Source organism: Cyrtonyx montezumae, unplaced genomic scaffold, assembly GCF_038088225.1.
Source record: "Cyrtonyx montezumae isolate F1298 unplaced genomic scaffold, pur_monq_1.0 scaffold_10, whole genome shotgun sequence".
Lineage (NCBI taxonomy): Eukaryota > Metazoa > Chordata > Aves > Galliformes > Odontophoridae > Cyrtonyx > Cyrtonyx montezumae.
Genome location: NW_027071826.1, coordinates 51,162,664 through 51,306,842, shown reverse-complemented (window position 1 = coordinate 51,306,842; position 144,179 = coordinate 51,162,664). Strand labels below are relative to the sequence as shown.

Below are 144,179 nucleotides of genomic sequence, written 5' to 3'. Positions count from 1 at the left end.
CTCATTTAGAAAAAAGTGGGATCCTTCTCCTCCAAAACTGAGATACAACAAGTGATTGAAGAGATAGAGACATTGCTTAGATTTTCATATACTCATCTCAAGAGGACTCAAAATGAAAAGATGTTACATATTTTGCAGACAGAAGATGAAACAAATTCAGGAGAGAAGAGTGGCTACTTGGATTTCTTGAATACTAACCATGCAGTCAATATTTTCTTCTAAAAGTTTGAATCTTGCAGTCAATTGTCACAGTTTCAAATAATGCATTATTAGAACGCACAGCAAAAAGTCTTATACGAAGAAACTTACCACTACATCAAGACAGGTAAAGTGTGTTGTCATTATCTACCACCTTTTCCACAGCTTAGTGGTGTTACTTAAAACTTTACGTCACCTAGGTTTTAGAAAGACAACTGAAGGATAGCAGCTGGTCCAGCTTACGTACCTGTAGTTAACTGAAAGCTTGGAATGAGGATGTGGCAGTCTCCAAGTTGCAACAGGACCCCCTCGGGGGTCCCTTGACTCTTGGGAAACCATGATAACACTATCTTGAAGATAAGAGAGGAGAACAAGTAAGGCCAAATATGGAGAAGACAAGACATGCCACACATCCATTGGGTAGAGATAACCGCAGCATGGGTGATTGGTAGTATTGTAACGTAGAAAGCTATAAGAAGAGTGTGTTACTAAGGATAAAGGCCATTTGCCACTCATCATATTGGTGCGTTTCATGGTGGCAAGTGGACCGGGTGGGGCGTGGGATCGGTAGGGTTAGGTGCTAGGCCTGTAGGCTGTGAAACCACTGCAGACTGGAGCGTACCATAACTTAGGTTGCCGGGGAAAAGGCAACACGTACCACAAAATGCAGGGGCCTTAGGAATACCTGATTTTATTAATAGAAAACAAAGTTCAACATTCATCTAAAAAATACTACTGAATTTCAAACCTAAACTGCATTAAACCAACAAACAAACAGCAATAATGCAACAGTAAGCTACCATGCTTAAATACTCCCATTAATAATAACACCTATTAGTCTGGGAGGAATAGGTAACAAGGTTATGATCTACACACATGTATATAGCTTGATATTCATACTGAAATTGAATGTGGTAGGACAGCCAAGCAGAAGGTGCTGCAGTGCTGGACCAAAGCGCACCACCGAGAATACCGAAAAGCACCTTTCAGTTAAGAAGAAAAGCAGGTAGGCTATGATTTCATCTTCAGTTTTTCCGATAAAAACCTAACAGTTGCAATTGCTTGCCAACATTACAAAACAAGTGTTTTGTAAAACTTGTTTGTAGATACGCCTTACCACCGGGCTTCTGTGTTGAAATACCATTTCTATTGCTGCACATTGTTACTCTGAGTCCCCAGGTTTGGTTTGTACTTCATCTGATCCTGAAGTAAATGAGCTCTGATGGAATTGATACTTGGTTTGGGTACTCCATAGCCCCCAGCTGGCATCAACAGTGGCAGGGTCCCTGCCTTTCTGTCACCAGCAATACAGAAGGTTTCATACCAGGTAATTGCAGCTGTTAGTGTCAGGTCCATGGCTTTGCCTTTGTCACCAGCTCTCATAACTGGCTAGCATAAATTTATTCTACTCTTTAAGAAGTTTCCAGTCAGACTGAGACTTTCTTTCTCATCAAGTTCGTTTTTCCCTTTGACCCTAGTAACCTTTACTTGAAATAATTTATATTGCTAAATCCTGAGGCAGTTGAGTTGTGCATCCAGGCACCGATTCAATTCTTTCAACAACCTTGTGCACATATACGCAGTTGTCAGATACCATCAAGCTTCATCATTTTCTATTCTGTACTGACACATCTCCAGTACTGACCCATGGGGTAACACCACTAACAACTGGTCTCCAGCTGGACTTTCACAATACTGCTCATAACCTTTTAAGGCTGATAGTTAGCTAGTTTTCAATCCACCTCACTGTCCATTTATTCGGTCTGTTATTCATCAGATTGTCTGTGAAGATGTTATGGGTGACAGACTCAATACCTTACTAACGTCAAGCTAAACAACGTTCACCACTCTCGCCTCCTCCACCAAGCCAGTAATCACATAGGAGGTAGCTATCAGGTTGATGAAGGATGACTTCCCCTTCCTAAATCCTTGATCAGTGTCTTGTCCTGCTCATGATGGACGCTGCTTCCAGGATTAATTGCCCTTTCACCTTTCCAAGGGACCGAGGTAAGGCTGATCAACCTGTAGTTCCCCAGATCCTCCCTCTGGCCCTTCCTGAGAGGACTGAAGGGCATTCCTTTCTTCCTCAGGTACCTCCCCCAATGACTACAATAGCTTTCAAGGATTATTGAGAACCAACTCCAAGTCTCTCATCAGAAACCTTAAGGAGTATCTCTGTCTTTGATTTATTAGTTTTCAAGGAAAGCACAACAGCAGCGTAAAAAGCAATCTACATTTTCATTTTTCAAGAGTAAACAATGCAGCACCAATGGAATAAATACTAACTTACAGATTACCAGTCCCTAGATGCTAGTGACAAGTTACTCAGTAACAACTCATGGACATAAACTTATATCACTCCATTCTCTGGAGGCAAAAGCTGAATTGAACAATGAATAATGGCCATTTACCATTTCACCATTGTTTTGCACACTCGATAAGAAAAGGACCTGAAGGAAGAAAAAAAGATGATTTTGCATTTGATCATTTGTCAGAGGCATTTATTGACTTGAAAACTGAGACTAATTCTCTGATCACTATCTTCCAGTGCAATCTCCTTGCTCCAAGTCATTCCAGCTAGAAACCTTCAGAAAAGCAGAAATTTAAAGATATTCAGGAGTGATGGAACAGATGCTTCATATTGGATAATGTTGTACCAGTTTTAGTGAAGCTGATGTTGTATGGTATAGCTTTTAAGAGCTCCTCCAGTAAAATGTGAATTTGTGTTTTGGCCCTCCATTTTTCCTCAGGAAATTCTAAACCTTTCAGATGATAAATCATTTTTCCCTTCAGTTATGCTAAGTAAAAACACTCGAGTTATGTTTTGCCTTTCCAGGGCTTAAGCAACATACAAAAAAAGTGAGATAGCTTCATTCCCTGCAATGAGCCAGCAATGAGCCTGTGGGGAGGCACTATATGGCAAAAGTAGAAGAAACATTGTACAACAGATCCAGACAGAGCCGTGGAGTAGGCTGTTCTTCCCTTTGAAATACTTTTTTTTTCCTCCCATCTTTGCATAATCTCTTTTATTCTGTTCAAGTGAAGCATCAAGAAATTCTCCCTCCTCTTTTTAATTCCTTTGGTGTTTTTTTTTTCCTTTTTCTTTTTTCTAATTGAAAAGAATTGCTGGTACTCAGTTTCTGGTGGGAAAAAACACAGACCGAGGCACAATCCTGGCTCATGTCTCCCACATTATTCACTCTGATGCAGTTAGAAGCCAATGTGCTCTAATTGCTCTGATCTCTCCATTTGGGTTGTAACTTAAATAGCCGTCTGCAGGAGAATGCCACCCGCTTTCAGCGGACAGAAGCACTTGAAAACAGCAGCCCCCTAACATTGTTTAATTTTTGTAACTCTGAGGTCACAGAGGAGACCGCTAACTGTTTCAATGAAACTCCATAGGATGGGCTTGGCTGGATGATTCGTTTCCACTTTCCAGCAATCAAATGGCAACTCAACAGATGATTACTTGTTCTTTTTCCTCTCTACTTTTTCTCTCTCTTGCACCAAGGAATCTTATTTTCAGAATGTTGGTAGCACTGTGCAAGTGTTATCGAATGCTTTGTGCTGCTGCAGTATCATATAGCGTTCCTAACTCAGAAATCATTGTAAGGCGTTTTCACTGAAGGATTCTCCATGCACTGGCCACAGCAGACACACTCAGGCAGTCCCTAGGATGATAAATCAGATGAAACACACATGAAGCACAGACTCATCCGCACAGCATGAGAGAGGAGCTAGCTTCACAGCATTTTCCTTACAGGCAAATCTAACCAGGCAGTGCCTTTGCAGGGCAGCTTAATACGAAAAATGAGTCTTGCAGGGACAATTGCTGATAACAACCCACGCATGCTCAATTTCACAAAATTCTTGGTTCCAGCAGTGAAAGAAATTAAAACAGTGGAATAGAGAATTAAAGAAAAACAAAAAACAAACAAACAAACAAAAAAAAACACTCTAGCCAAAGGACAATCATTTTCCAAAAATCCTCTTTCAATCATATCTGTACAGATGATCATTCACAACTATCTTCCTCTGGACACTCACAGGTAGTAAGGCAGTGAAAGCATTAGATGTGGAGCTGCAGAATTCTGTGCAAAAGCTATGATTTAGCAAGCTAAAAAAAAAATCTCACAATACAATCCACAGCAGAACTAGTTTGATTTTATCTTGAACTGGCTTTGGAATTCTCAAATAAATGATTTCTATTATTAGGTAAAATTTCCCAATAAACACTTCTGCTTGCTGACAGATGTTAGATATCTCGTTTTTGAGCAATCTGCAGATTCCAGATCTCATGGAAGCACCAGGAGGCACCCTGCTCCCCAGGGCTGGCAGGAACAGATAGCAAGGACCCTGAGGGAATGCAAAATATGGTGGATTTCGGAGGAACTGCATGGTATTTCTGTCAGGGAAAAGAAACCCTGAAGCTAGCTAGATTTTCAGTTTCTGTGTTGCAGCCTGTATCACGTGATAAAACTTGGGTTTCAAACAACTTATTAGAACCCCAGCAGCAGGCAGCAACGTTTTCAGCCTGTCATTCATAGGACTGAGAACGCTAATGTGCATAAGTGAAGTCTGAAACACGGTTTCAAAATCATGAGATTTTGAAAGACAGAAGTCTGCTTGTTTTATAACATGTTAGTCACAACAGTTTAAGCTTTTACAGTCATTATAAGATGGAATACATGAAGTGACTCTTATTTTAATTGTGTAGTATATACAGCTCAGAAGTTATAAAAATCTAGAGCACCACTAATTAGTGATATCTTAAGAGCAATCACCTCATGGCAACAAGGGTTTGACTCCCCCAGGCTTCCTCAGCCACCTCAAGGGATAACATTCCCCACAGCACACAGATCCTTGATGAGAACATGCTGTGCTACCAGAATTACACAACTGTGCATCAGCTGATGAGCTCTGACCCAGAAAGAAAAAAAGTGGCTGATAAGATGGATTATATCCATCCTGAGTTAAATATCAAGGCAGCTACAGTTTACTTTTAGCATTTCCAATGAAAACTCTACTGGATTATTTATTTTTTAAAGGATTTCCGCAGCCAGAAAACACTTCTGATGGACAGTTCACCAACAAGACTGCTGAGAACAGTTAGGCCTGACATCCCAATCTTCTGAACTGCTTTACATTTTGTGCTTTGTTTAAAACAAACAAACAAAAAACCGGCTGACTAGAACCAGCATCAACCAGATGAGGTTTAACAAGAGCAAGTGTAGAGTCTTGCACCTCAGGAGGAGTAACCACATGCACCGGTACAGGTTGGAGGATGACCGCTGGAGAGGAGCTCTGAGGAGAGGGATCTGAGTGTCCTGGTGAATAACAGACCAGACAAAAGCCAGCAGTGCTCCCTGGTGGCCAAGAAGGCCAGTGGCATCCTGGGGCACATTAAAAAGACCTTGGGCAGCAGTCTGAGAGAAGCGATACTCCCCCTCTACTCTGCCCTGGTGAGGCCTCACCTGGAGTACTGCGTCCAGTTCTGGGCTCCTCAGTACAAAAAAGGCAGGGATCTCCTCAAGAGTCCAGAGGAGCGCTACAAAGATGATAAAGGTTGTGCAACACTTCCCTTATGAGGAAAGGCTGAGAGACCTGGGTCTATTCAACCTTGAAAAAAGAAGTCTCAGAGGGGATTTAATCCATGTCTATAAACACCTAAGGTGCAGGAGGTAAAGGGATGGACTCTTCTCAGCAGTGAATGGTGATAGGATGAGGGGAAGTGGCCACAAACTGATGCATAGAAGCTTCCACACAAATGTGCATGGGCACTTCTTCACAGTGCAGTGACGGAGCACATGCAGCACAGAGAGTTAGTGGAATCTCCTTCTCTGGAGCTGTTCAATATCTGCCTGGATGCCTACCTGTGCAACCTGGGCTGGGGAGCTGCTTTGGCAGGGGGGTTGAACTAGATGATCTGTGGAAGCCCCTCCCAAGCTCCACAATTATGATTCTGTGATCTATTACTTGATAAGTTTTGTGCATTATTCAGCTCAGTTTTAAAATTTTTAAAAAAATTGTTCCCATGCAAAAACATTGATCTTGGTAATATTATTTCACAATACAACCATGAAATCCTTCTTTTAATATCTTTCCCAGCTGCATGAGAAGGGTTTACATGCATTGGAATATTCATGGGATACAAATAATAAAATCACAAAAACCAATAGGGTGTAGGCAGAAAAATCTACTCACTAGTTCTTAACTTTCAGTTAGCTAACAACTGTACAATATCTTGAAGCAAGATAGGTCCTTTGAGAGAAAGTGCTGAGCAAGGTTTCCAGTTAAAAACATTCCATCTTTTAAATATAATCAGTGTCACAGAATATTAATGTAAGAATCCCGACCTCTGATAACATAACACTACTGGCTATTAAGAGGAGGAGCTGGGAGTAGCTAAAGAGATTCAAGCAATCTGCTTGTACTTCACCAGATTCTATATGTGGGAAATTTTAAAACACACTTGCTTCTCATTCCTCCCAGTTCACTTACGGATTCACCACAGTGAATTCTTCAAAACATCATTTTCGTTTACCTCTCATCAATCTCTTAACAGCCTCATAGGCTCTTATCGTCCCTTTGAGCATTTTTACTGTACAAAGTATTGAGTCAAAAAGAAGAGGGGAGGAAATGAATATGAATATTTATGTTCCAAAGATGCTGATTCTTCATCCTGATTTGGGCTGGTTGAGTTGGTTTTCTTTCCAGTATGTTGCTGCATTTTGGATTTAGAATGAAAACAATGCTGTTAACATACTTAGATTTTAATTGTTGCTGAGCACCCCTTACAGAAAGTCAAGGACTTTTCAGCTTCTCACACTGCCCTGACAGCAAGGGTGTGCATGAGCTTGGAATGGATGGGATCAGGACAGCTGACCCAAAATGGCCAAAGGGCTGTTCCATGCCATATGGCATCTAGTTAATCTATATAAGTGGGAGAGTTGGACAGGAATTTGCCACCGCTTGAGGACTAGCCAGGCATCAGTTGGCAGGTGGTGAGCAATTGCATTGTGCATCACTCATTTAGTATATTCTATCATCATTATTACTGTTATTATTCCCCCCTTCTTTTCTGTCCTATAAAACTGTTTCCATCTCAACCCACAAGTTGATTTTTTCCCCCTGATTCTCTCTCCCACCCCACTTTGGCATGGAGCAAACAGCTAGCTGTACACTGTTAAAGTACAACAATCATCATTAGGAAGGACTTTCCCTTTATTTTTAATGTGTGGGAGGCTGTTGGGTTTGTTTGTTTTTAATAAAAACTTTACAGTAAATATATTGTCTTATAAACCATTGCTACCATATCTGCATAATTAATGCTATACAGCAATCTTGAAAAAGTGGAAATTGAGGTCAATTTGCTAATATTTTGAGTCATTTAAATATTAATCATTTTAGTGTAGTGCATCCATGCTACAGTATTTATACAAACATGAACTAAAGTAACACAGCTTTGTTCTTAGTTTAATGGCTATGCCTCCTTTGCTAACCTCAATTTTCTAAAAGCTAGCAAGAAATTAAATGAAAGCTTGGAATAATAACATTTTTTCAAAACTCTCCTTGATGTCCTTATTTTGTCTTATTAAACTTTGATATAGTATTTCAGTTCCACTCCAGTTTCTCTTGCCCGCCTCTGTAAGTCACCTGTCAAAACACTTTGGGACCTTCCAAGTCCCAGCACCTACCTTCCAGAAGTATTTGTTCACAATCTAACAAGATAAATTTTATTGTGAGTGACCTGGACGGCTTTAGTTATTGTCCAGAGATCTAGAGCACAAAATTTCCTTAGCAAGACTGTTGGTAAACATTTTTGCCATGTTTGACTCTCTCTTCTTAGAGCTTGCACAGTAATGCATGCTCTTAAGTAGGCCTGTCATCATGAACATCTTTGTATTTTAGATAACAGTAAGCTAAACTAGGCTTGCCCTGAAAAAGCCATCACAGCTCCACCAAGACAGTTTTACATGATGCAGTCAACATTTTAGGTTATTTGCCTTTTCTTCAGCTAATATATTGTGACATATTACTACAATAAAATCAGTCATCCACATCTATTTATAAGCAATCCAGGTTAAAAATCAGATGATCCTTCTGCTACTATAAGTTACGCTTCTTTCAACATAGCAATAGACAACTGTATTACTAATTCATTCTAATGAGATAAATCCAGTTTCATAGCACAGCAATATCAGTGAATTGGGTAAACAGAAAAGAAGGGTAGACCACATGAGAGATTTACAATGGGGCTGTGATTTCTTCCAAATGACTTGGGCCAATCATAAAGCCTAATCTGATCCAGCTCAGATGACATAAGTCCCAAAGGTGCTCACTTTACCATATCTTGGTGTACACTTAGCATGATCCAGGCCATTTTCCTAAGACCAGATTACTCTAAGATCCTCCAAGTAGGAACAACAGGCAGCTGGAAAATACTTTCAACTCTCCTGTTTCATGACACCCAAGAATGGCAACTAGTTTTATTTTTGTTTTTGGTTATGTTAAAGTTTCAGGGTTTAAATCTTTCTAGTCAGTTTTTAGAACCACAGCCATATAGAATAATTTAGATTGGAAGGGACACCCAAAGTCATTCAATCTATCCCCTTCCAGAAAGCAGGTCTAAATGGAACAGGTTGCTTGGGACTTTGTCAAAATCTTAAACATCTCCAAGAGCAGATATTCCCCAGCCTCTCTGGATAACCTCCAGCAATTAACCAACATATATATATAGTTTTTTCACTGAACAGTTACTTACAATCTTACAGATCCCAATTTGTATTATCATTATTTTAATTCTATCACCATACATCTCCAAAAAGATGATAGTTTCATCTCTTTGGTAAATTCTGACCAGGTAGCTGAAAAGATTTTTTTTTTTCTCCAAGCTGAAAAGGCTGAGTTATCTCAGTTTTTTTATACACCAGGTTTTACAGTCTCCTGACCATTGCAGTGGCTTATTGATGACCTCACTACAACATGCCAGTATCCTTGTGCTGGGAAGCCCTAGACTGGATGCTAGGGCTTATAACAAATGAACAGAGGAGAAGGGTGAGCATCAGCTTCACTTTTAATATTACAGCCAAGGATATATTTGCAGAAAGGAAATCAAGATCTGTATGCAGGATCCTACAGTTTTATATAAAACAGATTAATTGTTGTTTAAACTTCAGGAAATGAATATTTGTAATATAACTACAGATTTTTAATTTTTATTTGCAATTAATAAAACATATAGAAGGAAATTTATCAAGCCCAAACTAAAGATTGATCAGTGCTTCTCCCTCAGACATTATCTTCACTTACAGATTCTGTCCCTGGAATTTTGCCATTAGGATAAACAGAGCACGTTCAGGAAATTTAAGACGATGGTGCCTCAGAAACAAGGGAAAGAGCATTTCCAAAGCATTCAATCTCTCTATCCACTAGTTAACAGATGCCATTAGAAATCCCAAGAGAACCAGAATCAATGACTGGAACCCCATGCTTTATTTTCTTGTCTCCCCTGTTAAAATTCCTGCCTACGTTTACGTCAGTAGCATCCTTCATGTTTCTGTCATCATCACTGATTCAAAGTGGTTTGAAACATACTTAGTTTTTACAGAAGTTACTCAGCCTAAGAGGGAATTCTTATATACCTCAGAGGATATTTTGCCACCTTAAGACAGAAGGAGCTTATAATGCAGTTTTATTAATGACAATTAGTATGTGATGACCACAACAATATTTTCTCCTTTTTTTCCCCCTAAGCTGCCATTTTGGACGTGCATGCACCATCACCACTTCCAGTGCTGAAGGCAGTCTATATGAAATCCAGGGTAGGCTTTACAGAAAATACGGATTACAACTTATTCCTATACAACTGGCACAGCGTTGCTTACATGGAAGCACATTTTGACAGCTTTTGATGAACCAGAACTCTAAAGACAGGCACTGAAGATTTCTGTGTGAATCAGCCCGAGACACAAAGATTAAGGAAACCTTTCTTGCAAGCTCAGCATAGAAGATAAAGCAGTTTCATAACAGGTGGGGTAAGGGAAGACGCTGACACCGTAGAAAAGGACAGCATAGCAGGAGAGTTGACTCCAATTCATGCTGTTTATCTAAATAAATCGTATTTGTTTAGACACAGTATAGGTATTTATATCCAAGGTGATAATAAGAAAACTACAAAGGCAGCACACATAAGAAATGTTTCCATACCTATTTCAGAGTTCTTTCAGAACATGAATTATTTGCCACATACTGATGGGAGAGGGTGGGGAATCATGGACTAACTGCCAACAGTCTGGAAATACCATGCAAATTGCAAGCAATAGTCTTAAAATGGAAGCAATCAAGCTCATGTTTGCAATTGTTAAGAACTGCGCTTTATCCTATCAAGGAGAAGTTATACCTGATTTTACATTCATATAATCAGGACAGTTTAAATTTTAAATAAGTACTGTCTGGAGTTATTTACAAACAGGTCATACAGAATTCCCTTGCCAAAATTATTCAGCAAATATTTTGTAAATAATTTAGAAAAGCATTTAGCTCAGAGCTACCAAGTTTTGTACGAGGATATCTTTTTTACGCAAATTATCTCATAAACACATCAGAATGTTTCCAAAGATGACATATCTATGGACAAACTGTTCTAACTTTACCAGCTGTGGCAGATGGCAGGATGTAGAATGTCTGAAGTCAGCCGGATAGATGGCTTCATCTAGAAAGGACAGTCTTGAAATGCAGGGCAAAGAGGATGCTCATACTATAAAACCATTATTTTTATTTTTTCACTCTCATCCTTCTCTGACCATTGCTTCTTCCATAATCCAGCAGGTTCATGTCTCAAATTTGCTACTGAAAAAAGAACGTTCAACACCCTAACAGCCCAGCTGAGACTGGATGTAAGAACATACAAACAAATCAGCACAGAGATATATCTATCCACAACAGCCACTACCCAACAAAGGCCACAAATGCTTTTGAAAAATGTAAGTAAAATATAAACAAGGTACATCATCTTCCGTTCCCTACAGGCTCCTAAAAATTAAATGATGACAAACTTCTTGTACCACACACGAGCAGACACTCTGGTGCTGTTTTCTTTTTTCCTGCAGAGGTATATCGAATTCCTTCCTGAAATCTTAATTTTGCCCTCTATTACACAGTGCAACATTTAAAATGTTTACTAACTATTTTAAAGGGAAAAAAGTAATCCTCAGAAGCTCCAGAATATTGCTATATTGCTCAGGAACTCCACACTAAAGCCTTACCTCTTGTACTGGAAGGAGCTTCCTAATCTTTTTATTTCAATCATGTGTTTAAGTCCCTAATGTAACCCTATGACCTCCTCTTCCTCATTTGATATGCAAATTTAATGGCCCTCAATCATTTATCTTTCTCTACATAAAACTGTTCTATACTCCTGAACACCTCTATAACCCCTCTCATGGACTGCTGGAACCACACAGTATTTAGCACAAATGTACCAGATGCTTATAGTGGTTCGTTACCATGCTCCCTCTTCTTTCACGTAAATCCTAATAACTTGTTTACATTTAGGACCCTCTTTGTGCACGAAACTCATATTTCAAGTGACCTATCCAGACTCAATTTGGGGTGTAATCACTATATTATAGAACACAAGCCATATATTGTTAAATTTTCTCTCTAGTAAAAAAAAAAAAGCACAATAGTTCATCAACATCTACAAATTCACTTACATTACTACGCATAGTTTCCATCACATGGCCACTGCTCTGGTTTGATTTCAACTAACTGCAAACACTTTCATTTTACTTTTGATAAAAATCTTGAAAAACGTGCTGCATTAAATTGTTGTTAATTGCAAGTTTCTTTTGGAGTCTTAATTGTTCCTACCACCTTTTTTTCCACAAGGTATTCCGCATGTGAGATTTTACTTTTAGAAAAGCAAGATGACTGAAAACTAACTTTCCAAAATGGCAGCAGAGGTTTCAGTTACGTGAAGTTTTCTTGTTTAATGGTGGTTTTTTTTTTTAATTATTTTATCCTCAAAGGAAATAAAAAAAAGACATCAAATACAAGTATTTCTTGAGCAACTTCTGATCAATCTTTGCAAAACTCATGCATATTTATGCCATAGTTTCATTCAGAATTCAAGATTCAAACTTAGCTAATAGTTCAGAAACAATGAATCAAGGAAACCTCCTACACTGGTTTTTAAATATTCTCAGCCATAGCTTCAGAAGATCTTGCAATCAATAGCCTATTCAAAATCTGTGTTCTCGTTACAACATATTCAAAAAGCATGAGTTTCTGAAATCTTTACTGCTTCCAGATACTAAAAAAGTGCCACAGCTCTCTTGTGTCAGGTACTGACCCCAGGAAAAACAGCACAAAAAGAAACATGATTACTAAGGGAAGTTATATTCCTCATTAACACTGCACATCTATACAGCTCAGTTTTAACAGAGCTCTGCACAGAAGACATATGGTGCTGGAGGTGTTAATCTACACAAAACAGATACCAAGAAAAAAATCATTTTTCCAAACCAACTTGTTCCCAGCAAGCTTCCTCCAGCCTACTGAGGCCCAAATTTGACTGGGACTCCCCTGTTCCCCCATCGGAATGGGAGAAGATTGCTTTCTTGTTCCAATTCTGCCTTGGGTGCAGCTGATACCTGCTGAGCCGTGCTTTTATACCCCTAATTCCCACAGGTCAACAAAAATCTATCACTACCCCAAGCATTCTTAGTCATGAAGTTAGGAAGCAGATTATTTGTGACACTCACCAGTTTAAAGCCTCTAGTTCAAATACTAGTAGTATCTTTGGCATCATTATTGGACACAAGGCAACAAAAACACGCAGATCACTTGTCAACACCAAACAGTAAAGATGAATAAGAGAATAACATATTGACTGTTGCCACCCAGGACCCACCTGACTGAATGTGAACACATGGGACTACATGACCACATTCAAGTTTGTTGAAAATGTGGCAAGGAAAGGGAGAAAACACGGTTAAGCACAAGGATAAGACCTGCAGCAAATGGGAATTTACCCCCTTTCTCTCATAGCAGATGATCTTAGTGCAGGAGCTCTAGTGGACAAGGAGGAAAGCAGCAGCTTTGTCCTGGAGGAACAGCTTCCTCTCAGAACTCTCCAAGTATTTCTTACATCAACAAAGCCAAAAGGCTCCTTCCAGCTCTTAATAAGTTTCTTTCTATAGATGCATAAAGTTTATAGGTAGGGCCCAAAAGATCCCCCTCTTTTTTAATTTTAATGTCAATACAGTTTCTGGCTCACATACACTCAAACTACACATGCTCTTAAAATACTTAACAGCAGTATCCAACAGAGCATTGCTCTACTCTGAAGTGATGAAATAACTTCAATAAACCTGACAGTTAGAAACCAACTGCTAAGAACACTAGCTGTTCTCACTCTGTGGTTCAATATGTTGCAGTACTGATGGCAAAGGATGAAAGTGATAGCAAGAGAGAGAAACTGAAAATTCAGTTAGCTAAACTCTGAGTACTGACATCTCAGCAGAGTTTTACAACTTGTGTCCCACACAGCTGCTGCCAGCAGCTCCAAAGATTTCACTTTCCAAACATCCTGAGAGCAGCCACTTCTGTTTGGGTCAGAAATTGCTTTTAAAAAAGAGCAAACAGTGACAATGAAAAAACCAAAAGCCTTGATTTCCTCAGATAGCATCACTTCAATCTGATGACTCTCAGCTCTTACTACCAGCTTGCTGCATACTGTATCTGCATTCATAGGGAAGTTTCATTTCCATATCCAGCACATCTTACAGTTATGAAAGTTTTTCACTCATCAAATTAAATTATGCAACACTAAGATCTTTTCACTGACTCTTCTGTGAAATTTCTACTATTTTCATATCTGTGTTTATGAGATACTAGATAATATGTATACAACAGAAATACTAGATGGAAACATACTAGTTATTTCCTAATATTCTCTTGCATGTGTCTACTGTCTTTCAAACAAAACTACTTGTGCAAATAGAATCAGAACTTCTATTGCTTCTTACATTGCAACATAATCTAGCACTTCTGTTATTGCCCAAAAATCAGTTTTAGCAAACAAACAGCCTCAAAAACACAACGAAGCAAGCTTACCATATTTGCTCGTTTAAAAAGGAAAAACAAGATCAATATAAAACTTCCTAAAAAAGTGCAAAACTTCAGCATTCTTCTTTAGCCTTAATGCTGTACTGACTACACTTGACAAATCATCTCTGCTTCAGTTTCTGTAAGAACAGGATGGTTCACTAGGATATGTAACGGTAACTTTTCTTCTTCTGGTACTCTGGCAGCCACAACAAATAAACTTGCAAGAATCATGAAATCAGTTGCCTTCTTTGAAAAGGCATTCCAATTGCATTCTTTCTCAGTGACTTGGAATTTCAAAACCCATTGATGCAGACTAAAACAAAGGCGATGGCTGATATGATATAAACCTATTGTTTTTAGGCAAGAAAGTTCATATATATCTCATAGGACCAGATTAAAAATGCTTGGGAATGCATTCAAAATGTTCAGGAGCCCTTGAATGCACAAGCAGTTTATCCAAATCCCCAAGTCTCTAATAGCAAAAAACCTGTCTCTGCAATAAAGGCTTTCCAGCTTGGCCTTTCCTACATTATACTGCACAGAAACCACAGGAATTTCAATATAAGAATTTACATTTTCAATAACTCCTATTGTATTCACCTCAAGTATTTCGGAAAGTGAGCTCACGTGCTGCCTCCTGGAAAACTCTGCTCTGAGGTGCTATTTGCACAAGTTCTGAAAACTCCAGTGTTCAGGTAAACCAACATCACACACAACAACAAAGCTATCACGTTGAGAACACCATCTTGCTTCTGACGTAAATTATTTTCAAGAGTCAAAGTTCTATGAAACTACAGTATTTTGCAGTCAAGCTGAAGAAAAATAATCACTTTAAAAACTCTTAAGAAAAATAAACACATCAGAACATAACTTTTTCTTGCTAGTGTCTTTCCCCAGCTCCCTTTGGGAGAGATGTTTCAAACCAAGCTGCATTTAGTTACCAACCTAATTACGCATACTGAAATAAAGCACAACCATTAAAGTACTTATAGCTGAAGAGATACTCCACAAAGAAAAGATCTAACGTGAGTAATAAAAGGCTAACTTCAAATAACTACAGCTACCTTAAGAGCAAGAAACATAATGTCAGTAGAGCTGCATTGCACAAGATCCGTTTTCAACTGAAATTCAAACTACCATTTCAACATGCTTCTATTGTGTAATATTTGTTTTTAATTCCATTATTAATTCTACTTTATTTCCGCTGTTAAATGCTCATACCACCTGTATACACAAACTAAAAGTAGGTGAAGTTCTTTACTGCATGCCCACATATTAGGGTTTCATCTGGAAATTAAGGACATGTCAGATCACCTACAGCCAGAAAGGGTTTATTTTGCCAACTACACTTATTGAGTTCTGGTGCTTATAATGAACAGGACTGAGCAACTGACAGCAGACATCAGCAAAGCCTTTACTAAACCACTTTGATGCTGGTTATCCTAGGAAGGTTCATTAGATCAACCATGAAAAACTAAAATGTTTTAGTGGTAACTGGGGTAGATTTCACGAACCATTTCTTTGGAAGTAGAATTAAATTGCATGGGATTAGATATCTAATTCAGAAAAGGCAGCAACAAGTCAATGCTATGCACTTAAAAAAAATTTAAAAAAGAATTATATAATTCCCACTTGCTACAACTGTCTTCTCCACTTTCCATAGAGAAAAATCTAGTTGACAAATCGACACAGGCATGTAAATGCCTTTACAATATTTTGTAAACTGACTTTAAACGAACAAACAAATACACACTTGCAAAAAATAGAAAAACCTCTCATGCTTTTGATCTTCCTTTTGGATATACCTGAAAAGACAGAATCTACCATGGGATCTGTAAGTGCTGCATATAAGAGTTCAATCTGTGGCAGCTGCATCTTCATTTGGAGCACCGTGCACTAATCACATGTTGCTTACACTTATTAATGCATTGTTTTCATAAGCTTCCATGGCATTTCTATTCATCTGTCTTTGGATTTGTTGCTTTTGCTAACAGCTCCATAATATCTCCTCAGGGTTGAGGACCTCAGTATCATTTTGCAAGTAACAATGGTTTCCTAAGAGCTAGGACATACAAATAAAACCCTCTCTGCTATAAACCTGTTATAACAATTTTCAAAATTATTGCAGCTAACGCTACACATCCAAAGTAAGTGCTTAACTATTACTCTTCTGAGGAGAAAATAAGAACATCAGGACGGCTTTTCATGTCTGCAAGTAATAGGGACAGATTTACCCAGAGAGTCACTCAATCAAATTCAAAGGCTAGTTTAGAAGACAAGCAAAAACCCACAACGGTTTGTCACCATCATCATTCACCAAGACACACAGATCCTTAAAACTGCATCAGCTACAAGGACACAGCAGTAAGCCTTTCTAAAGTAATGGAAAAGGCTAACGTCTAATGACAGTCTACCTATCAATTTTCATGAGTTTAGCTATATGAAGCCAGGCTTCGTATTGCCACGTTGACCAATTTAGACAAGACTGGTTGTCCAGAACAGAAAGAACTCTGAACTAGATCACTCTGTTAAGTATTTCAGTTTTGCACATGTGATACAGTACTGATATTTGTCATTAATTTTCTGAAAGTCTCAACTGATTTGCATTTGAGATTTGCATTACACTACAGGAGCCATACCAACATTCCATTCAACAGAGCATGATTCTCTGAAATGGTAATATCCTTTGTACTTTTGTTACATACTGCAAGTCAAGTGCATTACAATACAGTTTACGACTTATTATACAAACATTAGCCCTTGAACAGAGACTAACTGTTCTGCCTGTTAAAGTTCTTCCTTCAGTCGGTGTTACAAGGTTGTGATTTAGTCAGAAAAACAAGTGAATGGGAAGTACATTATAGACACTGAGGAATCTTTGTAGATACCTTCTGCAGTCATCATAATGCAGGACCATTTTACCCTCTCAAGAATGATCTCTGTCATACTGAAACTATTAAATTTGTTAAATTACTTCAATATCCTCATAAGCTCCAGACTCCCTTAAGCCCTTAGAATTTTCCTTTTATTTATTTATTTGGTTTACTTAAGAAATCAAGTTAAATGTTGCCATCAGTACTGCTGCTTTATCATTAGGTTTCTCTATTTGCAGCAGCCTTGTTTTAATAAATAAAAATAAATAAAAATATATTTATAACTTCTAGTACAAAACACAGTTAAACAAAAAAATGAACTTTGTAAATAGGTCTATTAAAATACCTTGTACTTAGTAAAACTACCTGGTATTACGAGAGTAGGAAGCCACAAATAAGGAAATGTTTTAGACAGGCTTATCTTTTTCTGCATGTAATGCTACACAGTTTATTATTCCTTGGCATATTATCAGTCAGTCAGGAAAAAAAATAAAAATAAAAAATAAAAAAGCAGTAGCACATTTTCACATAAGCAATAAAAGACCACCACTTTGCACAATTTATTTGTCATGCACAATCCTGTCCTCGTCAAAGTTACTAATGTTTAACCACAGAAAAATAGTGAAGAACATTAAATGCTAATGGGAACTGGTATCCATTTCCCCACAGATAACTCAATTTGAATACCTAGAAATCTCAGCAAGCCTTGCACTGATGCTAAGTAGCTTATTTCATATTTTTGCTTCAGATTGCAAAAAAGATTCCATTCAGGACTGTCAGGCTGCAACTCCAAACACTGTTTTTCAGACAGACAAACATGAAAGCAACCAAAAATCACATCCTGAGCAGGAAAGTAAGTCACAGAAACAAGATCTATGTAAACTATTCTGATATCACAGTGTCTTTCTACCTAACACGATTTGCTCTGTAGTTTTCTCAAACACCTGAGTTTACTTTCAGACCTGACAGCTGTCTGCAAAGTGCCAGCTCTGCTGGACACCATACCAATTCACTGCCCCGTTCAGTCTTGCTTTAGTCTTCATAGAATTCCAGCTCTGAAATAAAGCTTGTATTGCTCCTTTATAAGCAAAGAATAGCATGAAAGATGCACAAGAGTGAAGGAGTTTGGATTTTTGCTGGTAACAATGCAAGTTGTCTCAGGTGGCACACAGGGAAGAATCAAGGACAGACCAAAAGGTGAACAAATAATTTTTCCTATGATGCAGAAAAAAAAAAATCATCTTATCTCAAAGTTGGTGTACTATTCTGCTGTACGCTTATGAATGTATTACAATGGAAAACATTTCAACTATGCTAAAAATACAAAGTCATAGGGTCAACAATCATGATACAGTTCAAACTCAAGTAGCCTCACTGCAGGCAGTCATCTTGCATTAAAAAAGTCGCGAGACCCATTTGCCTAGTTGCTGTATGTTGCCACGCTGCTACTAGTAAAAACCACCTGTCATGTTGTATCTATCTTCTAAAGAGAACATTGTACTTCTTTAACACCTGCTAAAGTGCTTCTGACCTGCAGTTATCAGACTCTTAGCACATCCTCGTGTTCATTCTCCTTGCATTTCAGCTTTAGTACCTCCATGGGAATAAAAGCTACATGACATATATTATAGATGAGCTCTTTACCATTAGAAGCCTAAGTCACATAGAAAGAACATATTCTACTAGGCTTTTGTTTAAAATATTTGCATAGAAATAAGCTTGCGCTGAAAAGGCTGGAGAAGAGGGAGAGAAACCCCATAAACTGTCGAGAGCATGAGTCAAAGGGAACACCTTGTAATGCTCTGATTTCTAATGAGAATGCAAGAAGCTTAAGGAAAGAAGCGTATCAGAACTGCTCAGTTAAGAAGACTCCTGTTGCTGTTCCACTGCAAGACCCCTTGCTTTAGCATAAGACTGAAAACCATTACAAATTAGTTAATAGTTCACTGTCTAGGTAGTTATCCTTGTGGAAACAAAAAAAAAAAAAATGTTTAACAAAATACAGGCAACAGATACAACTGGAATAATTTTATCTTCTGGTTTCCAAGGAGACAAGTGACCTGCATTCCCTTCCACTAACACGTGTAAGTAAAGCCATAAAAAAATAAAAGCTAATTGCTGCAGAGATTATCATCTCCTCAAAGCTGAAATCAGTCTGAAAAATAATAACTTGGGTAGTTCATTTACCAATACAGCTTCATTACTGCAAGCTTCTTTTTAACAGAGAATTCACTGTAATTGGGAATTGACAGTCCTCATTTTAAAGGAAGAAAAACACAGGCAACAAAAGCTGTCCACAATGAAAATGCATACTACAATTAAACACTACAACAAAAAAAAATAATCAGTAGAATAATCTAATTTTAGCACATATAGGGCAAAAACTTCCTATCATACAAAATCTATCCCACTGCACTCCATCAGCAGTTCTTTGAAGCAAGCACTTCTGTTGTATCAGCAATTCTCTATTTCAGTCTTCCAGAATCTCAAGAGGATTGTGCTTTCTTCCTCAGCCAAGCTCAAGAAACATACCAGAGGCCACAGTACATGTAATCATACTTTTAACGTTCTCCTAATCTACAAAAACCAGATTTGTTTTATCCCAGCACACAGTAGAAGAGATTATCTGTCTTCCCCTACTTCCCCGTGAAGTATCACTCTCACATTTACACCACGCTAGGTTAAAAAAAAAAAAAGAAGCTTTATCTTAGAAAACTGTTCACGTTTCTCCTGTGATAGTTTACCATCGCCTCCAATGCAACATCAAACACATACACTTTTGTTTTCTTAAGATCCCTTACCCTTGTTTTCCTGCTGTCTTTCCTTCACATATTCTTTTGGGTTAAAAGCTTCAGCAATATGGAAAAGGAGAGATGGAGCTGCTGGACTCCAGTATGCTACTGTGAGCAATCAGCACACAAATGGCATGCCTGGGCTGAGTTAGTAGTACTTTCAGCCTCACTTAATCTATCTCAGCTGGCAGTGATAAAGGAGGCCAAGTGATCAGCAAAACCTGGAAAAGCCCTAGATACCAGTTATACTTTGGAATCTTATAGATGAACAAATTATTTGTGGTATTTTCACAATTTACTTAAGAACTCCGTACTACTGATGTAATTTTTAAGAGACAACTGTTAGTGAGAAGTTCCTGCATCTGAAGCATGTTCTAGGCACAGGCTAAGCAACAGGTTAATGAAATGCACTGAGAAACAGCTTTATGTCAGAAGACAGAACAAAAAGCTGAAGGAGACAATTATTTTGGAGCTGACTAATTAGGCATTACAGACTGCAGATACATGCAGGTATTTTTAACAATCTTCTGAAAGTGAGACCATTATCCTGAGAAAAGGACAAAGTGGGAGAAATGAGCAGCAACAAGTGAGTTAAAGGTCAACTTCACAAATGTATTAAATGAAGTGCAATTCCAGCAAACACAGGAGAAAAGCTGAGTAACACGAGACCTGTGGATTACCAAAGACACAAGCAGCAAAACAAGACATAGAAAAACTTGAGTATGAGATCCCTACAAATAAAAATAAAAAGCAGTCAATGACTGCTTTGTTTAATAGTAATGCTTGTTTATAAGAGCTAAGGTGCCACATACTAACCACAGCTAGAATTAAGAGAAAGAATAATGAGTAGTTTTCTGTTGATTTACAAGAAAAAAAAATGTACATAATCTTACAGATATTTTACTGAAAAAGATATCCACTTACTCTGTTCCTCTTGATCCCAGAGATGACAAAACAAGCATCAGAGAAAGAAACAGGAAATGGAAAATATTGAAGTGGCATAGAGAATACTTGTAGTTCTTCTACCTCCAATATCAAATGTGCTTTGATCTCTGACAAATTTTACAGCAGAACAGCCATTCAGATCCATTTACTTGCTGTTTATTTGGATTATACATCTTAGTGTATTCATAAAATATTTTCTGGACAGCCAGATACAATGTGATTTTTTGTCCATTTCTCCATCCTTATGCCACTGCATATACATACACATATTCCTATACCCTGTTTTATCTCCATAGTCTTGATCATTCAAGCATGCCTTATGCTCTCATTTTGATAGTCACTCTCTCCTTTTAAACCTGTTTGCATAAAGGACATTCTTTTACTTCATATAGGAAAATCTCAATTTAAAGCAATATTTATTTCAAATAAAAAGTGCTGCAGCAGACACTTTCACACTTCCCTATTACCAAGACTCTCTGGGGGATTTATATAGCACATTCATCCAGCATTTCCTTGGTACTGTGAGCTCTCTCATTCTACAGATGGAAAGAAAAATGAAAGAAATCCTCTGTTGAGTGTTTGCAGCCATGTGCTCACTCTTATCCCAGCCTCACCTAATTACAAGATCATTAATGTCCACATCTGTGTGGTACAGCCCGACACAGGTATGCTGTATCATAACAGAAACAAAATGAGAACTGCAGGACTCTTGCACAGATATCTCTGTGATGAGGCGTTCTCCAGAATTCCAAGCATTTGATGCTACAGAAGGTTACTAAATAGGCAGTTATATCAAGCTAGATTGAAAGAAATGTGGCAAGTGCTGATAAATACATTTTGGGGTGCAGGTATTACAGCATAGTTAACAGGAAACCCGAAGCAAAATGGTACTTTATTAATGAAAACCACAAAGCACAAAGAAAGGCAAAGCAAGGTTACCAATGCTTTTGGTTCCACAGAAAATAAAAGATACCACTGCTTACAGCTTAAAGATGGGTCACAGTAGTAAAAAACTGAGCCATGGAATTCTCACTAAAAACACTCCTTTTACAAAAGATTCTTTTTTTTTCCTAGCAGAAAACAACAAAATATCTGTGTTCAAAACTCCTCAGACTAAAAATGCAGTAAGAAACCCAAAAAAAAGTAGGTCATAAAGCTGCTGATTTAAAAAGCTACAGAATAAGTTAACTGAGAGTATTGTGGTCTATTTCTCATGAACATAATCAGAGATATTCAGTTCTATACCTTTTACAATTCAGCAATAGACAGGCAAGATACATTTGGTGCTGCGTGTTAGTCTCAATCCAAGGCAAGTAAAGGTTTTTCTTTTCCTGCAGCATGTCCTGTTGTGGAATTTGATTTGCTGTTCCTGCCATAGTAGAGGATCCCTGTACCAGAAAGTCTTCCAGGGGTACATGGCTGCTGGGCACAACTCTTAACTCAGCTTAACATTGCTGAACTTTATTTTTTACCAGCCTGATGACCCTCAAAGACTGCAGAATGTTGTCAAGCAAGACCTTAGCACTCAGGATATTTGTGGCAACATAGGAAATGTAGTTATTTCCATTCATTTTTTATGCTTCTCATCATTCCCCTTATCAAAATATTAAAAGTTGACAATAACCATGTGTATGTAGTTAGTCTACTATATGGAGATTTGATACAGAATGTTTTCTGAAATCTCTTCACAAAATTAACTTAATAGTAAGTTATGTAAGTGCACTGCAGTCTAATTCAGCTTGAAATTTCAATATCTAAAATCCCAACTTCCCATTACAGTAGTTGTTTTAACAAACTGCATTTATAGATGAATTCTGGCCTGGGGTTTCTATTCCCGAACTACTCTGAGTACACTGACCTTCCAACTAGATTCAACTATCTACCACTTGGGTATTGTAAGTAGCTCACAGCAAGTCCTTTGCAAAATCCACAGCCAGTTTTCACAAGATGGAATGTATTTTACTGTTTAAAAAAAAAGGGTTAAATTCTTTACAAATTTTAACATTCAAGTGGTTGAAGAAACATATGTGAACAGCTGCCTACAAATATTTCTTCTTGAGAAGGATTTTTAAATACATCAATGAAATTATGCTTAGATTGAATTTAGTGTGTATGAAAAATCATGATACATATACAGTTTTTATAATTAGTTCACACGTGTCCACTGAGGATCGTCAAGGAAAGCGTCTGAGTTCTAGAAAACATGATAAACTAAAATCAGAACTAAATACACAAACTGCCTCAAGACTGGGATGAGGACAGCAGCAGCTGGACTGAATAGTACTAAGGTTATAGATCAGTATAGGATGGGCTGTAAAACTAGAATTATTATTCAACTGTTTTTTGTTTTCAACAAAAATTACTTGTCTGGTTATCTAAAGAATTATGTTGATATCATGGGGTTTGGTTTAACACTTGGAAGATAACTCAGACCACATTATGAGCAGGTAATAGGAAAGCAAAAGTTAAAGTGTGATGTTGATAACTGATGCTAGCAATGATAAATGAAGGGGGGGGGGGGAGTGACATTTGTATAGAATTTCATTGTTTAATCCAGACTTATGGTTGCAATGGGACATCTCAAGTTGGACACTAGGAAATACTTCTCTGAAAGAGTGGTCAGGCGCTGGAATGGGCTGACCAGAGAGGTGGTGGAGTCACAGTCCTTGGTGTTGTTCAAGGAGCATTTAGACTTTGCATTGATGGGTGTGGTTTAGTGGAAATATTGGTGATAAGTGAACAGTTGGATGTCTTTTCCAATCTTGGATGATTCCATGATTCTATGATCTTCTAGACAATAATATTCCAAAATATAATTCCAGTTCAAACCTGAGTTAAAGATACAGCCTTCTTCCATATTACACATATAAGAAGGCTGAAACAGAGTTTAGTGAAATCACATGTTTATTATTTATAATTTAAATGGGAAGTGTCAGTAATATGGCCAGGGATATATTCAGAGATGTGGGGGGAAATAAATGAGCGCAAGTTCTTTAAGTTTCTAAGAGAGTGAAGGGTGAGTTCTGCTTTAGGACAGAGAAGACAACTCCACCCTCTCCCATGGCAGAGTTGAGCCATTTTTTTTTACTCTAAACAGTGGACAAATATTTAAGATGGTTGGCATTAAGATCTGAAGATGGTTATACAGTACATTGCCTGAAACTTGATGATTCCGTCAACACGTTAAGATGATTGATGATTGCATTTATTCAGATAGAGACTGAAGAGTAAGTTAACTTCAATTTGGCTAAAAATCAGGTTAATATGGTTATATCTGCCATGATTTAGTAGAGTTACAATAAGACAACATATACAGCTATTCTTGAAAAAGGCATTACAGGTCTTTTATGTTCTTTCTAATGAGGAAAAAAAAAAGATCACAACATTTGTAGCACCATACATCTTCAGAAGAAAAATCTCTATTATTTTTAGTGGAAAAAGTTAAAGAATCTCCTTCAAAATGTACATTAAGAAATCTTTCAGGATCTTTCAAAATTCCCATACAGATGCAGCATAACAGATTATAATTCCTATTTTAAAGTTGCACTTCTTTATCTGACCCCATATGACAATACTACAACACTACAATGTTTTAGTATTTAGTATGCTACAGTATTTCCTCTACATTGTTTTGCGTTGCCCTGCAAATTCTCTGCTCTTACTGATTTTATCCAAAGTTAATGATCAGCACCTTTCTGAACATAATCTTGTTTTAGAGACGCATGCTCTGATACTTTCTGAGGGCTCAAATGGTTATTGCTGTGTTTCCAAGGATTCCTAGGCTGAGGTGAGCATACTTACTTCAGTGTTAGGTCCCCCTGTCCATATTTTGATTATGTTCATCGCAGCTCTTTAGACATGTTCTCAGAAAGTAATGGTGTGGCATTACTGAGTCTTTCCTTAAGTAATTAATTGGAAGCTAAGATGGATGCAGCTATGATAATAACTGGAAGAGTAGTCTGTTACTCCCTTCATTCCATGCTGCAGAACAAACTACACATCAGTGGGAATTAGTCCTTCAGCACCTCCTCCTTAGTACCAACTAAACAACAAGAAGCAAAGCAACCTCCCTCATGCTTCAAACAAGCATAAGGTAATTTTAATATAAAACTACACGTTTTACAGTTTCTTATATATGCAGTTATCTCAGCTATTACCAGAGTTAAACTATTTTATCCTAAATACCCCGGTCTCTTTAGATCAGATCTTCCTGTGTCTATGAATGTCTCACTTTGGCAATGTTTTCTAAAACAGCTAAAGGGCTCTTTCTCATATCCTCCATTTGGTAAGCTTGGTTAAGCTTTTTTTGGTGAGTTCTGTGGGATATTAGAGATGGATTGCAAAGAATAAATTCCAGTGTTGAGGAAAGGTTGTGTTGACTTGAGATGGAGAAACACATTTTCAGGGAGAACTACACTGCTTAACGTTGCTATCAATTGTTCTTTCAGGGAAGTACACAGCATCATTTGGCTGGGAAAGGAGAGGTCTGTGGACACTGTTCAAAGAAAGTGGGGTGTATCGGCATTTTTATGCTCACAGTATAAGTAAACTATTTCATGACTGTGCATAGGCATGAATAAACCTGGGAAGCTTACAAAATGGGATTGGTGAAATGTAAAATGCTATTTCTAAATTCATCTCTGTAAAAGCCACCCATTCCCTGGGTCTGTGCTACGATACTAAAAATGATACAAAGAATGACAGAAACAATTTAAAAAAAAAAAAAAAGAGGAAAAAGATATTTGAAATATTTTGTGTGCAACCATGCAATTTTATTAAAATTATTTTTCCCATGGCATAAATATTACCATATTTAAGTTCTTCATTTCAAAATATACAAACAAAGAAGCTGCCAACTGTGCAGTATTTAGCAGATTGCCTTAGACCTATGAGGTGTGACAGAGGTTGAAGTTTAAGTTAAAATGGAGAACTGAGAGGGACAATAAGCACGATGTGTACTGAATCAAGTCCTCACTAGTGTTTCATAAAGTAAAACAAGGTGTACCAAAAGAAGCCTACTTGTAATATTTTATTTCTTTCTAAGACAAAAATAACGTAGGCGTTGTTTTGCACATTTATGGAATTACAATGGTCCAGCTAGTATTTAGAATATTTAATCCCATTACATCAGCAGAGGGATTTATAGGCAAAGAATGCAGGCAGCAGAGTGAATTCTATAATCTTTTCTTTAAAAATGCAATAGGCACTGATATTGTCCATTTTACTCAGGAGGATGCAATTACATTTCAGCTTTCATGTTAAGCTGGCATCATAAAATTGAAAGGCCTGTGTATGAACAGAAACATAACAGCAGGGAAAAACAAGGGCTATAGCTCGCTATGGATCATTTCTTCTTCTCCACATGGTTTGAGGGAAACATAGCTGGATGCACAGAGTGAAGCTGATCCACAATATGTTCGTATCAGCCCCACTGACCTAATAGCAATAAGGATTCTGGGACTAGAGACTTCAGATTCCTGGAGAAAGCAGGTAATCAATCCCCTCCATATTTTTAAGTGAAGATTTCATGAGCTGCACAGGTTAAAAGAAAAAAAGAAAGAAAAAAGGAAAGAAAAAAGGAAAGAAAAAAAGGAAAGGGGCAAGGGGCAAGGGGCAAGGGGCGGGAAGGGAAAGGAAGGGAAGGGAAGGGAAGGGAAGGGAAGGGAAGGGAAGGGAAGGGAAGGGAAGGGAAGGGAAGGGAAGGGAAGGGAAGGGAAGGGAAGGGAAGGGAAGGGAAGGGAAGGGAAGGGAAGGGAAGGGAAGGGAAGGGAAGGGAAGGGAAGGGAAGGGAAGGGAAGGGAAGGGAAGGGAAGGGAAGGGAAGAAGGGAAGATAGAGAATTGGGAAGTCTCTAAAGTCTCAAGGGAGGAAGAAGAAACTTGTTGGTCAAACAAAACATAGGCTGCAACACAAATTGCCAGGAATCTTTTCGCTCATAAAGTTTCTGTAAGTAAACTCAAATCCGTCTGCTTTATTATGTTAGGAATGTTAATAAGAACAGCAGACTTCCATAGGAGAGAGGGTGGGGGTGGAATGAGACACCCACAAATATAGACAAGACAGAAAGACGGATAGACAGGAAGACAGACAGGCAGAGAAAACATCTTCCTTCCTTCCTTCTATTTTGTTTAGCATAATTAGCTGTTAGGAAGCTCATGTAGAAATCATTTGACTCAGATACAAAACATTCAGCTAAATGAAGCAGTTTACTTCATCAGCAAAACTAAAATGAAACAAGCAAGCAAAGAAAACTAAAGTTAAAACAAAACAATCAATCAATCAATCAAACAAACAAACAAACACTCCGAAGGATCTTACCTTCTGCCCACACTGTGGAACCAAAGATGGTATTCCTCAAAATTTCAAGAAACTGGAAAGACATTTCCCATCCAACGCTAATGGTATTATGATTAATAGAAGTTTGGATTCAGAAAGAGACTGAAAATACAACTTTAAAATCACAAACTGTCAGCTTAAGAAGTTACACTCTGATTACAATAGTTAATTAAAATCTACTATGCAATGTTAGTTCCTAACGTGAGAAGCAGAAAATAAAGTCAAAAGATTATTTCTATATTCAAGCAAACACAGCTTATGTTCTGAGACATAACTAAATGCAAATCCTGACCTGCTCATTACTGAAGTCTTTCCTGTATAGTTTTAGATACGTTGATCAAATATTAGAGAACTACAGCGACAGATAAATGTCCACCTGGAGAAAAAAACATGCTGCTCACGTTTTGTAAGAATTTCTCCTTGATTTTGAGTATTATGATGATAAACACCCAAAAAAGTTCAAAGTTTCTTCTGATAAATGCCTTGAAATTTAATTCTTAATTAATTAATGCTACAGAAATGTAATCTTATGCTTGATAACAAGACAATTTTTTTTTTGCTAAGAAAGACCAAAGTTATTATCAATAATGACTTCGTTATATAATTTGTCATCTTAGAAAACTTACTGAGGAGAATTAACAGTAACATTATTAACCATAACACATGTTCCTTAGTTTGCTCACATTTTTACTGTGGAAAAGTACTTAACAATGTGTACCATTGTATCAGCAGTAAGTCTCCAAGAACCTCATTTATACATGGGTCTTCAGTCACGAGTGTTATGGCTGTACTAAAGAAACAACTTTCCTTTCTTTCCCTCAAAAATATTTCATTCAGAGACACACCTCGTTTACTGACTCTATATTTCAACTGCAATAGAACAATACATTACTTATTAGTCTCTTGTGAAGGGAGATGTCCAAGTTATCTACAAAACTCTTTCTTTCTTACAGATTTATGCCAAGTGCTGCATTCTGTGATTTGCACTGGAGCAGAAGGTCAACAGCAGTACCCTTTGCATTTAGTTATAGGAGGTTACACAGCAACCAAAACATCATATGGAATTAATTTCTCTCTTTGGCTTCTAGTGAATTAAGCAAAAGAGAAGTGGAAATTAAACAATGTTATTACCATCATTTATTGCTCAAACAAGCAGTCCAGGATCATTAACTGTAGGCAGTCCTAATTCACAAATATATTTGGGAAGTGTCTAAACTTAAGGGACATGGATTGTCTCATTTAATTAAGCACAGAAGTATTATGGCGCTTGAAGCGATGTGCAAGCTTGATTGAATTCACGCTCGTGGAAAAAAAGATTACACGTTCAAACTCTGCCTTGAGGCCAGGATAGTGATGGACTCAGCACAAGCTCCAGAGTGTTTACAGAAAGAGTCAAGCTAAGGGAACTTGAGAGATTCAGAAAACTGGACATGAAAGGTGAAGCCTTTCCTAAAAACAAGTGTAAGGTCATATCAAAAGTGAAAAGAGACTTCTAGGGCCTTATCCTTCAACACAAATGGTAGCTTCATACCTCATGGGCCACACACCTTTTGCAAGCCTGTTCACTGAATATTCAGGAGGAAGGAAGTTTTTACAAAATACCTGCTAGAAATTGTGGCAGTGTAGCTTAGAGTAGTACATCTCCTCCACTTCAGCACACTGTCTTGCCTGCAGCACGCACCGTCATGTTGTCCCAAAAGCTGTCAAGGTTGGGGTCAGGGCCTCGTAATCGTTACAACTCATTCTCAAGCATTAAGATGTTTGAGATGCTCATGCAGGCATTAAAAAAAAATAAAAAAAAAATAATAAAAAAGGATATTGAGTAACTTTTTAAAGAATAAGTCAGTTATCCCTCATGTCAAACCTAACAGTCTCATTCCAAAGCTTCAACAGCCGTCTGGGACGCCATGCTTGCAACAACATTGCTACTGTGCTGACATTTTTTTCCAAGTGTACATACCATATGCAGACTTACATATAATGTGACACAAGCATCTACTCCCTGCACTCAAACTCTTATCTCCCCTTCATAATCCGGATCTCCCTTTTTAAGGTATGTCCAGTAATGTGTGGAAACAAATCATCAGGTGCACATTAAAAAGCTAAAAACTCTAATGAGATTGAAAATAAATGATCTTTTTTTTTTTTTTTTTTTTTTTTTGAATGAAGTTTCAGGAACAACTTGGAGCAAGAACAGCCATGAGGACCAGCACTTTTCTTCTCTATCCATGTGCACTCTTTATGATAGCCCAAAGCAATCTAAACTGCTCTCAAGCGCTTTAGAGCACAGAGAGAACTAAAGGCAGATCTGAAAGGAATACAGCTTTTCGCCAGTCCACAAGGGTCATTACATATTAGCACAAGAATATCCAAGTTCCAGTTATGAAGTCTCAGGGTTAACATTAGAAACAAGAGCCTGTGGACTACACAGACTGCGTAAATTTCTGTTCATAAAAGAGTAGACATTATCCAGTTCAGCTGGCCAGTTGAAAGGACTGAGCTGGAACTGCAAGAGCTGCTAGCTCAGCATTCTCTTATAAATTCAGTGAGCTACGAACCATAAACCCACAAAATATTTTTATTCATTCTTTTAGTTAGCAAATAGTAGTAAGTAGCTGTAAGCAGCTGAGTAGAGTAATCAGTAGAGAACTCATTAGTATAGTTCCCATTATGATTGAGTTCTCATATACTTAGATCATCTTTATCATTGAGTGAGACAATCAGTAAGAGTTATTATTTAAAGGTCCTTCTAGACAGCATGACATCAGTTTTGAAAATCATTTTTGTCCCAGATGAATCTGGTTTTAGGACTAGGAAAAAGAAATAAAAGAAAAGAAAAAAAAGATAATGCTTTGGAGTTAACATTTACTGTCCTCAGTTGCTTTGAAGTTTGCTAAGCCTGCTTCAGGTTTTATACATACAGTCCTGACCAATTTTTTTTTATTTATTTTTTTCTAGGCAAGCTATATTCAGTGACATTACATGTAATTTTTCATGCACTTGTCATGCATTTACAAATACTCAAATGCTATATTTATTTATTTATTATTTGTTATTTGTTGACTGGGAAGGCATAAATCATAGGGCTACCTCCCATCTGGTTATCATCTGACTTCTTTGAGCATGTTAACCTAAATAAGAAAATTCAGGGCTAAACTTTAAAGAAGTAACACAAGACAATTTCTACAAAATCTTCCTCTTTGATCAACTTTTCATCTTTCTCAAGGACTTGAATACTTCTGAAAATGAGCAGAGGTTGGTAGGCACAAAGCCTCAGGAAAGGGCAGTGTGATGGTTAGTTGTCTGTGTAAATGTAGGAACACTTTTCAGCATACTTCCTTTTGTCTAAATAATAGCCCATGGAGCAACATAAAGGTCAGCAGAAGACTGTCAGTTTTAAATGTTTTCATCCAAAAATTAATTTAATTCTTCATCCAAAAATAACTGCTAGTGTACGATAGGGTTATGCCTCTCACTGCTCGGAGAATCATAGACTGTCTCATATTGCAAGGGACCCACAAGGATCACCAAGTCCAATTTCTCACTCAACATAGGACTACCTACAAATAAAACCTGAGAGTGTTGTCTAAATGCTTCTTGAAATCCAGCAGCCTTAGCACCTCTCCACCCCCAAGGGAGTCAACAGTTCCTCCTATTTTAGTATAGTCTGCAAACGTTTTGTTTAGTTGAGTCCTGCATTCAGAACATTTCTGCAAACATTGAAGAGAACTGGCTTGAGAACAGAGGTTAGCAGAACCCCACTGGTGACTGGTCACCAGACTGGTCACTTTGAGCATGACCCATCAGAGAATTGTTCACCAACATATTTGATTTTTGTTAATCCTCAGATACTTTTGTGCTAAAACTCTATCAGGTTTGAAAGCTTGAAACAAAGATGTTTCTGGGTCATTGTGTTTAGTAACAAAATACAGTAAAAATCATGTTTTTACAAAATAAAATGTGTAAATGAAATTAATTCCATAAAATACATTTGCATTTATATAGCTTTTTCTCATTGACAAAGGATCCCAAAGTGATTTGCTGATAGTCATATAATTTCCATATTCCGAAATCTATTTCTGATTATTTCTGCTTAAATGTGTCTTCATAATCACCAGAACTCCAGGCTACTTTATGTTAACTCTGCCCTATTCCAGTCTACAGCATGTTAACTCTGCCCTATTCCAGTCTACAGCCTTACAAATTAGAAACTAGATTTGTTGCCTCCCTACTGTGCTGGCCAATTCCTACCCAAAAGAGCAATCCCCCTGAGTTCAATGGAGTGACTCACATAACTCTTCAGAAGTGTATTAAAATATTATAGAGCTTGCATTTGTACATCTGAGATGATCCACAGGAGTTATTCTGCCTTTATGGCACCTTCCTTTAAATTTAGTAGACCATAATGCCATCCTACCAGAACATGAACTCCCTTTGCATCCGCAACCTAACAGAAAAACTGAACAACCCGCTCAGAGGGATGCTGTCCTGAAAGGAGGAGGTCTGTCTCAGGAGCACATGTCAGTCCTCATGCTTCATAAAGAGCCTCTCGTTTTCTCTCCTTGATGAGCCAGAAACCAGCGTAATCTGCCTGGTAGCTATATGAAAAGCTTATCTAGTTCATTTTGCGTTCATCTGAAGTTGATCCACTTAATTATTTCTGCCATTAAACAGCCCACTGCAGCATTTTCCTATTGGAATGAGCGTCTGTGTTACATGGGAGAGATTTTATGCTCACAGGAGCTGGGATTAGAAGAACAATCACTTTGCTATCAGAGATTTGTGTTTGGAGGCAGATTGCTTTTAAACACGTGGGAAAATTTTTACGCTGACGCGCATCCGTGTTACGACATAATTTCAAGCTCTGGGATGGCAGTAGATGTTCTAGTCCGCAGAATCAGAACTGTTGGTTTGGGGTAAAGATGTCTAGTGCTATTAGAAATCACAAGGAAGCACATGGCTAAGTAGGGCAACGTAACTGCTTACAGCTGATTTCTAGGGCTGTGGCTGCGGTGTGCAGCACTCTTGAAATAGAGCATTTTGAGGCGGAGGAGGATTTGATGCATTATTTCCTATTACTGCGTCCAGTTCAATTAGACCATAATAAAACAGAGAATAAGTTAAAGGAAAGGTTTTGGGATCTCTGGTGCTACAGTGTACCAAAAGACACGTACTCTTCAGAACTATGACAAACTTGTCACGGGTAGTCGTGTGGAGCTTCCCTTTCTCCACTATGTTACCTGGGTTTCTCCCTCCTGTGCTCTACTCTCCATTGATGTGCACCTAGTGAAATTGCCTAGCATTTATCTGCTTTGTACTTACGATCGTTTGAAACAAGATTTTCACTGACTAAATGATTGAAAACTCACTGGAGTTGACGCAGTTTCTGTTTGCAACCATAAAGTGCCCAATGGTGCTCAGAACTTTGCTAGATGTCATTTCAGAAATTCAGTGGTACTGCCCAGTGGCCTGCTTTGGAACGCAGCCACAGCAGTATTTATTTTAACAGCTTCACTGAGTAGCCAGTTGGATTCGGCATCTGCTGTCATTCTGGAGATATCTTCGCTGCGCAGACAAGGAAATGTGCTGAAAGTTGGTTTCTTATGTGATGCTCAGAAGGTTTCTCATCACTTTTAGTTGCTTATAAGCTTTGAAATTTTGGAAATATTATTTAGTAAGATGAGTTCTCTGTATTTTCTTTTATCTGATACTGTTATCTCAAAACTCAGATTAGCCAAAATTTGATCATGTCTGCTTCTGTGCTTCAGAAAGGTCTCTGATGACTGAAAACCCAATACAAGTCTACATTTCAGGTCAATGTCTTGTTTGGATAAATAGGTTTATACTTCCCATGCGAATTAATATTAGTTGGAATTAATAAATGCTTCATGTTTTAGGCCTGAAGCCTTTCATTTCAGAGATTACAGAAAACCTGAGAACCCAAACTGTATGCTGTATGCATTTTGAGGGGAAAAAGAATCAAAACCAAATGACACAGAACTCATCTTTTCCACAGTTAAAGCACTGACATAGGAGCACCACCTATCAAGACAATTCTATTGTGAGGGCATATTCAACGTCCAGGTGACTGGAAACTGGAAACACCAAACTTGGTTGCAACTCTTAACGCTGTTGAAAGGCAGGTTTCACTTGGTGTGATTGTGACTTGCTTTGTCAGATTCTTACTTTTCCCTTATGATTGGAGAGCAGTAAACTTTCAGAGAAAAGTCAGGCTCATCCTTCTGTGCCACCAGTGTCCATGTCCTCTTCTCCCTGATAAATAATGACAGGATGAGAGGGAATGGCCACAAGTTGCGCCGGGGAAGATTTAGATTAGACCTGAGGAAGCATTTCTTTTCTGAAAGAGTGGTCAGGCACTGGAATGGCCTGCCTAGGGAGGTGGTTGAGGCACCATCCCTAGCGCTGTTCAAGAAGCATTTAGATGAGGTGCTAAGGGATTTGATTTAGTAGTTGGGTAGGGATAGTGATAGGAGGATGGTTGGACTAGATGATCTTGTAGGTCCTTTCCAACCTTATGAACCTATGAACCTATGCTTCTGCCTGTTTTCCTCAAGAGAAGGAGCTGCTAATGCTGCTGCAGAACTTCCCTCCTAGCATAAAGAGGTTTGTGTGGTGAGTGCACAGCGCACTCCATATGGAGATACTGAATTCTGAGTAAGAGAACTCTAAATACACTTAAAGCAGGAGCAATATCTAATTTCAACAAGACATTCTAAACAACCACAAAATAATTTTATCCACTTGATCTGTAATACGACACAGTACCAGACCACAGAGGTATAGAACTCTGACAAACACACAATGAGTTCTAGCTATAGCATAGGCACAATAACGATTCTGATGTAAGTTGCTGACTTTCTTCCAGAAAAGCCATTTGTTTCATGAACACCTGTGCTGTGAAGGTGTTTTCATTGCCAGGCAACCCTTGCATTGCTGATGGAACGTTTGAGAAAAGTTATATTTCAAGATAAGAAAAAGGATATGTCAATTGAGGATGACAGAGTTGTTGTAGGTCAAACAGCTAAACATTTTCTAATTCCACATACAGTTTTGGGATTTTTTTCTAACTTCTATTGTGTCAGGACAGCTGTGCAATAAATAGGAAAAAAAATGTGGGAATACAAAAAGTATATTTAGAGCTGCAGCTGTGGAACAGGATAAGCAGCATGAGAAAGGAAGGCTGAGAACCAAGGACACTTCCAGAAGAAGAGGAAAACAAGTTCAAGTGAGATGCATGATGGCAGGCCCTAATTGGAGGAAGAGTGCATGGCTTGGGGAGATTCACAGCCCTGATTGGATCATCGCCTGTATGCACGGTTAAGAACTGTTTTGGGAAGTTGTATTGTTGATATGTAAAGGCTGGTGGGAAAGTTACAAGAGAGAAATTGTGAAAGTATATAAGGTCAGTAATTACAAGCTCTAGCATTCAACATATGGCTAAAAGGAGTGTCCCTCTGCTGCATGCAATGCCCTTCTAGCACAACAGCTAATTAGGGCAGCATTCACTGATGATGTTCATTGAAATGCCTGAAATCTGCAGCACAGACAACAGTAAACTCATCAAAATTAAGGATGACTGCAAGTACAAAAACACACAACTGATGGCAACAAATGGCAGAGATAATCCAGTTTGCCCAAATGTGCATAGGAAGAAGAGTCTGCATTTGCTTTTAGACACAGCAGATTACATTTACTGCAGTTATACTCCAGAAAAAGACATGGGCATTTTCTTGGACGGGGCACTCTGTGGTCAGAGCTTTTGAGAATAGATGTCTTTGTTTACTATGAGTGACATCCAAGCAATTTCATGGTCTTTCCCTCACTAGGCTATGAGAAATTTCCTGCCATCGCCTGCATTACAAACATCTCAGCACCTTCAAATTGCTGTCATTTAAAAATGAAGCAAGATACTTTAATTAGAGGAGAAAGAAAAACAAGTTACCACTCCATCACCCCATCTGTCCAGAGTTCGCTCTGCAGCGAGCTAGAATTCCAGGTTAATGATGGGCTTATGGTCCCTAAGGATCAAAACCACACTTGAGTAAATACATTAATACCCCTTTGAATTGATACATTCGACTATCCTGGACACAGTGCAAGCAATAGGACATCATAGCTGTCCAGCATGATCGCTGGACTCCTTGGACTGTACTTGACAGATGTCTCCAACAGTCGTCTTTGACAGCTCCTCTGTCTTTCCTCCTCTTTATTACCTATCCCCAGCATGGACTAGTATTCAATTTGGCATTAGAGATGAAAGAGTTGCTCCCCTACAGAGAGCTTACAGATGTGAATAATTCATTCAGCCTTTTGAATTCAGTTTTTCCCCAAAGAGACCCTGGTATATCAGAGTTCTGTGTTTTGTAAATCTCAGCCCTTCTTCACTGCAGCAGAAAGAGCAGCTGTAGCACTGCTACCGCCTGGTCCTTGGTTTCAGAGAACACTGTGATTCACAGGAGCTCTTCCAAATTCTCTTCTCCCTCCCTTCTCAGATGCTTGGAGAAGCAAGTGAATCTCACTGCTATTCCAAGCGCTAACATAAGTATCTGCACAGCATTTATTGAGGCTAGTAGGAAGTTTCCTCCTGCTTACATGTGAAAACGTAAACTTATGTCACGAATGTCTCTGGGCTTCAAAAATACTACTTCAGCAACTATAACAGCTACAGAACGTTTTATCATCATTCATTAATTTCTAAGAAAAGCCAGAGCGAAAGAGATGCCTGTTTGTTGATGGAATTATACTTGGCTTACACAATCATATTTTACAGATATCCTTTTTTTACTGAAAAGGAGGAGAAAAGTCATGCCTCTGAGACAAGAGCAATGCTGCCAAGGCACTAGAAGTCAGTACACTACTAAACAATTCCTGTTGTTAGTATCTCCATTAACAGTATCTGCTTTAACTTATTTCCATTCTCCAAAAGAAGAACTTCTAAGAGAAGATGTTTCTGTACACACTATTTCTAGAACCATTATCACCAGTCTTTAAACAGGAGGCTGAGCATCCACGCCAGTTTGAACTTCTCCAGGTCACCATGGCCTGAGATTTGTTCAAACCATCCCAAAACAGAGACATAAACATCAGGATAAAAGTGGTAGCTACTTGTCAGCTTTTGGCTCACTACATCAACCAATCGCTCTGTCTACAAGTCCAAAAAGGACTTGAAGCACCTTACAGCTCTCTTATTTCTCGTGATAACTGTGTGTGATAGAAGAAGGCTGCTCAGCCCCAACGTCCCCACAGCTGCCTCCTCAGGGAGCAGGAGGCTCTCCTGCCTGCCTCTGGAGCTATGCCTGCCTCTTAAGCCGTGTCCCGGACTCAGGTGCCGGAGATTTGTCACCGGTGCCTTAACTCTTTTGAACCCACCACACAACATGGCTGGAGTGTGTCTTTCGCTACAGGGCCATGAAATTATAAAGGTTCTCCCCTCTGCTAGGTTCCTAAGAGCGAGGACACGCATTATGTATAGAAAAATAATTTGAAGACAATGAGTTGAGCGACTGCAATTCTTTCTGAATAGCAGTAGGCAGCGGGGCACAAAACGGTATTTAACTGTAAATGAAGACCAAATGCAGACCAGCAAACAGAGGGCTGGGGCCTGGCTGGCGATGAAGAGGAGGAGAAACACTTTCCCGAGGTCCGCCGCCTGTCGAACCCCTCACCGGTTTTCCGGCCCGGCCGCGCCGCCCCAGCAGAAAGGCGCAGCCCACCCGGCAGAGGCGCCGGGACCGGCGGGCAGGGCAGCGGGCGGACGGACGCTCCTCTCCGAGGAGGGCTGCTGCGGAGCGGCTGGGTGGGCGCTCGCCCGCCCCGCTCCCGCGTTCAACTGGTGGGACCCTCCTCCTCTCCATCATCCTCCTCCGCCCCCGAGGCGCGGCGCGGCCGGCGGGCAGCGGCGCCGGGCCGGCCCCCGGCGGCGCGACTTGCAGCGGGGGGAGCGGCGGGAGGCCGGCGGCGCTGGCGGAGGATGCGGGCGGCGGCCCGGCGGCGCGGGGTGCTGCTGGCGGGCGGCGGGCAGCGGCGCGGCGCCTGAGCGCACGGCTCCGCTCCGAGCCCGAGGATGCTTTGGGGGCGATGCCCGGCGACAGGGAGGACGAGATCTGCCAGAAAGCGCTGCAGCTGCTGGCCGAGCTGTGCTCCGTCGGGGCGGTGGAGAACGAGAATTGCCGGGATTTCATCTACTACCTGCGGGACAGAGCCCGGCCCCGCCTCACCGACTCAGGTACGGCCGGCGGCGCGGCTCGGCGGGCCGGGCGAGGCGGCCGGCACCGTCCCCGGCTGCGGGCGGAGGGCGAGTTCCCCAGGCAGAGGCCGGGAGCGGCGGAGCGAGGCCTGCCGGCCCCGCGGGGCTGCTGCGGCGGGAGCGGGAGCGGGCGCTCCCCGCGGCCCCGGCCCCGGGCGCATCCCCAGCGGGCGGGCGGGCGGAGCCCGGCGGCTCGCGGATGACACCGCTCGCCCCGCAAGTGTCCCCGGTGCAGCTCGGCGCCGGTTGCCAGCAGGGTCGCGGGCAACTTTCCTGCCCGGCAGGCGATGGCTGGCCCGCGGCCTCGGCGGCTGGCCCGGCTCGGAGCGTCCTTGCCCGACGCGGCCGGTGCCTCGCCGCCGTGCCGCGGGGTTACGGGGCTCCTTCCGTGCTCCCGTGGCCTTAATGGTATAGACGTAGGGTTTGAGGTGCAGCATACGCACGACACAATTTAAGCTAACTTTCCAGCTCTGCGTTTTCACAAGGCGAACCGGCTGCTTCTCGCACGACTGTAGCAGGTGTGGGGGTTGTAGGTCTGACAAGATGCAAACTAAATGTTTGTGTATGTGTGTTTCTGGATTATGGTTGCCTTTTCGTATCCTGGCAATAGCACCGGTTTTAAAACTTTCACTTAAGGAAGCTTCTTAATGAGGAAGCTGAGCTCCAGCTGCTTAGAAATGCTGAAAGATTAATGATGCTCTGGTCATAAGGGAAAGGCAAAGTACGGATTGAAGTAGGAGCCTATTATATTTATGTTTACATCATCAAGTGGAGTCTGCTCAGTATGAAAATACATTTAAAGAGTTAAAAGAGAAGTCAGTAAACGTTTGTAGTACTGAGAAGCCTTGGTGCAAGATCAGCTATTGTCACAGCCCAACATTAATTTCCTTAGTATTCTCTGACAGACGTTAGTTAGCTCATTTAGCACAGGGCAGTCTAATCTCACTGTATTCTTAAACATTTTCTGTCATTTGCAAAGTCTGAAGTAGGACTGGAAGTGCAGCTTACTGACAAATGCTTGGATATACCAAGGGGTCTGGAGGAAACCAGAAAAAATACAAAAATATTCAGAGAAGGAGGAAGGAAAGCTCATCTGTCATGATAAATGAATAAGGAGATACAAGCAAAGTCTGGATACAAGTTTGCTTGTATCCAGTGTTATTTGCAGCCATTCTGGCTTCTCTCTTACTAAAAAGTATTCAAATTAAAGTAATTCATGCAATGATAATGATCAATGTTGGATAAAGATTCTTTACAAATCTGTTTTGTTCTTATAGGCCAATTTAATTTCTTTGTTCACATAAGCAGTAATTTTGGTGACAGACACCTGTGATTTTCTGTAATTTTCATTTAACAAGGGATCAATCATGTATTTGTGTATCGGGCGAAGATTCCTAAAATGTCTACTTGAATCAGTGCTCACTTTGAATACTGAATTACTTGAAATGCACAGAAAGACTTCAGCCTCGTCTAACTTGAATAAGAGCTTTCCATATTTCTTTAAAGAAGTACCTGTTTTTTTCCATCAGCTTTAGGCAAAGAGCACCTGGCATCGATTTGGGAGCATTCTTCAAACACGGCGCGCTCAGTAAAAATTCATCACCTCTACCTAAAGACAAAATAAATAAATAAATAAATAAATAAAATGCATTTATTCCTACCTGGTTTGCTTAAAGCATTATTACACAACAGACTTCTGATATTGTTGCAAATCTGCTTGGTTACACAGAGCAGCGCTCCCTAACCTTCGCCAGCCGATGCGCAACAGCAGCGAGCAATTATGCTGCAGGCAGCATCTTCCTATTGGCCTCAGTTTTAACATTTTTATTTTCTGCAGCTGCAGGCAGTCTCAGAGGGTCTAGCAGGCAACGCATTACCCATGAGCCCTGTCTCAGAAACCACTTCTGTAGAGTAGCAGTATTACGTCAGGAATATACTAATTTACCCTACCTCACATTTCTTTGATTAAAATACATAAGGTGTCCCACTAAACTTGCTGCCCGTAAGGTTTGTTTAGCCAGTCCTTGAATGTGATGGCAAGAAGCCTGTCTAATCGACTTCCAAAAATAAATAAAATGATTTGCAACCATAGGATAGTATATTGGCTTGATTTATGTTGTGAATTTTGTTGAGTTAATAATGGTGGAGAAGCCCCAACAACAGATCCAACCACTCTCCAACAACTGGGGGCCTAAACAGAGAGGTGAAGAAAGCCTGTGCTGAAAGAGACTGTCATTGTAGCAGAACTTGGCAAAAGATCAAGATGTAATTTTTATAACCTATGTTCCTTTGCTGTGTGAAGGTGATGTGTTCAACTGGTGGGTGACAAATTTAGCAATCTCCTGCTTGGCCAGACAACAGACCTGTCTAAAGATGTCATATTATCATAGAACCATAATGGTAGGAAAAGACTGCTAAGATCCAACCCCAATCCATCCCCACCATGCCCGCCCAGTGAACCATGTCTGTCAGTGCCACATCTCCACGGCTTCTGAACAGCTTCAGGGGTGGTGACTCCATGTCCTTGGTGCTTCACCACTCTTTCTGAGAAGTTTTTCCCTATGTCCATCTCAAACCTCCTCTGGCACATCTTGAAGACATTATCTCTTATCCAGTGTGTACAACATTGTTTGAGTCAAGAAAAGTGTAGCTAGAGAACATACACAATTAGCTTTTGTGCAGTAGTTAAAGCATTTCCCCTTGCTTGTGCATGTTTTTTCTCTAATAATGCAACTACTTGCCTGTCCCCAGCCACATGAAGGATATAGATGACGTGCAGCAGCAGACTCGGTTTCAGCCATTAATGTAGTTGGCTGTACCATGTGGGTGGCAGCAGGACTGGACAGGTGCATTAGCTACTGCAAAGCCAAATTGAACTGTGGGGATGCTGAGCCCAACATGTGAGTCTGTCAGCAAACTTGGTCTAACAGTTCCTCCATCATAGTCTTGAGCAGCAAAGACCTCAGAGAACCCCTCATTCATACCTTATGTCCATGCAGTTGTGTCTGGGGCCTGCCCCCACCTCAGTATTGTGTGTAGCTTAGAGTGAGGTGCAGCAGAGAGAAGGCAGGCCAGGTACTGGGTGCCAGTGACATGCACAGCATCTTTATTTTTCACATAATTTGCTCTATTTTGGGAAGCACTGCATTACTTAGAACATAAGTTTAAGGGCTAATGAGTTTTAGATGTAATGCACTGGTCTGCTAGATTTGAAGGGTGATATGGGTGAGTCAGATTTTAAGGGTTTTCAGAAAACTAAAAATGCAAATTACACATTTAGTAAAAAATCTTCAATTAGCTCAATAGGAGTTACATGTCAGACCACCCTTGAAAATCCCAGTAGGCATCCTTTAGCATTTGGATACCTTAATAGGCTGCATCTTTGTCTTTTTCATTCCTTCATTCTGTATTTGTAAAATGTTGATAATATTTCTATAGCATAGAGGTGTTTTATGAGGATAAATTGCTGCAGAAAGACTAAGCATACCAAATATGCAATATAATCATAAATGAGAACTCATATGGACCTCGTAAATATTCAAACGAAAATGTTTGTCAATATGGACATTTGAAAACAATCCCTCAAGATCACTTCATGACACCAGGTAAAGCCAATAGCAATTTTTGCAGATGAGGAAACATAGAGTCACAGAATCATACAACCATTTGAGTTGGAAGGGACATTTAAGATCACCTAGTTCCAAACCACCTGCTATAGTCAGGGACACCTCCAGCTAGACCAGGTTGCCCAAAGAATGAAGTAACCACTGGAATAAAAGTTGCTTGACTGAAGGAATTATACCAAGGTGTAACAAAAACAGGATGGTGGGAAATCTGAATGGAGACACCAGAAATTATGAAAATAGAAGTTAAGACCCCCAAAGTTGCACCTCTTTATGGTCTGTTTCTATAATAGAGTCACCTTGCAACTTCTAAACTGAAGAACATGGTGGAGCATGAATCAAAACTGCCAAAAATGTCATATATGTCTTTGTACACAGCTAGACTTTAAAAAAGATGGATGCTTTGGGGAAAAAAAATCAAGAGGAAGAGATACATTGTTTAAATTTAGGACAGGACATAGATGGCATAGAAGAGAGAGAGAATGTGAACTGTCATTGGTGGTTTGAACTATGTTCTGCTCTTGTTCTACCAGCATGAGTAGGCTGCATGAGTATGAATTAGAATTCCATTCTCATTAATTTGACTGTGTCAGTATCGAAAAATGCTTCAGAAATCAACCTTAAAGCTTTGTTGTTTTTCTCCTTGGTATGTTATTATTATTTTTTTTGTGTGTGTGTGTTTTGTTTTTTAAGCAAGGACAACTTCGCAGAGCAATGGTAGTGGTACGCTGCCGTTGTTCTGCGTAGACCTGATGAATTTCTGCACTGCCTTTTGTTATAGTGTTTTGCCAACTTTGCAATGACTTGTTCTGGCTACATACCTTCTACTGACTGCTAGATGCAGGAATGAAGTGCTTCAAACATAGTTACATGTTTTCCAGTACTTATATCACTAAAATACAGTCACATAAAGGAAAAATATAAAAGCTGCCTTACGTAAAAGTACATGGCCTTAGCACATTCTACAGATTGGATTTTTCTTCCTCCAGTTAAAGAGTACAAAAATGAAACCCTTGAAAACTTAAAATAAAAAGTTTGAAAAGGTCATGGGAAGCTGTTATGAGCTTAAGGATTGAGGGGGAAAAAAAAAGGCATTTATGGAGATAAGAAATATATAAAAAGGCTGGTCCATTAATCATAATGAATTTTCACTGATGTCATAGTGAGTGGAATAATGAATAGAAATAAAAGTAGATTTTCCTATCTTTCCAACTTAAAAGTTGGCTAATAGATGCTGAAACAGAAAAATCGTGAATACTGTGAATATAATCATGGTCATTAGGCATTAATATATGCTACAGGTCCTAAGTAAGAAGTCAGTATTGTATTGTGTCTGTATGAGAACTGTTGAATCACGGCCTGAACCACTGATGGATCACCTGAGGTGAGCACTGAGTCAGCCACAGGAGCACAGGTGAAGGCAGTTCACCTGTATGACCAGAAGGGGTGGAGTCTGGCTCCACCTCTCCCAGATCTCATTTAAGGACTGACCACCACTAGGGAAGGATCTCTTGTTGGAGATCCCTCCCCTGTGGAGTCTCAGGTGAGCCTTTCCTTGTTTACCAGTTGTCTTTATACCATCTGGGTAAGCCATACAAAAATACACCATCCACCTTTATTATTTTGTGTGGGTGCTATTCTTTTGGGGGTATTCACCCTACAATGTCAGAATGTCAGAATTTGCTATTTGACTTAAAGATTGTTGACAGTCAAGGGACTAAAATGTAAGCATTGAAATGCAATAGATATTGAAGGTGCCATTTATGATAATGCAGTCATGTTCTTGCAGTAGAATTTAAGCATCTTACACTTTTGCAAGTAATGTAGTGATGAATGCTTCAGGAAGGATGAAAGTGCAAAGAAATGAAAGGGCCTAGCAGGATGAACTGTGGCCTCCCAGCTTCCAGAGGAATGTGAGAATCCAAGTTGTTTTTTTTTTTGTGGGGAGTGTCATCCTAGGGGGCTAATTCCTACACTGGAAGCTGATCTTTTGTGTGTATTTGCTCTTCAGAAGAGAATTCTAACATGATCGTAAGGCAAGATTCTTTATATGGAATTATATTTCAGGAACTTAAAAAGTTGTATAGTTTCATCAAGTTAATAAATACATCTAGATTTATGTAGATAAATTCAACACCCATTTACGTAGTTGTAAAGTCAGGAGTAAAACTTTCATTATATATTTTTTTACTCATTGTGAGCCATTGTTTACCATTTTTTTTACCTTATTACCTTCTCATTTCCTGAGAAATGAATATAAAATGGTGCCATTCAAGATTGTGTTCTATATACTCTGTCAGTAGAAATCTCTTGACAGGACAGAAAACAAGTACAAGACATTCACTAACAATGTCAAGTGAACAATGAAGTATGAGGCCCAATTTTTTTGAATTTCAAGATCCAAAGTATGGTTTCAAGATTTTGTTTTAGAAGTAAATGCAGTGGACTTAGTACCTTAAACTAAAAACAGGAATTGCTTTTCTTTTCTGAAACTTCAAGAGGGAGTTTGCAGGCGGTAAATATAACTCTTTCCTGTTGCATGTATATTCAGAGATTCTCTGCTAGTTTCGTTTTGTGTAAAGAAATAAGCACCCAAAGATTTTCCTGTGCTACTGGAAAAGCTTAACATCTGGGTTTCCTACGAAATTTGTTTAAACAGCTAACTCTGAAACTTGAAACACAGTGGCAAAATAGAGCAAATCTTATGTTGAGAGAAAAGGAACTGTGTCCCTGCTAATGGCCTGATAGCTTCAATTGTTTCTTTGCAAAAGAAAATATGGAGAACATGAATGAAAACGGACGAACAGATAAATTACTACATTTCAAGATAAAGGTTTTATTTTAATATAGGTTCATAGGTTCATAAGGTTGGGAAGGACCTACAAGATCATCTAGTCCAACCATCCTCCTATCACCATCCCTACCCACTAAGCTACTCAATCAAATCCCTTAGCACCTCATCTAAACGCTTCTTGAACAGCGCTAGGGATGGTGCCTCAACCACCTCCCTAGGCAGGCCATTCCAGTGCCTGACCACTCTTTCAGAAAAAAAATGTTTCCTCAGGTCTAATCTAAATCTTCCCCGGCGCAACTTGTGGCCATTCCCTCTCGTCCTGTCATTATTTATGAGGGAGAAGAGGCCCACCCCTTCCTCACCACAACCCCCCTTCAGGAAGTGGTAGAGTGCAATAAGGTCTCCTCTGAGCCTCCTCTTCTCCAGACTAAACAATCCCAGCTCCCTCAGCCGCTCCTCATAAGACTTGTGCTCCAGACCCCTCACCTCAATATAACTACATAGAGAAAGAAAGAACTTTATTTCCTCAAGTAACCTAGAGGTGTGTAGATGTTTCACTTTAAATTTTCTCTCCAGAAACAAGAAAAAGAAGACTACAAAGATCATTCATATCCTCATCATCGTAAGTATCATCATGAGCTTCGATGAGGTTGGAGCATAGTCATATTTAGTCATATTATATATACTGTTCAAATATGAAAGGAAAGATACCTTACTACCAAAGTCGCTTACATTTTTTAATGGTGCAGAGCTACTTTAAACTGTCCCTTTCCTATTCACTTGTGGATGGAGATTTGTTGAATTGTTCTGTAGTACCCTGATAAATTGTGCCGTTGCTCTCCTTGAGTAATTTTGGGAAGGAGTTTTATTAGAAAAAGGAGAAAGGTGGTTTTCTAGCCCTTCTTGATGCCTGAATCTGCATCCAGAATAGGTGTGGAAAGCAAGAGGTTTCTAGGGCTTCCGCTGCCGTTCTGTTTTTACATCTCGCATAGGAATTATATGTAACTTATGCTGTTTACAGTATGTGCTTACACATCAAAACTATGGCATAAACATTGTGTGATGCTTGTGTTAGACTACTGTCAACCATGCTGTTTTGTATATATTTTAAAGTGTTTTCTTATATACAGAGTTCATTTTACATGTATTTATATCAAGAGTACTTATTTCCTGAAGTTGTTGCAGTCACATTTTTTAAGACATTCTGAAAGTCAGAATGACATATCAATTAACTCAGAAGCCAGTTACCTCTACAGTCATACCACAGTTTGTCTCCTACAAACGTGTGGAGAATATTAAAGAAAACCAGTGTTTTGAATTGTGATGAAAATATATACAATAAAGAAGAGCTTAGAAAGTAATGGCAAAAACAACAACCTTTTTAAAAGTAAGATAGTTAAATAGTACACCGTCTCTGATACCTGAATTTTCCTCTTAAATGCCAGTTTTGCTGATGAAAAACAGGAGGCTAAATTTAGCACTTGCACATATGACTGTTCTCGCTACTAAAACTTTATCAGTGCATTTGTCATAACTCTTATTTCAATAGGTTTTGCATGTTTCCCATAGACAGTGGGGGGGGAATGGGAAGAATTTGCTAATTGCAGTTCCTTAAGAAACATCTGAAAGCTTAATTTTTGCAGGCAAGATTTTATGTTTGGAGACAAAACTCTGATCATTTAAGTAGAGGTATAACTGTAATGGATTTACAGGTCATTAATTCATCAAAGACATGAACACTTGTTACAAGAATGCCGTTATTCTGTACTGCTCGAGTTCTGTATTGTTAAATTTTGAGTGATTCAAGTCCAAGTGCTCTGCCACATTTTCACCTCTGCTCCAATATCTTTCTGGGAATTTCCTTTCCAAACTAATTTGTGAGATTTTAATTACATTGGCAATTCAGAGACCTAGAAATGTGACTCTGAAGTGACTGCTGTCATAGAAAGCAGTTCTGTGAACAGCAGATCCAGTTAAGTTGAGTCTTTAGTGTAGCATCTTTGGTGTGTAACATGTAGTGGTTGAATTGCATTTTTTCTTTTGGTGGAGCAATAGTAGGCTCTGCTTCCTTGAACTGACTGCATGACATAATCAAGATCTAAACTTCTTGGAAACCTTTGTGTGCTACAAATTTGATTGCTGCTAAACAGTGGATTCAAGAGTTAGCTATATGATACACAAGACTACAAGTGCATTCTTGCCACTGAATAGTGCAATTCCTTATTTTACTCCCACTGGAATTCTATTCCATGATTCTTCTATGTCCCACTGGTCTGCTAGGCCATAGCATGTGAAGCTATGTTGGCAGTGCAGACCTGGAGGATTGCTTGGAGAATTAAGCATTGTTTTCTCATATTGTTTCTGTGCTCGGAAAAAGGAAGATAAGAAATGTTTGCAGGTTTTATTTTATTTTCTAAGTAGTGTAAAATCTTCCTTCAGGAAGACCTTCCATTTTTCCAGTTGTTTTGAACCATTCACAGCATAGCTCTAAATGGTGTTCTGAACCAGGTGAATATAGATCTGGTATCTATTATTCAGTGCATCCTTCCTCCTAGGAGGTTCATGGTGGTGCTGCTTAGTGACAACCCAAGTCCTGTTTTCAGGTTAAACTGAATCAGAAAATAAGGTGTTCCCTACCTTTTCCTTTACTAAGAGTAACATAGAGCAATCTGTACTGCTCACAGGTCAGCTTAGCAGAGAGGCTTGGAGCCAAAGCCCTCCCTGTTATCTCTTCACCTACAAGAGTTTGAGGCAGGAAGTAGCTGTTAAACTTCTTTGCTTTTCCTCGATCCCTTTGTCTGCTGTGGTCTGGGAAGAAGAGATCCCCAGGCAGGTGTATGATGCAGATCATCAAGTAATATGGTCACAGTGTTATATTTAATAAGAAGTAAAAACAGACTTGTAACTGGAAGCTGTAATTCCTCTTTCCCCTTATATAGTATGGGCACATCATATTTTTGCAATTCATCCTTCAGTTTACTTTAATGTTGGTCAACACATTCCTAGGTTTTAGTACTTCCCTCATTGAAAAATAAAGATTCTTGGTGGTTTATAGCTAAGCTGCACTTAAGAACACACTATATTGTGCATTTTTTTCCTGTTTTGTCATTAATTTAAGCTTTTGTGGCTCTATTTAGACTAAAGATAGTGATTATTTTAGTCTAAAGCTTTACTGTTAACAAAATTTTAGATCAAGTGATAAGAATTTAGAATAATTACGGATGAAAGGATTTCTTTTATGAAAAAAAACCTGTCAGCGGCAACTTTTACAACCTTCAATTCCCAAAGATTATCATCTTACGAGAGAAATCTTTATTGCATGTTCTATTGCACTGTTAAGTAGTGAGTACTTGATCCATTTATCTGGAAAGTACAAAAAATCCTGTGACACAAAGAAAACATTATACACAACAGCTGGTGGCTTGCACATTTGGTATGTTATTGTAATCACACTAAGTCGTGTATTTTATGTTGCTGAATGTTTTTAACTGTTTTTTGGCTTTTCAACATTCATTAGCCAAGTCAAATCAGTTTGGTTTCTTCTGGTAGACACGCTACAGGATTTCCTCCCCTTATACTTCCTATGGTTATTTGGAATTGAAGCATACCTTGGTTTCAGTTGAAACCAGCATATATATAGATATGTGTTAAGCCAATATACAGCTTGTATGTGTCTACTCTAGATGAACAATGTGAGAGTCCAGAAGCATGTAGTCTTTCAGGAAAATCTAATCTTAATTCATCTATGTTTTAATTCCTTGACTTCATAAGTATCTTGTTTTCTCCCCAAATTTAGCATGATTTGAATATGTAATTGCATCGCCATATGAAGTACCTTTCAGAGTTCTATTTTAAAACTTTGTACCTACTTGTAATATGCTAGAGGTTCATGCCTATACAGTTGACTGTATAAACGTAATATAAATAACCAGATTTTGTAAATAATTAATTCTGCTGAATTGTCTACTGAAAGCTTTTGTCCTAATATACAGAAAATAATGTGCAATGCTAATTAGAAAATTATCAATGAGACAGTCTCATAATCTTGTTTCAATTTGTAGCATATGTTTTACCCATTCCAAAGAAAAGTTTCCTTTTTTTTTTCCCCTGGTGGAGATTAACAGATAAAATTAATGACCAGTCACTTCATCTTTTGTGGGAAGCTTACCATAAATAGGCTGATCTTAAGTATTTATTATATTAAGGTCTCTCAGCACAGCCTAAACAAGCAGAATATTTCATGAGCCTGGCTACAGGGACATAAAAAACGTATCGAGTTGGTTCTTGTTGAGTGCTATTCTTTTCCCTGTAGTAGAGCTGATGTAGGATATGTAGCAATGGCATTATGACAATTCTTACCTGCTGAAAAGAGCTTTTAGTTCAATAGCAACCAAACACAAGAGAAAAGAGATCTGATATTGCTTTTAAAAAGAAGGCAAACTTTGAACAGAAAATTTTCATCTTAAAGGTACTATTTTTTTCAAATTTTACCAGTTTGCTTGTGATTATATAAAAGACAAATCTAAACTAATCACTCCAAATTTGTTTAATTCTATGATGTTTGGCTGTTCTGGAACAGATTGTGCTGTCAGGAATGACTCCTTTTTCTGCATGTTCCCTTAAGGCATCCATGGTTGCAAAAACCCAACTTAATCTTCCTGTTGTTTTTGTTTTCTTTTTTTTAAGTGATAAATGGTAGTGATGGGTTGAATGACTCAAACTAAAAATTATTTCCCATCTAAGTCAAGGACAGAGAGATAGAATATCAGTTTAAATGAAGAAAAGTATGGGACTGGAACATGGGAGAACAGAGAAGAGATTTAACTGGTAAACCAAAAGGTGTGGTGTTGAGCTTTATTTTCCTTTGATGTGTTTGTTCTGCATTTCTAGCTGTCCCACAAGGCAAAAGAGATAAAAGGAACCCCTTGCTGGGAAGAAGTTCTGTTCATTGTATGGTGCTGGAAGTCCACAAACCCCTCAGTACAGCAAATCTGAGCAGGAAATTTGTCTCCTGTACAACTCCAGAGATGGATGCAGGGAGCGGAGGTGCCAACCAGATCTCAGAAGAGATGGGCATCACTAATGTTCCTAAGAGGCCAAAGAGCTCTGAGCAGGTTTGCTGTCCCTTGGCAATAATTAATTGAATTGAAGCCTGGGACTTTGAAATCCTTGCTTGACAGAGTTGTAGTAGTCAGGATAAGTTGTGGATACACTTCGTTATTCCTCTGAAGTTATTTCTATTTTTTATTACAGTTAAATTTGCCTTTTTAAACGAGTTCCTAAATTGGCAAGCCTGACTGAGAAAGCATTATTTATCCTGGATACAAGGGATGTGGTTAATTAAGAAAGAAAACTTCACTAACATGACTTTTCCTAATAAGGAAAAACTGTCACTTCAGCTCCTTCCTGTACAGCAGCATCACTGTTCCTGCCAGCTTCTGTTAGATACAGAGGGTGTAACATTTTTATCTATACTCTCATTCTCAAGTTAATGTCTTGTTCATGCCTACTTTACTCATTCTCTACCTGTCTCTTGTTCTGTTATTATGTTATAATGAGTGGTTTGACTAGTCAGGTTGATTTCTTTCCTACTGCTCCTATGAGCTAGTGATGACAAAATAGTTAAAACAGTGCCCAAAATAGCTGTGCAAAGGTATAGCTTTGCCAGAGTGATTTGACAGTAATTACCGTATCTGTCCTTCTGTGGTTCAGTGCTACATGTGAGACCTAGCACTGTGAGCAAAAACTGCACTTGCTTCTTTTGATGCATTTTTCTTTCCTGTTTTTTTTTTTCTCGGGAGCTAGAAACTGGTACAGACCTTAAAAGCAACACACCCAGAAACTACTTTGGCCATCTCAACTTTTTTTCCTTCCCAAACAGGGGAGAAAAGTAATTGGTTACCTTCAGCAACATCTAAAATACAATCTCAGGATTTACTTCTTGTTCTGGAGGCTCTGTACACTGAGAAGGAACAGAAATATTGTTAAAACAGAAGTCTAGGGATTTAACATTTTCAACAGTTTAGCTACTATACCTCCTTTTTCTCTACCCCTCTTAAGAGGAAGATTTCCTGTGGTAGTTGTTGCCATGGTACTAAGCAGGACAAGGTGTCTACTCCAATCTCAAAACTGTGGTTGTGGTTGTACAGTGAATAATTATCTCTTCTGACAAGTCAGGCTTGTTTACTCAGAATTAATACAGTACCACTTCTCTTATTCCAAAGTGGGAAAAGGCTCTTCAGGTCATTCCCCATGTGTCAAGGCAAATGCAAGCTTCAGCAGTGCTGGGAAAGCCTGAGAATTAGCTCTGTCCTTCCACTTCCTTGTTAGCTGCTCAGATGAACAACCGCTTCACGCCCTGCCGAGCAGCTGATTGGCCTTGGAGGGAAGAAGTATCTGAAGCAGTATTAATGTTTCATTCAAAATCATGAGAGCTAGGGAGGAGTGGAATTCAAACGCACAAATCTTACTGCATTTTATTTCACCTGGTCTTTTTGTCCTAAGCAGCGTCCCTAACCATCTCCCACACTGGATTTACTCTCAGAATGGTCTTGCTGACTTCATGAGATATTTTTGCAAAGGTTGCAATTATGAGTGTACAAAAAGGATTTCAGCCCTCTCTTCCCTTTGCTTTTTCCTCTCCACTCTCTTCATTCTTTCTCCAGCCCTGTGAACAGTATGATGTATGCTGTACAGGAGACAGAGCTATAAAGAAGCTGTGCAGTCCCTCTAGCCTCTGCTCTTCTCTTTTCTTCTTTTATTAATGCTGCATCCAAGCCTAGTATGTTTAGCATTCCCCTTTTGATTTTGTCTTTCTGCAAAACTGTGCAGAAAGCTGCAAAATTAGTGCCTTAAAATGCTATCTCGAGGACGTATGACCAAATTAGATGCGATAAACCAATCAGCAGAGGGGTGCAGTGAAATGCATGACAGCAAGAACAGTCAGCTGCATCCACAAAACACACAGGCCCATGACTTCAACAGTGTAAAGCATCCAAAGCTGTAAAAGGGGAGCGATTTTTACTTTTCTATTGCACCCCAGCATTCTGAAACATGGTTTCGTTAAGTACAGTGTAAGACCTGCCAAAAAAGAAACATCACCTTGGTGCCTGTATCTGCAGAAGATCTTGGATTCATTGTGAGTAATATGGCACATACCAGGGTTGTTAATCTGGAAATGCTGACACTAAATAAAGATTTATTTTTGCAAGATAGGAATAGAAGAATGTCAGGTGCAGAGCTGTTGGATCACTAGCTTTCAAATCAAGGAGAGAGCCCCCATTTTTGGAATATTTCAAGCAGGTCTGTTCCCATAAGTTACAGTAAATACATGCAAGCTTTTAAGTGTTCATGCGATGTATATTAATAATAGCAAATTTAATAACCCAAATGTTGCTTATTGTTTTACCTATTAGATAATCTTTGGAGGGGTGAGAAAAGCCTTTGTTTTCCTGACGGTGAATTGTTTACTGGAATTATACTATTGTGGTCAGTTCAAAGTAATGGGAAGACAGCCACAGTAATGAGGACCTCAAAGATACAAAAGGGTATAGGAGATATTGGGTTAGCACAGATTTACATCCAGATATTGTTCCATGATATAGTAATACAAACTGTTTTGAAATGATTTTGTTTAGATTCACAGTTCAGCTGGCTGGATAGATTAGTACTTGGGAACTGAAGACCATGGCTCCTTCCTGAACTGTACCAAGTCACTTGGTGTTTCAACTTGGAGAATTCACTTGGTGCTGCTTTTTCTCTGCCTTTCTAGTTGCCTTTTCAGTACAGATATGCAGCTAAAGCTCCAGCTAATCCCCTGCTTGGAATCAGCCGAGAAAGAGCAGGGTATGTCTCAAATGTGATTTCAGTAAAGCGTTGGGCAGAAAACTGCCTAAAAAGCAGCCAAGAGAAAATGTTAGGCCCTCCGACTTAGGTGGAAGTGCTTGAATATGTCTGTGTATTTTCAATGAACAGACAAGAGCCTGTGCTTTGATGGGGCCTCTCAGCACTTTACTCTTATAAATAATAAACAGCATATATTTTCCTCCTGCGTAAGTTAGCAAATAGAAATGTGCTTCTCTTATCAGCAAGGAAGCAGTAATTGAGATGTGGAGATTTGATGGACTACGCATTCAAATGGGAATAAATAAAAGCATAAACAGGATTTCAAAACCTCAGCTTCTGTGCCGGGCTTAATCTGAATGTTTAGATATGGAATTTATTCACAGTAACTGTTTGCAAGCTTGATTTTCTCTTTTCAGATCTAAATCCCACTCCAGACTCTAACCTGTATCTGATTGTGCAACTGACAGGGGAACTTGTAGTTATCTTTTTGCATATCCTAGCATTTGCTAGTTTTCTGCCTCTCAGCAGTACGCTTTCAAACACGTATTTTCCTGGCCTGGTTACATTTGAAAACGTATATCTCGGCATGATGCCATTTGAAAGAAAAACTGAAAGGATTAGTATAACAGTAATCCTTTTCACATTATTGTAGCAGAAATACAAGATATGAAGTATTTCTTGGAGGGAGGGGGCTTTTTAATATGTCCCCATTCTCCATTTGAGCAGTGTATTTTTTTTTTACTGCCTTCACTTACTTGTTATCAAAGATATATATTTATCAATTTCAGTAATGTACCTGATGTTTAAGAATGTCATAAAAGGAACCATCCTTCCCTTATGTGAAAGTCCTCTAAAGAAACTGTCTTTAGTCAGTCTTTAGTTCTGTGATTCTGCTGAGCAACCTGCTGACAGACCTCTGCCAGTCTGCAAATTTGGAAAAGACAGCGCTTTGAAATTTACAGTTTTTCTTGGCTGCCATTTTCTTTTCCCTTTTTTGTCAAGTTTTTATTTAAGTGAAAATAATCTCACTCTTACAGGTGATATTTGAAATTTAAAAATTCACATTTTGGTCATTCAAAAATGATTCCATTTCCCTACTTTCATCAGATTTTATGCTTTTTGAGGTACCACTTAATTCTACTGTAAATCAGATTTCAAAAGCTCCTAAGACAGAGGAAACCAATCTGACCTCATTGGTTCTGTACTACTTTAACTCAAAGTAATCCTTGAGAGAAGCACTTTCCAAGATATGTTTGTGAATGAAACTGATACTTAGAACTTTTTATATAAGTCCTTCAAGTGTTTTTTAAAATCTAAGCCTTATGAGTTGTGCTTCCATAAATTAAGAAATGACTGATTTTATCCGAATTACTTTTCTATAGTTGGAATTAGATGATCTTGGAGGTTGCTTCCAACCCAAATCATTCCATCGTTCTCTGATACTAGTATTATAATGATCTATTTTGAATCATCTAATCTTATTTCATTTATTTCCTTTTGTTTTACTTGAATAATAGAAGTATGCTACAGCAAGGAATTCACAAATTCTTCCTTTAAAATGCAACAGTGTGATCAACTTTTCCCTCAATGCAATGCGCTGTTAGCAGAAATTAGAAATCTACAGTGTGGAAAAGTAATTTTTGTGAACTTAGCAACCTAATTTTGCCTCACTAGATGTCTACCTGAGGGTGAGAATACTGTTAATTTAAAGGAAGTAGGATCACAGGTATTTCCAGAGAGAAGGGTGCATAAAAGAACCTGATTCTAAAATAATTTAAAAGTGTTAATATAGTATAGTTTTATGTACTTATTTTCATAATTTAATCAAGGCACAGAAAGCGTGATATTCCTTAATATTTTTTGTCTGTATGGGACCAGTATAAGTATTTCAAATTGGTGGATACCTTATCTGCTTAGGAATGTTGAATGATAAATAAGGACCAAGTGTTCATGAAATTTATCCTGATATCGTTCAGCTGAAGTAGTGAAAAATTAGCAAATCCTATCATCAGCTTTGCAGATGGCAAGTAAAGTCGGTTGTAACTGTCTCTGGGGAGCTGAGAAGAAACTCCTTTAGCTATTTGCTAGTTGTGTTGTTGGGGTTTTTTTCTTAAGCAAGGCTAGAGACCAGAAGATGGAATAAAACAGTGCCTAGAAACTTATCAGTTTACTCTGTTATATCCATTTGATTTTTCCCATTTAGAAGAAAAGGAGTTCTTCAAAAATCGAGGAATTCCCCAGATCTAAGAGCAATCGAGCAGATAAATGCTTGGGAGAAGATAGAAGATGTAGAAATAGCAGCTTAGCGTTTCCATGCTGTTTTCTTAAGTATCCCACTACTATGGTATTATGATTGAGGGATGTTGGGCTGCTAACATTGTTTTCCTCATCATACTATTTAATTTTGAGGGTGCAGAAAGAAGTCATTCTGCCACGTGTACAGATTTCCCTGGGCCATGGTTTTGAGTGGAGAGCCTTGCAAAACTGATGATTCCTTCTCTACATCCCGTTTCTTTCTGCACACCCACTTGGAGATACTGGCATATAACACAGATATATTAAGGCATTTTGCTACTGGAGAAAGACTGTAATTGAACTAATCTTTAAGAAAGCTATTCTGTGTACCATTATTATTATTACTCTGTGGTTAGGTTACTTACACCCTTTTTCTTATTTATTGCTTGAGTGAACCTAATACATTTGAAATTGTTTCAGAAGAAGAAAGATACTATGCAACTGGTGGTATTTCACTGCAGAACAACCCCTGAAGGGATTTGTAATCCCCTGTTACTAACATCATCTAATAGTGAGCCAAAATGAATAATAATCTCAATACTATGAACACTGCTTCATATTCAGCCTCATTTTGTTTTGCTTAGCATTGCCTAGTAATTAATTTTTATGAAGTATTCTGTCAATGACATCCATGGGCTGGTCTAAATAGACTTGAGCCCCTGGCAGCAGCATATGTACATACAGATACTTTGTTCTTTCTCTTTAAACATGTGCTATTCAGTCTCTGTAAAACACTTGCTAGTAAGTATTCACTGTAGCTAAACTCAAGGCAGTACATACTGGACATCAGTCAAAGACATACAATAACAAGCAGCTTACTAATTACTATTAATGTTTACAGGAGTTGGGATGTCTTAATTGATTTTGGCACTGAAAATACAGTCTGCTAAATTGCTTGTCACCTCTGTTTTATCCTAGGCCTCACTGAGAAACTCATATGCAATTAAGTGTAATTGCTATAGTGTATTTATTCTGAAGTGTACAATATATTATTTTGTTATTTGGATCTCAAAAGTGGGGATTTAATTGCTTAGAAAAATACAATCCAAAATAAGGCAAACTTGTGGGGTAGTTTGGTTCTTTTCAGAGTGGAAAAATAGGCAGATTTTAACATAGCTCATGTTCAGACTCATAGTCCTCCTGTATGGTAAACCTCACTGACTTCGGGGAGAGTAACTTAAAGATATTACAGATAAATCTACATTACCAGCTTGTGTGGTCCCAAATGAGGAGTCTGACATGCTGTGCACCACTATGATTATAGGACTGAGCAGCCCCACTGTGCCATTACTAGCTGTAAAGTTTGGGCTGGCTGCCAGACCGTGGCACACATCAGAGTGTGGGCTTCAGGAGGAACCTGCACCTCCAGGGCTGTAGCAGGAGTCTGGCTGCAGCCTTGGTCTCACCAGGAGGACTGGATACTTCAAAGACACCCCTCAGTGCTATGTCTCAAGTGAATGCTGCCAGGTATAGACACAAGGCAGATCTGCACCAGAAAGAATCCTTCTCCTTTCTCACTTGAATACTAAATTGCTTCTGTGGGCACATCCTGCATTATTTAGGAAGACCAGGGCTAAGGATGCTGAAACAAGTTGTTCATTCTACCTGTAAGAAAGGGCAATTGTTTTCTGCATATGGAACCATACAGCAGTCCTTGAAAGGGATCTATTACCTCTGCATATTCAAGGTCAAAAGATGGAATTCATCTATTAAAAAGACTTCAGATTTTGCTTTAGAAGAAAACGTATCAACATTGAAATCTACAAAATTCTAAGTTAAAAGAGGCAATTAAATTCAATAGCAGTTTCACATACTGTCAAGAAATATATATATCATCTTGTATCCTGAGAAGATGGGTTTTATTACAGAGAGTATGGATCTACTGTAAGTTTTACTATTGGAATAGGACAGGATTGTAGGTGAATAGTGTTTAGATTTCCTGCTTGGATTTTCTAACATTACTATGTTTATTAAAACCTCAATTTTTTTTTTTTTGTTTTATTATTGGTTTGTTGTTTGCTTTAATATCATTATAGACATTGATCCCAACTGCTTTGTGTTGTTTTTGCTGGGATCTACTAGGTATCTTTTGGTTTTTTAACTGAAGAATTTACAGTAAGCAATCCCTCTTGTCTGCAGAGTTCCAGAGTATCATAGCACAGTTTCTCAGATGTCAGTATCACTTTTGTTCTTCAAAAACCTGTTCATTCTCTCAGCTGCACTGTATGTGCAGTATGCCTACTGTCTAACAGAAGGCAGGTGCATTTGCAGAGATAACAGCTTCCTCAGAACTCAGTAACTAACTTATAACTATATTATTTGAAGAAGAATACCGGCTTACTGGTCATAATCCCTCTTTGTGCACTAATCAATGTTCAGTAAACTCCGTGCATCTCTTTCTACCTAGTTGCAGGCTGTTTTACTAGAAGCAGCTGGAAAGTTGATAGACTAAAGATCAGAAGATCCCAATTCCATCTTTAACTTTTTTGCTGTTTCAACCCATTTCACCTTTAACGACTGTGCTACTTATTGGTTTCTGTGGTCCACTTGTAAAAAGACCTTTCAACAATCAACAACTTTGATATTTATGGAAGGATGCGAAAAGTTGCTTAGTGATGAACAGTTTAACCACTGGGATAATTTAACAGCTTTGTTCTACCAGCTACTTGGTAATGTGAACAGAAAAACACTACTAGTAATTCTTCAAAGAACCATTAGGGTTTTCAAACACATTTTTGGACTGTTTTCATTCCATTAACATTTTCCAGATTCAGATTAATTCCCAATAGCTTCAACTGAGTATGTTTGAATACTTGTAGAGAATGCATGCAAAATGTTAATGTTTTCTACCAAATTTCAAGAGCATTCTTTGATTTTCTCAAACAATGGCAACACTATTTAAAGGCAGAAAGCTGACGTTTTATGTTTCACCCAAGGTCTGAAGAAATTTTTCATTAAAACTGCCAATTTAATAATTTTAATTCACAAGGAAATTTAATACAACTGCATGTATTCCACAAGCAGAAAGAAATTAAATAATTTCAATTTATTCTGCCTTTTCTAATAAGGGACATTTCATAAAATGTACATATATGACTTCAGGGAGCATTCAGAGTACCTTCAGAGGACAGCCAAGAAGTTAATAAATTACAAACTTATTTCAGTTGTTAGATTCATTTGTATTATTTCCTACTTTTTTTTTTTTTTTGAAGACTCAGAAAATAGGAATTACTTCTTGAGTAAATGACATAAATAATTCCTCTTTTTTTAGTTAATGTCAAAAACTCTTTTTTTCTTTTCTATTTTTGTTCCTAGGGAGATGAACAATTTCTTTTGGGGGCAGAAATGTAAGATTTTTAAGATATAGTTTCTCTTTGGCTAGGATGACTATCAAATTCATTTTATCTTTTCCTGTCATTTGCATCTTTCAAGCTTGTACAATTACTTAAAAAAGAAATTTAAGAATGTTGCATAGTTGTTGATTTTTCTTAGAAGAAAAATGTCTAAATAGCAGGTTTTGGTATTATTTGATAAAACAAATATATGAGAAGATTTCTTCAATGTTTAACAAGCAAATTGATTTCTTTCTTAGGCCAGGAATCTGTTGTCAAAAACAAAAATTAGCTTTTTTTAATCAGAACAAAAATGAATCAATGTTTAATAAACTTTGTTCTTGAAAAAATGCCCAAGTCTAGTGCTAGTTTTAGTTTGAGTAGCAGTATACCCACATCTTAACTCTGAGCTGTTGTGAATAAGCTCTGTGACTGCAATGATTCCAGAACAAAGAAATAATATTATGGAGCAATCCTGTCTATTCCTATATAGCATGGCTTTCCATTGTTCTTGAAGAAAGCAAGAGCTCTTTTCCTGGCAGGCTTGTTACTAAAGTTGGTACCCAGAATATTTGGTACTGAGTGCCAAAAATAAAGATAGTTATAGTTGTCCTCCAGAAAGCTTACTATGGCAAAGCTCCAAAGTGTTTGGGAATTCAGGACAAAGATCTGGAGCAGGGGCATTTCAGTGAGGGTTTTTCTCACTCTGCACACACTGCTTTCAAAGAGCAGCATGTTCTATTCTCACAGAGTTTAATCAAGCTTCAGAAATGTAAAAAAAAACTAGAGTAACCAGAACTGTGGGGCCACTGGTGACTTCAGAAGGATCAAACTAACAAAGCAAAACATCTCTCTTTCAACTCATGCTAACTGCAAATTAACTAATAATCATAGTTACTGCTAACAGTTTTTCCAGCAGGAGATGACGCTGAGTTCAAGAGAGGCAGTGAACATGTGTGCCTGTGGAACAGCAACCAGATTAGACACAACTGAGCTCTTTCTCACAGGCAGTGTGGAGAGAATGATGGGATGCTGTACAGGATGCTAATGGACAACAGTTAACAAGTAGGGACAGTAAAAAAAAAGTATAAGTCTTGCATCTCATTTGGGACTGACAGCATTAGTACTCTCCTTCCCTATCACTGTGGAGACAAATAGGCTCTCATAAACCACCAGAGGATAACATTCATGCAGTCCTGATTAATTTACTAATGGAAATGAGAGGGAGCAAGAAGAATGAAACACAGGTTGCATCTGGGAAGTAACCACTACCACAACTATATCTGAGCTGAAGTAGTTCTCTTTCCATCTGACCTGTTATGTAAAAAATCACCTTAAAGCACCATTCTGTCCTAAATCTTAATGGTCTCCCCTTCGTCTATACAACTGGGCTTTAGTATGAGTCAGACAGTAACAACCACCAACTGATAAGCAACTAAAAAGCATTTCCTTACCGTATCTCAGCACAGGATCCACTTCTCACAGCTAAGGCGTGTCCCATGCAGACTAACAGACTAATCCAGATGCAACAGTGCTGAGTCAGGAGGTTTCTTGAGCTGAGACCTGGATCAAATACAGAACGCAAGCATAATCACAGTCTGCACTTTATTTTTTTATATTATCATTAAAATGTCTGAAGTGGTCACTATCAATGAAATCTCTACAGGATTTATACTGTTTAAAGAGTCAGAAAACAGTCAGTTGAAGCAACAGGTTCTTCTTGAAGAAAACTGGGTGAGCCGAATTAGTTCCAGGGAGAGGTCTTTTTCCCACTCAGATGAGGAAAGAAGAAAGAAGACAGCTTCAGCTGATACCCAGAATGGAATTCAACCTGTTTCCTTTTTATTTTCCAGCTGTCTATTAGAAAGAGTATATTCGTATTGTGTGCAATAAACTTACATCTACCAGGAAGATGTCTGTACCCATATAAAAAAATAATTTTTGCCTTACTAAAATGAATGGGTCTTGGTGTTATCCAAGTGTTGGCCTTGAAAATGTCTCTTTAGGGAAAATAAATGCATCCTAGAACATAATTATCAACTAAAACATCTGCAGTGTTGCATATCGTGGGCCAAAAACTCTTATGTGCTTAAATGTAGCTTTCAGAGATTAAGAATTAGATGCCCACACAGCAGCACAGAATGAATGAATGTCTCAGAAACAGTCACTAAGCTGTTAAGTAAAGACAGAAAATCTGAAGAACAGTAGCATAGATTTTTCTAAAGATTCTCTTAAATTTCCTTTTTCTCTTAAAAATCTAGATTTGCATTTCTTTTCATATTTATATAAAAATCTAGATTCTTTTCATATTTATATGATATTTGAAATTAGTTGATGTTGCCAGCTGATGAAAAGTAATGATGAATGCATTTTGCATTGCAGAAGCACTCTGAAGATTTTGACAAGAAAGGTGTTAGAAGACACCTTATCTTATTTGCTTATTCTTGAATAGTCCCAGTCCTGGGAGTACACTATGCTTGCATCCAGCTGCTAGTCAAACTCAAGCTGTCCAAGATGCACAGAGGATTTTTCTGTAGGCCTGAGGTCACTTTGACAAATTCCCTTTTAAAATATTAAGTGCTAATTTTTTAACTGCAGAACGTTTTTTTAGGTACATTGAAATTACACACTTTCACAGTGGTTGATAGTGGTAAATAGATTTGAACATGCAGTCGTTGCAAAAAATGACTTTTTGTATGAAAGAGTTTCCAATAGTTTAGCTAACCATAGATTCTCTGGAGCTTAAAAGCGAATGTCTCCTTTCTTGTGCAATAAATCCTGTAAACATTTCTTAAATATCTATAATAAAATCACTTCCTGCTTTTCTTAGGTGTTAAATGCACTGCAAGGTCCCTTGCAGCTTTTGAAACCTCTAGTCACATGCAGAGCTAAAATATTCAGTTAAGTTACTACCACCATTAGGACCCTGAAATGCTAAAATGTTTGTATCTTGACCTTTAATGTCAAAGGAAGTGAAAAACAAATTATGTTTTGACTGAATAGTTCTTTCTGAAGAATTGTGTTAGTTAAGAAGTGCCTCTCATTACATACAGGTGTGAGGGCAAAAATAAGCTTCTTTTTTCCATAAAAGCTGAAACATCTTAACCTTGGCAGCTGCCAGAATTTTTAGCCATAATGAGTTAGTTATTGATATGGTTCTTTAGCATTTATGTATCAATCATAATCTGTCCTTTTTTCCAGAGTAAACAGCTACAGGTATTGCTGACGGGAAGGTACAAATGATTGGCAAAGCAAAAAGATAACAATACATAAGACAATATCTAGCTATTATCTTTATCCTTTGTCCCCCTGTCTCCCTCCAAAGATTTGCTTTCCCTCTGAATCTAACAAGTTCTCAGTAACATCTCACCTTTCACATTCACTGATTTATTTAGTGTCCCCCTTTGGCCCTGTGATGTGGCCACATTTCTCCAGGTATAACCATGCACAATTTTACTCCAGAAATTTAAGGGCACATAATACATTTGTTTTCAGCAGTCACTAGCAACAATTTACATCCCCCTCTGTGAACTCAGGCTGACACCTCACATTCGAAGAGTAGCATGCCTGTGGGTACTTCACTGATACAGTAGTAAACGAATCCTGAAGTGCGCTGCTTTGATTTTCCTGATTTTTTATTTTTTATCTATTGTAACATTGAAGAAGTGTTTAGATCAGCTTTGAATTTATCTCTGCAGTCAATTACAACCAATAGACAACCAATATGAAAACTTCAGTATGTACTGACATCAGAAGTTCAGTGCACTCGTTTCTACAACCCAGTGTGTACTTTGGGTACACTACTTTATGTGTGTAACAAAAACTGACCAGGGTGGACTGGGATGAGTGGGTATCTGTCACTACTGCACTGTGTTTAGTACTTGCTTTGTGAGCCACAATTACAGTATATTAGCTTTCCTCTCCATAAAAGTAGTTAAATGCAAGAAGAAAAAGCCTGTAGGCTGTCCTGTTTCAATTTGACATTCATTACTGATGAAATACAGCATGAAATGTATATTTCATTTATTTCATAAGGAAACTCCAAAGAGTTGTTTCTTGTAATTCTTTTTATAGAATGTCTCGAATGATTGTACAGTTACCCTCAGTAAAGCAGGAATCCCGATATATTCAGTCATTACTCAAAGCACGCATCGTGTACTATATGCATTGGAGACAAAAAAATAAAAATAAAAATAAAATAAAAATAAAATAAAAATAAAATAAAAATAAAATAAAAATAAAATAAAAATAAAGCTCTTGGTGTTCTCCCTTGGATTTTGCCAAAACCAAGTGCATCTCAGACATAAAATGATCACTTCCTAGGAATGAATTAAAATGAGGATAAGTCTGAATTATAAGTTCTGGTCAAATCTGCTTCGTTATTCTCTTTGGCCGCAACATTTTTAAACTGTTTCACTTCAGATTTCTTGTTTTTCTCTAGCTATTCCTCAAGCTATTCTTCATAACTTCTATTTTCATACTTGTTCTGCAGTTTTTCCTTAGAATATTTGCTGCTTAGAAAAACAAGCTTTCCTGCTTAAAAACATGGTTGTTCTTTCTTCATACTTCATCATTTCGCTACTAAAACCTCTTATATGCCAATGAGGGAACATATACAGCATTTGCCAAAAGTGACTGGTCACATTCTAAGTAGTTAAATTCTTCAGAAACCCTAGACATTAATAGTTTCTGTCTCCTAAAAGAACAGGATAAATTTACAAATTCACAACTCAGTTCACTTTATGTGATTCTACGAGAGAAAGAAAATTCTAAATGTATCATATTATTTATTCCAAGCAAATATTTTATCTGATTTTATTTATCAGATCCAAATAAGAACCAGTGAATGTGGGTGAGTGGAAATACATGTTAAAGTTCTTAACTAGAGTCATGGAAACTGGAATTGTTACAAAGCAGAGCTACTCAGGTTTTGAAATAAAAGGGACTTTAAGAGGACTGATGTTCATAAGAATTTGCAGTATAAATGCATATTACACCAGGTAATGGTAAAAATACTAATGTTGTGTATATGCAGTCATGACAAATTTTATTATTTTATTATGCCTTATTTGTATTCGTATTCCTTATAAAATAGAAGTGTTTATTTTCACAAGAAGAGCGTAACATATAAAATTTCTTCTCAGTAGCCATAAGAAGTCAGAAAGAAAAATGCAAGTCCTTGAAGATATGATTCCTCTCCTCTCTGTCTAAGAATCTCTGTAATGCTAACTTGCAGCTCACACAGCCAGATATTAGATCAGTAAAGACATTTTTTGTCACTTACAAACTCTAGCAGATTGTTATTTGTCAGTTAAGTTGTCAAAGAATTTTGCATTAATGCAGACCAAACCTTTTTAGAGGAAATAGATGTGCAAGCAAGCAAGAAGAAATTTTACCGAACAAGTTTAACTTTCTGGAGGAAGAAAGTTAAGTATTATCGTATACATTTTTATTTATTCATTTATTCAATTTATTTATTCAGCAAGAATACTTCTGAGTGTTGTTCTCACATGTTATTTCGGTTGCACTTAAACAAATCATCTCAATATGAAATCACCTTATCTGAATGTCCCCCAGCACAACATCTAAATGTATCTTAAACAGTTCCAGGGTGTTCTGTTTTGCTACAAAATAAAAAATATATATTTTTGTGTGTTTGGTTTGAATTCCTTTTTCCCTACTTATGAATGTCTGCAGACAATTTATCTGTAAAGCAGCTCTAGAATACAGTAGAAAACATCTTTGCTTGGCACTAGACTGACCTCAGCTATCTGCAATGGACTTGGCCTGCTACTGCAAATTGATATCCAGGAAGGCCATCTGAAAATGTCCAGAAAAACATAACAGTTTAGAGCCCTTCATTCCCACTATCTTTCATAGCAGTAAGATGAGTACATGACCATCTAATTTCCATCCACAAAAATAAAACATTCACACAAAAACATGGTTCCTACCTAAAGAGTCAGAAGTAAAATCAAGATGATGAAGATTTATCACTTCTTATTCTGTAGCTTGGCAAGTCACCTAAACTGTTTATTAACCGTCTTCTCTGAAAGTCATGAGATGAGGGTTCTCAGTGTTACTCTATTAAAGCTTCTCAATCTCTCTGAATGAAATGTAGTTTACAATGCTATCAATTTATTTATTTTTACTCATGATGCCAATTCTCATGATGCTAACATCATCCTCAAGGTAGGGAACTGTTGGTTTGCCTTTCAAATTGTTCCTCACCTTCACACATTCTTAGCAGTCTTTTGTTCAGTTCTCACCTTTGTAATCTTTTGCCTGGTTCTGACAACTCACAATTTTTCATTTCCTTCAATGCTGGATCATTTATACCAATTAGTTCTTTGAAAAAGCAACCTTTGCACAGACCTCTGGTGTACTTCCTCCAGAGAATCCAAGACAAATTGCTTTATTCCGAAGGTCCTCCTTCACTACTTCATCCCAGTTCCTCTGCCTTTTAATCATACAGAGAATTCATCTCTGTCTCCACTGCCAGGCTTGTTTACCAGTAAATATTCCAAAAACATCAAGAACCACTGTTCTACTTTCTCCCACATTCCATTTTATGCACGGGAAGAATTTCTTTAATTAATTTTAGCTCTGAAACTCTGCTATAACTGCAGGCAGCTGCTATGCTGTCCCCACTGCTAATGAGCTTTGTCTTCATTCAGGAGGGAGAAGGACAGAAAGGACCATGCTGGCTACAATTGTTTAAAATTGGTTTCCAGCATGCAAAATAAACTGGACATGTCCTGCATGAAGTTGATTGGAGTGTCACTCCTCACTCGGCAGAAACTTAATCTGTCTGGTTTGTGAGAATGACTCACATCAGGGGCTCAGTCTACAGACTGTTCCACTTAAAAAAAACCAAAAAACTCTTTGTTCAAATTAACTGTGGCTGTTTCATCTGAATAGCCATCCTTAAATAACTGTCCCACTAAGAGCAACCTTTCATCCTCATGCCACCTTTCTAAAATCTAGGCGAGCTCTTACCTATAGAGATGCCGGATGACATTCTAAGTCTATAAAGCATTATGAAAAATAGCTTTGATAAGGCTGTTTATAATTTGAGGCTGTAAAACAGAATTCTTACTAATTGTGTTTAAGGCGTGATCTATTCTGTAATCCACAGAAACACTAATTTCAAAAACACTGTAACCATAAAAGCAGCTGTTCCACTGAGTCATTTTCCTAACATGCAACTAAAAACAAAGCAAAACAGAAAAGCCTTTCCTAGTTGTAACTTAATTCTGTTCATGTGGTTATGGAGTAGGATAATGGTGGGAATGTGGAGAAAAACAACAGAAGAGTCATCTCTGCACTCCTTTTACACCAGAAGTTTGGAAACAGATTAAAGAGCCTTTAAAGTTAAAAATTTCTGTTTTGAAGAGGTATTAGTATCTAAAATAATTGATGAATGGCAGGACATGCATTCATGGTCAAAAATCATTTGAAAACGTAAGAATGAGTTTAAGATTAGGAGGAAAATAATTGAACTAATAATAATACAAGATACTTCCATTGAATACCTAAAAAGATTCATGTATGTATGTGCACATTTTTGATTGTAAAAGTGTCACACAGTTACTAGAAGAGAAGGCAGTAAGAACTGGTAAACAATATGAAGGAAACAGCACTACTCAGAAGGAAATAAAGGAAAAAAAAACGTATTGTAGGTGTTCCTTTTGCTCCAGCAGGGACCTCAGCGATGAAGTAGACAGCCTTTTTTGTATTTAGAAAGGCCCGTCATTACAGTTAGCCTTTTAAAGGAAAATATAAACTCAGGTCTATCAAAATGAGTCTTACAGTGAAGTTCAAAACAAGTTTGTTCTTTTCTTCTTGAAGGAAAAATAATTTTAAAAATAATAGAAAATTGAGTATGTTCCTATTATGTGACTGCTGTACCAACCAGAATTTAATTTTTGTAGGCCTGCAATCTAGAGACATTTAATTCCTATATTCTATGCCTTAGAGATGCGGAGTTCCAAAGAAAAAGCACTAAACATGTGAAATGCATGTGTTCTTGTTTGCAGATATCTCAATAAGCTTGCTTTCCTTAGTTGTCACTGCCTGTGGTCTTGCTCTGTTTGGTGTATCCCTCTTCGTGTCCTGGAAGCTTTGCTGGATTCCTTGGCGAGAGCGTGGCCTGCCATTTGGGAACAAAGACAAACAAGAGTCCCTGAACTACACAGACACAGAGACCAATGATCATGACTACAGCGAGGATTATCTTGGTCAGCCAACAACCTACCCAGAGTCCTCCATGAAGATCAGCCACACCTCTCCTGATATTCCAGTAGATGCTCAGGCAGGGACAAAAGAGAACTGTGTACACAATGCACAGATGCATCGTCAGATCACTGAACCAACCTCTTCTGCTCGGTCAGTAACTCCAACTTATCTCTAGTATAAATGAATACAGATATAGCCAAAGAAGTATAGCTTGATTATCTAGTACACTGGTCTACTACAAATTCATAATTTACTTGTCACGTTCTTTAAATATATATATATATATATAAAGTTTATATATATGTAAGTTATCTAGGTGCACAAATCTCATAGATTAAAAGGACAGGATCACAATGGTATTCCACCACCTTGTCAACTACAGCCTCATTTGTGCATCTCTGTCAGCAGCCAGATAGTGTTTGCCTTAAAGCACCAGAACAGCCTACATTTAGCTTGTAAAGCATATCCATTTGCACTTAGCAGTGGTGCTGAGCACTCAGTAATGTCTCCTCAAACGTTTTTAAAACAACTAAAGAAGAAAAGTAGGGCAAGCTAATGAAACACTTGCAAGAGTTAGAAATAGGATTTAAAGTCATAGATTTTAGCCACAATCATAACTGTGGGGGGAAAAATGACTGAACAAGAGTCAATGAAGACTCCAGGAGGACAGGAGAACTAGCCCAGGAGGGAACAGGAAAGAAGCAGGGTGAGACTATTCAGGAGCAGATGATAAAAGGATTATGCTTGACACAGGAAGAGAAAGGATCAGTGTGTGGAGAGCCAGTCAGTCAATTTCTGAGTTAAAGCAGATGTACTTTAGCTGCAGAAGGTACAGCGCCAGTCCAAGAGTTTCTTAGTAGCCTCTTTTCTGGTCACCTAGGTAAAAGGACAGCAGCTCTCATCCAGTTTAGGAATTGCCAGAAGTGCAAAACATACATTGCAGAATTTGAGAAGAAACTGAAACAGCATAAACGCTGTGCAGCAAAATCTCCAAGTACCCTTTCTCTTTAGATTAGTGTAAGAATGGGCTAATTTTGACGTAGGACTCTTTGAGGAGGTCAAAGCCACAATTAACAGATACTCAAGCTTGCACCCTACCACACACAAGTCTGAACTGTGACTCAAAACTAATACTCCAGAATTACAGGGCTGGTGCTGCTCTGTTTTCAGAGTGCTAGAAATAAGCACAGTATGAGATTTATTAACAACAGAAGATTCGTATCCAACATGTAATACCAAGAACTCTCCTGTATGTCTTTGGTATTGCAAAATCACTGAGTCAAGTACGTGCACTCTTTTCAGCAATTCTGATATGTAGTCAAATGACAAATGCACAGTATCACCACAGTATAGTTATCTCACAAGAAACAGCAGCAATTCCAATCTACTGCAGAATGCCAGGACACTCCTGAGTGACCACAGAGACCAAGCACCTGCTTCTGCTACAATCCTTGTTAAGACTTCAAAAAGGAAGCATTCCCTCCTTTTCACTCCTCCCTCCTTTTTACTCCTCCAAGGATATTCTGCACCTCCCACTGCTATGAGGAACTTATGGTTGAACAATATACATCTTCTGTGACTTGATAATATTCTTTTCATGGCAATGACATATGTATGCCTATTAAATTATGTATTTATTATACAACAACAGAAAAAATATGAGGGTAGTTTATAAGGGAATTTGAACGTGCATAAACACACAGAAGGAAAAAGTGAACAGTGGTAGCAAAGTAACTATTGTTGATTCCATTCCTTATAAATAGTTTTGACTTAACTTAATGTCAGCATTTTACATGTTATCCTTCTACATTCAACCACAATTCATGGTACTCCAATACATTGAACAATTGCTGCATACGAGTAGGACAGAAACGTAGAATCCAACTTGTAAGATTAGGACTTTACCTAATCCAGCTTTCACACCCCACCACTGCTGCAGTGATTGCAGATTTGATTTCTGTTATCTCATTAAGTGGAAATTTCAATCACAATAAATGAGTGAACTCAGGTAATAAATCTCACTGGACCGAGGCTAAAACAACTTTATCTCCTTAGAGTAATGAAAGTAAAGGAGCTTTGCAGCCTAAATACTTCTGAGCTCATTATGTCATTCATGAGTGAAAAAACAAAACAAGACAATTGGTGGTGGGAACAACAGATAATTTCAGACCAGAACAGTTCACTTAAAAATGAGGCAGTAGTGGAAATCAACAAGTAATTGAAATGGAGAGCTGTCAAGATGTATCTTTGTCTGTTTTAACACTAGAAACCACCAAGCTCAGTGGCTATAATACAAGTTGTAATAGGATCTGGCCCAAAATGAACTATTTTCATAGGAATTAATACAAAGGATTCTGCTGAAAATGGTAACTGATAATAGTTACAGCCAATACACTGTAATACAGTGGATTTGTAATGGCAGTGAATCTGAATTTGTTACATTCTTCAGCCAGATTTGGACAGTTCATGCAACTAGGTTGAGGAAATTAATTATCATGTTTTATAACACTATGCAGGTAAAAATCTGACAATGTTGTACATTAAGAAAACATGTCAAATGAAAAGAGGATCTTTGGTGTGTGTGCACAGATTCTTATGATCATCAACCCAACCTATTTCTTTTTTTTTTTTTTCACTTAAGGCATAATTCAATCCGAAGACAGCTCAACCTCTCCAACCCTGACTTCAACATCCAGCAGGTTCAGAAACAGGAGCAACTGACTGGAATTGGCCGCATTAAGCCAGAGCTTTATAAACAGAGATCTGTGGACACGGATGATGGCCGGAGGAGTAATATCAAGGCATGTGGAAAACTGAACTTTATTCTGAAATATGACTGTGATTTAGAGCAGTTGATAGTGAAGATACACAAGGCCATCAACCTTCCAGCAAAGGACTTCTCTGGAACTTCAGATCCATATGTGAAGATATATCTACTTCCTGACAGGAAGACAAAACACCAGACTAAAGTGCACAGAAAGACCCTAAATCCAGTATTTGATGAAGTTTTTTTATTTACTGTTCCATACAATGATCTGAATGGACGGAAACTCCATTTCTCTGTCTATGACTTTGACAGATTCTCCAGGCATGACTTGATTGGCCAAGTGGTAGTGGATAATTTTTTAGATTTGGCAGATTTTCCCAGGGAATGTAATATATGGAAGGATATTGAATATGTCACCAATGTAAGTACAATCTTTTCTTTTTTTTTAATTCTTGGTTTCTTATTTTATTTCCATAACTTGATTATAACTCCAATTCACTTATAAATTTATGAGTGAATATACTCTATTCTCTCTCTTTCTCAATATTTGACCTTAATCCACAGGAGCTGACAGTACAATTTCAGTCTACGTTTCTCATTCTTTGAATATATTAAAGAATGTCTTATGTTGTTCTAATTGAGTAGAAAAGCCATAGAAGAATAGAATGCCATACTCTAAGTCTCAAACTAAAATTTACTGAGGAAATACTGCTTTTCTTACTTTGCTTGTCTTTCTTTGTTTTGCATTATTTACCATTAATTACAGTATACATATCTGAACTACGGATGCAGGATTTCTCCCATACCATTCTTTAGTCCTTTAAGAGGTGCCTTCACATGAAGTGAAATAACAGCTCATCTATAATCCGGGCAAGCTGAGTTCAGACAATACTATCAAAAACAGAAGTGACTATAAAACCTGAAAGATAGAAAAACTAAAAATTATAATAACTAACTCAGTACACATTCCATAAAAGAAATAATGTAATTGATTGGATTAAACCTTGATTGGCATTGATCTGTTATATAGCAAAACAGGAAGCTTGTGAAATATGTCTATATTCTATCTCAAAGATCAGTGCAGGAATCCCACTTGGAATTAGGTACAATAGCACAAAAATTACTTCTGGAAAAAAAGACATCTCTTCTCAAAGCATGAGCCAGCCTCTTAGTAATGCTAATAGAAATTAATAATGCTCACCTTAAGGAGAACAGGCCTTCAGTGAGAATGATGCACTACAGAAATCTACAAGGTAAAGCTGCCAATGCCAAGAGTCAGTAAATATTTCATCTGCAACATCAAACCGTACTCAAATGGAGTGCATGTTATAGGGCCAAACAAACACATTAGTAGTATGATCAATGTTTACATTTCATAGACCTCACTTCAGGAAAGCATCTAAGCTTCTGTGTAGCTGACTGTAAGAAACTGTTTAAAAGTTCATTATGTCCTGAAACAATTAATTTCCTGATCTGAGACCCTCACCTCATGCCACTGTGGTCTGCTAGTGTGTCATATTACTGATCAGGAGGATATAATTATTTTTAGGTTGTTTGGAATATCTTGTTGAAATTAGATGTTGTTGAAATTAAATGCTGTTACTCAGCATTCCATATCTCTATATAGGGTGTGCTGTGCACCCACCACACAAACCTCTTTATGCTAGGAGGGAAGTTCTGCAGCAGCATTAGCAGCTCCTTCTCTTGAGGATAACAGGCAGGGGCATGGACACTGGTGGCACAGAAGGATGAGCCTGACTTTTCTCTGAAAGTTTACTGCTCTCCAATCATAAGGGAAAAGTAAGAATCTGACAAAGCAAGTCACAATCACACCAAGTGAAACCTGCCTTTCAACAGCGTTAAGTGTTGCAACCAAGTTTGGTGTTTCCAGTTTCCAGTCACCTGGACGTTGAATATGCCCTCACAAAGGAATTGCCTTGATAGGTGGTGCTCCTATGTCAGTGCTTTAACTGTGGAAAAGATGAGTTCTGTGTCATTTGGTTTTGATTCTTTTTCCCCTCCAAATGGATACAGCTTATAGTTTGGTTTCTCAGGTTTTCTGTAATCTCTGAAATGAAAGGCTTCAGGCCTGAAACACGAAGCATTTATTAATTCCGACTAATATTACTTCTCATGGGAAGCGTAAACCTATTTATCCAATCAGATAAAAGAAAGTAAGGAGAACTCAGCTTACTAATTAATATTTCCAAAATTTGAGAAGTTATAGCCAAGTAAAAGTGATGAGAAATCTTCTGAGCATCACATAAGAAAATAACTTTCAGCACATTTCCTTGTCTGCGCAGCACAGAATGACAGCAGATGCCAAATCCAACTGGCTACTCAGTGAAGCTGTTAAAATAAATACTGCTGTGGCTGCGTTCCAAAGCAGGCCACTGGGCAGTACCACTGAATTTCTGAAATGACATCTAGCAAAGTTCTGAGCACCATTGGGCACTTTATGGTTGCAAACACATCAATGGAGAGTAGAGCACAGGAGGGAGAAACCCAGGTAACATAGTGGAGAAAGGGAAGCTCCACACGACTACCCGTGACAAGTTTGTCATAGTTCTGAAGAGTACGTGTCTCTTGGTACACTGTAGCACCAGAGATCCCAAAACCTTTCCTTTAACTTATTCTCTGTTTTATTATGGTCTAATTGAACTGGACGCAGTAATAGGAAATAATGCATCAAATCCTCCTCCGCCCCAAAATGCTCTATTTCAAGAGTGCTGCACACCGCAGCCACAGCCCTAGAAATCAGCTGTAAGCAGTTACGTTGCCCTACTTAGCCATGTGCTTCCTTGTGATTTCTAATAGCACTAGACATCTTTACCCCAAACCAACAGTTCTGATTCTGCGGACTAGAACATCTACTGCCATCCCAGAGCTTGAAATTATGTCGTAACACGGATGCGCGTCAGCATAAAAATTTTCCCACGTGTTTAAAAGCAATCTGCCTCCAAACACAAATCTCTGATAGCAAAGTGATTGTTCTTCTAATCCCAGCTCCTGTGAGCATAAAATCTCTCCCATGTAACACAGACGCTCATTCCAATAGGAAAATGCTGCAGTGGGCTGTTTAATGGCAGAAATAATTAAGTGGATCAACTTCAGATGAACGCAAAATGAACTAGATAAGCTTTTCATATAGCTACCAGGCAGATTACGCTGGTTTCTGGCTCATCAAGGAGAGAAAACGAGAGGCTCTTTATGAAGCATGAGGACTGACATGTGCTCCTGAGACAAACCTCCTCCTTTCAGGACAGCATCCCTCTGAGCGGGTTGTTCAGTTTTTCTGTTAGGTTGCGGATGCAAAGGGAGTTCATGTTCTGGTAGGATGGCATTATGGTCTACTAAATTTAAAGGAAGGTGCCATAAAGGCAGAATAACTCCTGTGGATCATCTCAGATGTACAAATGCAAGCTCTATAATATTTTAATACACTTCTGAAGAGTTATGTGAGTCACTCCATTGAACTCAGGGGGATTGCTCTTTTGGGTAGGAATTGGCCAGCACAGTAGGGAGGCAACAAATCTAGTTTCTAATTTGTAAGGCTGTAGACTGGAATAGGGCAGAGTTAACATAAAGTAGCCTGGAGTTCTGGTGATCATGAAAACACATTTAATAATACAAAATAGTTATTGATTAAAATTTATGTGACTATTAGCAAATCACTTTGAGACACTTCATAAGTAAGCAGAGCAATGTAAACGCAAATTACCTCCACAGGATTTCTTTCATTTATGTATTTTATCTATTTCTGGTACTAAACACAAAGGTCCAGATACATCTTTGTTTCAAGCTTTTGAACTCTAACAGAGTTACAGCACAAATGGGTCTAACCCTGGATATCTATTTTGCATTACTGAAGCTAGGCAGTAACACAATTATAGCCTAAGAATGGTAACTTTTTATCTAATCTATGTTCTGTGTCTCCTTCAATCTTCTACAGGCTTAGCATCTTTTTAATCCTGAGTTATTTGCAAATGTTGTTCTGATAATCTAAGCAGGTTTTCTTTAAAGAAAAAAGTTGTTCATTCACACTGACTTGAATCCATCAAATGTTGTCAGGAAGATATTTTCTACTTGAAAATATTTTGTTGTAAGGCCTTTCTACATTGGAAGAATTGAATGCTTTACTGGAATGAATGAAAATATCTCCAGTAATTATTTTGGTAAAAAAAAAACAGTAGGGTTTGAGTGTTTTTGTCTTTTTTAGACCCCTCCAGACAAACAGGTGGTTGAAGTATGGAAGATAAGAGGCGCAGGGTGTGAAATGTCAGTTCTTCGAAACTGTAGCAAGACAAGGAAGTGTATCCAAATGTAGGTCAACAGGTTTTGACATGTTAACGAAGGGATGACGAATGTGATTGTTCTTAATGCTTTTCTGTGTTTATCCTACCCAATTGGTAATTTGTGTTACTGGTCTTCCTCCTTAGTTTGTAAGCAGTCTCAGATACACAAATTGATCAGCCCAGAGACACACGAAGACAAGTGAACGTTCAAGGGATTTTACAGGAAGTGAACGTTCAAGGGCCATAATTTCAGAAAGATTTTTCCAGACAGTCTAGAGCCAATTCCTAGAGCTATATCTTTAGGGCTTTTCTGCATTCCATTCTAGAGCTGATGCTAAGTAAGGTTCTAGAGGGGTTGGGTTGTATGGAGCTTGCAAGATGGCAATGACACAGTTGACAACATCTGGGTGAGGGTTAAGGAGAAGTAAATGTCTGGGTCAAAACATTATGGGGTCACACCAGACTGGTGGTAGCCAGTCATTTGTGGAGTTCCACAGGGCTCAGTTTTGGGGTGCAATGGAGTTTCAGAAGAGTTTTGACAAACGGTCCGATTTTTAAGTAGTGCTGTGTGAATTCAGAAATTGGACTCAATGATACTTGTGGGTCTCTTTCAACTCAGGATATTCTGTGATTCTTTTAGGATGGATTTCAGTATTCCTAGATTGCGGTGTAGCTATTCTTGTTTGTTTTTGTTATGTTCATAGACTAGTAGCAAATGTTGAAGAGAAATGAGTCATTAATATTGCCATCTTCAAATTCATATGTGAGCAGGTAAGAGTATATATCTCTTTTTGCAATAAAAACTAACATCTACAAAGTATAGGAAGGTGTCATATAGTCCTTATTAAAAAAAAAAAAGAGAACCCTCTTTTTCAGAAGATGCTCAATAAACACAGTATGCAGAAAGAAAAATAACTGCTCTTTAAACATCACCAGGAAGCTATAGGGCACAGAGAAGAATTTCTTTGAACTTAAAATCTAGCTCTCATTCACACTGCCTTGTTTGGATTCTCAAAGTGCCTGGCCTGTATCATTTTCTAAGCAGGTGATCTTTTTAGAAAGAAAAGAAAAAGGATTTAAAATTAGCCTCCACTTACAGTGAGGAAGTAATGAAACTATGAATTAATAATGGAAACTTTCATTCTTAACTGGGACAACATTTTCTGAAAATACTACTCATATTAGGAGGCAAATCTTTGATACTACAGTGCATATAGTTTTTGACACTAATACTATCTTTTCTGCTTTCAACGATAGTTATATTTGATATCAGAATTAGAATAACGAAAATGTTATTTTGCTGAATATCTAGTGTGATAAAAGCAAACATTTTCACAAAAACGTTTATTTGTAGCACCCAATCGGCACTGTACTCTCATCACACCCTCTGGCTGAACATCCTGACTAACCTGTTTTCATGAGGCTTTCTATAGAACTCTATTCCCAAAGGGTACTTACATAAAGACTTAACAGTGATTATGCACCTACTATTCTGTAAATCATGTTTACTACTAGCGTTCTTTCGCTTGCAGTTCTCTTGAGAATTTTAGAATGTACCTCTTCTGATGGTGTAAGGTGGACTGAAACTGATAAAGCTGAAGGCAGTTGGTCAAACAGTAGTTTGTTCTTTTTCCACAAAGAATAGTCAGGAGAAAGGGAGGGAAGGAGAAAGGGAGGGAAGGAGGAAGGGAGGGAAGGAGGAAGGGAGGGAGAATTAAAAATTTTAATATTCTATAAGCCCTCATTGTTCACTGCTGATGTTCTCAAGTTTGCCCAAGAAAAAAAATAAAGAATGTATTTTTAGGCATTTATGTTGTATAACTGAGATGTAATTGGAATCATAACATCACCAGAAGGAAGTTTCAAGATCCTTATTTCTGAGATGTCAATGCCAACCACAGTCTGTGCAGAAGAGAGGCAGAAGGAGACTAAATTATTTCAGTCAGTTGTTCATGAAAAGCATAATAAAAGTAAAATCTTGAAAACTGGCCAAGTCAACTGAATTTTTGGTGGTTCCAAATTCTACACTGTTCACAAACTGAAAAATACTTTCCCAATGGTTACATCACTAAGAACAACACCTGTTATGAGGCTGTGAACAATATAATGTCTGCCAAATAAACGTGCATGGGTTCAGCTCATCGTCATTTGTTTTTACAATCCTAAAACTCAAGGAAAATAGACCTTCTTCTTTGAAAGAAATAAATACTGTTCCTAGTGGGCAACAGAGTAGACACAGAGAACATGGCACTACTTAATAGCTGAAATAAGACCACATTCAGAATACACAGAGTCCTGGCACCTACAGGACTGCTAATCTTCAACAGTTAACAGTCACTGCAGCTGGCAGTAAATCAGCTAAGTCCTCCTACTCTACTTTAAAAAAAAAATGTTTAGCTTGTCGAGATGTTTTAGCCAGTATTTCTGAAATTCCTGTTCAGGCATGTTTTTGGATTTTAAGAAGTGATGGCATTGAGCAAGATCTCAGGAAAGCATTTAGTATGCTTACAATGTTTAACAAATTTTAGAGAGAACAGCTGAAGAAGGAAGAGAAGCAACCCAAATCTCTGGCTGTGATGTGATCTCAAATCCTAATTATTAGCCTAATTATTAGCGCTAAACTAGTGACAGGATTAGAGGGAATGACCTCAAGATGCACCAGAGGAGATTCAGGTTGGACATTAGGAAAAATTCCTTCTCTGAGAGAGTGGTCAGGTGCTGGAATGGACTGCCCATAAAGGTGGTGGAGTCACCAACCCTGGAGGTGTTCAAGAAACATTGAGATGTTGTACTAAAGAACATGGTTTAGTAGGAAATCTTGGTGATAGGTGGTGGATGATCTCAGACATCTTTTCCAACCTTGGTGATTCTATGAACCTTTATCTCATATTGGTTGAGATATATACATTCATATATATTATGGGGTAAATAACTCCCAAGGATGGTACTTCACAAAGAAATAGTATAGATGATAGTATATTTTGAATAGTTCTATATAGAGAGTACACAAATAATACAAAAGAGAAGATGGCACACCTTCAGGATGTCAAGGCTTGCAGGGGACTCCACATGGGAGGGAACTCCAAGAAGAGATCCTTCCCTGGTGGTAGTCAGTCCTTAAATGGGGTTTGGGAGAGGTGGAGCTAGGCTCCACCCCTTCCAATCACACAGGTATATCACCTTCACCTGTGGCCCCATGGCTGACTCAGTGCTCACCTCAGGTAACCAATCAGTGGTTCAGGCCATGATTCAGCAGTTCCCATACACTCCACCCCTTCACAATGTGAACCACTGATCAAGTAACCATAAGGTGAGCTCCCCTTGATACAGAGACCCAATACATCGCGACGCTTACATAATTGCCCGTCGCAACACATGTTGATGTAATCTGAGATGAGTGATGATTGGCATATCAGTCAAACTCTTCTTTGGGCCAGTGCTCGGTGGTATCTACTGGAAGCATGCAATCACACAGTGCAGGTCCATCTTATGTGTCATCAGTCCCAGTTAGACCATCACCAGATGCCGCACGTGGTCTTATGGCAACTCTGGAACACTTAAGCATTGTTTGGTTCCGTTTGGTTCCTTCTGGCAACTCATAGACTTATCGGGAGTAATATAAGTGTTTTAGAGGTACCAAGAGGGGAAGATCCGCTCTCCAGGGTAAGATACAGGCCATATTCCTGTCTTGGGTTAACACTTGAGCTTGTACAGGGGCATGCCCTGGCCACCTGTACCAAACCCTTTGACCCGATGTCTGTGGCTGTACGACTATATCAGGCACCAAAGGGGGTGTCCTGATCTGCCACAGAGGCATGATAGGGGTCCCCTTAGCAATAAAGGCTGGAGTGTTAATCATTATTTCAGTAGGCCATGTACCAATTACCAGAGGGGCTACTGAACCCCCCACCTCCAATAATCTCCCCCAAGGTGCAAGTAGGCCACACCATCGTGGTCCTACCTGCACCTTCCAGAGCCATTTTATTTTATTGGTACCTGGTTTTAGGTCCTCAGGGGCAGGGGAGCAGAAGATTGTACTCATGGCCAATCTGAGGTCTCACCTCATTATCTGTGCCCATAATTTGGAGTGCAGAGGCCCATGTTGTCTGTAACATTTTCAAGGCACTGGGTCTGCCGTCTCTAGGTCTTTCATTCAGGTCCCGCAGGGTCTCGTGGAGTCTCTGTCCACCCCTGTAGGGACTGAGAGTCTGTCTTCAGGGCAGCCTTGAGAATACCATCGTAACATTCAATAAGGCCTGCCCCTGTTGGATTATATAGCAGGTGGAATTGCCACTCAATGTTATTTTCTTCTGCCCAGCGTTGTATCACTGCACCCGTGAAATGACTTCCTTGGTCGCTCTCGATGACTTGCGGTGTCCCATAAGCAGCCATCAGCTTTGTGAGTGCCTTTATAGTGTATGCTTGGTTGGCTTTTGGTACTGGATAGGCCTGCATTAGCCCACTCGCGGTGTCGACACAGGTTAGGGCGTATCTTGCCCCCTCAGACTGAGGGAGGGGCCCAATATAATCAACCTGCTGCCTCTGTAGAGAATTGTGTCCTCTAGCAAGATGGCCTGTAGTTTCAGGCAACGACCTCAGTTTTGTCTTAGAGCAGGTGTCACAGTCTTGGCATGCTTGAGCGATGTCCGATAGTTGTACGGGCAGTCCCCAAGCTTTAGCAGCTGCCCACATGGTCTTCTGCCCAGCATGCCACAGCTTTTGATGTAGCCAGTAAGCGATATTCTCAGAGGGCGAGTTCTCAACCCATCTAACTCGGGCCAGTGTGTCGGCTTCATCATTTCCTGGTGACTGTAGGGGTAGATGACCAGAAACATGGTAGACACGTACAGTTCTGTGTTTAACTGCATTCCATATGTCTAACCACATATCTTTGCCCCAGATCGCTCGGGAGTGGATAGTCCAATCCTGGGTGGCCCACTGTGCGATCCAAAGAGTGAGCCCCCGATACAGAGCCCAACTATCTGTGCAAATATTCAGGATACCATCACCAGGTTCTTTGGTTATAACCATCCACACCACCTGCAGCTCTGCCCACTGGCTGCTTTGACCACCCCCCTCTTCGAACCATATTGTGTCTGTGGCAGGATGGTATGCTACTGCTCTCCACTTACTTGAGTTGCCCTTGCTGGACCCATCCATGTACCAGGCGTCTTCAGGGATAGGATATTTTCCTTCCTGGACAGGACTCTTCTGTGGTAGAGCAACCAAAGTTTGTTTCAGTGCATCACTATGATATGTTACTGGGCCTAGAATCTTCTGGAGCTCTTCTTTCAACGGTGAGGAAGACAAACTACTCCTCTGACTGAGATAGGCGACCCATTGTGCAACCATCTGTGCCTGGGCCACCCCTGTCTTAGGAAGGTGGGTCAGAACCCTTACCCACCCCTGAATTGGCAATGTAGTCTTGACTATAACTTCATCCGTTTGGGTTATTGGCTCTACCGCTTGTAATGCGGAATAGGCAGCCAATAACTGCTTTTCAATCACACTATATCTTTCCTCTGCTCCATGCCACACCTGAGACCAAAATCCAATGGGTGTCCAAACAGAACTCTGACATTGCCACAGGCCCCAGCCAAAGCCATCTTGAGTTACGTGAACATCTAGCACAGCTGGGAGGGTAGGATCAAATATACCCAATGCCTGGGCTTGTTTAACCACCTGTTTTGCCTGTTGGAAAGCATCCTGTTCTGTTCTCCCCCAATCCCATAATTGGCCTTTTTTGGTAAGTCTATATAAAGGTCTCAGCAGCTGCACCAAATGAGGTATAAAGGAACGCCAATATCCCAGTATACCTAGGAATTCCTGCAGCTGCTTTGGTGTTGTAGGGACTGGAAATGCCTGAACCTTATCTATGATGGCATCAGGTAACACTTTGGTCTTTCCTGACCAGACTACCCCTAGAAATTTTACAGACAGTCCTGGACCTTGCACTTTTTGAGGATTGATAGCCCATCCTCTCACTTAGGTAGGCAGTTAATGAATCTGCTGCCTCCCCTACTGCTTCCAGTGAGTCAGATGTTAACAGGAGGTCATCAATATAGTGGTATAGGTTCACATTGTTTGGTTTTCTCCAATCAGCCAGGTCACCTGCCACCCAATTATGACAGTATGTTGGTGAGTGCACATACCCCTGTGGCAAGACCTGAAAGGTCCACTGCCTGCCTCCATGCAAACTGATCTTGTGATTCTTTAGCAATAGGTATGCTAAAAAACGCATTTGCTAAATCCAGGACACAATGGTAGGTTTTAATTTCCCTACTAAGAGTGTCCATTAAGGAGGCAATATTGGGTACGGCTGCATGGATGGGCAGCGTCACCTTACTTAGTTTCCTATAATCCACCGTCATTCTCCATGTTCCATCTGACTTCCGTACTGGCCATATGGGGGAATTATATGGGCTGCGTGCAGGTCTTATAATACCTACTTTCTCTAATTCCTGCACTGTCTTTGATATTTCTTCTTGCCCCCCCGGGAGTCTATACTGTCTTACATTAGTAATCCGGCATGGTTTCAGCAAACAAATGGGCTCGTGTTTCGCATGGCACCTCAATATTGTCCGTATTGCCCAGATACTAATGTACCTCTGCTGTAGTCTAAACTCTCCCACAGTCGTCTGGAGAGCCAGACCCCATAGAATGTCTATGCCCAGGATATATTCTGGAATTGGGGCAATCGACACCTTATACTCCCGGGGCAGGAGATGCCCAACCCCCAATTTCAGCCATGTTTGTGTGACTGGAATAGGCTGTCCCCCAAACCCACCAATCATCACTCTATTACCCTTAAATTTTGTTGGGTCTCCATATATAATTGATGTTTCTGTGCTGGTATCCACTAGAGCCATCACCTTCTGCACATTTGTCCTAGACCAGAATATTGTTAATTCTACATAGGGCCTCCGGTCACATCTGGAGGCCCTATGGGGACCAGTGTTTTTTGTTAATTCATGAACTTTGCTAGATCCAAATCTTTTGCCACAGGTGGCTCAGGCACTGTAGCCCGTGACACCTGCGGATGTTTTTTCCTTCTGTTTGGTATTATAAAGCCAGCCAGATTCCAGGTTGTCATCAGTGATTCTTGTATAATTTGTACTCCTGATTTTCTGGGAGCACTCTGAAATTTTTGATCATTTTTAAGCTGTTTCCACAGCTGTAACAAAACATGGTTGGGTTGCCCATCAATTTTGGTAAACGCAACCCCAGCCCGTATGAGGTCATTAAACATGGTCCTTCAGGATACCCATACAGGGCCTGATCGGGGTATCCGTGGAGCAGACTTTCCAGTTTTAATGGTGAAGGCCTCAGCTTCTTCCACTATACGGACATTGCGCCTGGTTCTTATGCGCTCTTTTTCTCTTAAGCCTGCCACCAACTGGGCTGCCTGCTGTAGAATGGCTTCTGAGGCCACCAATGGATTTAATATAGAAACTAATGTCCTGTAAAGGTGGAAGGGGGCCTGCTGTAATATTAAATCTCGCATGCTTGCTGTAAATTTCTCTGTATCGGGGCTTTCAAAAGTGTCTGCATACATGCCTCCCTCATACCTAATTCTCAGAGGTCCTCCATAGAGGACCACAAACCGGTGTTGAGGGGAACATCGGTTTTGTTAGGCCATGTTAGGCGTCATGCTGCCATCAACCAATCTATAATAGAATGGTTTTCATCATTGTAGTGGACGGCTGCATATAACCTTTGTCTCAAGGCTGGGTTTATTGTTATGGACGCTAATTTTGACATTTCTGTCCCATTCACTAAAATACTTTCAGCTCCTGCATCCCGTAACCTTAGGAGCCATGATGGTATGCTTTCCCTTGGTTTTTGATGGAACCGCTGTACTAGGTCCATCAACTCATTAGCTGTATATGGACGAGCAGTCACATGGAGGCAGGTTTCAGCAGGGGGCCATTAGTCAGGAGGCACCCCTGCTGGTCTATCTTGTACCTTCTTTGTTTTTTGCATTATAATAGGTCGAATCTCAAATGGGTCCATCATAGATGGAGTTTCAAGATCTGCCTTAGAGATCTTTTTTCCTGCCATATCTAAGTCTGCCTCCTCTGATTTTTGGATGTCCTCTACCGATATACTCCGTATTTGTCTTGTGTGGACATTTAGGCCAGGCTTTTTGGTTGTTAATGTACCCAGCTGTTGCTCCAGTTTCTCAATACGCTCTCTTAATAATTGTTTTTCAGTTTCCATGTTAACATGTGCAGCATCTAATTTAAGTATCTAATTTAAGTAATATTTAAAAATTTAAGTACTAGAGGCCAGACTACTGCAGAGGCAGCTAGCCACTGCTCCTTGGTAATGAGTATGTCTTTATCTAATCCTAGAAAGTAGTCAGTCAAATAAGTTGGGGAGGGAGAGGCAGTCCCTGGAACCTGCAGAGGTCCCCATTTCTCAATAATGGATGCCAACACGTAGTAGAGTGACCCCATGAACCCTGGAATTAGACCAGGGATTGTTTGGTCTAGGGGGTAACATTCTCCCCCCCGGCCCGTTTAAACACATTCCAAATGAAGGACATGTTAGATAAGTATGAATTATTATCACTAGGTCAGCCTGGCTCACCAAGTGTGGGGTAAGTAACTGCCAAGGATGGTACTTCACAACAAAATAGTATAGACGAGAATATATTTTGAGTAGCCCTATATAGACAGTATACAAATAATACAAAAGAGAGGATGGCTCACCTTCAGGATGTCAAGGCTCACAAGGGACTCCATGTGGGAGGGATCTCTGAGAAGAGATCCTTCCCTGGTGGTGGTCAGCCCTTAAATGGGGTTTGGGAGAGGTGGAGCCAGGCTCCACCCCTTCCAATCACACAGGTATATCACCTTCACCTGTGCTATGATTCAGCAGTTCCCATACATATATGTATGTATATATCTCAACCAATGTTTACTGTTACAATTCTAAAAAGTAGTTTTAGCACTTAGAATCCTGGTGCTAAAACTACTTTTTAGAATTGTAACAGTAAGCATTGGTTGAGATATATACATACATATATCTATAATTTTTTTAATGATATGTAATAAGACATATCCAGGCATTAGTCTGGCATTCAATTTGCTTAAAATCATGTAGGTTATGGCAGCAGAGAAACAATCAGTTGCTGTTGTGGAAGTGTACTTATTTACTGGGTATACAAACGCAAGTCTCACTGGAAGAGAGAGATTCACAAACCCACATATCTTGCATACACTAAAGCATGCCAAAAGCTTAAGGAGCAACAACAGATATTTCTTAGCTATGCAAATGAAAGCAGCAGCCCAGGGAGGTAAGATTAACCACACTTCCATTTTAGATGTATTAAAACAATCAAAACCCTAAACAACCAAAATAAGAAGTACTTAGGAAAACACAGGAAGTATAACTACTGTCGAGAGGTAGATAAGTGAATATTCTTTTTTCTCCTGAGGCACAAAGGTCAGTCTTTATTTTATGATTTCTCACTTCTTTTATTTTTAAGTATTTATCTCTGCATAATCAAATCTAGATAAAAATAAAGTTTTTCGTGAATGCTTTTGGAATTAAATGATGTTGAAAAACCACGGATGTTTAATCTGTCAGATTTCTAAGGATCAACTCAGTAAGAATAAAAAAAAAATCAGCTGGCTTTCAGCATCAGCATTTACAGTAGCACATCAGAACTTTAGCCAATGCTGTTCCTTTGTTTTTGGTTTGTTTTTATTTTTTCCATTTTATAATAACTACATTTAAATGTGTTCCATTTCAAAACTTACTTTTTTGTTTCCATAATTTTGTGCTGATCATTTTGCAGGAGAAGATTGGTCAGCACGCGGCATGGCAAAATAAAGGATAGGAAATAAAAGATAGGTGCATTTATATAAAACTGTGTAGGCTAAAGTACTGACATTTTCAGAAAATGTAAAGCCTAATCCTTCTTGGAGTGAATGGGTAACTGTGAGAATTACGATCAAGAAAATTTAGGAATGGTCTAAAGTCTAAAAAAAAGTCCAATGTTTCAAAGAGCAATGGTCTGAGGTACAGCTGGTGTGGCCCATGTCAGTGGTACAAGCACTGCAAAGTTGGTTCCATAGCCAGTAATGGTGATAATTAGGTGTAAGCAGAGCCCTTTAGCTTCATAGATGTGGTCAGAAACAGGATGAGTCTCGCAATATCACTGAAACCTCAGATATTTATTGGGGTTTTGAGACTAGCTTAAGACAGAATTAATTCAGAGAAACATGTGCACATTAAGGTTTATCTATCAAATGAGTAAGTAAGTAGAAATAGAGCCTTTTCAAGGAAATTATTTTAGAGAAAAAATAATTTTAAACTCCTTACTCAGAGAAGACTAAGATTTCAGAATAAGATGTTTTGATTTCTCATTTGGAATGCCCTTCTACTGCAATATATTCAAGTATTCTGAAAGGTGCAATAGGAACAAAACATCATGTTCTTTATCAAAGCAAAATATTTCAAGTCAAGGTATGGACATTCTGCTTCAAAGTGGAAATATATCAAAATTCCATAAGAAAAGAAAATCCTGATTTCCACACTGTATTTTCTCCCACCCCACAATGCTGTACGTCCTGATCACAGCAGCAATGTGAAGAACACTGTCCTCCATATATTAGCCACATAATAAAAAGGGTTAGACAGGATTCTAAATTTCTGTTCTTTTAGATGACAACAAGAGTATGTAACCACCTGTGCATTATGCATCTCTCTTTCTTCTCAGCCTCCTCTGCCAATTCCTTTATCTAGACATCTCTCTCTAAACAATACTCCAAGATAGCCCCTGGTAAGGCAGCTCGTGATGGCATATATCTTCTGTATAAAGCAAAGGCAAAATGTGATCCCAATCAGCCAAGCCTGTCCTTCAATTACACCATGCAATTTTGTTAGTGAGATCAGCAAACAAAAACTATACTCTAGTGTTTTACAATTCATAGGCAGCATTTCTTCAAGATGAGCAAAGAGCACTCACACACATCACTGAGTATAAACCAGCTGTATTAAGGTGACCTACGCTGCAACCATCCTGCACTTAATTTGAGATTAGACTGAACCATGGCCTTTTGTTATACAGGATTATGCAACTTGTAACTTAAATATGTATTTAGCCAGGCAGAAAAAGAATCCCTTCAAACATACATTTAATTATTGATCAGTTTGGGGAATGCTTACTTTGTCTTTCTTTCTAGCAGAGCTTATGGAAAGCATTTAAATAGCTTGTGAATCCATCAGAATTTCTGAAAAATCCCACTCTAATTTAGCTTCAATATTTGGAGCCAAACTTGAAAATATTCCTCCTCTTGAACTGCACATCCTGTGCTTATGTGGAAAACCTCAAGCCATTTTTAGCCTTTAAACTCCACAAGATATAAGAGCCATCAGGTATTTTTCTCCACCAGATAGAATGCTTCAGTTTTACATTTTTTCATCTGTACAGTCAATTTTCTCCAGAAAAACACAGTTCCCTATATATATATATATATAAGAACTGTATATTTATATATATAGTGTTCATATATATGAAGCCTCATAGTCTTATATCAAGCAATAAATTGATTTTGTTGTGTAAATTAAGGATTAACCACAACTCTTACCAAGACACACAGGATATTTGTACAGGTTACTACACAGGGGAAAACCCCTAGAGACATCCCTGCTTTTTGGGGAGCACCTCCAGCACTGAGTTACAGATCTTGCTGAAATTTGAAAAAGGTGACCATACTCTAAAGAACTGCACAAGGGCTCTCTTCAGACCTCCCCACTGTCTTCATGGGGAGAAAACATTAAAAGCTCCAGCTGAGGTTTGAGCTGACTGGAGGACATATTATAGGAATTCAGATATATTCAGATGAAGCCTTTGTCAGGAAACCTAAAAAAAATCGTAGCCCTGTAGTATTACTTAAATAGGCAATGTTATTAATAACAAATGTAAGAAACTCTGGAGTGATGTCAGGAGGGGAACAAGCTACAGATTAAGCATGCATGTTCCCAACCATGTGTTAAAGACTTTTGATCAGGTACCACCCACCTATAGCTTTTCTAATCTAGGAGACTTTCAGCAGCTGATCGTGCAGTTTGAAAGGAATAAAAGATTAAACAACTGGACTGAAATAAAAGAGAGCAGAAATTTTGAAAGACACAATTTATTTTGCTAAGATTTGGTTATGCTGTCTGCAAGTATAATACTGCTCCTGAAAGGCCTTAGGTAGGCACGTGACAGCTTTTACCTCTTCAGTACCCAGACCTTCAGAGATCAAGGGCTGCTCCTGTGGCTCTGTAGAGAACTTCTCTCTCAGGTCACTGTAAATACGCACAGCTATGCTCTTCAATTCTTTCATTTTGTTACAACAGATTACTTGGCAGCTAAATACACAGAGGAAGATGGACAAAAAGGCACCATTTTTTCCAATGGGCTACCTCTATGGAAGCCGAACTAAAGAAAAAAAGGGCAAAACTGAGATACCTACATCCTAACCAAAAGCTTTTTAGACAGTATATATCAGCCCCAAAGACACTGCCAATTTACAGCAGAGATTTAAAAAAATAATATTTAATTCTTCATCATGCTTATACATTAATTTAAATACTGAGAAAGGAGCAACTTATAAAGCATAGCATTTCCAGATGAAACCCAGCGGTCCACTGTCATCAGTACTTTGTGTTTGCCTGGATAAGGTTATATGACAGAATCACAAGCTGTAGAATCCTTCCCTGGTCCTCACAAACACAATTTACAAGGCATCCTCAGGTGCAAGGCTTAGGGACAGATGAACTTCTGTCATTAGTCCTGCCAAAATCCCTGGAGCTCCTCACGTGAGTAAACGATGCGTAAAGTCATTTGTGGTGCCTGAGTCTTCCCACAGCCCTTCACAGAGCATTAGGAGTTATTTCACATGGTGTAGTGTGCTAAAGTGTCAGGCTTAAATGATATTTGTAATAAAATGATGTTTGAGATTCATGTATCTACATTTTTTTCTGGCACTTTGTTGTCATGATTATACACCTTGCTCTGTTATTGAAGAAAACAATAGTCACAAGCTGAAGCTTACCTTTGTGAGTGCTTAATCATTCAGTACTTAATCAGGCTGACCCCAAATTAAAGCTACATTCACCATCTGGAAGATTTCGGACTAGTGATGGCATCTTGCTCGTGATGAGCAGGGAAGCAGAAAAAAAAACCAAAAACCTGACAGCTGGAGGTTTTCACAGTTGATTATGTGAACTATTGGGATAAATTCCCCACTCATATTCTTGGGCCAAATCTGGCATCTTAAAAATAGCAGTTTACCACAGCATCACAAAACGTAAGCTTGCTTGTCAGACAAGCAATTGCTAACAGCCACAGCACAAGAGTTTAGAACCACTGGTAGCAGACATTTTCTGTTCAACTTCTTGTAGTCAAATTATTTTAAAAGGAGCAGTGACCAGGTGATTAGCAATAGGTGCAAAATCTAACAATTTCTGTTCAAATAGGAAAGGCTACCCAAAAACTAGGAAAGTTAATACAGAAGAGCAAAGTAATAATTTCTTCGCTAATTTGTACATTTGTTTTCAAAATTCATAGAGCTCTTTACCTGTTTTATTTTAAAAGCATGCTTGGTTTTTAGAAATATTTTTAAAAACCAGCTGTAGTTTAATCAATCCTTTGATCCACATTACAATAACTCTTCCGAACTGCCTCAACAATAAATACATATGTGGGACAGGGTAAAAAAAGCCTGTATAAGAAAGATATACAAGAAGGATAGGAAGATCACAGCAGACTTTGACTTCAAGCCCTTTAAGGTGTTATTTTTGAGCATCAGGAAGAAAGGAGTCATTTTAAAATGATGAAAACTTCCTATCATTACCTCACTGAGCATAGAATCTTACAGTAAATGCTAAGCTAACAATAAACTTGAGACTATCAGGTCTGCACCATTTTATGTGGGTAAAAATGAGTGATACTCAGGGTGAGATCTCAACTTTACTGAAGCCAGGGAAAATATTCCCACTGGATCTCAGATTTCATGGATACCCTCTTAGTTAGGAAATGGTACCTCTTAAACAGCACAAAAAGCAACACTGAATAATATAAGTAAATCGCCTAAGATATACATAAAAAAATTTAACTAGTTCAGTAGAAAAAGACAGGTTTTTTTCCTCTCTTTAAAATAAATACATTACAAGGTCCTGGTCAGCAAAGAAACAAATCTCCACATCCTCCTCCTAAATCAGACAGCTGAAATGAAACGTGAGTCAATCAGCTATCAAATCTGGTCCTGGTGGAAGCAGATAGTAATCTCTATATCAGAAATAACCTGAGTTCTACATCCACATCATCAACTTTGGACTGGTTGGCAGCAGCTCTAAGAGAACGAAAACAGAACAGGTTTTTTTTCCTCAGTGTATCTTTTCAGTAGCTTACATGTGTTTCCCATTTGCCAGCTCCTTTTCCAGATTCTTCAGTTTCCTTAACATCATCTCTCTTGGGAAATTCATGAGCAACATCATATCTAATACAATGCTTTTACCATAAAACAATATATAAAAAGGTTCTCATGCAATCTCTTAACTACAGTACTTATTTTTTCACAAAAATACGTTGGTTTTAAAAACATATAAGTCAGTATTGCAATAGATGCTCACTCTCCTCCATCCTGCCACTCTTGTTCTGCTCACAATTTTTTTATTTCAGGAAATTTTGCAGTGCTAAATAAGCACACACACACACACACTAGAAATGGACATAATCCTTCCTTTCAGACAGTGTTACTCCAGAAGTTACAAGTAATGATGCTCAGAGATAAATACACAAAGTTCTTTCAAAATCATACTTTCAAAATACTGAAGGCAGGCCCTTTTAAGGTATCAAATTTTAAGGTGTCATCATTGATCAAAGTAATACAGAGTTCTACAGTGAACTCATCATTTAGGACAAGGCACTTCACAACCTCTTCTTTATCATTTCTAAACTATCAAAGAATTTCAGTTCCCAACTTAACAGTTGGTCAGCAACACCCCTCATGCTATATTCTGAATATGGAGATGATTCACACTCCTAAGCAACCTGCTCTGGGTGTTCCTCCTTGAGCAGGGTGGTTGGATCAGATGACTTCCAGAGGTCCCTTCTGACCTCAACATTCTGTGATTCTGTGATTATTTAAATTATAAACAACTAAACAGAAAATTTGAGAAAGCACTTAAGTGACTGTGAGCAAGACACTAAGTCAGTTAACAACGCAACCATTTTTTCCTTCCTATATAGTAGCATGTAAACAATAACATTGGGTATTCTTGGTATAAACCATGTAGAAGTCTGGGCAATTCAACCTAACCCACATCAGACAAATGTGCATGATGCCATAGGAGGAGAGTAAAACAAATCACAGAAAAAAAAATAAATCCCTGTTTTTCTCTATGTACATTTTAAATGTGGTGCATGCAAAGTAAAAGGAAGTTCTGTTGACTCACTTCAATGAGCTTATAGCATTAAAGCACTTCTATATATATATTTAGTGCTCTCTTTTTATCTTGTATCTTACATTACCTTCCACGCATTCTTTAAGAAAGAAGACACACTCACTTAAAGTGGTCCCAGAATTGCTAGCGGTACTTGTCTAAATATAATGAGGCATGAGCACATTTAGAGAATAAGTACTTCATAGAAAGAACTGCTATCACACTACACAAATCACATTCTCACCTGTTCATGTTTAGGCCTCTGAATGATACATCTGAATTCAGAGTCTGCGTTTTCTAAAACAGATTTATGTTTTATCATTCCCCTTCCTTCAGCTTCCTTGACAGTCCTAAGTTCTGTTGTAAAGCTCTTTTTCTGTACAGCTCCTAAGTAGCTACAGTGCTAGATTTGTAAGCTGCTTAAGAGCTCCAAGGCTAAAATATTCTACTTATTTGCAAGGTAGGTGAATGGCATGCAGCAACAGCATAAATTCTCCTTTCTCACATCTGGGAAGCTTAGTGTGGGAATGGTGATAGCACAGAACCATCCCAGAAGAAAAGAAGGTCACGTAATTTGTCTGACCTTTAGGACAGCAATAAAGGTTGAGGAATAGTAATATTTCGGACATTTCCTAAGAGAAGTGGAAAAACAGCCCCTCCTTGTTTATCATCACATGAGTTCAGGCATTATCGTGGTATTAGTTCGGGTCAGTCAGGGAGGTTTGCTCTGAGGGGGTTTTATACCAACAGCATATTGGCATATCTTGTGGTTGGCAAATTATACATAGCAGTCTGTTGTGAAACTGTCAACAGCATCTCTGGGGGGAAGAACAGCCTTCATTCTCGCCCATGGTTCTCCCTCAGCCTGAAATAGAGAACTAAAACCTCAAATACTCTCCTGATTCAAATAGGACTTTTTTCCTGTAGCACAGTCTGATAAATAAAGGATGTAACCCATCCTGTTTTCTGTACTTCTGAAATAATAGTTTCTTATCATCATTAGTTTTGTTGTCACTCTTTTTCTTCCTTCCTCTATTATTTTAATTCATTTCTGTATTTCATAATCAGAAGGGTTCTAAAGTATGAGACAACCCGCAGTAGTGAAGATTTAGATGTTTTTTTATTTTGACAGGTTTATTGTGTTTTGTAGGATTAACCTTTGCATCCACGATTCAATTAATCTCCTATCTCATGTGCAATTACGATGAATGGCTGTTCAAGGACAACCAAAACAATGTGACCACACAGAAAATTGCTATTGCAAGGTAAAGGTCTCTTTACCTTGGCTTCTTCACTTTGTAGTGATTTTCTTTTCTATATGACCCATTTAAAGAAATCACTTAGTAGTAAATGAAACTTCTGTGAAAATTGCTTTACTATTGTTAAAAGTGGGTAATTTCACAGAGAAGTGTTACTAGTAAAATGCATGTTAAATTTAGTTGTGCTTTCAGGCTAATGGCAGGTTATGTGGAAAGCTCTCAGACATTTTTAAGCCTTAAGGATCCTTTTTCACCATTTTTCAGCAGCATTTTCTGGGTCTGGTGCATTACAGATGACAGATCACAAGTCAATATTTAATAGTGACAAAGTAAATTTAAGAAGTAACAGGATTTGAATATCAGGGAGTTCTAAATAAACTTTGTTTTAAACCAGAGTAGTTCCTGATTTGGGTATTGAGAGTGACACACGACACAGCACAATAGCAAAGAGTTGCCTTTAGAGAACAAAACCCACAGAGGAACTTCAATGCTTGATTTTAAAGTAATAAGGAAACCCACGAGAGATGCTTACTGGAAAGAATAAATACCTTTTGTCTATAAAAGTCACCATAAAGAAAATCTCTTTCAAACTCTCAGAAAAAAGAAAAAATAGGAGAAATATTCATAACATCACACATCTCTCCTCACCTGCTCAAATGTCTGCAAACCTTTAATGGAGAGACACAAATTACTGCTTTTGAAAATTCTGCCTTAGGTATACCTGATTAACTGAGTTATTGCTTCTATTATTACTTTGTAAGAGAATGAGAAAACAGAAAAGATCAGAAAGAGATAGAAAGTGCATATGGGGGATTTTATTGTATTTGGATTTGATTTTCAGGTATCACAAGAATTTTTAAATGATTAGATGGAGTTTGGATCAATGGCAATACACTGTTAAGTAATAGCTATTGTATTGTCTGTGAAAGGAGTCTACTATGTTATAACAGGCCAAATCTAGGCGAAAGAGCTTCTTCATTGTCTGTCTACAATTAACGATGAAAACATACTGCTCTGGCTTTTGCTTTTATGACACAAGAGCCCTGAGCAAAAAATTCCTTCCTGGCCTTCCATGACACATACACAGAAGTGTATAGCAGACCCACAAATCTTCCCTACTAAAATTACATGGATTCAATCAGTAGATCCAACAAGAGTCATCTGATTAAAAAATGCAAGCATCTCAGACACAAACCATGACACAAACCATCTCAGGCACAAACCATGCATTGACTGCAACATAAATGTTGATATTCTCTTTCTAGTTTTCAAGTATGCCTTTCTTTTTTTCATATCAATTTGTTCAAAAACTGAATGACTTATAGAGGCTTACAATGAAAATAGATTCAGATTTATAAAGATGAACCGTCTTCATTACCCACATTGAATACAATCCATGCTAAGGCTGAGTGGAAAGAAAGTCAGTAGAGAGCACCTAATGTAAGCGTAATGGATACATCCATAAAACACTATATGTGTTTATACAGCTAAAAATAACATATTTTTTTCCCCCTGATACTGTGACTCTCCTTCTTTTTTCAACACTACCCACGTACTTAGTTTGTCTCCTCCTCAGGGTGATGAGATTAGAATTCATGACATAAGATGGCTGCTTTACTCAGCACAAAGATGCCAGTACTGAGAATGACATTCAGTGCTAAGGAAAAGTGAGGAACTGTTAGTTGGGGCCCATAGCTTTAATTTCATCTCATTTTAACAGTATGTCTACATTAGCTTTTTCCTACAGAACGGCTGCTCTGTGAGACTTAATTAAGACTGCAGCAGGGCACAGCCAGGTTGGTGGCTCCCTGGGGGCTGAGGCACCAGAAGCAGTGGGAGATCCCAGTATTTCAGGGACATGAGGCCTTCCTATGGTGTTGTGATGGTGAAAATGGGGTCTACGAAGCAAATGCCCTCAGAGCCCTGACACACGGCTTGCTTTCAGTCCCTGTAAGTGAGTGGATAAATGATAGCAAACTTAGAGCATCTTTTGATGTTTTAGCGGAGCTGTAAGTTCACACACAGCCACTGTAACTCAAGGTAGAATAAAAGGCTGTTAGAGTAATTTGCATAGAAATTTAGTTTAAAGTGTCCTTTTCATTTTATCACACTAAAAAACAATATTAACAGGCAAGGCATTTTGGATTAAAATATTTTGATTAGTTAATTTATTTTTTAAAACCCATTTCCTCTTTTGCATTTTTTCTTGAATGTATTTGAGATCTTCATTATTAGTGGGATACTGAGAAAATTAAACATTGCTTTCAACTTATGTCAGAATTGAAGCAAGAGGTAACTGTCAAATAATTCATAGCAGAAATAATTTTATGTGTTAGGATGGATTTTCTGCTTCATTTTCTTCAAGCTCATGCCTGCCTAGAGACAGTGAACTTTTAACATGTAATTTAGCCTCCTCCTCTTCGTTACAAATGGCCAGGATTTTGCCTTGAAACCATGGGGGTTTATTTTCTCATCTCTTTCCACTTGAGTGATTTTCATCTAGAGTTTATATAACAGGAAAGCTGGCCCACCCTGATTAGCTTGTATTGTAAAATAGTGGCACTACAATGGCAGTAACCTCTGCTTACTTACCTCTGCTTTTTCAGTCTCAGTATTTCACCTACAACTGAGGTCAGCTCCAAAGTCTGTTGAAAAACGATAGTTTCTGACATGACATATAAAGACTGATGTTTCATAAAAGCTTTGGTCCTCACATTGATAAACTACTGTCCATTCTTTCAAACTGTGCTGTTAGACTGTTCCGTGAAACTACCCTCTGCGAGGCATCACCTATCTGTCTGCCCAACCTACCTGCCCTTCTGGTTTTTTCACAGCCTTCACCTGTATCATGCTTTTGGATGGGATAGAGTTGTTGTTTATTGTTTGTTGCTGTTGTTGTTTTTGTGGGGGCTCATACAATGCTCTGTTACAGATTTTTTATGAAAGTAACGTTGATAACACACCAATGTTGTTGCTGAGCAGTGCTTACACTAAGTCCGGGACTTGTCAGCTTCTCACACTGCCTTGCCAGCAAGGAGCTGGGGATGCTCAAGGAGCTGGGAGAGGACAGAACCAGGACAACTGACCCAAAATGACCGAAGAGATGTCCCATACCATATGATGTCATCACCAACACTAAAAGCAGGGGGAGTTAAGGAGAAAGGGAAGGTCTTTTAGAGCAATGACATTTGTCATATGCGTGGTGAGCCCTGGTTTCCTGGATGTGGCTGAACACCTGCCTGTCTATGAGAAGCAGCAAATGAATTCCTTCTTTTGCTCTGTTTTTATGTGTGACTTTTGTTTTACCTGGCAAACTGTCTATCTCAGCCCACGAGTTCTCGCACTTTTATCTTCCCAGTTCTCTCTCCATCCCACCTGGGGAGTGAGAGAGCAGATGCATGGTGCCTTCTGGGGTTAAACCATAACAACCTAACATCAAAACTCTACTGTTTCCAGGTTGAAGTTCCCTGTAACTTTCAAGAAAACAGTCACTCTCCAAACAACTATTCTTATAAAGAACAATTTGTATTTCATGGCCATTCCCAAACTTGTTAACGCTTCTAAGGCATCACTGTCTTCTCTACAGAGAGAAAAGTTTGAGTAGGCTCTGTGCTATAATACTTCAGCAGCATGAAATAATCAAACTCACTTTCAAGGGACTTCCATTTCAGAAGATTTTTGAATACCAAATATGATAACCTGTAAACGCTGACAGTATGGGATATACTGAAGTAGAATATACTGGAATAAATTAATTACTGGAGAAATTAATCTATCCACAGCACCTCCTTTGTAAACTTACATCTTACAGGCTATGACGTTTTCATCTTTAAATATTAGTTCAGAAAGATACAATGATATTCTCTAGCTCTGAAGTGTTCCCATATCCTTCCCCACCAAACAGACACATTCCCTTCCCCTGTCGAAATGATAAATGATAAACATAATTCGTGGAAGAGTAAAGGCAGAGAAAGGGAAGACAGACTTTTCTGTATTGCTAAATTCACAGAGTACTTTGTATTTTCTAGAAAGCAACAAGTCATAGAAGAGTTGCATAAAGCAGTAACAACTCAATAAAACAAAATTCTTAACAGAGGAACAGCGAAACTTTCCTTTCGGAAAATGTTAAACTTTAATTAACTTCTCTTTCTTTGACTAATAATGCCACCAAACAAGCCACACAAAACAGCTCCATACACATTCTTTGTTCTTCTTAACTCAGAAGAAAGCTAAAAATTACTTTTGTTAACTTCTGACATGAATTTCTGACACAGCAACATACACATGAAGAGGACAAGTATTCCAGTTTTTCCAGCCATGTCTCTACTAATTTTCATCAGCTCAGTTCAGGCCATTGCCCCCATTCATCAATTTAGTTTGGAACAAATTAAGACATTATCTCAGTAGCTATAGGATAATTCATTAGATTCATGCCTAGGCCCAGATTCAGCAAAGCAATTCAGTTTTGGGGTTATGTAAATTGGAAATTAACTTAAAAAATTCAAAGCTAGTAAAAGCTATAGGATTTAAGTACAAGTTTAAAAATAATGAGTATGAAGTTTATCTTTATCAAATGGAGGCTCTGTAGAGCAAAGATCTTTATCGAGAACAATTTAGCAATAGTCTGAAGTGACTCAGTAAGAACATTCTGTAATGCATTCAGATAACCGAAGACAACATGCAGCTAACCGTTTGGAAAGGCAATTTCAGTTAATCACTGCCACTCTATTTATAGGATATAAATTATGACAATAGAGATGTAGGGTCTTCAAAAAGATAAGTACAATGTCTGCAGGAAAAGGCCTCTGTCCTTCACTTACTAAGGATACTGTGGCAAGAGCAAGATACGTACATTCTCCTCAGATACATTAACTGGAATTGTTCGGAAACATATGTCTTTTTTATTCTTACACTTTGACTCCTGTTACTTACATTCTAAGGTAGCTTGACTGACTAGCACAACACAAAGTTGTATCTGAAGGATCCTTCTTATACAGTAATCTGTCTTAATGAAAAACAATCATGACACAAGGATGATGGAATCAGGAGAGGAAAAAAATGTTTTTCAAAAGATCTCCAGGCTTGTGAAGATATAGGATTGCTGATAGCATAACCTTATCTTGTTTTCTGTGTGAAATTGAAAAGACCCAAATACATTAATCCAAAGATTAGAAGTTGCCAAGATGCTAACCTAAACTCTTTCACTGTCTCATATTCCTCAGAAGCATGAACTCCACCATAGCATAGTCAGTACAGGCAGCCTCCAGTCCTGATGTCACCAATCAGTTTGTTTGCATCGGTGAGAAACAGATCCAGTCCTGCATTTCCCTTGGTGGGGCTGTCTATTACTTGACTCATGCAGTTTCCTCAGTAATCCAATGGTGAAAATACTAGGAATCCAATGATTTTTAAAGAAGTCATTATTTTGCCTTTCTGTCCACCCTAGATTAGCACCTTATACAATTTATACAGTTGTGGACACGTACAAGCAAGGTAGGCCATTCCCACTTTCCGCAAACTTTACTCAATCATATTTCACTGCATGGAGTTTGACAGAATGACTGATGAATGCCTGCTTAACTAGAGCTCATTTCTATGATTTAAGATGTCATGAAAGTAGAATTTTCCAGTTATATCTTTTTTAGTCATCTTAAAACACGAATACTTTGTAATGAGAAGGCGGCTGGCACTCTTCTATACACATACAAATCCAATTAAAAACATTCATTTCCAAAGAGTTTTTCCTCAATATATATTTCTCATATATATAACTCAAAATAAACATACGAAGAAATAATTGAAAATTCATAATTATCTTCATAAATTTATAACTTTTAGACGCTTTGCATGATTTAAAATCACTCCAAAATAGATTAGACTCCCAAGTGTTTTCTAGTGTGGTATTTCTAAAAGATTCGTGTCATAGATTAATGCGTGAACCAAATGAACATCTTAGATCACTCAAATCTGAATCAGACTTCTCAACATAGATGAGCAAATTAATAGATTTCTGTCCAATAAAGCAGAGAGCACTTCTTAAAGTATTTTTTTCTCTTTCATTTAGTCATAATACATATGCTTGTGTATGGGAACTGTTGAATCATAGCCTGAACCACTGATGGATCACCGATTGAGGTGAGCACTGAGTCAGCCACAGGAGCACAGGTGAAGGCAGTTCACCTGTGTGAGCAGAAGAGGCGGAGTCTGGCTCCACCTCTCCCAGACCCCATTTAAGGGCTGACCACCAGCAGGGAAGGTTCTCTTGTTGGAGATCCCTCTTATGTGGAGTTATGGGTGAGCCCTTCCTAATTTACCAGTTGTCTTTATACTATCTGGAAAAGCCATACAAAAATGTACTGTCCACCTTCATTATTTTGTTTGGGTATTATTCTTTCAGGGTATTTGCCCTACAGCCTGCTATACTTAAATTATCTTCCCCTTAATAGGGTGGACCTATTTCAAAATAAATGGCTTCAAAATTGGAGCCCCCAAATCATTAAATGTAATAATGAAAAATAATATTGAGTATAGTTTGCTTTTGCAGTGCAGAAGCATGATTTCAGTATTTCCACTGAAGATTATGAAATAACTAGATTTTTTGTTAAATTTGGTTTGATGTTCCTTCACTAGGATTAGGAAAAAAAAATACTGGTAATCAGTCCACAAATGATATAATCTCATTCCACAAAGTCTCCATTTTTTCCCCTCATTTTCAGTGACATGCAAAACTGTTAATAGACGTAGGTTGAGAAGTTACTATTTTCTGACAGAGCAAAAAAATTCTGTGAGATCCTTACAATTGCTAGTGCCTTGAAAACCATGCTTCAACAGCTAGCAGCTTTAAAATATATAAGCAAGGGCACTGCTGCCTCTAAGTGCTCCCCTTAATGGTTAATTCAGTGAATAAAACTACACTGAGCACCTCGCTACCTGTAATTAGTATGATTTTGTAATGTGCTAGAAAAGTGATACATAAATTAATGTCTTTTTATACATGAGGAACTGAGCTGCCATAATTGAGGCATATAGTGTAGAGTGATGCAGGCAAGCAAGCAGCTTGTTTGCTACAGGGATCAAAACATAATTTGCTGAAGACATGGGCACAAAGCTTATGACTGTCCAACTCAGCAATAGCATGTTTTCCATCTAGACTAAAGACAAAATGAGAACTTATGACCTGTGATTTGTTTTCTAATTTCTATACTTTGCTGCTAGTTTTGAACGGTTTTACTTACTTGTTCTCTGCACCCTATGTATTCAAGAAAAGGAATAAGCCATCCACAAGAGCAATCCAATGCCAAATATGATTTGCCTTTGTCAGGAACTCCCTGAGTACCAGATAGCTTAGAGGTTCCACTCAGAAGGTATGATCTAGCCTGAGTTTCCTAATGTTTCCTCAAAGAAATCAAAAGTGGAGCCTTTCAGGAGTCCATTACCTCAGTTCCCTATAAGATTATGCATCCCCTTGTTTTACAGGGTGACTTACACTTATCCTAAGCACCAGCACGGAGCTGCTTACACGTTATTACGCAGTGACTTATCCTTCAGCTATTTGCTAAAAATAATTTTTAAAACTGTAAATAGCTTTTGATAATAGAAGCGCAAGCTTTTAAGTTGGCCACTGGAATTCAGAATTTTAAAATACATACTATCACACTGTTAATTTTACAGGGGGGAAATACTATAGGAGTTGTATGTGAAGAGCAGGGACGATAGATCTTTCAGGAGAAGCCACTGAAAATGATTTTAATAGCACAATTTTTTAGCTATTTACCAAGTGGAGCACTGGAGCTGAGTAAAGAACGATGATGCCATGGCTGACAATATCAAAATATTCCAATCTACATTTAAAACAACAGATGCCTTATAGGTTTGGTTTTATGATGGAAGACTGGATGCTTTCACAATGCTATCTTCTTCTAGGAGACTGTGACCAGTTAATGAAAAGGAACCACTCTCAAAATCTGCCATTCCCCTCATTGCCCAAAGATGTCTTAATTTCTTCAAGTGGCTTCTGAAATTCTGTTCCCTTGAGTTGCATAGCTAGTAGCTGAAGATAGCATTCCACAGCTATAATCTTAGCACCTTAGAGCTGGGGATCTACACTTCTGGATTTTTTTCTTCCCATTGAGATTCTCTAAAATTTTTCCCCTGTAAGATTAAGCACAGGCTTAAGTCAAGAAGAATTTCTCCCAGATGTGCTGATATCACTTTAGCTTGTAGGACTGAACAATATCACCTTTTCAAGCAGCACTTTGATACTCCCACAAAGCAAGTCAGCAAAAACAGTGCTGCAGCAGGTCTGCTTCCAAGTATGATCCAGCAAACAACACCAAACAGGATGAGTCATATCAGCTATCCTGATACTGTCACAGCCTTTATCAGCTTTACAGCCACCACAAAACACTGGTCTTTAGAATGAAAGGGATGACAGTTGACAAAGTTCAGTCAGGGTTAAAAGCTAGTTATTACTGACAAAAGGCCCTTATCATCAGTATTTTCCTCCTTTGGCAGCATCTCTCTCCTGTAACAGCAGAAGGAAAGGAGCTATTTCTGACTGAATGCACATATTTTCTGAAGTCCCTTCTGATGTATCTTCTTCTGTGACAATGACGACCATTCTTTGTTTTGCATATCTCCCTGCTAATTCAAAGCTGTATGCACACAGGCTCTGGGTATGGGTTTGTGTAGCAGCTAGCTGGGACAAACACTCATTTCTTAGGAGTTATTATCAGTGTATTTTCACTTACTGTTTATGTCCTCTATTGTCTTTCATTTGGGGCAGGCTGGGGTGGGAGGTTTAAGTGCAAATGTAGGTGCTACATAGAAGTTGGTACAAACACAGTTCCTAAAGACTTTTATCTACAGATGCATTGATCTTTCCACAAAATAGAATGCATTGCTTGATCCTTATTTAGAAAGCACTGCATATATCTTGCCAAGTAGGGGAGGGCATAGCACTAGCCTCATGAGATAAGCAAGGTGGTCAAGGTGGAAGAGTAATCTACCTTCTGATAGTTATTTCCTGTGACAAACTCCACAGTGAAATTCAAGAATGGGAGGAGTGTGTCTAAGAGTTCCAGGATTAGAGTCCAAAATTGATTCAGATACACTTTAAAATATCATCTTTTCCATCCAACCACTTTGTCAGACATTACTACAGAACTGAGTTTCATGTGAAAATCAATTTAGAAGGCCAATTATTTTTGGTGGATCAGAAAGTTCATTTGAGGTGAAATTGATTAAAAAAAATTAAGAATTAGAGCAACTGTCTTTTCACAACCTGCTGTGCTCAGTGGGATGCTTCTTCCACTTGTTCTCAGAAATACTTGTCAGAAGCAATCTGTCATCCTCTTCCCACTGACAAATTACTCAATGGGGTATGTATGTGGGTGAATTCCATTCATACCCTATGTCTTCTACTCTAGACAAGAAGCTTCTTGCTGTAAGACAAGATGTCCTTTCTCATTAATGTTTTCTGAAGCTTTTTTTATTTCCCGTTGAGATTTATTTATTTATCATAGCCAGAACTGTAACCCAGTTTATGCCCAACAAAGACCAGATATTCTAGAGTAGAACTATTTCAAAAACAGAGCTGAGTAAACCTTTGCTATTTTATTCCCAGATAAAATGCCATCCAGCAAACTATTTCTAACCATCCTTTGGGCATTTGCCAGTAGAAGCAAAGCATGTCACTAGTGACTTTGAAACAAAATGCAGTGTTTCAAAATACTGATGGAATCACAGTGGAAGGTTGCAGTAATTCATACGCTCTCATGCCACTTAATCATAATTAGCAGTTGTCTTCAAAACCTGATTTACTGTTATTTCATGCCAAGGAATGACTGCGATGCTATGTCATCATCTCTCCCTGACACTTGATATTCTGTAACTGTTTTCCCCATACTAGATGACAGATTCTCTAATGGATGTAAAAAACCCGAGGCGAGCTGTATGCATCACACATGGGCCATTACCTTTCCCTGCTCCAAGAAGCCCTAGAGAGGCTGGCATGTAAATCAGAAGCTGTCCTGTAGGTGCTGCTTTCCCCATGCTGAGGGCAGTTCAGAAGACATGCTCACACTGACACAGGAGCAGCTGCCCTCAGAGAGGAGAAAAGCTGTTCCACAAAGCTATGTGGGAAAGTTAGGCATATTTCACAAGAGCTTTTGTGCTCTTCTCTATAAAATCTAGAATCTAGCTTTGAGTATGCCAAGAAGGAAATATTTACTCAAAGGTGAAATATTGGGTCACAGGAAGTAGGTCTATGAAGGTACCAGTTCACTGCTCAGTGAAAAAAAATGCAAATAAAATCTCAGAAACCTTTTGATTCAAATCTATATTCACTATATTTTTTTCTAGAGTTGTATTTCCTTTTAAAAAGACACTTTGGATCTGCAAACGAAGTTTGTTCAATTTCTATTACCTTTCTGAAAACCTGGATGCTCTTAATGCAGGAAAAGTTTGCAAATCATTCTGTAAGTTAAGCAGATGAGCAAACTTCCTTGAGGGAGCTTACTTATCTACACGTGGCACAAGAAGGTATGTTACAGCTCTGAGTCTAGTAGGATCTGCCTGAATTCACACAAAATTGAGATTTGCAGAAAACTTTGCCCTGCTCAAGCAACATTCCGGGACCCTCACTGTGGGCATCCTTCTGCAGAAGAAAAAGGCAGAGAGATCTGCTGCAATTTGTCAGCATTATATGCAAATCACTACAAAACATAGAAGAAAGGTGTTCCAGGATGTCACACTACACCTCATCGATTCAATGTGTCTCAGTACTCCAAGTACGAGTAATGAAAACTGTAGCTATGTGTACACTTCACAGCTTTAAAGGTCTAGCAACAAATGTAGTGACTCAAACCTTGTCTGCATATGAGTTTCTGTTTTTCCAGCTGCATTTGCGAATGAGAATTTTGCTTCTTCTTACAGAAATGTAGACTCTCAAAGGTATAATTTAACTTAAGCTCCTCAGGATTATGTCTAGGGAAAACTATTATAATTGCTTCATGTTGTTTCTGTTTCCTTGGAACAGGATAATGTGGATCTCGGTGACCTGATGTTTTCACTCTGCTACCTTCCAACAGCTGGTAGACTAACTATTACAATAATAAAGGCGAGAAATTTAAAGGCAATGGATATCACAGGAGCATCAGGTGAGAATTTATTAAATGCTCACTGTGGATCTGTGTCCCATTTCCCTCCTGAGTCCTGGAACTTCAGCGCTGTCAATTACCAGAATGTTTTTTGAAAATAAGGGTTTTTATAATGCAAACTCTTAACTCACTTGAGTACAGGAATTTCTGAGGAGTAAATAATTTTCACTGTGCTTTAACCAAAAGTTTAAAATTATCTCCTCTCAATAAGAGAGCAGCATTATTACTTCTAAAGCCATCATGATTCAAATCAGGTTGAGTTGGCGAAACTGATTTCGTATTAGAGACTGGATCATACAACAGATTATTTGTTGTGGCACAGAGGCAGACTGACCCTCGACAGTTTCCAAGAGACAGCAAGCCAATTCTGCTGCCGTTGGCATATGGACAAAACAGTTATCTCAGACTCCTTTCAGCAACAGTTCCAAACCTAGCTAATTAAAAGAAGAAAAACTAATTTAAATAAGAGCTCTTTGATTCATTTTTCATACAGTGGAAAAATGATGGATAAGGATTTCATTCATGCAGTGGAATTCCCAGAAAGGATCTACAATGAAACAGTTATTTTTTCTTCTTTTTTTTTCTTTTTCGCTGCATCCATAATTATGGATCTTGCGAAACATAAACTGCAATTTTTTACACTTTGAATTATATTTAACCATATATCAATACTATATACAATACTGTCATCTTCTGTCTGACCTACAAATTTGTTCAAGTAATTATGCTGTCATAAATATGCTGATACACAGGCTGTTGTGTGAAGCAGTCATAGTTCAGTGAATAATTTAATAGTCTTTCAGAAGCCAGTATGCACAAAATCTTCTTGAACCTGAATTGTTCATTATAGGCATCAATCAGGTAAAGCTTTTCAATGTCCACTGCCTCCCAATCATTCCATGGTAATAGAGAGGCTCAAATTCAGGTGACAATACAGGTGACTAATTCTGCAGACCGGTATGGGCATACAAGAATACTCCCTTTACTCTCCATTTATGTTTTCTTAAAAACACCAAAAGAAAACCAACGTTATTCTTATGATTCACACAGATCCCTACGTGAAGGTTTCTTTAATGTGTGAAGGAAGGCGACTAAAGAAAAGAAAAACTTCCACCAAGAGGAATACCCTTAATCCCGTTTACAATGAAGCCATAGTCTTTGACGTCCCTCCAGAAAACATTGACCAAATTAACTTGTCGATAGCTGTTATGGATTATGACCGGTGAGATACCTGTAGCTGCAAAGTAATGTTATTTATTAGCTCAAAATCTCTCATAGTAGTTTTGCATCCAGGAATAAAGTTATCATTTTTCTTCCAATATAAGGGAAATTAAATATTTTCTCATTCTGAGTTTAGTAGAAGTCTAAAATGCCTCACCGTCAGGGAGAATTTCCTGTTTGAATTTAAAAATACATATTTGCATTCTATAACAAATATAACTAAGCTGCATGTGTTTACCAGAACTGAAATAACTGAATGTACAATCAGTTCACAGTTCACTGATTTTCTGTTTATGAGCAACTGCTCAGACACATACCTTAGTTTCTAAAATTGTGGCTCAGTTTACTTGTATTTGCAACTAATTACAGAACAAAATGAACTTTTTACATTCCTCATACAAAAATAAGATAAATGCACATGGGCGTACAGTGTTTTCTATCATGGAAAAAATACTAAATTATTTTGATTTGTGGGAAATGCAAAGGGCAAACCCACGCAATTTATACATTATTATATTCAGACATATCTAAAAAATCATGATTAATGTCTCTAATGAAATATGCAAATGGTGTGATTCTAAAGGTAATATTTTATGAAAAGCATATTATGGAACATTTTCACAGTGTAGGTCACAATGAGGTCATTGGAGTATGTCAAGTAGGCAACGATGCAGAAAGTCTAGGTCGTGACCATTGGAATGAAATGCTCTCATATCCTCGGAAACCCATTGCCCACTGGCATCCTCTTGCAGAGGTAAGACTTTTTTCATGCTTTCCCATTGCTATAATTATTAAAACCTTTCTATATGGAATTTGAAATTGGATGGAATTTTACAAACAAAACACTAAATCCTAGAAAAGTGCTCAGAAACACCAGTACTAGTAACATGCAAGTTAAATCTGCTCCTTTCAGTTTCATGGGAACAGAAAGTAATTATCAATTTAATAATTTAATTTATTAAATATATATGTGAAAACCACAAACGTTGTGCAATAGATAAAGGTTTCAGGTTTTATTTTGTTTTTTGTTGTTGGTTGTTTTGGTTGTTTTTTGGTTTTTTTTTGTTTGTTTTTTTCAAATAACAGGATAGGGTAACAACTGATAATTGATATAAAGAAATGGGCTTCCTAAGCATTAAGCAAGACCTATTGTTTTCCTATATAAAAACCTAATCTGCTCACTTCTATCGTAAGACTATATCATCTAGCAAATCTCAAGGAATGTCTAACTATCCTGAAAAGAAAAGGAAAAAAAAAAAAAAGGTTTAAGTGTCTCTGGAGATTTGAGGCGTTAATAAGAAGCCACACAATTAGAAAACATTTCAAGGTTCCTATGGTTTTTGTTTTGTTTTGTTTTTGTTTTGTTTTTTGTCTTTAGGGCCCTATTCAGCAGAAATGTTATGCAGGTCTTCTGCGCTTGGATGGCTGCCGAAGAGGCTTCCTCACCCTTTTAACCTATTCAGCAGAAATTTGGCATTCCTGTTGAACTCTTTCTTAGCCATATCCTCAGGGGCTATTCCACAGAGTCCAGTGGGGTAAAGATGTCCTTTTAATCCCTCTGTTTAATCCTCTCCCTTCCCAGTACAGGGAATGCTAATTCTGATTCATGAGACACAAAAATAATGTTCTAACTAAATTGCTTCCTAAGAGTTCCCATGGTTTATTTTTATTTTCACTATCACTGGCTGAAGTCAGGTAATAATCCCAGACAGGAGAAGTTGCTATATTTATAGACAGCTACAATGTCAACCCTCAATGCTGAAAGACAAGAAACAATATTGTACTATTAATATTAAGCCATGTACAATGCCACAAGCACCTGATATACAGAGGCAGGCAGTTGACAGACACTCTGAATGTGCTTTCTGCAGTGTAGACTTGTTACCAAAAAGCAACTGAAGAACTGACTTGGTTGCAAGCACCAGCTCTAGGCTGCTCCTTAAGTTAAACGTCACAGAATAGGAAGATGTTACAAATGGCAAAAATACCCCAGCACTGTCTGTCTCCATAAGCAATTAAATTTACTAGTTCTTGGGGTCAGCAGCAGTGCACTTCCAGCAGAGAGACCTTTGAACACCCCCAGCCCATTGCAGCAGGGAAGCACTGTGCCTTTTGAGAGAATGGCGGTTACAACAGAAAAGCATGGCTGTGAAGGAAGATCAAGCCAAGTCTGGAGCTCAGATTTTTGTGCCCTCATTCAAAGCTAGCTACTGGCCAAAGTGCCACACTTGAAATGCCCACCTGGGCATTTGGGAGTTGATTTCAGAGAACATCACTGAGCTCTCAGCTCTAATCTAACAGTGATAAGAACAGACTAGGAGAGCATATGGGGAGCACTATAACAGTTAGATAGATATCCTAGAAAATGAGAAGAGTCTCCTAGCAGAAGTTGGCTACGTCCTTAAATCAACCTAGTTTTCCCTCTTTGATAAATTTTATTGCAGCTAGAGCCCACAATTAGGTTTTGACAGCTCTTCCCTTCTTTACAGGCAACCCGTTCTTTTCATACATGCCTGGCTAACTTCTTTAGATTTCATTGCTGTGAATTGCTTTCCATGTCACTGAGCTAAACACATACTATTTTTTTTCCCTTCCCAGGAAACAAGTGGGGGAGGGTGTCCAGCACATCCAGGCTGTGCAGAGAAATATATACACAGCATATCATTTTGGTTCCTGAATCAGGATTAGACTCAGCAAGAGCTTCTGGAACCTCTGTGGCCACAACCATAGGACCCTGAATACTGCTGAATAGGACCCTCAGTCTTCTACTGTGTGAAGAGCTATTGGTTTCAAGTAGTGTAATGTTATCCACTTGTAGCACTAGTTCTCCAGCTGACACTATTGCTACTGATAGATTATTATTTTTTTTTTGTATGGTCACAAGCATTACCCAAATTCAAGTGAAATGTTTTGTTCATTACAATAACCCAGGTTTTACAAGCAACATGATAGCAATGAAAACAACAGACACTGGAACCAGCTTCAAATATGGCTCTTGTATTTGCAAGGAAAAAAAATGCAGTATTGTAAATGTAAAGCTATTAAGTCATTTTTTTTCCCAAGAATGATCGTCACCAGACAGTAATCTTTTGATGACGCGTTGTATCTCTTGTCTCTTACTGTCTCCTTTCACCTTACATGAAAACAAGACTAACACACTCCTTTGCAGAAATCCTTCAAAAAAAAGTGAGAACAAGATACAGTGTTTGTAATGACAGTGTGCTCTTTTGGAAAGAAGATAAGCATCTGTATAACATGGAATCTGGGAGCCGTTGGCCTTTTTAGGTGATACTCCAGTCACTGTTTCTTTGCTGTGTTTATAACACTGCAAAGGGTTGGAAGAATCTTACAGGTGTCTCTCTTCCATCATACACACAAGCATACACACATAATTTTAAAGTGTTGCTCCAGATCTATATATTGCCTGTGAAGACTATTATTTGTAGTAACTAATTTGTAGAGCTAACGTTGACAGGGCTATCTTAAATGATTGTACATTGTAAATGCTGAGGAATTCTGACCATTAAAAAAGAAAAATGAAAATCAAAGCACTGAATTCTTTCACGTGGTGAAATCCAAGTCCTGGAACAGTAGTCCCTGGGATACATTTTGCTGATTTTTTTATCCATGCATAGGGTTAACTTTTCCTTATTTTTTGTTCTAGAGAGACATTGATTCAAGTTTTTACATCGTTACCTTTATCTTAAAAGTGAAAATGTGAGTTATGTGTGTATTATACAATCTAGTTGCCTGCTAAACACTTACAGGTGGGTAGCCCTTGTCTTTATATATATAGTTCAGGTAAGTTTATGCACATGGACATTGTTTTGCATCTTGTATGTGTTAAATGCTCACCAGTCATTTTGAGTTTGTAATTGAGCTGACACAAATATGATTGTACAGATTGTACAGAAAATAAATGCAGTTTTTACCTAAAATTAAAAATAATAGTAATAATAATAAACTTATTTGAGGATCTTCCAGAAAACCAGAGTTGTTGACGGGTAAAAACAGTTTAATGTTTGGAGAAGATCTTGGATCTGTTGTAAATGTGTAGCATCGCTATAAGGCAGAAGTCCTAAAAGTATAGTTGTTGCAAAAAAAAAAAATTTTGCCTGCCTGTTACTCAGGCTATGGCATTATTTCATGCTTTATAAAAATATCTGCCTTTTCATAGCAGTGCACAAGCGGAACGATAGCTGATTTCTGTGCTTGTGTACTTCACTCTTCACCTTTTGACTCCAATTTATTGATGCTATTTCCTAGACTTTCAGTATATCCCATGTTATGGTTCTGGTGGGCCAGGCAACAGCAATATTGGAAGTTGAGCATCTACTACTAGAAAACCAGTTGGAAACACAGAGGTAATTGTGATCACAGTACTGATCACTTTTTTTATTTTCTGAACTACAATTCCCAGAGGTGAATTAATAGAGCAGCTCAAAAGAATAATTCCAAACTTCCGACCCTCATCTGTTTTACTTCCTGTGAAGGAATAATTATGCTATATCACAAGAAAATATTACTAAAATAAAAAGGGAAATCCCCTAGAAATGTGTCTCAGCAAGATTTGAATCCCACTTTACTCATTAAGAATATTCTATTAAACTCTTACTTTTAGTTTTCCGTAAGAAACCATAATTTCAAATAGTTTTTACAAAAAAAGTTAAAGCTTTCTAAGGTACTAGCACTGAGGCAGACTATAACAGGCAGTTGTGTGAAATTCCAGTGCTAAAACACTCACAAGCACAACCTTCCTGCAGTTGAAGATTGAAATTCCTTTATATCCACTGAAATCATTTCTGTTCTTTTCTGTCATTTTCCCTTGTAAATAATCCTGGCGATACATCAGCCACACATGCATTGCAACCTGCAGAACCAGGGACTAGCAGAACAGAAAGGAAGCATAGAAAAACTGATCCACCTCCCAGACTGTTCCTGCCAGTCAATCCACCTCAGCTTTCCATATCAGGTCATACATAAGACAGCAAATGTATAATATAGAGGAGCAGTGTAGCTACCAGTAGAAGAACTGGTTCAGACTGAAATGAGACAACAGCAAAGGGCAATGGAAAAGAATTTAAAAAAATAATTAAAGAATTAAAAAGAAAAAAGACTGCTTTAGTCTGACCAATCTCAGTTTGAGGGGTAATTAGTATGTTTCTTTGCTTTTTAAACTCCAGCCATTATACAAAGCTATAACACTTAGAACCTGAAGTCCAAAGTACAAGAGACAAATCTACAATTTTATCACCGGCCAATGCTAGATCATTGAGGGGATTTATTTGGCATTAAGAAGTAATAATAATAATAAAAAAAATTCTTACAAACTCTCTTTATTCTCTTCTAGTCTAAAAATAACAAACAATAAAGGGAAAGGGAGAAAGAGGAGTGGTAATGTACTTTAAGAGTTTTTTTGACTCACTTAGAAATCTAACATATTAAATTACTGTTAATGCATTGTGGGTTTCTTTGAACAGAGAGAATTTAAAAAAAAAATGAATCACACAGTAGGTGACTCAGCATCTAGTGCTGTTTTCTTCCCTTAGAACAATGTATTGAAAAATATTTACATTTCAGTATATAGTGAGAAAACAATGCCTTTCTTCTTCCAAAATGAAAAAAAGCATGTATAGAAAGTAATCCACCACACTGTAAAACTGAACTCCGTGATGAGGAAAACAGGAGCAGGATAGACTCTGTAATAACTTCACTTTGATTCTTGCTGTAACTACTGCAAAGCCTCAATTGCAACCATAATTCTGCTCTGAAGTGACAGCCTTATGATTCATGAACTAAGCTATGCAAGGTGTGAATTACCCTGTAAAGCTGAGCTGCTTTTAGAGTCACCATCTAATAGAGTGAGCTGGGCAAGAAACTCTGGCTGTACTTCAGGGTCCTGAAAGGACCTCCACTTCTCTGAAGGTCTGTAAAGTGCACTAGTCCAAATGGCAGAAACTGACACTTCAGGAAAAGTATCACCAGTACATATTCAATTGGTGACTGAATACAGCACACATGGTACTGAAGGGAAGGTGACACAAGAACTTGTAAGCATCTGGGTTGTTTGTTTTGTCTGGATTTTTAGTTAGTCTTTCCATTACTCAAACTTAGACATTGTAAAACTGGAATGTTTTACTCAATTGCATGCTGGCCAGCTGTCATTTTTAATACCCCTTGCAAAGGTGCGTGAAGAGAGCTGTGTTTTGGTATACTTTTATGTTGATCAACACGAACATTGTACTGTACTTTATTATTTCTTGTTCAATAAATAGTCTTGGTATCTCTGTTTCATGTCTAATTTTGGAGAGCAGAGCCGTTCCCGTACCGAGGCTCTCTCAACTAGGTGGGCATTTTGTTTGTTTAGTAAAAATAATGCATGATTCCTTTTCGCAGTGATGGTTTGAGGGACAAAAAATTTATTAATTTTATAATATGTACTACAATCTTCTAAACACAAGTAAAAATGTACTGTGATCTATTTATATACATCTAGTCTGAACAAGTAATTTTGATCTTAATAAAAACTCTGTAAGAAATGGTGCAATTGTAATTTATTGCTACTTTTTATTTAATAAATGAAAGTTCAATTAATTACTCAGAAACACAGCAAACACTCTGGAAGTGTTTTACCTCTATGTTTTTCCATAGATACGTCCCATAAGCCACTATAAATTAAACTAGACTACAGCAGGATGTCCTTGAGTACTTGAAAAGTGTTTTTAATGTATTTTATTTTTTATATTTGTCAAAAATATTGTTTTGCATGTTTCTGTTTCTTTGTTAAAAAGCAAGTAAAAGCATTTTCCTCTGTCAAAACAGGCCCACAGCTCTCTTCTCAAGAACCTTTTCCAGCAGAGCCATCTTTTAACTTCAAATACAGCCTACATATTTTAAACACAACTTTAGTAAGACAGGGACAGCTGAAAGACTGATTGCAACAGCCCTTGTAGGCAAGACTATTAATAAACTGAAAATGACGAGCAAAAGGTTGATAATCCCCACTGAAAAAGCCTGATTTATAGCAGAATTAAACCTGCAGATTCAAGTGCTCCTACATGGTTAATACCCAGTGAGATGGAAATTACAGGAAATACTATATTATTAACATATTTTAGTAGCTAACTGAGATGCTCCACAGGGAAAGTCCTGATGAAATCTTGCAGTAAACTGGAAAGAGAACCTGAAGGGCCAGGCCTGAGTGAGAGGGCAAGCCAATGTCCCAGAACAGCCTTGGATGCAGACTATTACAGCAAGAAACCAGTAGCTCAGAAAGCAACAGGGATACAGAAAGGGGTATGACAAAGTTAGCAAACTTCAAGACTCCAAAAGTAGCCCTTCTCCAGGAAAAGAAAACATACAGTACTTTGACTGAAATTTGTTGCAGTTGGCCCTAAAAGCTGTTTCTAAATATAAGTAAAGTCTTTTTCCAATTTTTTTTCAGACTTTTATAAGTTCTAAACAAAAGCCATACTCTGCCTTGAAATAGAAATCAGTACATAGATCAGGGCCAAATCCTATCCCTGCATGACTTGTACAAATAGGAAACTGTAATGCTCAGAACTAGGAGCTGAAATTGTTCCTTACTAGCCACAAGAACAAAGTCTGTTTCAAGGAACACTTTATCACTGTGATCAGTATTCTAAAATATTGCCATTTAAACAGCATCAAATCCTTTGCTGGCTATACTTACTCATTTCTTTGCCAAATTAATTAATGACATGCTAATCTGGTGCACCATGCTGTCCAAAAGGTCATGGCCTTAAGCCACTTGAATTGCAAATAACCATTAGTGAATTCATGTTCCAATAAAACAACCTGTAAGAGCTCCATAACGTGAGGTATGCCTGAGCAGACAAGTCTGCTCCAGAGAGTCTATTTAAGAATGATGGAGAAGTTCAGCTAAGGACTCAAAAGAAATGCTATATAAGTTCAAACCCATCAACTGAAATTCTGACAGTCTTGAACTTTCTGAATGACTTTCAACTTAAAAAAATAATAATCATCATAACAGAAAAATGAACAAATATATCAATAAATTTGATGAATAACCTCATAGTTTAAAATAAACAATTCTAATCTCAGTTAATCTATTCTCTTTTTGTCATGTTACTTGCATTTCTTCAGTACAAGGCATTGTATCTCTAAGCATGACAGTGTTTTACTTTCAGTTCAACATTTTTTAACATATACCATATGTTTAATGGAAATAGCATCAAATAGCCCAAAAAGTCTATGCTAAGCCTGACCCGCTCTTCTGATACCCAGGAGAAATCTCATGCGGTTTTCAGCTTACCCAGGCCAAGCAACATCAAACAGAACTGTAAAGTTCAAGTGACCCCTAAAGGACTTTCTGCTTCATTTTGAATTTCGTAACTAAATTCTTACAAAAACACTTCAAATTAATAGGAAAGGACTTCGGGAGCTACAGTAACTGCAAACATCCATAATTCCTAAGGCTGCACCAATTAGAGCAATAGGTACTTTTTTAGTCAATAATGAAAATATGTTTAAGCCATCACAGATAGCAGAAGATTCCCTAATTTTTTCCTGCACAAAAGCTGTTGTAAACCTGAGGTCATGATCATACTCAATACCATAATGTGTACCATAATCAGTACCATAATGGTTGGTAATTGGAAACAATTTACTGTTACAGATGGTTTTCTTGCTATCGATTGCAGGAGCTAAGATTTTCTGACATTTTTTCTCTGTATTTTCCCAAATTAATTCATTTATAGCATCTTCCTTCAGCTGTTCCTAAGTTGGAACTTCTCTGTAAAATTTAAGCCAAAAGTCAAAGTGCACTGAAATGGAAGAGAAATTCCCAGTGTGATGCTTGAGCTGAATCTCCTCTCAGTGAGATAGGCCTGGATGCTGTTTCTTCCTACCCTCACTTTAAATCTCTTTAAAATTAAAACTAATTTCAAGTGGTGCCACACTACAACTTGAGCTCTCCTCATAACTTTTCATCAGAAGTATCTTTAGGTTTAGTTTTGTGGCTCTGTTGAATTGCTTTTGTTTCCCCAAATCTGTCTGAAAGCATAAATGCTTGTCTCTTCCTCTTGCCTTTCTGCTATCTCCCTGTTAAAGTAAGGACATTTCAAGGCAAGAAAATAAAAATCTCTGGAGCACTTTGGATGAGCTCCAAGGTATTTTGCCTTGGAAGTTTCATTCCAAGCAGAAATATTATCTAAGCTACATCTAACTATATGCCTAATAGATATTCATTTAAATTTTGTGCTGTTTTTATTCTTCCCCCATTAATTACCTTCCTGCTATCCACCTATTCTCTTTATATTCTTTCTTCAGAACCTTTTCTGCATCATTGTTCCCTCAGCTATTTTCACTAGATAGAGTGCTTCAATGATACTTATTCTTCATACATAAGAAAACCTTCTCAATCACATTGATTTCCCTTACAATTCCATCAGCAAGTCCAGCTCCAGAAGACAAGACTGGTAACGATCTCTTCCAGCCACTATTCATATTTGGTCTGCTACTGTATCTCAGTGAGAGCATTTTCATTAAGGAAGGAGTGTATTTTGTCTTCAGGTATCAGATCAACAGTGTAATGTCAAGTGCAGCTTCAAAATGTCAGATCATCATAGAATTAACTGCCAGAATGAACTTAATGAGTTAACAGTAGCAGCCAGGCCTGAATCTCTATTGATGAATGCTGCAAAATCCAAGGTCTCAGCAAAATACAGTATCAGTGATTATTGGTGTCTTTAGAAAAATACATCAAACATCTGTTAACAAGTTAAGTTTGAAAGAGTGCATCGGTAAGCATCCCATGCCATAACACAGGAACATCATTCAAGTTGTCCAAAGGGAAAGAACTCAGGAATGCAGGAATATGTGCTCATAGAGCACGAGAAGAACAGGCGAGTGCTGCCTTTAGAAAAGGTATTACTAGAGGATTTTGGTAACAGACATAATATATTATCACTCTAACTGCAAGGACCGTAACAGTTAATTGAGAAATATCTTCTGGAAGTTTTATTTATAGTTATAATATTACCATTCATAACAGATGAACTTCCAAAAAAAGGAAATTTGGATTTACTGCTCTATATTAACTTCCTCCAGCCCTCTGCCAGATTCTGTACTTCGTAAGAACTCTTTCAGTAAGGGTAATAACTTGAGAAAAAGCAAAGAAATACAGAACACTCTTACAAAAACAAACAACAACAACAACAAAACCTTTTTTTTTTTTGTCATGCTTGAGTAAAAGAAGTGAAAGGCACATTTCGGGGGAGGGGGTGTAAGAAAAGTTTACATCTGCTATTGCTGTTGTCTTCCTATAGGAATATAGTATCAGATCTCTGCTCACATCTCTTGCCGTTCAGTCCTCTGTTTTACAAGTAGAATCATACATAAAGAAAAAACGCATCTCTGTAGTTTCTGTGTATATCAGATCATAGAATTATAGAATGGTTTGGGTTGGAAGGGACCTTTGAGATCACCTAGTTCCAACCTCTATGCAGGGACACCTCCATCTAGACCAGGTTGCTCAAAGCCCCATGCAGTCTGGCTTTGAATGCCTCCAAGGAGGGGGGCAATCACATCCTCACTGGACAATCTTCTCGTATGTCTCACCACCCCCACAGTAAATAATTTCTTCCAATACCTAGTCTAAATCTACCCTCTTCCAGTTTAAAGCCATTTCCCCTCATCCTGTCACTACGTGCCCTTCTAAAAAGTCATTCCCCAGCTTTTCTGAAGGCCTCTTTCAGGTACTGGAAGGCCATTATAAGGTTCTCTTGGAGCCTTCTCCATGCTGAGGAGTTCCCATTCTCAGCCTATCCCCATAGGGGAGGTGCTCCAGTTCTCTGATCATCAGGCCCTCCTCTGGCTCCTCTTCAACAGCTCAGCATTCTTCTTGTGCTAGGGGCCCCACGAGGCCAGAGTATAGGGGAAAAATCTCCCTCAACAGCAGGGCCGTGCTTCTCTTGATACAAGCCAGAAGTTGGCCTTCTGGGCTGCAAGTGCACAGTACTGGCTCATACTGAGTCCTTCATCAGCCCTAAATCCTTCTCCTCAGAGCTGCTCTCAAGGCATTCTCCACCTCAGCCTGTATTTGTGCTTGCATTGGCAGATGACAATCAAGCTAGCAGCAAGCTACAGGAGTGGAAGAAAATCTTCACGTTCCCTTAGCAGCTGGCAGGTGGGATTAGCTTCCCCTCCCTTTGTTCACACAGAAGAAGCCCATAGGAAGAAATACTTCAAAACAATTCCACATGAGTTGACTAAATTATAAGTGGAACAACCTGCTTTTTTAAATTCATAACATATTTCCATATCACTTTCTGAGAGAACTCTCTTACATGGCTCTCTAGAACAGTTTTCACTTTTGTTATCTTCCTCCTAAGCTGCACTGTGTCTCATGCAGATGCTTGTAAGGTACTACTACACACTATAGCCTTTAGAGTACGTTAGCAAACCTCAACTTTTATCAGGAAGAATTCACTCTGACCCTTCCAAGGCTGCAAATACCAGCACTCTGATTCTTATGCAAGAGTCTGGAAGTGACACCCGAGCTGTTTGACCCAGAAGATTTAATACAACACTTAAAAAGTAATTCCAATCAAAACACTGCTGTAACACTGAACCTAGAGAGTTTATTACAGTAATATAGGTAACTGTTATAGTAATACATGTATGTATGCATGATGTCACATTACCTTAAGCAACTTCCATTCATCTTTCTGCCTTAAGAGATCCAGCAGTGTTTATTGTTTGGTTTTGGCTCTAAAGTAATCAGTAGCGGTATGCTTCAGACTGTGCCTAAAATCGCAGCTGGTCTGTAATTACTGACTGAGACCGAAAACACAAAATCCTGTCCCTCTATGAAAATGTAGAATTACTGAAAGAATTTTGTATGCATAGTTTGTCTGCATGCTCAAACATCAGTTAAGTCATTACCACCTAATCCTGCTCATAAATAGAGTTTCACGGATTCCTGAATTTGCAAATATTTGTTTTCAAGCTAAAAAAGAAAAAAACAAAAACACAAAACACTACAGTTATTGACTGAATCAAGATAAGCATACTTATTCTATGGAGATCAGGGCTGCTAGCAAAGCCTTTCACCTCTTTTCTCAATGAAAGGATATTCAATTGCTACACTGCTAATTGAGAGGTGAAATCAAGTACTGCTTAATCCCCGCATGTGGCATAAAGCCAAATTCAACTTAAACCTATGTGTAATGCTGAATTTTGTAGGGTAGTGCAAAAATACCAGCTGCACTTGCCTTTGCAGCTTCAGTCTGGTGGCACAGCTTTTGCACTCCAGAATTTTGACCAGGCTTCCTGCTTTCTACCTTCACTGATGCCATTTCTTTTCAGGTAACTAGCTACACACATCTGACAGCCATATAACTTCCAAGTCCTGTTCTTTCTGACATGCATACCAAAGAAAAAGGACAGCAGCATGGCAGCAGAAATATAAGATGAAATTATTTTTGTACTTGTTTTGCAGATGAACTCAAGGCACTGGTGTACTTTTGAACAATCTCAAAAACATGCTTGGTCTCTTCTTGATCTTTCTCTACCTATTGACAAAATTGCTATGCCAAATGTGATGTCTCAAAAATAGCATAATGCTGTGGATGCTCTGCAGGGAGTCTGTGGAGAACCTTGTGTTCCCTTTTGGGAACTTAGAGAAAGAACCAGCAGACTGGAGGCACTCTCAGAGCCTTAAAGCTGCTAGGAAAGCTGTGTGAGACCTTTTATTCCATTTCCTCCTTCCTCCCTTATGGTATAATGTCTTAAACACAGACATTCTCTGCCACAGAGTTCTTATTCTCCAATGTAAAGAATTCTTCATCTCTCTACTGATGGCCAAAGGAAGGAGCTTAGAAATAGAGATATTATCCAATTTCCCTTAGTCTTATTTTATTGACTCCAACTGTGCTGCAATTAGATTGTGGAAAACAATCTGTCATGAAATTTCAATTATGCTAACATTTTGCTAATTAACTTAAAATACACCTAGCTACTTTACTGTTCAACGGCATGATAAAGAGAGCCTGGGAAGTCAGCTGGACAGCTGGTCCGGGTTTTTAGCTATCTAACCCATGCTGTACAGCTAAATGAGTAAACTAATTATGAAGGATATTCATTACATTTCTGTTGTCTGTCAGCTGGTACAACTGCTCTGTTGTTGCAAACGTAATTCATCAGAAATTATTTGTCTCAAACATTCTCCAGGGACCTGCCCAAATACTTAAACATGTATCTCAGGCACAGAAATAGGAACAGAATCAGTCATAGGTGAACCAGAGGTCCTTTCCAACATTAACCATTCTGTTACTTGATCAGCTGAGGCTTACAGGCTGTGTGTAACCTGGCCCATACTAAACAGCACTGACAATTTCATTTACAGCTGTATCTGGATTTATTAAGACAGCAAAACTTCTAAGAACTATTTCAAACTCTACATGATCATGATCATCATTATTACATAGTTCTTACACCTTGTTAATTCTGAGAGGTCCACCCACTAGATATGAGAAAAAAAATGCCTAATTTATTTTCAGAACTCCCGTTGAAGTATTAATGGACTAAACATCTGGAAAGGAAGGGAGCTTTAGATAATGGAGATAGAGACACTGGCTATCTGCACACACACGGGGAAGGGACTCAGACTAATTTTGGCTTTTGTGTTATTGGCAAGAACAACCAAATGCTTAATTATGTTTCAGGGGAAGAGAATGGGTTCATATCAGCCTCCATCATAAGAGGCCATCAGTACTCAGAATTACAGATCCAAACCGCCCAGTCTTTTTAATCTGAGTCATTCTGAGATCCTCCCCCAAAAGCAAGTAAACTGTTCAGGGTTATATTTTAAAACAAAACAATGATAACAATAACAATAACAATAATAATAATAATAATAATAATAAAATCCATTACTTCTACTATACATGGGTGTTTTCTTTTTTGTTCTTCTATTTTTCCTGTAGATCTATAAAAAGACAGTTTAAACTTGTTACAAGTCAATTTAGCTCAAGCCCGTACATTTGAATGAAGACCAACCTATTAGTTATATAAGAGGCCTAAGCTGTGCACACACTGCTAATTTACCCTCTGCCCATTTGTTGTCAAATTGTGTAAAATCCTAAGATCAGCTATTAATGACAGGATTAATAATAGCCATAATATGATTAATCTCTCAAAGTTAAAGAATCTCAGTATTTATTCCACAAAACACACCCACATATGATGTCCTTTCTCCACACTCCTTTTTGTACTTCACCACATCTCTGAAAGAAGTCTTGTACTACATCTTCAAAAGACAAATACTTGGGCTTTACTGAACGGGAAGAATGATTTGCAGCATCATTTAAATAAATCAATCATTCTGATTTAAGTATTACCTTTGATCCCTAATATTTTCTTTTGCACTATGTACTCTATGTATTCCTCCTCCATGCAATGATTTCCGTACTGAAAATAAAAGCAAAGTTAATTTTCTTTAAGATACAGTACGATGAAAAGCAGAGAATGTTTGGGAAATGACAAGAAATTTTCGTTTAGATCTGTCTCAAAAATAATATTGTTTCATTCAGCCTTTTTCAAGTAATTTCCTCTTTCCTCTGCTTTGTTGTAGTTCCTGTAGCTACACATACTAAAGAGTTTTCCCTGAGTTTCTGTACTTTCCACTAGAAGTGTATTCCTCTTCTAGAGACATAGAATTTGTTTAAAGTTTATCTCACTAATCATGTCTTTTTTACCAAAATATATTTCAAATGATCTGTTATTTTTCATTATCCTTTCAGCAAGTAGTGATGTTGTCCTTGTTACCGCTTGCTACATTATACAAGTCCCCCAGAATAACACTTGTACAGGATGATGTTTGCATGGTTAATTTATTCAAACATGACTATTCATACAAATGCATATGAATGTACTTGAAAATCTAAGCCCTAAACATTATTTTTGGAAAAAAAATATATATCAGTGAGAGATTTCTGAGTACTTCTAGCTCTTTCTCTCACTGAAACTGGAAGGTAGACATAAGCCTCCAAGTTTAGCTCCAGGTCTCAGCCCATCCATAGACATTCTCTGGTATTTATAATGAGGTCAGACTCAGTGTTGCCTTGTAAGCTACTGTCCACCCAAAGTTTCAACTAGAATCTATTGTTTTCAGTATTGGAACAGGCTTCTATCCCTTCACTTAGCATTGGGTTCCCCAAATCTCAGTCATAAAGCCACACTTCCATTTCCCTCTCTGTAAACCATGGCTAAATATTTTCACCTGTGAAATATATCAGGCTGTGTAGAAAACGAACACAACATTAGAGAATTAGGAAGGAGGTTGTAGTGAATGACTTCAGTGTTTTCCTGAAAATAGATTTCAGAGAGATGTGCTAGGTTGATGTCTACTTTCACAATGGGATGCTAATTGGAAGTGAGTCAAACAAGCCAGGCATAAAATAATTTTTTTAGCAATGGTAGATACCATGTAGATATAACCAGATATGAAGAAAATATGAATTTCTGATGTGAATATATGATCATATATATTTTTTAATTATAGTACATAATAGGAAAATAAAACCACATGCATAGGATCTGCAAGACTTTTTTTCTCCTGGGAGGTTTCAAGTCTTCCAACTGCTATCTGCCAAAAGAACATAAAGCCAGTAACTGATGTGATAATGGACTAAGCAATAATGTGATAACAGGTTTGTGAACAGTGTGGTGATACCCTCAATTTTTCTCAAGTTTGCATGAATGAAACCAAGTGAAAGAGAATAGCTAAATAAGTGTGGGGGGGAAGTCCAGAGATGGTTCTACATGTTAACTGAAAGAGTCAAAGCCGTGATCTGGTTCACGATTAGAAAGACCGTTGCTGTATTTTGTTCACTGCCTTCTTCATATGAAATATAACAGGATATTCTCATCTTCAGTCCCATATAGTTTTGGCAAGGAACTTCAAGACCCTAGCATCTCACAGATCTAGTACTTCTGCAAGCCTTATGCAAATATCCAAATAGAATAAAAATATCCTGAAGTGCATCTTTGGATTTAGGCCCCTAAATTCCACCCAAATGCTTTTCTATGCCTTTAAATTCATTCTGATAACCACCAGTGACACAAAAACACATCTTTAGTTTTACACAGTCAGTGTTTTTCTTTAAAATCACAAATAGAACCAAGTCACTGAAGGAATATCTCGCATTTCACTTTCATATATTCACTTTCATATTTCAATTTTATTGTGAGGACGTTTAAAGAACTCAGCGTTCAGAAATCATGGAGTATATTAACTCATCCATATTCGTTATTTCCAGTGATTTTCATGTGAACTTCACATTATCTATGATTTTTGAGTTTGTGACTGTCTGATAAACTGTCTTTTTTGTTTGTATAGCTTCAAGTCTGCAGTGGATGCGCTGCTCCCACAGTGTTTTCCATGGTCCTTTCAGGCTCTGCCTTGCGGTGGCCGCAACTACAAGAGCTCTGCTTTAACAGTTACTTTTTGGAGATATAGACACCTGTTGAGAAACTGAAAACCTACAGTGATATAGATTCCATCTTGTTTCTAAAGAAAGCTTCCCATTATTTTTTCTAAGACTTATAAAGTAACATGTAGTCTCTGTCTTTCAGACAACTGCTACTGTTTCCTAATTGCCATGAACAGTCCCTATTGGACATTTGCATTCTGTTTCAGAGCACTGAGTTTGTATGATGCAGTCCCTCGCTTCACATATAACCTAACAGATGAAGGCATTAATACAGTCCCTCAGTGACTCATTAAAATGAGTTAGACAAGTTTTAGAGCATTCTCATGCAAACAACAACTGCATAAAGCTTCTCTCATAAGAAAAAACAAGCGTTTCAAATAGGCTCCAACTTCATGAAAGAATGATCTATTGTACCTTCATTTAATTCAAGCAAACATCTTTCTGGTTTATTCTTGTACTCACTAATGCTATAGGGAATATTTCCACTGACCGCAGTGAGGAAAAAACAGTTTAATATTTGCTTCAGTTTATAAAATAGCAAGTTGGATCACATTGTAAAGATCTATGTATTTATTTTTATAAATAAACAAGAGCCTGAACACAGGGCAAACCAAGCTAGGAAATTTACAAGAAACACTGCTTCTTTTTGTTCAGCATTTAGAAAATAAAATCCTCTTTTAAGGAGACTGTTAACTTGGCATTAACTTGATAGTGTGCAAACCTTTTCTATCTTTTTAGGATAGAAAAATGATACTCACAGATGTCAGTATAGAAATAGAAAGATGCTATGGTAGAAAAGGGAAGTATTAATATTCTCTGTCAGCTCCACCATGAATCACAGGCAATGCCTGCCACCTCTCAGTTTCAACTATTCAACATTTATACTCTGTTGCTTCTTCCTATCAGAGACAGGAATGACAGGATTGAACAACAAAGTAATAACTTTCCCTAGGGCTTATCATTCGTGAGTTAGCAAATGTGACTTACCACGCAAACTAATGATAATAGCTCTATTATTATTAAGCACTCACTCCACTATTAATTCACTTGCATTTTCAGGCCAGAGTTACACTGCAATCACATGAAGACTAAGGAACGTTCTTGCCCACTTATCAGGTATTACTAAAGGGAGATAATTTCCCATAACCTGCCAGGCCAGTCTATGCCAGCAATTAATATTTCTAACGAATCTTCATATCAGCCTTGTTCTCTCTGCTGTAGAACATCTCTTTTTATTTTCATTTTATTTTTTATCTTCCTGCATCTGAAGCCCCCAGGTACAGAGAGTGAGGAGAATTTTATCTATCAAAATTCTTTTCCAAACAAAACTAACAGTCTTACTGATTTAACACACCAAGCTAGGAATACAGACTTAAGAGAAAAAGTAAATAAGATTTGCAAAAGGGGCTAAGCCAAAGTCCCATAACAACACAAGAACAAAGCATAAAATTATTCAGTAATTTTGAAGAACTAGACCCAGCTAAGTGCAGTGGAACCAGGTGCCAGATTTTAAACACTTCTCATTGATGAAGACATTCAGAACCTTATGGGAACTGCTGAATCACGGCCTGAATCACTGATTGAGGTGAGCACTGAGTCAGCTGCAGGAGCACAGGTGAAGGCAGTTCACCTGTGTGAGCAGAAGGGGTGGAGTCTGGCTCCACCTCTCCCAAACCCCATTTAAGGGCTGACCACCACTGGGGACAGCTCTCTTGTTGGAGATCCCTCCCCTGTGGAGTTCCAGGCAAACCTTGATTGTCAGAGATAGGTGAGCCTTTCTTAATTTACTGGTTGTTTTTATATCATCTGGATAAACTATACATAAACGTATTGTCTACCTTCATTATTTTATATGGGTACTATTCTTTTGGGGGTGTTCACCCTACAAGAATGTATCTATTTATATTAAAAATAATAGCGTTTATTAGAAGTATTTTCTACTACTTCTAGAAATAAGTTAAAAGAACACACAAATTTTGAGCTTCTTTAATGCACAAACAAAAAATACAACTAAACACAGGCCCAGCTTTAAGTTTTCTTTATGAGGGTTGCTTCAAAAATCATGTCTCCTGTTTTGTTATGTCAGCACTCAGCATCAGAGGTTTATGTTGGTGGTTCAGACATACAGGTTTAAGTTCCATTTTGCTGCCATATGACAGATGGCAGCAGAGGGGCAATCTGACAGAATGGTGTCTGACATGCAAGTGCCAATGAAGCAAAGGTGCATCACTGAATTGCTTCTTGTGGAAAAAATTGCATCCATTGACATTTACGAACACTTGCTGAACATTATGGAGTCCAAACAGTGCATGTGAGAGCAGTGAAGATGGATAGAGCCTTTCAGCAGGAAAGAAACAAAAAAGACAAGCCATATTCCAGATGGGTGTGCAGATGTTTATGAGCACAGCGTGCAGGCTCTTGTTCATTGCTGTTGAAAATGCATAGCTAATAGTTAACAGTTTTTTGTTTCAATGTGCTTTCTTCTCACATCAATTTCAGAATGTTCTTACTACTTACTTTGCTACTCGTAGACTTTTTAACTTTGAATAACATAGAGAAATAATCAATGTGCTGTTGAAAATCCAGGGGTTCATTAGATAACCTTAAACCACAAGATTTGGACTTGTGTGTTCAATTTAGAACAAATATATATGTTTGGGAAAAATGTAAAACATGTCTGTGATTTATTATCATATGGATATGATGTTTATTTCAAATAATCAAGTAGAAAGATATGCAGCAAGAGATGGGAAAAAAAAGATAACAGTAAGAGAGATGGAGAGCAGAATATGATGGGGAAAAGAAATGAGGCAGTACTAGAATTAAGGCAATGATGTGAAAAAATCCTGACAATTTAATGAGTTGTCAAAGTAGAACTTCAAATGCTCCAAAACAAGTCAGCCAAAAAGCAGAACCATGGAAATATATAGAAATGAAATTCTAACAAATCTCTCGTGTTATTTCTAGGATATTGAATTCAAACTACTCTTCTTAATAAAGATATAAATGGTGTTTTATGCTACTGTACTTCAGCACATCTCCAGTCTTTCTTGTCTCTAAAGATTAACCTGCACCTAAAACTCTCTGGTCTGTTTTTCCCAGAAAATGTTCTTAGCTTCCATTATATCTGATGCTAAAAAACCACAATAATGCTGAACTTTTCATCTTCCTTAGATACAGCCATGCTGATAAGTCTGCACAATATGTACAATATGTAGTAAATGCGTGTGTGTATATTCATGCATGGATTCTTCCTATGTAGGTGAGAATGAAGGAAGTTTTCCTAATATTATCCCATGCAACCACTGTACAATATCAGTGAAGAACATTACAGAAATGAGAAGTGCAAATCATGCACTGGAGATTCTGCAGTATTTTCTTAAAGACAGAGTTAATCCAGGATAATATTGCACTAGCAACAGAAGATTGAGTGGCTTGGTTCTTTAGATACTTAATATTCCTGGGCACATAAGAAGGAATATGGCTGTTTCTTTACCTAAGAGAAGAATGCTTACCATATCTGTTTTTTAGGTACCTTGGTTTTATAGAATAACCAACTGCAGGTAGACTTAAATTACCAGAAGATGCTTGTAACTAATGAAGAAACCATACAAGTTATAGTCTATGATGTTTCTAGATAAATAAACTCAACTTTAAAGGAGAAGATAAGTTTCAGATGCAAAATGATCAAAGTACTAAAGGAGCGATGGCATGCATAAGTGTCATCCTCATATCTACAAAATTTTTATTTATATACATCACAACAAACTCAGTTTTGCAAAAAAAAAGTATTAAACTTTTTCCACTGAAATAGCTACTCATGATAAGAGCTGCAAATACAGTCATTAAAAAAAAAATCAATTTCTGTGAGTTCTGTATTTGTATTTCCTTTCTTCTTCCCTCCTACCTCCTGTTTTTTGTTTGTTTGTTTTTTAATTAGGGTCATTTTATGGAAACAAGATATTTTTCTTAGGTGTTTGTCTATTCTTACTGTTTCCTTCCACATCTTTGGTTGCAATTTCTTCTGCTACATTGTACTACTACACCAGTGAATAGTATGGCATTAGAGCTACAAAACCAAAGATAAAACAGGGGCTCTGTTACCACACAGCTTCTTCCCTGAACTTCCTCATACAGTTAACAAAAACAGCCTCTATTTTTAAGGTTATTAATCAATTAATTGCAGTCCTACAAACTCAGCATTATAGCACATGGAAAAAAAGGAATGGAAAATAAATAAAGTTATTAAGAAAAAAAGTGTACCCCTTTGTTCTTCAGACTGCATGTTCTATTTTCATCCTTTACAATTTTCCTACTGTTACTGCTTCAGAGTTCAATATTGCACTCATAGATGGGTCAGTAAAGCACTAGGCAATAAAAGGAGATTGATGCTGCACAGATCTGCTATTTTGACATTCATTAGGAAATTTACTAATTTTTGTGACTATTCAACTTCTGTAAATAAATAACGATCATCAACCTATGTGCTCTTTTTTTTAGAGACTAAACAGGTGAAGATATCTCAGGCACATTACACGAAGTTCCCAAGTACAGTAACATAAACGATAATTGACTGTTTGTTTTCTATTCTACACAGGTTTTTGCTTACAATAAAAGGATGAGTTACAGTATCTTCAGCTTACTCAATATCTCTAACTTCAGTTCAATTATTTTTTTAATTTTAGATTATTTGACAATAATAATAGCACTTTTTACTCTGAATGTTCATGTCTTATTTGTGATCTAAATCCTTTTTTTGAAGCATCATACCTGACACAAGTATTACTTGAGGAAGATTTTCACTGACTATTCAACTTCTATTCATTTCAAATCAAGCCCGGAGGGCTCAACACAACATGAGAGCCATGTTTACTGAAACTCAACGTTTGTGATTCTGAGATTTTCTTTTGGTCAAAGAAGTTAAAATTGCTATTAGGATATGATTATGCCTTCTTGAGTGTTCTTCATTTTCACATATACAGTTTCATTTTTGACTTTCCTTCTGGAAATTCCTTATTCCATTCCTTCTGGAATGTCCTTATACAGAACATTTCCTGTATAATTAATGGACAAAGCATCTGTGTGGCTGTAGAGTTTGTGATTGCTAAAAGTATCTAAAATGGATGTTACTATTAATCCTGAAAGGAGTTTCTCTGTAGTTATCTTTTCCCACAGGAACACTGACGATGCAATGCAAAGCTGACAAGTATTTTCTTCTGGGTTTTCCATTAGCATTTAAGAGGTGTACAGCTGGTATTCTCATTTTTACTGTCCTCAGACAAACTGCATGCAGTATTCCCATTTTCAATGGGCTTCTCCAAGAGGCCCAAGAGCTCCTTTAATAAGATTGTGTTTTGGTTAGTTTTTTGATAAAAACAAAAGTTGAAGCCTTAGCTCCTGATCCAAAGAAGCCTTTAGAGATGGAGAAGCCAAAGACAAGGAATGTCATCTGTAAGAAATAAGGCACATGAACATATCAAGATTTAAAAGATCAGAGAGTTTCAGGGAAGCAGAGACTGTTGTTTAATTTATATTTGCTTAATTCCTAGAAAATTAGAGCTCATCTCTTTGATGTTACTACAAGTAAACAACATATAAATACTACTGAGGCTATTGCTGCTAGGCTTTAGAATAAACAATGTAATTATGGATTGAATGAATTAAATCCATAGCATGTTCCTACTTATTGCAATTATTACAAAAACAAATTAAGATGATTCTAATTAAAATTTAAGCCAATACTTCTGTCTTTCAAATTAGTTAACGACTAATACGTGCTCAGTTTCAGAGAAATTTACATATTTATAACTGCACTATATGTGCAAATAAAATACACAAGCAAGTTGTTTAGCTACTTTAATAAATGTATTGCAATCAACTGCATCCAGGAATACACACAGCAAGTCTAGTTCTGCTTTCCTCTATAATTCTCTAAGGCTGATACAGAAGTCTGAATTTTCTTAATCTGAGCTAGAAGGCAGATCAACAGTTAGGTATTATCAAGCTGGTACTGACATCTGAATTGCTAATATTACTGTTGGGGGAAGGGTGTTCGTCTATCCTTCATAAAAAAAAAGTTATAAATTCTTTACAGGTGTGTGACTAATATTAGATGTTTAGTCTGGACCAGTGATTTATACACTAAGCTGCTTGGGAAATGTTTTCTCTGTATTCAGTATCTGAACTGTACTACTCTTGAACAACATAACATGGCATTTTTATATTCCCTTATTTATTAAAGGTTAGTCCAAAGAATAGGAAGCGTTCCTCGTAATGTCCCTCACTGATGCATCTAAACACTGCAACCATAGCAGCTGTGTTTGTCATCACCATGTCAAGTCTCATCTTTTTCAGGTAGAGTGCAAAGGCAGGGCAGAACATGGCACTGAAAGGATGGTCTTAAGTTCCATAAAGCATCCAACTGCTTCCATTAAGCCTATTAGTAAGTACTGTTCATTCACACACACTAACATGAGAAATTTGAAAGAAACAGTAAAGGGAGGAGGTAAAAGAGAATAGAACAGAAAACTTTATAGTAAATGTTAAAGCAAGAGTTTTAAAAATCAAACCCAGTAACTTAGCAAAAAATTACACTTAACTGAAAAACACCATAAAACTATAGAAGTAGCTGAGTCAAAGATCTCTTGCCCATTGCTCGTTCAAGATAATCAACCACATCTAAAATGTTCTTGACAGATAGTTGCCTGGAACTGCTCATATCTCACAACCACTGCCTTCCCAAACAGATCATTCAGTTTGATTGAGTCCTGGCATGAACTCCAGAACCATTATACCATCATTAGGCTAGTAGTTATTCAAAGCTACTTCTCTTCATTCAGCTTGTAACAGGCCCTTCTAGAAGCCTGCACAAGAAAAATGTAACCCTTCCTGACCACTTGAGACTTACATGATATGAGCTATGTTGGCATGAATTTTAACTTGATTTTAATAATTTTAACAAACTTTATATAAAAGTATAGAGTGAGTCCTAGCAAAAATGTCTTGACTAAGGTGTGCACGAAGCCAGAACTACTGTGTAGCTCTCTAGGATGGCTGCTATGACAAAAGCTGTTAGGTGGCTGAGATGGCCAGTCTTGGTGGTGATAGCATAACCACTAGTGGGCAAGAACTGATGAAAGCTAAAATATTTCCAAAAAGCAAGTTAGAATTCACAGTGAGTGAAAAAATATTGAGCATCTGTTTTTAAAAGCACAGATGTTGCAGTACTTTGGAAGAATAAAAAAGAACAAGGAAGAAGGAAAACATTGAACCAACAACAGAACCACCATGAACTGAGTCAGAGGTGAAATGAGTTGTCTTCGGACATTTAGCAAGTCAGTCTGGAAGACAAATATACTTCTGGTGTTCATCTCCTGAACATGGCAGCATAATACTGGAGAGAACATTTTCATTCATCAACGTGGGCCCCCTTTTCAATATCAGTTTGTTAGTCCTAATTATCTGATGCTTTCTAGTGAATGAAATGAGTCAGGTGCCAGTGATATAACATGGATTGTAAAGCATGTTTACTGTTGGCAATGTTGTCAATCACTATCACAGCTCTGAAACCTCTGCCAAATTACATGAAAATTGCACACTGATCAAAAGCATTTAGTAGCAGTTGAATTGCCGTGGCAACAAAAAAGTTAAATGATGTTTTCCTTCCTACCAAATATATGTATTTTGCAGTGCAAAACTAAATGCAATTATTATTCAACCATAAAAATCTAGTTAACATCAGCAATCACATAATACCTGGAATACATATGCTATAGTGGAAATAGCACAAAAGGAAATGTTGCTATTAAACTTATCCAATATTAGGGTTTCACTATGCCCAATAATATATAAAGTAGGAAGCATAAACAGTTTTCTAAATAAAAAAGTAAAAAACAGTTGCCATGGAGACATGAGTTGCCTTGGGCCTTAAGCAAACAATTTGCCTACAGAACAGCTTTGAAACACTAATTTGAACCTTTTGGAGTAAAGTAGTGATCTAATGAAATAATCGTTTGTGCTCTCTATATTTTTTTTCCATGCAGTCTATTTTACTGTGCACTCAAAAGTAATTATTTTTTTTAATTCTAATATTTAAATTGAATTTACAGAAGAGCATTGCTCAGCTTTGATCTTTTTAACATTGAATTAAAAAATACAATTGCTTAGCAAAGAAATCTCCCATTTTTTCACTTGATTCTGATTCTGCAACCATGCAAATTAATTTCCTTTAATGTGAACAGCTCCTAGCAGAAAAAAAGAAAAAGAAAAAAGTGTTCTGCACTGGCTCAGATGTTACCTGAAAAATTGCTGCTTGCTAATTTTCAGTATGTGAATCACAATCCTTGTACAACAGGATGCTACAAAGGGCAACAGAAACACATTATACCAGTAGAAGTGTCAAATATTGTGTGCTAATGACTGCTCCATGGAAGTGTTTGCAACTTCACATTTATAAAATCAGTAGCTTTGGTTTTTAAAAGATAGTGATTGGACTGGATGACGAAGAGATAGATCCCTTGCAACCTCAACAATCCTGCAATTCTGAGATGTGCACGATCAACTTCTTGCACTGTGCAACCTGGATACAAATTCAGTAAGGACACCAGCATATACACATAAGAGGAAGTAAATCACAGAGTGGTTTGAGTTGGAAGGGATCTTAAAGACCATGCAGTTCCAACTCCCTGGCACAGGTAGATTTGCCAGCCACTAGAGATCAGGCCACTGAAATGCACATCCCACCTAGCCTTGAACGTTTCCAGGGATGGGGCACAGGGCATCAAGTGGCTCACTAGGCAACCTGATCCAGTGCCTTACTACCCTCTGTGTAAAAAATTCCCTCCTAATATCTCATCTGGATCTCCCCTCTTTTAATTTAAAACAGCTTCCCTTCAGATTCAAAACCACTTCCCTATTGGAGCACATAAAAAGCCAGTCTCCCTCCTCTTTATAAACTCCCTTTAAGTATTAGAAGGAAAAGAAAGTAGAAAAATATGCATTTAATAATGAGCAAGTAATGATGCTCATAAAATGCTCATACTACTTCTGTACTTTTTAGTATAGAAAAGCAAGCAGGCACAGAATAAGCATAGCATGGTTTCAAACCCAACAGGGAGAATGGGGCGAAAAAAATCCCTTTCACCCTCCTGACGTCCTTTTGGGGAGAAAGAAAATAAATGATCCAATTAAGACAAGGAGAGAAAACAATATTCCACATCATGACAACATCCTGTTGCATGATGTCATGATACAGAACACTGATAAAACCGAGACAAAGCACTAAGATCTTATGTAAATTTCATGATTATAAACAACACATTTTCACATCACATGGATGAGTGTATTTCCTGCAGATAAGGAATTGACTCCCGGACAGCACTCTCTGCTCATAAGCAGAGACCGAATTTCAGGTCTGCAGCTTCCAAGATGTCTTTTAATTTTTCCTTCATTAAAGGGTGCATAGAAGTAATTCTGATAATAATTTTAAACATACATCTCTGTTTTGAATTAATGTGAACTAATGATGTAATTATTAGCAAGGACTTTATGAGGAAGTATATGCTTCTAAACAGAAACATCCAGAGAGTAATCACACAGGCTAAAAGTTATGTGCTTTTAACACTTCAGATGAAATTATCTATTCCCGATTGCTAGATCTACTCTTCATATTTCTAATCATTTATAATTCCATTAATCATCTGAACTTATTCATCAAAGTAGGGAATGCATTCAGCACACCAGAGGGACAGGGTGCAGTCCAGAGGGACCAAAATAGGCTTGAGCAGTGGGCACAGGAGAATCTCATAAAGTTCAACAAACCAAAGTGCAAGGCTTTGCACCTGGGTCAAGGCAAACTCCACTACCATTACAAGGTAGGGGATGAAATGACTGAGTACAGCCCTGCCAAAACGGACCTGGAGGTGCTGGTGGAGGGGAAGCTGGAATGAACCAGGAATGTGCCTTCACACCCAGAAAGCCAATCTTATCCAGGGCTGCATCAAAAGGTGTGTGGTCAGCAGGTTGAGGGAGGTGATCCTGCCCTTCTACTCTGTGCTGCGTCCAGATGTGGAGTATTCAGTACAGGAGAGACACAGACCTGTTGCAGCACATCCAGAGTAGGGCTACAAAAATGATACAGTGGATGGAATGCCTCTCCTATGATGATAGACTGAAAGAGCTGGGGCTGTTCAGCCTGGAGAAGTGAAGGCTATGAATTGACCTAAAAGCATCCTTAAAGTATTTAAAGGGGAGCTAAGGAAAGAAGGGTACTGACTCTTTAGGAGAATCTGCAGTGACAGAACAAGGGGAAACAGTTGCAATCTTGAAGAGGGAAGCTTTAGGTTGAATAAGTAAAAAGTCTTTACCAGTGAGGGTGGTGAGGCACTGGAACAGGATGCCCAGAGATGTGGTTGATGCCCCATCCCTGGAGACTTCCAAGGTAAAGCTGGACCAGGCCATATCTCTAAAGTTTGGAGAGAAGGATGTTGTGATATACCATGTCAAAAGCCTTAGCAAAGTCCAGATGACATCAGTGGCTCTTCCCTTGTCCGTTGATGCAGAAGTCTTTCTTGTTCTTCTTAGCAACCCTTGCCAAGTTTTTGGCTTTCCTACACAGCCTAGCAGCTTTCCTACACAGTCTAGCATCTTCTCTTATACTCTCCCTACAATACCTGCCTCTATTTCCGCTGCCTGTGCTTTTTCTTCTTGCTCTTCAGTTTCACCAGCAAGTCCCAGTTCAGCCATGCCAGTTTCATGCCTTCCTTTTCAGACTTGCTATGCCTGCAGATAAAGAGCTCTTGTGTCCTGAGGAAAGCTTCTGTAAAAATCTGACAGATCTGCTCTGCTTCTTGGCCCATGAGGACAGTTTCCCAGGGTGCTTTGTTGACTAACTCCCTGAAGAGCTAGAAGCTAGCTTTCCTAAATTTTAGTGACTTTGACTGCCTCATATTTCTCAGAAACATGAACTGCCCCATAGCATGGTCACTACAGTCCAGGCAGCCTCCATTCATGATGTCACCAATAAGTTCATTTGCACTAATGAGCAACAGGTCCAATATTGCATCCCCTGCAGTGAGGCCATCTATTATTTGACTCAAGTAGTTATCTTCAGTACATTCCAAGAGCCTCTTGGATTGCTTACCATGCTACTTCTCCAGCAGATGTCTGGGTAGTTGAAGTCCCCCAGCAGGGCAAGTGCTTGATCATGATTTGATATGATTTAATATTGATAAAATGATTTAATATAGATAGAAAAAATACACAACTCCTGTCAGATTTTTAATGTAATGGCAATCTGAACTTATTTTCCTTCTCTTTAAGAAAACTCCTTCTCTTTAAGAAAATCTGGCAGTTCATATTGGAGAGACCAGAAACTAATACTCTGAATATACAGAGAACATCTCCAGAGAATTCATATTAGGAGAAGTATCAAGAAACTTCCCATTTGTGTATTGGACTAATACCATATTACAAAGTATTTCAAGAACATACACAAGAAAACAGTTCTTTGTTTTCCAGTTATTGTCCAGTTTGTATTCCAGTTTGTATTCCAGTTTGTATTCCAATATTGTATTCCAGTTATTCCAGTTATTATCCAGTTACCTTGAAGTGCAAACAATCCAAGAAGATTATTAGTAATGACATTACACAGTTGTTTGCTTAAGAAAAAAAACTTTCCTGGATGCCTTCCTGTGCAACCTGGTCTAGGGAGCCTGCTTTGGCAAGGGGGTTGGACTTGATCTCTAGAGGTCCCTCCTCCTCCTACTCTGTGATTATCCAAAAGTAAAAATGAACTGTACACACGACAGTGTGTGTGAGGATCAAAAAGCCTGCCTTTACTCTGGGCTGCTTTGACTAATCCAGCACCTTAAACAGCTTTTTATCCTTGTACTGTATTACAGCATTCCATATTGATAGTTATCACTTCAAAGTCTACAGTTTAAAAAAACATAGCAGAAGCTGGAGAAAATTTCAGTAAGTCAGTCAGATAGAGAGTGAGCAGTTCAGTAGTAAAGAAAAAACATACTTTTGTGAAAAATTCATTAAAGAGTGAAAGTATATTGTATTATACTTTGATAGCTACTAGCTTCTTCTCTATGAATATCATACATAAGGCCAGACATCAGAGATAACTGTATTCAGTTAAACATTAGAAATAGCTGTCACTTCCCCTGTGGAGTTCTCAGCCCTGTTTCTGTCTCACCACCCACTGATACAGCATATTTCCAAGGAAGCTGAGCTGTATGCAAAAGGAATGATTGTACAGATGATGTGCTGGATTAGCTGACTGATCTATGCTTGCCTTAGACACACCTATCCATTATTTCTTCTAGTAAAACGCATATGTATAGTAACACAGTATGAGCCTACTAAATATTTTACTCTCAGGACAGATCTGATCAAAACAAATGTCACCAATAACAGCAAAGTCCTGAGACAACAAAGATAAAACCTTCACCATTAATAAGGGAAAAATATTTCCTGAAATATAATTCACAGAAGATTAGAATGATGTACTGACTAGAACTGAGACTCTAACTCTGTCACTGCATTTTGTATATCCTCTTTAATGGCACTGTAATTTTAATGAAAATTAACAAATGTTCCAAAATCAATACCTAATATTTTAAATGACACTTCTTTTTTGAGTTTTTTTGTATGTTTGTTTTGTATTTCCTAGCAGTTAGACAGAGGATGTGGCTTTCTCCAGAGTCAAACTCGTTAATTGTTTTCTCATCCTGAAAAGCTGATGATGAATGGTCTGGAAGTAGGAAATAGTGAGGTTGAAGCCAAAAATATTAGATTATTCTCTGGTTGATCATTTTTTCTTACATCTACAATCACTCAGCCATAAAGCTGAGTAATATAACATATGAAAGCTTATTAAATTAATCTATTTTAAATTTATAGTACATATTGTCTAGCATTTAGAAAAATGAAAGGAAGACAAACAAGGGAAGAAAGAGAAATTTCTTCTCATGGAAAAATTAAAATGAAAACCTCAACATCTGCACAAAAAAAAAAAAAAATTGGCTACACACAACCTAAAAAAAATTGCAAGACTTGATGACAAATAGCACAGGTGAGAAACAAGTAGTCCAGCTACTGAAACAAGCACATGAAATGAATCATTGCAACTCCTAGTCCCACAGTATCTCCAGCTCTTTCATGTTCTCCAGATTGTGCATCTGCTTATTAGAAAACTGAAAATGACTTGCAAAAGCACAAATGGTGGGCATGCATTAATGAGCATTTATTGATTTTCATTAATGTTTACCTTTGTAGACAAGTGAGACCTGCAAAAAGATTTTAGGACACAACAAGCCACATTTTTAAGTAAAAGTTACAGTCTTTGAAATTAGTAATAAATAAGCTCAGAAAAATCCATAGCAGGATAGAACTGGTGGGTTTTTTGGTTTGTTTATGTGTTGGTTGGTTTGTTTGTTTGTTTTTTGTCAGGCTTTTTCTGGTAGGTTTGTTTTTTGTTCATTTTCTTTTTACTGACGTATGATGGTATTATAACTATCATCAAACCATTCTGAAAATAAATCCAAGATTCGGAACAATGAATAGAGTTATCCTAGAAACGAAAATTTCATGCTTTTCCAAACCTAGGAATATCTAGTTAGCTCATACATTTACTGACATTGCCACTTTACATAAAAGAATTACAGTTCTACTGCATATTTTTATGAACTTTGATAAAATATTCAGTTTTGAGAAAAATATATTGGAAAAAAGTTGCAGCCTAAGCTAAATAATTTCATTTATGTGATTGACGTCAAGCCCCTTGAATTCAGTCATATTCTGTTGCTTCCCTCTGATAAAGTAAAAAAAGCCTGATATAATTTTGATTGTGTTTACATTTTCATAAAAAATATTTTAATTACATATTTAGAGCTCTACTGACCTCAAAAATGTATACAATAGTAATTCACTATATTTTAAATTATATAGGTAATATATTGTTCCAGTCCAAAAAGCAATGCTATGAGAGAATCATTAGGGATTTGATCTACAGCCTCCTTTACTGTTACTAACCTGAATCTTTCTTTTGTAGCTAGCTGAGACAGACAGAAGGCAAATAGTATACTGGCAGTGCTGCTGTGCAAGACAAACATGTATAAGTTAAACACCTCCAAAAATCATTTAAATCTCAGAATGATAGGATTCTACCAGCTTAAAGAAATCCTCAAAGGATGCAAAACTGGCAGAACAAGCTTTGTGACATTCATTTCTTGCTTTTCAAGTACAGAAGGAATTTAAGAGCAGAGAAAAGGCAATCAGAAATGAGAATAGAGCACACAATGACAGTTCTCTCTAAGCCAAGGCCTTTCAGATTATGGTAAAGGATATCTTTAATTCCCGTTCACATTAACCTGGTGCTGCTGGTTAAAAGAAGATAGTTTTAGTCTTCAAAATAAATCCTGAGTTCTACCTAGATACTGTAACACAGATTATCTCAAAATCAACCTCCTCGGTTCTCTCTCAAGTGCCATTTCAATCTGTGGCAAAGCTGGAGACTGTTAAGTACTTACAGTATGTGATTAGGCCTTTAAATCTCTGCATAAATGTCATTATTATTTTCTTTACAAGTTATACTGCTGTCCTATGTGATTGCACAACATTCTTGAAATGTGTGCCTCAATAATTTATCCCCCTATACTTCTGCACATTGCTATAACATAATTTTTGTCTCTCTCTATAATTTAATCATATCCATATCATATGAAAAGAAAGAAGCACTACGCCTCTCCCATACCAGTCTATTTTATGCTGTAATATTTGCTGATATTTTAGAAATTAATCTTTCCTAAGGTGATAGAATGTGGAAGGAAGAAGACAGCTATCATTTGTTCTCTGAGGAAAGTATTAGCTTTATTACTCTTCTATATGTTCATTTATCTTTCAAACAGATCATCAAGATCTGATCTTCAAACTTCAGTAATAATCATGTTTCAGTTATTTGATTCAATTTAAAGTGTAGTAATATCAATTTAGAGTTGGACGGCAAGGTTTACCAAATCTTATTAAGTTATTAATCAACCACTTTTGAAGCAGAAGACTTCTCCTTCCTTACCAGGACCAGTTTAGAGTACTATTCTAAGAGAATATAAAGAAATTCAATTTTCTAGTACAGTGTATATGTCACATTACATATTTATTCTGTTATTCTGTAGTAGAGAAGCAAGACAACCTGCTCACACTCAAACAAATTATCTATTAAATATCAAGGCTTTCAACCAGCTTTGCCATGTCTTGGGCTGGACAATCCTTTTGTTGTCTATTTCCCACCTCTGCTGGAAGGAATAATCAAGCCATGGATATTATACATAAAGGTTCTCCTCAATCCTATTCCACAGCTCTTCTCCAACCTCATTTCAAAGTGTAAGAAATGTGAGATTCTCAAGCCACGCTTTGCTTTTTTGCCCTCAGACAGTAATCAACAAGTAAAGTTATAGCAAATATCTCAAATCCTTATTTATAAAGACAAACTAAGTGTAACTGAGGAAAAAACGTGAGATAATGTAAAGTTAATCGTAAGCTGTGGGCTTCACCTTATGCCCTGAATTTCTCAGTTCAAATCCATTTTTATGAAATATCCAAGTCCTCCTTTTAATATGGATTTTGCTATAAAAGGAGGTAAAGGGATCCATTTTTTCATAAATCAGAGATCTATTTCTCTCCTTTTTTTTCTTTTCTTTCTTCGTATCTCAAAGATACAAATAGTAAAAGAAGTTATGAGTAGTAAAATAACCTAAAGACATCAAAGATACATTGGAAATGCATCCCTCTCTCAAAAATGCTACAAAATTTATTTGTACCTATGGTCTTGCACATAGCAAAACTGTCGCCCACAGTGATTTTTTCCCACGCCAGGTATTATCAATTGCATTATATGTGCCTCCTGTAACAGATCTTCCATCATGTTCTGTAAGAAGTTGCTCTGGAGACCAATAAATGAAGGTTCAAAAACCACATCCAAGTTAAGAATGTCCTTTATGTGGTGCCTGTTCACATAAGCTAGTAATTATCCTTTTTTCTTGAGTTTAATTTTCAAATAAAAATATCTGTCATTCACTCTGTTAGAGGGCTGAAATAAGTCCTAAAAAGATGACAGGGTATTACAGGCAGCATCTCTTTTCATAGAAAAATATTGTATGAATTATTAATCTGACCCAGAAATCATTATAATCAAAAAGTAGCAGCGGCCCCCTGAGCACTGTTAGTGCATAATTCTACCCTCATTCTTGAAAGTTTAAGGAACTGATAAGTGAAGGAGCAGAGCAGCAAAGGAAAACGTACACCACTGATACAGAAATTTTAAAAGGCCATTGTAATTCTACTATAACACAGCTTGAAGTTGTTTAATAATATTTTGATATTTTAATACTTTAAAATATTTAAATATTTTTAATTATTCCTCTACTATGATTTCTTTCAGAAGACAGAGCTGGATACTTACAATAAATTAAAAATACAGTGGCATAATTTTGAAGAATAGGGGACACGAAGAAAGTGTACAGGCAGAATTTAAAATGTATTTCTTAATTGCAGAACCATGTCTATAAAATCAAAGCCTGAGATAACTACAAGCAAGAAGGACACCAAGATGGTCTTAACTTCACACAGTGTACTGTGGCCATCATGCCATCAAGTAAGGGCTTTGAGTGAGTTTAACAAAAAAAAAAAAATAGGTAAAGATTTTATCTGAAGCACATTTCAGCAGCTGTGTTGAAATCTCCTCTGCATTTTTCTGCTATAAAAATAAGATGTTAATATGAGCCTCTTCTATATTTTCATAGCTCCTAAATAAAACAAAACATTTTAACAATATTAACTTATTTATGAGTTAATCAGAGGAATTACCCAAAGTAATTGTGACTTACAGCTTGTTGAGCATTTCTTAACACAGCAGATCCTGCTCAAACAACAGTAAAAACTGCAGAGTTCTACTGATTATGTGTACAAGTAAGTAAAAGTAAAACCAGGATGCAGGATTCTAAATCTTGTAATGCTTGATATATTTTCAGTGCACGCTACACAAATTATCTCATCAGACACCTAAATACAGGGTATGCTTCATACAGAATCTTGAATGGATATAAACAGGGTAAAGCAAAAACCTACTCTAGTTTCCTTACAACATTACCTTTACGACAAGTGAGCTGGATAAGCATACCACTGAAATGATGATGCATTGTAGTTCATTTGCTCAAAAAAAAAAAAAAATAGAAGTTACCCATTGTCTACTAATACAAAAATCTGTTATCATGTAAAACATTTTGAAAATGTATCCAAAGAAAAGGTGTTCAATTTACAGCTCACATGAGAAAGCCATTTAAGGACAATCTCTTAGCCCAGCAGGCTTGAAATGAATCAGTGTTGTATAAAGATTTAATAAAATGCAAAACCTTTGCTGATTTCTCAGGTCTTTGTGAGCCACACGCAGCATAACACTTACAAAAGCCTCAGGCTACCTTACAACAGATATACATTATGATTTATGCAACAGATAGAGAATTATTTATAGCACATATTTAGTCAGATACACATTCCCAAATCGCTAAAATAAGCTTCTCATTTGATCATTTCTTATTATTTTCAACTGTTTCCTTTTTTTTTTTCTTTTTTTTTTTTAATAAGCTTAATCCATAAGTTCAACAACAAACAGCATAGGTAGATACACGCAATCCCAAAGCCCTCATTGTTCAGAGGATGAGAAAACCTTACAAGCCTTTACGTAATTACACTAATAGAGAAGACTTTGGAGTAGTAGAGTTTATGTGATCCAGAACTTCAAGATGCACTGCATTAAGGTAGAACTTTATTGGGTATCTAAATCATCTCCATATTACTTATGGCTTTGTTTCTAAAAATAACAGAGGAACTACTTGGATAAGTCATATTATAGTAGTTTCTCTATACTTCGTAATCCTTAATTGACTTTATACACTGTATCACCAATGTTTTTGTTGTTTGATTCGTGTAGGAATATTCTATCCAAGAAAAAAAAAAAAGACTTATTCTTCAAGGTTCGGACTTGTAGTCCTGATCCACCTTACACACAAATGCAAAAATAACTTGAGTTTTGTTGAAACTCACCACATGCCAAAATGTTTTGCTCAGCTGGTGCAAAAATATTAACATCTTACAAAATTTAACTCGTACGTTCAACATTTCTCTGTGGATACTTTTTTGTGATGCAGAAGTCTGTTTCTGATAGGAGAAAGTAAACTAGATGGACCCCTAAACTAAGCATTCCAGGTATACATTCCCTCTGCTAATTATCTTTTCCAGGCCATGCAATGTATCCTACCAGATACATTCTTAAATATTACCAATTGTTTTCAGTGCTCCAGTGTCAGTGTCATCAGAATTCCAGCTATTTAAAAACTTAATGAATACGTATTTTTATCAAAATAATCTGGGCGATTTATCTAAAATTTCTACCAGGTAGTGTTGCAGGCAAGGCAGAAGAATTAGTAATATGGGCTTCATAACCCAACCATAAAGTCTGTTCAAATCAGCTTCATGATTTCAGCCACCAAATTATGTTACTTAATGCCAACCTCATAAACCATCAAGGGTTACATTACTCAGGCTCACTGAGTAGACCTGCAGTTCTGGTGGAACTCAGGTTCTGGGAGAGGCCTGTAACTATAAGAAAACTGCTTCAAAAGTAATACCCCCTATTGTAAAAGTGTTCTGTAGCTGACAATTTGCTCAATCAAATAGTGTTATAGCGCTCACTGTATACGCTTTACTTTCCAAATAAATAAAAAGGAGGCATTACTTTCAGAGTGAACTACATAGTTACAGCTGCCTCAGGCCTCCATAGCATCTGTTGAACAAGAACCAGAAGCCTTGTCTGCGTATTCCTTCAAGATGTACAGGCTGTTTCTCATTAAGCCTTCTGCCATGGCCTCCATAATCGAGGCTGTCACCTTTCATCTGACCTAAGGAAACCCTCTAAAAACCCCTAGTTGATCGCTTCTCTATTAAATGTTCACAAAACATTTTGAAACCCAACCCTTACTTCCTGCTCCCAATTCCAAATTTCATTCCCTTACTTTCTCACAGGATACTTGCAGAAGCCTAGCTATCCCTGAGCTTTTTCTCCCACTTATGTATCTCTTAATTCCCCTTCTAGCAGTTTTCCACATTCATTTTAGGCCCAGCTCTAATTGCAATCTGCTACCAAATTTTTCTAAGGCATCTAAGAAATTCAGCCTGCCCAATCAGTACCATAATTTAATTATCCCACTTTCTGCAGTACAGGCAAACACAGAAAAACAGAACTGCTGTTCTCTTTCCTTCAGCTCCCCACAAAACTGGACTCCCCAAAACAGCTATCTGTCCATAACAATTAGTCAGCAATACTGGCCTACCCAACATGAACTTTAGAGTGAGAATTTATCAACGCACATCTTATTCTTGAGAATTAATGTGGATACAAATACAATGACACATGAAACATCACAAAGCCTCACAGTCAGAGATGCTAGTGAATGCTGGGTGTGTCAGGGGTGCAAATGCAGTTTTGAGGCAAAAAGACAATAGCAAGAAACTCTTCCTTCAGTTTTTGCTCTTACTACAATGTTCTCTAGCTATTTTCATCTCACAAGAATAGAGATAGAATAGAGTTGTGTTGGAAAGCAATTAATATTGGCAGTTCTGAAAATATGGACATAATCAATCAGAATGGTAGAACTTCATTCTGTGTATCTCACTTTTAAGCAAAACTCATTACTGAAAATAGTCCAAATGAATTACTCTTCATCACTTTGTAACCTGAAGAAAAGGCAAAAACATGACCAACAAAGCTGTGTGAACTGAGTATTTCCAACATATCTTCCAACATATAACAGAACTCAACATAAAAAAAATAAAATAATCACTGAATTATTGCTTCTAAAAGTTATCCAATTAAGTGCTTTATTACTTTCTGCTGATGAATTTTTAAATAGAAGTATTTTCTTACATTGCTATCACATGCGCATCTGCTATTTTGTACCCAGATGCAGGTTGTCTCAAAGGATGTATGTATCCAGAGACTAGATCACTCAGACAAATGCCCTCTGTTTTTTTTCCCCTCAGAATCCTTGAATTTGGGTTTTTTTCCTTTGTTGCTCTAAATAACGAATAAAATGCAGCGTCCAATCACTTCAATACTTCCTTCAGCCATAAATTTGAGCTTTAACAAATTCTGCACAGGTACTTCACAGTATTATCTTTGGTATTAAACTGAGTTAAATTGAGTTTAACAAAACTGTCTTTTTTTTTTTCCTTCTTTGTAAACACCATTTCTCACTGAGCAATATGACTAAAAATATGAAATATTTTGTATGTAAAAATTAATGCAAACAATGAATGTTCATATCCATATGCCTTAAGGTCTGCACAAGTCAGCACAAATTTGAGAGATGAAACGTTCTACTAAACAGTTAGCTCGTTCGAGGTTTATTCTGCTGGCACAGAAACCCATTGGCCTTCCACCTATTTATTAATCCCTCTAAATCAGAATTTCTAGCTCAAGCATTTGTTCAGAATTATGTTATTGCCCTCTGACTCTGAAATCCTTAGGAGTGAGAGACAGTCTTCACAGACAAAAATATGTCCTTATACAGTCTCTTCCCTTCCATCTTGTTTTAATATATATTTAGAACCAAAAGAAAACCTTGAGAAGAAACAGAACAGAAATCTACTGAGCACACTTCTGTATTTGCTGTTGAACAGAGCTTAAGACATTATTTTCTTTTTGAGGTAAAAATCAATGTAAACATTCTTTTTTTTTTTAATTAATTTAATTTCACTTTCTAACTTCGATTCTAATAATTAATGCTCTACTGATGTCCAAGTTCTGTTAGTACAGATAAGTGAGAATTCCAGTGGAATCTAGTGGAGATGGAGGTTCATTAAAACGCAGTTGATGTGGTTTCAAAGACCTGTGAGGAAGAGCTTTAGGTTCTTATTCTGCTTCTCACAATGATTCAGCTCAGTGCAAGTATAACATTGTGCATGCTTCCCCCTCCTCCCTCAAAGTAATAGAAGATCTTAGAGAAGTAAATGTGCTCCATAATGGGGCAATAAATACAAATAGTATCCTAGTTATAATACCACAGCAATCAAATAACCTCATCCTTACATCATCCCTACAAGAAAAAGTCAGTGACCATACAATACTGTCAAAGAATTTCTGCAACAGTGAGGCGGACATGAGCTGCTTCAGCTGAGCAATCCAAGCTGCCACAATGTCTATGGGAAACTTCTGTGATTATGTTGTTCAGCCTGCCTTCAGCAAAGAAGGCCTCACAGGCTGTTGATAATTGTAACTTCAGGTATTTTTAGAATAAGCTGTCCTTGGTAGTCTAGTCTGTTTAGCTTTCCTTTGGGCTCTGTGTTATGCGCTGGCCACGCTGATACGGCGCTCAGGGGAAAGTACACTGTGTGAACCTTGAGAAAAGTAAAAGCAGGAGATGGTCTGTGGCGAGTGGGAGAGGGAAAGTGCACTTTGAACAGGGGACGCCCTGCCAGCACTGCCTTTCACACCCGCTGCCGACGCATTCCTGTTTGGATTTCTTAGGATTAGGATGATATCAAGAGTTACCTCCCTCAGGATGGTTTCTCACTGCTGTTAATTGTTGGGAACTGCTTAAAGTTGTCTTTCTCTCTGAGGCTCTCAGCCAATGATTGTGTGCTATTCTCTGTACGCCCCTGTCTTGAACACTATAAGAATAAGGCTGTCCAGGTAATAAAGGGGGAGCATGATTTAACCACATTGGTGTATGTCATGTCTCTGGCCGTTTTCTCTGACGACACAATACTAACACACTGTCTAATCTCTTATTTCATTGCGTTTTACTTTCTTGCATTTAAAATAATCCAGTTCAAATTCAGAAGTACACATCAGATAGGAGAAATTCTTTATTAGTGACTGGTGAAAATCATTCTTCATTTAAAAGATCTTCTAAAAGATTCTACATTTAGAGAGCTTCTCTCCACCTAACAGACATGCTAGGCTATACCACACTGACAAATCACAGAATCACAGAACTGTAGGGGCTGGAAGGGACCTCTAGAGATCATCAGTCCAACCCCCTGCCAAAGCAGCTCCCTAGGCCAGGTTGCACAGGTAGGCATCCAGACAGGTCTTGAACAGCTCCAGAGAAGGAGACACTGCCACCTCTCTGTGCAGCCTGTGCAAGTGCTCCATCACCCTAATCATTTCACACGTTCCCACATATTCCACTACAGGAATTCTTTGTGCATAACAGTTAATAACAATTATTGCTCTGAGGTGTATTGATCACGTAATGAGATCAATAACTCTTCAGGCCCAAGAGATAATGTTTTACCACTGTTTACAGACTGTGCATTGCAGGGTCTCCAGTGCCATTTTACACTTCCCTGCACCTCAGCCTCAGTGAAATACAGTATTCTGTCACACAAATCTATTCAGGCTATACACACATTAATTAGAACTTCTGATACTGGCACTCATGCGTGCATTTCCTTCTCCACTGCCCTCAGTGAGACATGGTTCTCTTATGTCTTTTGACAGAAGGAAGGAAGGAAGGAAAAAAGGAAGTAAGGAAGGAAGGCAACTCTGACATTTGTAACAGAAAACAGGCAGATGCATACAGGCTCTGGCACAAAGTCTTCTCAGAAATCAATATCCTGACTGGAGAAGAAATGAAGATATTTCGTACTTTGGTAGAGCAGCTGCTAAACTGTGCCCTCTTGGAGCCATTTCAAACTCTAGAGCACAGTTCGTACACGATGCTTCCATACACCTGCATAACAGGTGCATAAAAATTATCATTATCACATCATTGCTCAAACTAATGAATATAACACACACAACTTTCTTAGCAACTACACATTTAGTCTGGAACTTATGACTGAAAAATAATGACAAAAGAACACTGTCAAACCTCACAGTGTTTGGGATGAACCTTTCCAAAGCTAAGTGAACAGAGAGAACAAAAGAGCAGGCAAAATTTATAGAACACCCCTCTATAAGATCAGTGATACTCAGTCCTCACTAAGCTTCAAAGATGAGCTTGTTTGCAGGTTAATTTATTTTTAATACATAATTAGTTGACTACAGCATAGCACTAAGATAAATCCAGGCTTAAATAGTATAGATACTACAGAAATACACTTATGCAGGAAAGAATTACAACAATTTACAGATGGTTAGCCAGAAAATATTTTTAGAGAGATTCTGTAGCTTACAAAGGAGGAGAATCAAGAAAGGAAACTCATAAATCCCAAAGAAATCAATGAAAGGCTAATAATTCAGAGCAACTGTCAATCTGAATCCTTCCCAGAAAAAAGACTTTATTTGATATTGAAAATAGAAATGAAATACAAATGGAAATATAAAATAAAATCAGGTCTGTACCTCAAGCATTGTGTTCAAAGAACACATTTCATTTCTCTAAAGTCAGTGGAATAGTATTTGGACAAAAACACTTCGTTTTATTTACAAATATTTATAATCAACAGCTTGCCGAAAAGCTAGGCAAGACTGTGAAATTCTTCACTAACAAACTCTTCACCATTCAGATCCAAGTTTCTAACTTTCACTGTAATCCTTTGTACTTTCTTGTACTTCAGTCTATTAAATAACACTACAGGAGTTACTGGCTCTGTCCTGAAAAAGCATCAACATCCTGCTAGCTAAGATACTATACCTATCTGCAAAGACAAGTTTTGTTGTCCTAAAAAAGTCATTATTTTCACTGAGTTAATATCTAAAAAGGATAATCTAATAATGAGACTTCGTGGTATCATAGGACTGAGTCATCATTATTTATATATACAATGCACACTGTGTCGTCGCTCCGACAAGCCTGGGAACTATACGGTGCTGGTGCTGCCTGACGTAAAGAAACTGCACCAATGTGGTGTGGCAAAAGTTCCGCTTTTATTGTCCCGTACATCTCCTTATATCTTCTTCCATGGCTACGCCTCTTAGGGTCTGTCCCTAACTTTTCTACCAACCCTGCATCGCCACATTTTCTTCTTTTACCTCCTACTATTGTTTATGCTTAGTCAAGCCTAACCACTAGTTACTGTGTAAGCTTGGTCATTAGTTACTGTGGTTACTACGGTCATGCCCTACTGCTTCTTCAGCTACTACAACACTGTTTCTTATAAGACTAGCAAATTACTTACAACTTCTTTCCCACAGCCATTCTAGATCTAGACAGTTTTGAGTGTTTCCTAATGGCCAGAGGAAAAGAGGTTTTGGTCAGTCTGATGAGTTATTTTACAAGTATTACTACAGGCATTAAAAATTCATGAACATCCCTAGCAAGTCTGAAAGTACTACTTATCAGCACTGTACAGAACTACATCCAGCAGTGTTAAGTGGAAAAAGAAATGTTATATTAGAGCCAGTAGAGAACCTGAACCTACAGCAGATATCAGAAACTAAATTATAATAATTTATTTATTTAAGCAACTTAAATTAAGAAGTTTACTGCTTTTCATGGTTGGAAAAAAAAAAAAAAAAAAAGATGACTGTGGGTATCACTTGCATTAAATTCTAGCTTCATTCGTGGCTATGGAGATTTTAGCACTTTATGCTCCAAAACTAACTTTCTTACCCAGTTCATTGTTCCTCTCTCATGTAAAATTTCTGTTAAATTTTGAAATAGAGGTAAAATAGTCATCAGGTGGAAGATGATCACTAAAACAAAGCTTGAAGAGTCCAGAAGTATGAAGATATACTTCAGTGCATATACAGGGCATGCAGTCCTGACCTGGATAAATAGTAATAACTAGTAACAAGTTCATCTGTATCTTACAAAACATGATGGAATCACTAATTATAAGGAAGTTGTACAGCATACTTAAAGTAGTAATCTGAAAGAGAATAGCCAATATGGATTTCAAAGGGAAAGTATTCATCCACAAAGGTGGTTATAAAAGGTTATGGAGCTGATTATGGCAGCTCATTCAAACTCTTTGATATTCAAAAGGCACTTGATGACACATCTGCTGAAAACCATAGAAAAAAATCCACCAATTCAGGTCACATAGAAGGAAATATCCTATGGTGAGTGCTAATTGCATTCATCTTTTATTTATATATGGAAAACTCATAAAACATTCCCTAACCCAGTGCCATCCAAATACTTTCCAGACTGAGCTATATTTAGGATACTGCTTCACTCCCTGGGGATGGAAGCTCTGCCGTATTCCAGAATCTGACTTCCACGGCTCACAAAAAAAGCTCAAAATCCCAAAAGCAAGGGGATTTATTGTCCTTTGTGACAACTTATTAAATTAGTGGAGCTTTGCCTTTCTTTATCCATCTGCATCTTTCAGTTATTACCATAAAATACCTACAAATAGTTAAGTGGCTGTACCCTTGTCTTATCTAAACAGCTTGGGCATGATCCATTCATTTTCATGTCATACCCGTGTATCTGTGCTTGTCAAGGTCAGTTCTTCCATACATCTATTTTAGCCACACAACTCAAAACAGAGCTCTTCAACTGGGGGCTGTGCACACCATCCCCACCTGACTACTGGGAGAGCTGAGAGTACTCTGCATTTTTAAAAATCGTCAGCACTAAAACTGGAAACAGCTTTTTTAAAATACATTCAAATAAAGTTTTCCTTGAGTCATGTCAGTAAATCTCTCAGCTTTTTCTTTTCTTCCCCCCCCCCTCCCCCAATAAACAACAAGTAATTGAAATCCAGAAAGAAAAAGAGATTGCATTGACAGTCTTAGCTGACATGGAATGGTTTACTCTCTACCTGCTAAATTCTGTTCCTCTTCAAAGCAGTCTGCATTTTAACAGCTGACTGGGGAAATTCCCTGGGCACTGCTGGATTTAAACCATGCCTTGATATTGGCAGTGACTCAGACTAAAATTGAA

The 144,179-nt window shown here is 38.0% G+C and overlaps 1 protein-coding gene across 3 annotated transcripts; it reads left to right on the top strand.

Annotated features, from left to right (window-relative positions):
• Window positions 1-37,250: 37,250 nt before the first annotated feature.
• SYT9 (synaptotagmin 9) lies at window positions 37,251-104,953 on the top strand. Of its 3 annotated transcripts, XM_065755353.1 has the most exons (8): window positions 37,251-37,504; window positions 65,454-65,802; window positions 68,294-68,840; window positions 100,459-100,579; window positions 101,630-101,801; window positions 102,425-102,554; window positions 103,179-103,335; window positions 104,399-104,482. In XM_065755353.1, exons 1-7 carry the CDS (start codon window positions 37,357-37,359, stop codon window positions 103,284-103,286), a joined length of 1,575 nt encoding a protein of 524 aa, XP_065611425.1. In that variant the 5' UTR covers window positions 37,251-37,356; the 3' UTR covers window positions 103,287-103,335; window positions 104,399-104,482. The 3 variants fall into 3 exon arrangements, with proteins under 3 accessions (XP_065611425.1, XP_065611427.1, XP_065611428.1); XM_065755355.1 differs by lacking the exon at window positions 103,179-103,335 and having other exon boundaries at window positions 104,399-104,953; XM_065755356.1 differs by lacking the exons at window positions 103,179-103,335; window positions 104,399-104,482 and having other exon boundaries at window positions 102,430-102,507.
• The last annotated feature ends 39,226 nt before the right edge of the window (window positions 104,954-144,179 follow it).

What these genes read in the sequence shown, in the direction of transcription:
- SYT9 (XM_065755353.1), top strand. Translation starts at nt 37,357, where the DNA reads ATGCCCGGCGACAGGGAGGACGAGATCTGCCAGAAAGCGCTGCAGCTG. An exon ending in GCCCCGCCTCACCGACTCAG is followed by an intron (nt 37,505 to 65,453) that starts GTACGGCCGGCG and finishes TCTTGTTTGCAG; the next exon opens with ATATCTCAATAAGCTTGCTT. An exon ending in GCTGTTATGGATTATGACCG is followed by an intron (nt 101,802 to 102,424) that starts GTGAGATACCTG and finishes ACATTTTCACAG; the next exon opens with TGTAGGTCACAATGAGGTCA.